Source organism: Epinephelus fuscoguttatus, linkage group LG12 (genome assembly GCF_011397635.1).
Source record: "Epinephelus fuscoguttatus linkage group LG12, E.fuscoguttatus.final_Chr_v1".
In the NCBI taxonomy this organism is placed as follows: Eukaryota; Metazoa; Chordata; class Actinopteri; order Perciformes; family Serranidae; genus Epinephelus; species Epinephelus fuscoguttatus.
Genome location: NC_064763.1, coordinates 37,879,433 through 38,023,611, shown reverse-complemented (window position 1 = coordinate 38,023,611; position 144,179 = coordinate 37,879,433). Strand labels below are relative to the sequence as shown.

Here is a 144,179-nt window from a genome sequence, read left to right as displayed (position 1 = left end):
TGCAGATTATGAGACAATGGGCCCTTGGACAAAGAAGGCCAGCTCGCCACAGACTTTGTGGTGGTTTTGCCTTGTTTTTTCATTGTATGTTTTATCTTTTTGGTGACATTTTTCATGGTTCTGTGTGTCTTATAATATAATAAATGATTATGGCTTTTTCCCTGGTGCAGAGAGGGTCTATGGGATAGGGGAACATCAGGTGTTTTGTGTCTGTTCGAATGAATTTGAATGATTTAAGGCCTTTCTTTGCTAGTCCAATTGTAAATCCACACGGGCAACATATGAGGAATACGTTTTATTTTGCAATTTCAAAACACCTCTTTAACTCCCAAGACAAAAAGGGCAGAGGTGATGGCTCCCCCTCGCTTGTGCACGTCACTGCACCTCATTAAAAACAGCATGTTAATGCTTTACATGCTCTAGAGCTGCTTATTCATCTGCATATTTCTTTAATCTCACTACAACTTCCCCTCAGAGTCATTAAGTTGGGCCCCAACATGTGCAAACAGATAAAAGATTCCTAAATTGAACTTTTTTCTCTAATACAGTGATGTCTTCCCTAAATTTCTACATAAAAGTGGTGTTTTGTTTACTGTGACCTACAGAAGCACCATCAGGTCACATCCCTTGTTTGTGGAAACTGCAGCTCTATCTCGTACTGTAACTGTGGCGTGTAACCTCCCGGCCACACAGTGCCGTCCTGCTGGAAAACTGCGATTACGTTAATGATTTGTTTGGGTTTCAGGAAGACAGAGGGGGAAAATCAAGTAAATATATTGTGAAATGAAAACCTAATCCGTGTTTACATCCCAAGCAAAGACAGGCATTTGCTTTCATTAGATAATGTTTCCCACAGACGTGCTTTGTTAAAATGTATTTCGACCAATTTTCTGCAGCTCTGTCTGTGCCGCCAGGATTAAGGGGGCAAAGTCTGCGAGCTGAAAGATGCGTCGACCCTGCTGTCGTATCTTGGCACGATCAGAAACATCAACAAGGATGGCGACCAGGAGGCTGGCAACTGCAACCTTAAACAAAAACTGTTTTAAAGAGCCTGTGTCTTCGTGACTTTATCTGGGACTTACATTCCCTCCATACAAACCTCAGCTCTGTCACGCTCCTGATACACCCGCAGATACAGCCAAGGGACAACTTTTATTTCCCAGAATTCCTCCATTTCCCCATAAGGTGTGCGCTCACAGCTCACAGTGATGATTTAGGGGTGTTTATCCCCGCTCGCTTAAACATTTACTTTTCAGCAGGTGAAGCTGAGAAGAAAAATGTTTCTCTGCGGGGTTCAACCTCTGGAGGATTTAACACCATCTCTCCCTCCTCCACGCCACTGACGTTTACAAGACGAGCAACTTGTGATGGCACCCGGGGAATCATGGGATACATATTAGGGCTCGGCTGGCTGTCAAAGCATCCGAGGGCGTGCGTGTGTATTTTGCACTCACGGAAGTACATTGCGTTTCGGTGTGATTGCTACATCGCGTCTGGGAGGCGTCTCCATTTTTCATCGCAACACATTGTTTTGATCCAGTTCCTCTTTTTAATGACCCATAATCCTTTACTGTAAAACGGCTGGAAGGAGATCCAAAGGCCCCTGCTGAGTGACTTATTATCAGTTTATGCTTTAGGATGGAGAGTAAATAAATGAACGTTTCTCTGCACGCCCTGAACCCTCACCTTTTTATGTTCTTCTGAGATTCTTCACTCCTTCTTGGCCGTTTTATTGCTTCTTTCGACTCTATTCTAAATTTCTTTGCCTCACTCCCCCTCGTATGTCTCCCCTCGCCCTCTCCTCTTGTTTTGCTCCACTGCACCTCCTGTGTTAAGCCTTGATAATACACAACACCTTGAGCTTTTTAAGGGGCTGCAGCTTCGGAGAAATTACTCCAGAGACGCTGCTGAATGTTAAGTGCAAAGGTGTGTTTCTGGGTGAAGGGACACCCGGCTTTCTTCGACTCCATTTAGGATCAGGACATGGGGTTTGCTGGAGGGGATGGGGTCTTAAGTAGAGCCAGGTCAGGGGCAAAACTGTAATTAAGTCTGACTGATTGTTTTAAAGCACTTGGAGTATCAGATGTTTTGGTTTGATGGAGTAAAAAGTAAAGTTTGATACATTTTCAATCTTAGAAACCTAAAATAACTTCCAGGTTTTAGCCTAATTCATGTTATGTGATTAGGGGGAGGATGTGTGTGTGTGTGTGTGTGTGTGTGTGTGTGTGTGTGTGTGTGTGTTTGGGGGTGGGGGTCCCACTAATGGGGGGTTTTGCTGAGACACATTAAGATGTGGAGGAAAAAGGTCGAGCATGATTAGTGACCGCCTTAATGGTATAATGTCGCCTCTATTTCAGTGTTCCTGGAGAGAAAGAGAGGGTGTGTGTGTGTGTGTGTGTGTGTGTGTGTGTGTGTCCTGGGGGACTGCATACATAGATGAGAAAGTGTGTGCATGCAATGTAACAACCACTAACTCCAAGCCATATATACCTTAAAAAAATTGTAGTATCTATCTGATGAAAATGTATGAAAATGAATCGCTGGTTTATGTAGCACTGCAAATCACTGTTCAGAGACACAATGTTACAGCTGCCGCAGCTGTTGAGTTAAGGTACGACTCAGTTTTTAAAGTTTATGGTTAGTTAGGTAGGTTTGTTTATGTTTGTTTAATGAAAGGAAAAAAGACTCCTGTCTAGTCTCCATGATGCCAGCTCTGTGAGCCTGTTATGCTCAATGTGAAGAAAATAAATGTTTTAAGATGAACAAAAGTTGCAGTCCAAAGTGAGTGAAGTAAATATGAAAACGGTCAGTGTTGACACTTCACAAGAGCTGGCTCTTGGCAATTTGATATTTTGGACTAAATTTACAAAAATAAACTATACAAATTATGATCATTATTCACTTGCAGATATTTCTCTACACCAGTGGTTCCCATCTGGTGGGCTGCAAGTCCCTTGTGAATGGACTACAAGTGACCCACATGTGTCAAGTTTGTATAAAAAAAAACACACACACTTTCTTTTGAAGTAAAGTGATTTCCAGCACAGAGCTTTTATTTTGATGAGGCATTTCCTGCTGTAGAGTGAGTGACTTAGTGACAGAGACGGCAACCTAGCTCAATGCCATGGCCAAATGCAAAAGTGAAACTGAATATATTTAACTGTGTGTACCTTGAACTAATGACCAAGAAGAAATCTGGACCCTGTGGCTGGACCACTTGGAAACCACTGCCCCGAGCTATTTTAGATGCTTCAACTGGATATGTCGTTTTAAATTTTATTGCTGATGTCACTGACATTCAGATTTGTTTTTTCAGACCCAGTGGGCACAATTTGCATATAAATGTTACACTTTTTTCCATTGGATTCTGTAATTTACTGATTTGTTCATAAAAGTCCTTCAATTATTTGTACGTACTGGCTTCAACAGCACCGGTAGCTGCGCTGTCTGAAGTGGCGTTAGCCATGTCAGTGCTGTTTGTATCTTCAGGTGCCGTAAAACAACTTTGGCTAAGTCCACCATTCATCAAAAATACAAGTACATTCAATGAACACACTCTTTTAGCGTATTAATGCATAACACTGACAACAGTGGTGGCTGTAATGGTAACATGCAAAAAACCATGGTCATGTTAACAAATGAAAAGTAAAGTTTACCATGTTTACCACATGTGGTTAACAATATGTTACCATGATTTGCTAACTAGCAGTAAACACAGAATACATAGGTGTGAACAGGTGTGATGTTATTCTTGCTGGTCTTACCTGCTAGTTGAAATTTTGACCTGAGGATCACTTAGGCCTCATTTACACCGCAAGCGATGCGTTCACGTAGCGCTCACAAAGTGGTCAACAAGCATTGCGGCAGCACACGTGCATTCACACCAAAACCGAACAGACAGCGGCCACTGCTGTCTCGTCAACATACAGACCACACCCAAACAGTTGGTGGCGGTAGTGCACCGTGTTTACAGTTTGTTCTCCAATTGATTTTTAGCACTACAAATTGTAAGTACATGAAACATGTGCCTGTCAGGTCTTGCTTGGTCAAGGGGGAGATGTCTACGGTGGCCGAGAGAGGTCAGGGGTTCTCTAATTTGCAACAGTAAATATGTTTTTAAAGAAACGCAAGGGCATCTTCATTTTTTTATCTACAAAATTAGGAACAGCCATCTTTAAACATTTAACCAACAGCTGTATATAACTACTTTCTTTACAATATGTAGTAAAAGCCATGAGACAAAGAGCTGCCTGCTGACTCAGCTTCCCAGTTGGATCAGCTAGAGACACATTATTTATGTTTTGCAGCTAATATGGTTAAGAGTGGTTCGGACTATCAGACTATAGTCCTTTCTAAGTGCATCTTGAGGGCATAGTCAGCCATGTTGGTAAGATATATCCGATTACACCCCAATCAGACGGACAATAGTGGACCCGTAATTGATGAACTGATATATTACTCCAAACCTTCCTCCTCAATTATCAGTGCCAGGTTTTCAGTTTGTGTGTGTGTGTGTGTGTGTGTGCGTGTGTGTGCGTGTGTGTGTGTGTGAACAGTGACAGACATGGCGTCCGCTGACAGCCCGGCTTGGTCTTATCTGTACTGCAGGAGTGACGTTAGAGAACCAGGAGGGGGGGGGAGAAGGGAGGGAGGGAAAGATAGAGGGGAAGAGGTGTGTGTGTGTGTGTGTGTGTGTGTGTTTCTCTTTCCAGCACTCACTTGTCATAGTGTTTCTCACCTTTATTTCTCCTCTTCCAATGCTCAGCCACTTTCTGATGCTGTAGCTGTTGACAAAGCTCCTTATTGTTGAAAACAACTTACAGCCTAAAATGGAGATGAAGAAGCAGAAAAATGAAGGACAGAAATATTTGCCATAATGTTGACTGTAGCATCTTTAGATGGCGTAAGTTTCTGTTTGCAGGAAACTGAGACAACAGTGGCCCTTAACACTCATCGGCCATCACTCATTAAAGAAATTTGGGAATTCTTTATGAGAACCAATCAATTTCTTATCGTATATATTTTAAAATGTAACAACCAAGTCAAGTCATTGCTATAGCCAAAATTCACAAATGTTTTATCTCTACAGGATTAGAAAGAACGAAAGAGGGGGCATTCATCTTCCAGATTGAACAAGCTCAGCTCTACTGTCAGACAAGAACATTGATACTGGATGATTCTGCAAAGCCCCAGGTTAAAGGTACCGTGCTGGGTTTAGACCACCAGGAGCCAAATGGAGCAGGTTTTTACCGATGTGGGTCCTCCAGTTTTGTTTGGCTTGTGCATGTACACAAGAACGTTCCGGCATGCGGACGGTGCCAACCACACTGCCGCTGGTTTTACACTGTTGGATTGATCAACAGTTGGTTTTCACAATATCTGCATCTTATAGAAAATGTAGACCTATTATGCAGTGCCGGATGTTTATATCAATTGTGGACAAAGTTTTAAAATATGAGGTATGTAAAAACAAAACCTCAGGCTGCAGACCATTTTGAACATTTTCAAGTCACCTTGTTCAGGATTTCTTTAAATGGTCATCTGCTCCAGGGACGTCACTGAATGTGTTTACATTGCATAGCCTACACTGCTACATGAAGCTACATGCTAACGTTCCGGTTGTAAAGTTCTTGGTTTAGAAGCTTTTATTTGGGTATTTATATACTCCATTACAGTCAAAATATGTCTCTTTTATGTTCAGGAAAAGATGGAGGTTATGGTTAATACAAAAAATGTTAATAGCAGGTCTGCGATGGGATGCAAGACTATATGAAAAGTCTTTATTGAGATCACGTGATGTATAAAAAAAATTTCAGTCAGATCAGGCTGGTTGGACACAAACAACGGGGAAACCAATTCAACCATAAACATATATACACGAAGGCTCTTGTCTCCTTGCCTTTTCATCAGAACAACAGTGTCTCCTGGGAAAAACAGTTAAAGGGAAGTCCAGGAGAGAGCAGAGATGGTGGAGAGGCTGAATGAGACGAGGGTTAGAGGAGGTGATTTGAGACGGAGAGATGACAGGGGCTCGGGGGGGGGGGGGGGCACAGTGAGGAGAGAGGATGAGGTAGGAGAGTTGCGGGAAGGAGATGAGAGAGAGTGACACGGGAAGAGGAAGAGTGATGAGACAGGGAGAAACTTTGCCAGTCTGAACATCTCTGACCTCTCTGAGCCTCTGCAAGTGACCAGGTGGAAGTATAATAACAGTATCTCATGTCTTTTCCCTGCATACGATGGCTTCTGTGTGACACTGAAAATAAAAATGAATAACTGGTTCTTCACATGGGTCGCATTTAGCGTTATGCAAGTGAATTATGAGAAATGAAGCATTCAGGATATGGCAGCGATGGTACAGTTAGGCTAAGAGAGATACTGCAGTTGTGGCAGTTAAATCATGGTTAAGGTATGGGTGGGTTTGGCAGTTTAAACACTTGGGGAAAGATTGTGGTTACACATAGTCACATAAAAAAGGGGAATGTTAGTTGCAGGCCTGTTATGGGATGCAAACTCCAGTCTCCCACATGAAAGTCAAGCACTCTACACACCCACCCACCACACCCCTGCTTTCTGCCTCGCTACACTGAGGGTGCACTACTTCCTGCATTAGCACTGAGTTGTGAAATAGTTGAAGTGTCCAATATTTCATTTCACTGACTGACTGCCATCATCGGGTCAGAAATACTTTGGCTTATGACCAAATGACCAGAAGACCAATGGCATTCCCTTTAGCCTCAGCTGCACTAGTTCATATCTGCTTAACACTGGCATGTGAGACAAGGTTAACATGTTATACTAGCACAGAGCTGATAGCTGTAGACTCTTAGTCCCAGTCTCCTCACTCATGGACTCTGAGGCTCTTTCTCTGTATATCTGACAGGGCTTAGGGCTGTCCGACTTTCAAATCATCAAAAAGCATTAGACGTCTTTCACAGACATTTTGAGCCCTTCTTGAACACTTTCTGTAAGTCCGCATATCTGCAAACTTTGCCTGGAGAAAATGACCCACAATTTATAATGTTTCCATGTTAGATATGGTTTAAAACAAACAGTGTTTAAATAAAAGATAAATAAGTAGAGCTGACACATGGATGATCAGGCTGACATATTGAGTGCGCTAGAATGTCTAAATGTACACATACTACATTAATAACAAGGATTTAGGACGGTAAATAAATAACACATTAAATCAGAGTAATGCAAGCAAAAATGAATGACTACAACCTTCTCGTAAACAACCCCCTTTCAGTTTCCGGTGGATGACTACCAACCAGGGCTGTTTCAAGACACTCTGGGGGCCCCAGGCAAGAGGCACCTTTTGCTTGCGCAAAACTATTTTTAGCCGCAAATGCAGTAAAATGCTCGCACTGTAGAGCTCTGTGGAAAACAAATCATTGTAGAATATAAACAAATCTAACCTACAAGTAAAAAGAAATAAATAGTAACTTTCACTGCTTAAAGATACTCAGTAGCTCATCTAATACCTGACATGTCACTGGATACAAACCACTGCAGCAGCATATTGAGTGCCAGGTGGCCAGCGTGCGCCGTTATTGGACGGCACATGGACACTCACCCTCTTGCAATTGGACTTTGTACTTATCCCACAGGAGTGGTACTGTGAGGTACCGTAGTACTGCGGTACTCCAACAATGCTAGCGCGGGTGGCAACCAATCATGCGGGACATGGTCTCAATTTGCGTGACGCTTGAAAAGAGACAGAAATGCCGTGTAGTCCCGCACAATGCGGGATGTCTGGTCGCCCTACTTCCACTGCCGCTCGCAAGCAGCAGCTAGTAGGGGGCCCCATTAGGGGGGATTCCAACGTGTTGTCGTTGTTTCAGTGTCTATAGGGGTTCCATCATATTGTCATTGATATGGACCAATGTCAGCCGTCTCTGGGGGCCTCCTTCCAGCTTGGGGCCCTAGGCAATTGCCCAGTTTGCCTGTCCGGTTGCGACGGCCCTGCTACCAATGGACAATGAGGCTTCCTATAGAAAACCAATGGATTAGACAAAATGTCCAATAAATCATCATGGAAACCACAGTTTGCTACGATTTTTGTGTCAGAACATCAACAAACACCACTGACCACTCGATGAGTTTCATGGCTTTGAAAACGAATGTGTAGGGTGGTTCACACATGGCCATAGGCAGCAGTGTTAAGCCAGGCAGGGGAAAGACAAATTCTCTGAAAATGAGCAATCGTAACTATTTTGGTCTTAACCACTCTATTTCATCATAAACAACAGAAATGGGACCGGACTTCTCCTTTAAATAAATCAGTATATGGAAAACACTGGCCATGGTCATCTGGTGGGATTGCATTTCCAAATTCTTACCTTTTTTTTTTTTTTGCCTGCATTGTGATGGGACATTATCTTCCTCATTGTTTGATTCATTTGTGCTCATCATGGCCCTTCAGCATGCCTTGTGTGTTCTTTTTCTGCAGGTGCATGTAATGTAATTGGTGGGCGGGCCGTCCACTTAGGCTGAATGGGAGCACCTGGGCCCAGTGATCCCAGTTACTACATAAGCTGCCACCTCAGAGAGACTCCTTTATCATTTTCCTCACCACCACCATGCTTCCCACACACCCATTCACTGACACTGCTGACTTTACTGCCGTCCAAATCTCATCTCCTTTGAAATTTATAAATATGTAACTTAATTTAACAGCATTTCTTGGTGTCTCTCCCTTCACTGGGTCATGACAGTGTTTTATTCATTTTGTACTATTTCTGAGCTGCTTGCTGCTCCCAGTTTCCCCACATTATATCACTGTCATGGACTGCATCCATGATGATACCATGTACTTGTTCAGAAGAAACGATTAGACATAAAGGAGTGAGATGTCAGGAAATAAAGAGTTGTGAAAGAAAAAGAAAAAAAAGCCTCAAGAGAGATAAGTCAGCAGCGAAAAAACTCTGCTCTCATGGCTCGGAGCCATTTTCCAACAAAGTCAGTGGTCAAAAAAACCCAAACATCTCCACAAATGGTCGTATTAATCTTCTTGGGGATGCAGAAATGTGAATTGGGAAATCACATCAGAGACAATTACATCCTGAACTTCTGAAAAATAGATTCTACGAGACAACTACAAACATCAAAATGGTAGAATGTGGAAATAAACTCCAGATTAGATCTCATCCATGAAACAGTAGCCAAATTAATCTGAGCTCACATTTCCATGCCAAGTAGAGCTCATTAAAGCATGCGGAGGAAGTCTGTTAATAGATAGAGTTGAACCCGAGTGCAAACCGCAGAGAGCAGCAGCAGCAGCCACTTGTTTCTGTTTATTTCAGCTTCATGCTGTTTGTCTGATGGGACAGACATCAAAGAGGAGACGGACGACTGAGACAGATTGTTTTTGGTTTTTCTTTCATTTTTCTTTGTTTCTTTAATTTTTTTTTCTTTGCTCTCTATCTCTGTGACTCGGGGGGGAACATGGAAGCCGTGTGACCCTTCATGATTTATCAGGACATTTCTCTTTTTTCTCCCTCTCCTGTTAAAGTAAATGACTGGTATGTAGAGAGACTCTGGAGAGTCCACAGCCCCCGTCGCAGGCTATTAGGCCTCCCTCCGCCTCCCCCTGTGGAGAGAGGAAGATAAGGGAAAATTGAAAATGAAGAGGAAGGAGAGAGAGAGACATCACTGCATCCACAGGCAGACCTCTTGTTCTCCTCCACTATCTCTCTTTCTCTCCCTCCTTTGAGCTTGATTAGCCGCCAAGCTTAAGAGGCTTGTTATCAACCTTGGAGACGATGGAAGTTCATCGGCCACAGGACTTGACTGATGGAGATGGGGATGGAGGCTTTTTCTTAGCATCTGAGTGTGTGTGTGTGTGTGTGTGTGTGTGTGTGTGTGTGTGTGTGTGTGTGTGTGTAGGAAGCGGCGTATATCTTTTTGACTGATGTGGAGTCACGGTAGAATGTGGTCAGTTCATTCGTATCCGGGGCCGCTGGGACTCCAACATGTCTGCTGGCTAGTACTCATTTGGTCCCATGACTTGTCTAAGTGCTGCACACAAGCCCGTTCTTTTCTCAGGGTCAGCCACTGAAAATCTTCTTCTCAAAGTAAAAAAAAAAAAAATGTAGAATTTAATGTGTATTTAACACGTGAGTCAGATATGGCAAAGAAAGTCCACAACAGATACAAACTTTCTACCTTCATGCTATAAGAGCCCACTTACTGAGTTTCCCCTTGGGAATCAATTAAGAGTTATTTTATCTTATCTCATCCATGGGAGGGCGGTGAAGCCATCCATTTTAAAACAACATGTCCTTAAGCAACAAAACAGGTAATTTCTCAGTACCTTCCATTACAACAGTGTTTCAGGGTTTTTTTTTAAATACGTCACCACTATAGTTTGGTTAGGTTTACACAACTAAAACTACCTGGTTAAAGGGGAAGTCCTCTGATTTTGCACTCCAAAAACTTTTTACTGGTCTTTTGTTGTGGTTCCAAAGGGGGCTGCGCAAAATGTAAAAATAAGTGGCATTACTTAAGTCAGTGTCAGTTGGGTCTAAAGTCTACAAGTCTGAAAATGCAAAATCGGTGCTCTTGCCAGACCTCTGTAGCCGGCTCCTCATTTCTGCTTGAAGCTTGCAGCTTGAGTCCACATTAGCCGCCACTAGCATCACACACCTGAATCTCTGCCAAACTTAAAGTTGGATCACATGTGGGTAATGAAGGCACCACGTTTTGAGCAGGAAGAGAAATGTTTGGAATAAAAATGACACTATCTCTGGTTTGGCTTAAGCGGCAGACTTCGGAGCTGAAAAATGAAGGCAGCACAGAAGTGTCAAAAACAACATGGTCTCACTCTGAAGTCGTGAAATCCGGCGCTTGGGCAGTGACATGCAGCATGATACCCAGCTGACTGCCATTATAGTTTAACGGCGCCCAGCAGTATCAGGGGAAACAAGAATGAAAATAAGGCGGTGACAGTCTGAGTGGGGTGGATGGAAGGGGTGGTGGATTGGTCCAACACACACCGACTTTCACCCAGGAGAGTGGAGTTTGTGTCACCTGAGATTATAAAGCTTCTTTTGTTGCATAAACCCAACCAAATGCGTTAGTTGTTGAAGGAAGATAACGCGAATTTGCAGTGTTGGACCAGCATGTATTTTGAAAGCGACTGAATGTTAACTGTAAATTTCCTGTGAACACAGAAGTGTATTTTGAAAGAAGACAATGAATGCAACTGGCAGAACTTGACACGGCGTCCTAGAACATCAACAACCAACACAGCTGTGGTACTTGACACGTGTAATCTGGATGTGGAAAATCCATGACCAAACGTTGACATGTGACAAGGTTGGAGTGAGAATGTGTTGTCAAAAACTACAGTTCTTTGAATGGATCCCCATGTTAAAATGTTCAACTTTACAGCAGGAAATAAACATGTTAACAGCCTGATGCAAAAAACAATTTTGGTCTCTATAGCAAATTTTCCCATTCATGTCAACTGTACAGAGGGTGATTTTATATATAACTCCCCATTTACATTTTATTTAGACTCCACAGCATCAGCCTCTTGCCTAAATTTGGTCACTTCTGGCTCCAAAAAAACAAGATGGTGACGGCCAAAATGCAGAATTCAAGGCTTTGAAATGGGAGTCCACAAACCAGTGTAAGTAAAAGTAAAGGCCAACGACAGATTCAGTCTTGTTTGGTGTTTCACTTCGTGACATTTGTAGTTTTAAGGCACTGTGTCTCTTGGAGGCCTGCTGCTTATGGTCTGGCACCTGGTCTCTATCTTTTTTAAAGCATCAATCTTACCTGAGCACTGTGGGGGTACACATCCATAAATGTCATAAAACACAGAAAAATGGAAGAAAAAACATACACTTCTGGAGGATCATAAGTGATGATTAACTGGGATCACTTCTGCATAAGTCTAAACTTTGTTTTTTGTGTACCTTGAACAGCTATATTTTATCACAAGAAATATCTGCCCCTCATCCCAGTACTACTGGGATACTAGTGGCACCCATGGCTTGTTCACTGTGTAAATGAAGCTACACACAAGTTAGTAACCACACCTTTTTATGTTAGTTGGCAATTTCTAGCATGAATTCCACCCTGATAGTTGCTGGTTGATTTGAAAGTACTACTCCCAGAGCAGAGACTCTTTTGGCACCAGGAACTATGGCATGGGAACTTAATTCAGAGCCTGGTTCCTCCGGTCTAGGGACTATATGCAAGCAAGATTCCTGGATCTTCCTGAGAAAACTCCTCCTGTACCGCTAAGCAGAGATCCTCTGTGGACAAATCTGGGATCAGGAATCCACACCGGGACTGAGCATGTCAGAAGACCTCCGTCATCCTTGCATCTGACTCTTCTGCAGCACCAACAGCAGCCAGAGTCCCACAGCTCTGTCCCCTGGCTTTCCATACTGAGCTAGCTTGGTTATCCACAAACACTAATCCTCACCTCAAATTTTTCAGTAACTGATTTTGCTTGATATTTTAGGCTGGTGGGGCAGGTCTAAATGCAAATCAGCTGAAGCCATCCTGTATTACTTACTTAAAATGAAAACAGTCTCAAACACTTGGGTTATGAATTGAGACTTCTTTTTTTTTTTTGTTACAGTTGCCGTGAAGACAATTCCAAGCACTTCCTTGTAGGCTTATCAGAAGCGGTATCAGTTGCTGTCCATGACTTGATGAACATTGTCTCTCAGTGTTTCTCCCCTCTCTGCCTGAGTCCTTGCCAGCTCTGGATGAGGCCTCAGAGGGCGACAGGACCGTGTAAACATTCCCAGCCCTCAGAATCTGTCTGTCTGCCGGGGGTGATGCATCTGTCCGGCCCGTTTGTTTACTGGCCGAAGAATGTTAAGAATATAGGCTTCAGTCGATGTGTGTATGTGTGTGTGTGTGTGTGTGTGTAATTTCATGTCCATGTGACCGTGCACTTAAAATAGAGAGTGTGAGGAGGCCAGGGGGACACATGGGCGGGGCGGGGTCACAAGTTTTGTTTCCTTTTGTATCGTCTTAATGTTTGCAACGATCCAATGGGATGTGGATCTGGTGAATATTGCACGGTGTTTAGTCTACCAATCACCACGGTGACAAAGAGTCTAGGTTTGGGGGGATGGAGGTGGTGGCAGGGGGTGGGGGTCAGAGTAGTTAGCGGTGTTGTGGGTCAGGGAGGACGGCTCTGCAAAATAAAAATACACCCAATAAGCTGCAACAGAGAGAGTTGTCCTTGAATCTTAACATTGGCAGTTTTGCCTTGTTACCTATAACGCCTCCGCCCACAGGAAGTGACAAAGTTCAAATTGAGAAGAAAACAAAATAAACTGTTTTCTTAAATAGAAATCACTGAGCACAGCATGTGGAGAGAGCACAGACAGGCTGGGCGTCACATGAGTGCGCCACGTGTACTTTACTGAAAAGATATCTTAAGATTTCTGAATACAAGATTTCAGAGTTTTAGGCCGTCTGTGTGCAACATACACACAGCTCTTACGCCTCAACCTCTTAGACCGATCATTACAATGACATATTGCATGGTCAAAACCTGGTGAAACCTATAAAACTTGAGGAAAGATTTTCAAAGTGATGCTCAAGACATTGTTGTGAAGCCATAAAAGCATGGTGTCTTGAATATTTTGCCCAGCGTAAGCATTACATAGCTTTGATTCACAAGACTTGGACTCAGGTTCAGGCTACTTTATTTGTACCCTTAGGCAGATTTGGTTTGCAGTAGATGACACATCCATGTTGACACATATTTTACAAACAACAGAGACAATAGACAGGCATGAGGAACATAGTCAAGGCTCCAATAATCACTAAACCGCTTAAATAAGTTAACAAATGTTGCTGTATAGCATCTGTGCAATGCTGCACTTTGCTTGAATGCTACACAGCAATATTTTATGTGTGGGTCCCCATTTTGTTAGTTGTCATGCGCACACACAAGGATGCATGCAGTACATTAAAAAGCCAATGCTTTCACACTTATCTACTGATCAACAGGTGGCTGTAACATGTCAAAAACACACTAAAGTCCCTTTATACCTGGACAAAAAACCCACTAACACCCACTAACTAACATCTGGCTTTTTTATTTAATGGGTAAGGTTACAATCAGCATTCAGTCCCGATTCAAATGACTCTGCAGTATTTATGGGTATTTAACGGCTCCAGCTCTGATCGGCTTCAATCTGCAGTGATGGAAATACAACACTGGGTGGACACACTAATTTTTGCCTCTCTGACGGTGTGATGCAATAATACACCGCCACAAAATTGAAGCACTGCTTGAACATCTTTCCAAATTTGGTCTGCACGAAGTTTGAGAGAGAGACTGAATAAGAGCTATGAAAAGGAAGTAACCACCATAACATTTTCACTGGCCTCCATGCTGCTTTCTACAGTTTACTAACCTGATTTATGGCCCATCAATGATGTGAAAGATGACATACCAAAAACAAACAAACAAACAAAAAACAGAAAGGCATGCCTGTCTGCTATACCTGATCCATTCGCAATGGGAAAGCAGTCTATTGCCTAATTTTCAGGTTTCAGGTTATCCTGTGTTTAAAAAACTTGCATACATGCGTTAATTTTGTTGGAAAATGGGTAAAATGTAGCAAGAAAGAAAGACAAGAAGACAACTGCAAGCTAGTAAATGTGGATGTAAACAATGCATGTTTCGAAATCAAAAATAGAAACAGCTTTGCAAATGTTGGGGAAATGAAAATGCATTCAGCATGTTTGTTAGATCTCGAGGATCTGCACAGTGCATCTAAATGGAAACAGAAACTTTGTGTACAGAAAGAATTCATGGGGCTGATGATAGTTAAGCTGATGACTTTCAAACCACGAAACTTGACAAAATCAAGAAATGTACAACACAGCTCTGACATTAATGTCATTGCCTCGAGACTTCTCTTGGACTTTATTGTTTGACTTGATAAAGTGACTTCTTGACCAAAGGAACTGATGACAACTCAGATTATCATGAGCAGATGCAAAAGCGTTTGTTTTCATGATCAACAAAAAACAGACGTTATGTGTCAAAAGATTTTAGCGTTTAAATGTTATACAGTGCACTTGAAAGTTATAAATATCCTACACATTGTCACTCAGTTAAAGAAAACTTAAATGGAGGGTTTAGAGCTTAGGAGGAACTTGGTAGTCTTGATTCTGAAACTCAGGACATCGTGACCAAAATACTTACTTACGACTTCCAGAACAACGACTTTGTCTCTGGTTACAAGTGTTGTACCATGCAAATGTGCAATATAAATGTAATATTGTCAAACACTGTTGTCAAACAAGGTTTAAGCTAATTTTTTCAGGCTAATTAAGGAGGAGATTTTCGGTAAAATCTGCCGTTAAGATGTTAGAACAAGTTAAACAAAATCTGCCAGTAGTAGAAGAGAAGCAACAGACTTACTTATTAAAACTTAAAAGCTAGTTTGGAATAAGTTTAGGAAACAGAAAACATACTCCAAAATGCAGGGACATTTTTTAGAAGTGTGTGTTGTTATGAAAGGTTGTGACACACACAGACACACACACACACACACACACACACACACACACACACACACACACACACGCACCTCCAGCACCCCCACAGCTGGTCTGGACAGTTTAAACTGCTGCTTGACTGTGAAAGGTAATTCCAGCAGGCTGCACTCTTACGGTAACACACATTTATTCTCAGCGGTCTGCAAACGCTAGAGTCACTGTGGGATGTCACGTATCTATAGAATCTCTTGGGATGTTTAAAAGCTTGAATTTGCTTTGACAGACTATGTTATTGTTATTTGCATTATGTTTATGTGCATCACACATTGTCACAGAGAGAGCAAGGACGAAGAGACAGTTGAGATGTCAAAATTACTACAAGATCGAGCAAGTTACCTTGATAATTTACCCTTAACCGTCTCCGCAACTGATTATAGTTGGTTTTATAATATAAAAAATGAGCATTATACTTATCCAGGAAGAATTTATATCCCTTTTAACATTAGTGTGTTGAGCTTGTCATAATACAGAATACAGACGCAATCCACTTTCAGGGTTACATTGACTGATAGTGTCAGAATATAAGGCTTGAGGCTGTTTTAGGTGTGCAAGAAGAGTCCAATTTTAACATTTCCAAATCTGCAACAATCCCTGAAATTATTTGTGCTGTTTTAATGACTCTTCCCAAATAACAAGACGAGGAGACTTCAGATTTTTAGACAAAACTATAATTGCTAGTTCATTCATCTTCAAGCCAATTAAAACATTTGGGTCCTTGAACACACCTTTGACAATATCATGTGCGACAGGACTACCTTGATTTATTTATTTATATATTTGTATGTGTTCTTAGTATTTTTGGGCCAAACAAAGTCACTTTTTTCACCCATAACCTAAACAAGTCTGTAAGGTTGCTGTCCGACACGACAGAGAAACGACATCAACACAAGAGTTATAGATCTTATTCACCCTTTCAATGAACCTTGAGATGCACTTAGGGGTTGTTTCCAGCAGCCGTATATCAAGGCTAACAACAGTCTGGATCCTCTTCACAGGAGCCTGGCATGGGTTTGACTCCCACTACTGCCCCCTAGTGGAAGAGGTGTACATGAAAGGCTACATGAGTCCATCTAAATGCTGCATTAGTTGAGAGATTTGTAAATCCGTTACTGCTTCTGGTACTATTACAACTGCTACAATATTTATCACAGCGACCTTTAGGAATGCAGTTATTTGTATTTAATCAATTCTTTAGTCCATAAAATGCCCTAAACTGACAAAAAATATCCATTACAAGCTCCCACAGCCTGAGGTCATCTCTTCAAAAGTCTTGTTTTGTCATACCAGCAGTCCAAAACACACAGATATTCAATTTATAGTGATATAAAACAAAGACAATCTTCACATTTGAGAATCTGGAACTTTAAAATGTTTTGCATTTTGCTTGATAAATGACCAAAACAATCAACTGAGCATCAGCATTGTTCAGGATTGATTTCTTAACCAACTCATTATTTGATCATTTTATAGAAACCTATAACATCCAGCTCAGTAGAAATGCACATAGTCTTTGGAAGACAGAGCCCTCATCTTAAAAGACTGTGTCGCTGCTGTCCGGTGAGTTCGCCAAGTGTTCAAGCCCTCTGCTATCTGAATGACAAGGTTCAGTAATCAAAGAATTTGCTGACCCTCCCTCCCCTTCACTCACTTCTTCCATCCCTCTCGTTCTCATTTGTCTGGATGTGTCACAGACAAATGTGCACAGCTACATTATGCACACAACCCCTGTCCACAGAAATGAAAACAAGTTTGAAAATGAAAATGTGTGTGTGTGACAGTCCATTAACAGTAAACCAACGCTTCTGACCACCAGGAAATTCTTTCCATAGCTGATCCACTTGATTATCATGCAAAGCAATTTTTGACAATCTTTTCCTGAAGGGCAACAGTATCACTTACAAACTGCATTTATCTGCAGATATTTACATTAAAGGGTCTGTATTTGACATTCAGTGCATTAATATAGCAGCAAACCAATATATTTGCTGTGTAAAGATAGTGGAGTAATGGCATCCTAAGCAGAGAATGATGTAATGCTACCTCTGTGTGTTGTAATCCGAGCTTCTCAGTCATTTGTTTAAGTGAGCCAGTCCAGCCATGCATGCATGCTGGTGCACATGTGTGTCCCACTGGCTAGTTCATCGCCATCACTTTGCACTGCACTAATACAGCAGTTCCAAATAATATTGGGACGGCAGTGTTGCAGAAGCGTAGCGCCCGCCCTTCTGGTTCACCCATGGTTAACACTGTTAGCTCTGTCAGCTCTGTTGCCGTTGTTCAGCACAGTTTATGGAGTTTGTACTGTTAGCTGCTGGCCGCCTGCTTAGCCATTTCAATTTTGAGAATCCAGTGTGTCTTTAATGAATACAGTGAAGGAGAAACTTAAAAAAAATGTCTGATGTGTCCTTTGACTCAAGAATCTGTCACTCAACCCTCCTTTCATATTCTTTCATGCTCTGAACACCTTAGGGAGGAGGTCAGGATGGATTGTTGGGCATATAGAGTGATTCAAACAGCAGAGACTGTCGTTTGCATCCTACCTACCATCAAGAGTCAGGGCTAGTTTCTTTTCTCTACTGAGGCGATCTTTCTCTGACCTTAGCCACACAGGTTTAGGAGTCTAAACTTACCCAAAACCTACCCATTGTTATTGCCGTTCTTTGGAGTTCTTTGGGAAGGTACTAGACTCACAAGTCAGTCTTTAGACGCTTTGCTTAACTAAAGACTGACTTTCTTCCTGATTTTGTGTTTAGATGGGCAGATACAATTTCAGAGTTTAAAAAAAAAACTCCCTACGTTGCAGAACCAATAGTAAATCCGCAGGGCGGTGCTTCGGTGGCTCGCTGAACTCTTGTGCTTCTAAACATATTCTGACTAGAAACACGTGTAGCGGTACAAAATGGCTCAGCCGTGCTCGCAGAAAACGCCGTCAAAGTTAGTGGATGTTTGTTGCATTTGCGGCGACAAGAATGGGTCCATGTCACTGGTCCAACAGCCCATTGGTTCGACATCCCATTAGTCCGACTGTCCGCGGTGCTGAACGGCTCGCGGCGGGCGTATGGTGCGCTGTGACCAGCTCTGGGTCAGCTGGGAAAGGCTTGAGACGAAGCAGGCTCACGGCTTATGTGTCTGTCACTTTCTTTTTCATTTTAACCCACACCATGATCTTTTCCTGACCCTAACCAAGTGGTTTTTGTGCCTAAACCTAACCAGACCTTAACCACAGGGCATCATGATGATTTCGGAACAGACTTCGGAACAGTGGGTTTAATATGATCAGAACAATGGGCTGTCGGACCAATGGGCAGTTCTCGACAAGAATGACATGGTTATCGTAGATTAGCTGGGCTAACCATTAGCTGTTAGCCCTGTTAGCCGTTAGCTGTGTCTGTAATAGGTAATAACTCATTAAACGTACCGTGAAAAAAATATTTTTTCCAGCAGATATCTTAGTTACAACATGGTTGAGCTAGCAAAGCAGTTTTGTGTTGCTATGTGTGGTATTTATTCAGTTTGGGAAATCACGATGTCTAGAAAGCATCAGTGGCTGCAGCTGACAGGGACAGCTAACACTAGCAGCAAAGCGAACATCAGGACGTCATCTGTTAAAAGCCTCCCATTGTTGGATACGACATGAAACTACTCCAGTTAGTTCAATCATGTTGTAACTAAGACATCCACTGGAAAAAATATTTTCTTCACGGATGAGCACACGTTTGATAAAACAGAGTTAAATCTCTCGGCATCCATTTTCAAGCTCTCTGTGTGTTTGTTTCCTTGCGGATAAGAAAAGGGGGAGCGCACATTTCTGAGAAGGCATGTCCTTTTCAAAAATGCAAGAAACGTTGCTTTGTTGCCGGCCGTTTTCGCCGGTGTATTAAGCACACTTTAGAAAGGAGTGTCCCCAGACTATCAGAAGGTGGAGATCTCTGACTGTCTGGTGGTGAGACTAGGAAGGTACTGACAACAAACTTTGTTTGTGGTTGACTCCAGTATTTTCTTTACACATCAAACACACTCCAACATCATGCTTCATGTTCACCAATAATTGTGAATGACTTTAAACTTCATAACATAATTTGTTGTATGATTGGGAAAAAAACCCTTTCTGTTCAGTTTATGTGCAAAAACTATCTGCAGAGGTTTTTCAGATGAATATGATATTGATGTCTATGCCTGGTAACTCATTATGTTTCAGGTTAGGGTCAGGGAAAGATGGTGGTCATTGTTAAATGATCAAAATGCCAATAGTTAGTTGGAGAAGGGATTGTAGGAATTGCAAGGAAACACTTAAACCCTCATGTCTAAGTGCTTTTCTGCTGTTTCAGCATATCAGTGTAGATGACAAACTTTTAGACCAGGGTGGGACAATGCTAGTTTGGATGCTAAATTGTGAAGATGTAAAAGATGTGGCTGCTTGCGTGGATGTCAGCTGCCCCCACAGGAATTTTTAGAGCATTCTGAGACACAGAAAGTCTCCACTGAAACCAGAGTTGAAATCATTTGGAGGTTAACAGCTCTTTAGGACATAGTGACTCACCAAACGTACCACTCGCACACACATACACTCACAACCTTCAGATTTTAATGGACACTGAAACACTAAGATCACGGAGGGATTAGATCATTCTTGCCCTGCATGCCCTTTTGCCCCTGTCCTCCGCCTCCCCTACACACACTCACACACACACGATGCAACATCACCAACTTCTACCTATCCATCTCTCGCTATCAGCTGCTCCCTGCTGCCGTTGTTTTGAGAGGTCAGAGCTGTTTGTTTGCTTGGAGGCCTGTCGTCTGATAGTGTGTGTCGGACTACGCCTGCCCCTCCCGCCTCATCTTAACCTGGGCCGTTATCAGCCGACTCCCCAGCAACTCCAACCTTGTCTTTTAAAAGGAACACTTCCCCTGGAAATTATGGACAGATAGACGGTGTCCCTATCTGTCATGGTGGAAACCTCAGGACTGACAGGATGACACATTCACGCACTCCAGGTTCAAATCCATCCCTTGACCTCTGATGTACATCTCAGGATTCACTCATTAAGTAAAATTAAGGCTCATCCCATACAGTTTTACCAATTCTTACTGATAAGATTTAGGGGGGTATGCTGGCTGATATGGATAATATATGATTTCTCTAGTGTACAGTCACCTTAAAATAAGAATCATTATGTTTTTGTTTCCTTAGAATGAGCCGTTCATATCGACAAAGAGAGCGGGTCCTCATCCACAGAGTCCGCCATGTTGCACTGCCATGTTCCTACAGTAGCCCTGAACAGACAAACTAAATGCTGGCTCTTGATCAGTGGTTTCAAGTAGTCCAGCCACAGGGTCCAGATTTCTCCTTAGTCATTTGTTTGAGGTCCACACAGTTTAAAACATTCAGTGTCATACTTTTGTTTGGCCATGTCGTTGAGGTAGTTTTTTGTCTCTGTCAAGTAGCTGTTCCTTAGTCACTCCCTCTACAGCAGGAAACAGCACTTCAAAATAAAAACTGTGTGCCGGAAATTCACTGTACTTAAAATTAAAGTGTATTTTTTACAAACTTGACATATTTGCAAGTCACTTGTGGTCCATTCAGAATGGTCCCACGTCCCACTTTTGGACCGTGAGCTACCAAATCTATTCAGGGTTTTTGCATGGCCAGCTAAGTTGGCAGCCCCTCTGCGATAGGCCAAACAGCATTGGAAAAACACTGACTTTTATTGTGAAACTGCTTTATTCAGTATTTTACTGGTTTGAATCACCAGGTTTGTTTGTCTTGGAGATGAAGAGACCTCTGCAGATAATTCGGCTCCAAGCAGAAACCTCTTGAATGCTTGGATCTTAAGTTATTGAAGAAAAAAAGTGTGGACACATCAGCAGGTTCTGGACTAACAGCCCATCTTCAACAAGCCAAACAGTGTCACAGAAACACTGATTTGTGAGGTAAAACTGCTTTAGTCAGTGTTTTTACCGATGTTAATCACCTGGTCTGTGTGTTGTGGAAAGGACCAGACCTCTGCTGATATTTTGACTCATGTTAAAAACCTTCTGAACAATGAGCTAATGATGATGATAAACCAAATGCTGGTAAACAACACTAAAGGAATCCAAACCAGGAGTTCATGCTTAGCACATGGGAGAAGTTTCAGCTGGTTGCTAGATGCAACTAAATCCTACACCCTAAGACTAGGATACAAATGGAGAGAAACACAAGTCATCTGCAGACTATGCATTTGAATTCCTCCACTGTAAGTAAATAGCATTAGCAAGGCTGCACAGTAGGATTCTTGTGATATCGCAAGGTCCGGTGAGAATTGCGGGATCACAAGATCATACGAAAATCCAGTTTATCAGGTTTTAAGTGATGTGTTTGTGTCCACAACCCCAATGGTTCGGACCAATCGGTGTCCTGTGAGGAGCTACTGGCAGCTATGTGCTTGGTTCAGGTGTGTGATGAAGGTGAAGAAGCTGTTCAAAAAGGTTAGCATAGATGCTGGTTGAAGGGAGGGCAAAGAATGGCACAGAAGGCTTTTCTGATGGAGATGTTTTCACTCTTGTCCCAACTGGCTCGTGATAGACAGATGATTCATCCAATCACCTGCCAAGTATTTTTTAAGTGCCTTTTCCAAACAGTTTCAAATGACAGCCCCTCAGATGGTTCTGTGTTAGGAACCAACTACAATACTATATCAAATATTAAAACACTAAAAAATAACAGTTGTGCTCATTTATTCACTATATCCAAACAATAAAAAATGACACTAATCCCATCTGGGCTTTCAGAAACCTCCCTCACCTCAGCAAAGAGTCATCTGGCTGGAAGTACAGCCGTCCGTGTGACCACAAGAAACAGAAAAAAAACTGTGATAAAATTACTCCCCCAACACTGGATCAAACCCAGCGGGGAGGGGAGTGCCAACCACCTGATTAAGCAACATGGAGGAAATGAGGGAAGCAAAGGGGTCCATTTTCTTCAGGAGTGGGAAGGAAGAAAGAATGGGAGTGGATGTACGAGGGGGGTTGTAGGTGGGATAAGCTGTGTACATATGTGTGTGTGTGGGGGGAGGAGGGGTGTCGGAGGGTGTGCGGGGTTAAAGTCACAGATTTTAAATCAGTTCTTTGGCCTTTAACGGGCGCAACAGAAGCCCAGTATGAGAGAGCAGAACAAAGAGGGCAGCAGTGGCCTCGACCAATTAACATTCCTGCAGCCTTTATGAGCCGCCTGGTCCCGCCCCTTCACTCACACCTCGTAAAAGTCACAAACATCAATTCTTGCAAACCATAACTGTCATTATAATCCCATTAAAAACAACCCACTGAGCAATTTACAGTGAACACCAGGGCCAAGTGTGCCAGCAGAGGGGAGGGATCACCTCCCCTGGAACGCAAACCGGACTAAACTAATGGGAAAGTTTATTGGGAGTAATTTGACAAAATATGACATGATAGTGACTCCAAAAGTTCATCATGCAAACTGAACAATTGAAAATGAGGTTAAATCTCTTCTTCTCCAACTTTAAATCTAATGTGTCTTGGGAAACATCTAGCCTACCAAATAGAACAGATGTTGTAGTCATTTAAAGCAACGCTGGCAATTTTTTGGCCACCAGAGGGCAGAAAAACACCAAAACAAGCTGACAAATACATAGTCACTTCATGTAAAGCTGTTAAACCTCCTTTTTGGTCTCCACCAACTCCAGAAATGTCTGGCTTTTTAGCTGCTAAACACTCCACCTCCAGATAGTAGTTAACTTTGTCTATCTGTTGCTGGAAGCAGATGCTTGTGGAAGTAGGAAGCTGAAACTCTAATGCTGATTTTAAAACCAGAACAATGTGCTAAAAGTGGCTAAAAGGGTGCTTTAAAGTTGTAAAATTAAAGTCTGTGATTTCAATATACATGCAGCTGACCACACTTTAAACCTTTAACTTACTAAGTCGAAATTTTGGCTTCGTTGCATAATTTTTAATTTGGTGAGTGAACATTTTCACTTAATATTACAATGTTAACTTGTTACAAAATAATTAAGCATTACTTTTTGATTGTGCATGACATTAAATCTAGTTTCTTTTTCGGTGTTTTCCCAGTGGAAGAGAGCTGACCTGATTCTGAGGGATCCTTTAATGACCACCATGCCGAGCGGGGACGAAACAACAGGAGCAACTTAGAACACTGTCACTCAAATTTAACAGCCCTGCAACAGTTAATTCGTCTTTGCAAAGTTAAAGTCATATCCTGTTCATTTCCGTCATCAGATTTGTTTGAGACATGATTCAGCTCATTCTTCAACACTTCTCGTGATTTACAAGGGGTGGACAAAATAACAGAAACATGGCGTCAAAATGACATAAACACTTAAGTGACTTAATTTGTAGCGCTTTATTTTACCTGTCATTAAGTACAAGTCATTAAGTAATACTTAAGAACTAAGTCATTTGATACCAACTCTGGGAAAATGGGAATTTCCAAAAAGTAAAAATATTTATTATTGGAAATCTGACTTCCTGTTCATGTTGATTTGCTTTTTATTTTGCCTATGTCACCACTAAATCATAATACAAAGGAAGTTGCTGAGTGCCACTTAGCAGTGTGTGTCAGCTTTAATATAGGGTCCTCATTTTGTGTGGTTTCAAAGCAACATCAGGCAACTTAAAGAGGCAGAAAGAGGACAGATAGTCACTGTCTGGGCTACTAGAGCGCAGAAAAATTTTATTTATTGTAAGGTGTTTTTTGTGCTTATGCTGTTGACATGAAGCTGCACATCAGAGGTCTGATCCACTGTGACCCCACATGGCCTCAACCTCCATAAAACTCATTGTGAAGTGTGTGGCTCCCTCTAGCTGATGTTTAAGGGTCTACGCTAGTATTTAAAGTGGACTAAAGTTCATTTAAAGGCAGCTCACTGTATGTGTTTTGTGCAGTTTGCCCTTTGTGTCTTATACATGTGTTCAGTGCACTATAAATCTTGACATTTTCACCATCTTACAATGTGCTGCATTAATATACAAAAAGTAACAGCGTAATGTATTCATTTAATTGATTTTATTGACAATTGGACCAATTTAAGTTTTCTTGCTAAACTGTGAAATGTCCATTTAATAAATTGTAATATTGCCAGATATTATTATCATTAGTAGCTAGTAGTAATAATAATAATAATGATAATTTAAATCTGTAAAGCAGGTTGCTTGATAAAAACCCACGCCGTGTGTGATTACAGAACCACAAGTTAAACAAAATACAAGAAAATTACATTTGAACTCTTAAAATAGAAGAATTCTTAAGTCATTAGTCAATAGATGCTCATGAAGGGCAGCCTGTACATCAGTGGAAAGTCACTACTGCATGTAACCAGCAGTAACTTAGAGTTTTTCAGTCGCTTTTTCAATCGCTTGTCTTGGCTTCAGCCGACAGCGAAGTTCTGACATGGTGGTAGAAGCCGAAGCAGGTTGTTTTGCACGTGACAGCCCCCGATGGTGGTGATGAGTTAGGCGATGAGGATCATGTGTTCTTGGCACTGACTAGAACCACTTTGATGTTTCTTCTCCGCATCTCTCTGGCCATCTGACACCAGCTGCAGGACGTACAGCAGGTCGCAAACACACAGTCCCTACACATGGTACCCTATAGGCAAAATACAGTAATGTTGAAGACAGTGAGACACATCAGTCTGACCATGATCCATGATAGCAAAGGTTACCATAGCTCTTAAGACCCTAGCTATGATCTTTCCCCAACTCTAACCAATTAGAAACATCATTCCACAAGATCAAGATCTTTATAATCGCTATTTGTGCCCATAGAAAAATGACTTTGTTGTAAATAAACACAAATTTTTTGAGGACTGCAAAATATTTATTTTAACTATTTGTTGAGTGAATTATCTACCTTTGTCTCCATAAGATTACACTCTAATTAATATAGGTTGAAGATTACAGATTTGGAATTTAAGGCAACCAGGGCATGACCCTCTCCACCATATGACACTGACAGCAACAACAAACAGAGTTTTGGCCTTACTTTGATGCCGTAGCGCTGCCGCATGGAGACCCTCATGGCCATGGTAATGGGAGGGATGCAGCCGAAGATGTCCAGCAGAGGGAGACAGAGACACTGGCCGTACTTTTTGGTAGTCTTACAGGCAAAGCAGGGACAGCACCAGAAAGCGAAACAACCTGAACAAGGAAAAAAACACACACACACACAGAAGAGCAACAGATGAACGCACTGACACTGCCAAAAGTCACACCTACAAACTCTCTGAGACAAAGAAATCCACACAAATAAAGATATGAGGAAGTAAATGAATTATCATGTCTTCCTCTTTCTTAGTCTTAGGTTTGGTATAAAACTATTTATCTAACAATCAGATTAGTTGGTATATATTCATGTAACAGTCAAGATTTGACTCTTTATCATCATTAATTGATTGTAATATTGTCTGACATGTTTAAGTTGTGCTGTGGTTGACTTATTTTCTTTTTTTGTGACTTGCAGATTGAATCATTAAGGAAACAGGAAACAACTAAATGACATTGCAGTGTAATCCCCTGTGCCTGCTAATGACAAACTATGAGTGTTTTCAATGGATTAGAACACTCCAGAGAATCAAGGAACAAAAGCTCTCCCTGTAAGTGAGCAAACAATGTCCTTTTGTCACAGAGGCATAACATGACCGTGATTGCACACGAGGTAAACAAACAACTCTGAGTTGATCAAAGCTACTTATACCTCCTGTCCTAAAAAGTAACATGACAAATATGTGAAATCTGATTTAAAAATATTTGATTTTATAAACATATTTACAAGTTTATCACTTAGAGATTGTGCTGGTGTAAATATGACTCTGACGCACAGACACTTACACTCAGGCACGTTATCGCAGCAGTCACATATCCCTGATCCCCACTCATCGGATTCTCGAGCCTCCATCACAGGCTGAGGCTGCCTGATGACCATCTTTGAAGTCATGATGGCTTCTGAAGGAGAAACCAGGATCTCAGTTCACATTGCACATGTTTGTTATTATGATACAAGCATAGACAAAGTGCCAACAAAAAAATCCTAGGAGCTGGCAGTACCCCGATACAACATTGAAACAGATATTGGGGAGGATACCTCTCCCGTGCTCTCATGGCACTTGTTTGAAACGCATCAGTTTTAGAAATAAAACGTTAAACTGAGGACTTAGTGTTGAGATCCTTTGTGTTTTTGGCATGAGAATATACCAGTCCACAGGTGCACTTGTCCTGCATTTGGTCAAGTGACTGTGACTCAAGAGGTACGACAGGTCCTCTGCAAATTACAGGGTTGATGGTGCACATGTCAAAAGACACTGAACCCAAATTGTTTCTGATAGAAGCATTTCTGTTTGTGAATGGGACACTGATTGTAAGGTGCTTCGGAAAAAACAATCATAAACACAATGTTTCCAGATGGCAACAAAAGTCCCCAAGAAGAAGTGATTTTAACCCAATCCATGATTGTTCGTTGACTCTACAGAGTCATTTTCATTCCTAAACCAAACCAAACCTTTAACATAGCGTCATCCAATCAGAAAACACTTTTACTTTGGGTTTTGGAAGGCATCGATTAATGATGTCGAGAGCTGGAGGGCTGACTAACTTTTAAACTCTCTCCGTACACATTCCCGAAATCTTCAGTTCAACATTTTAGACACTTTATGAAGAGCAATGTCAACTTCAGGCCCTAAAATTCTGTCGCTTGATTTATCAAGTTCATCAGTTGTCAAATTAATGGAGTATACATACATGTGTATTCTACTTTCAAAATGAAACTTTAAATTTTTCAGCCAATACTTATTAAAATGAAGAATATGTGAATGTATTAATGACAGAGCATATCTTAGAAATGTCCCCTTCAACAAGGTCAAGTCAGTTCTTGTAAGCCGTGTTAAACACATTAGACTTAATCATGAGGATAGAAATGAAAAAAAAAATCTAATAATACGTCATGGCAAATTGCTTTAAAGCAAAGTTTACAATGTGTTTTACAATAAAAGCATAAAATGATTATATGAGAGAAAAACTTGACGACACAAGTACTAAATAGTCAGGTTAAGAATATTAAAAAGCAAATTTCTGTATCAAAATTGAAGTCTGCTCCTAAAGAGCACAGTTAATGTCTCACCTGTGTATTTGTGTGATAAAAGAGCTCTGAGTCGGACGTGTGTTCACAGCAGATTTCTTCACTGAGAAGCTGTCATTTGTCAGTCTGTTCAGAAATACCTGCAGACAACAGAACACCTGAAGGAACAAACCAGACAAACCAGTCTGTCCTGTGCTCCTTGAACATCACTTTGCCTTTATTTATTGTATCCAGCAGAGGATCAAAACGAGGGTGAGGCATTACATAATCAATGCCAAACACAGGTCATGATGTGGTTCACCTGAAACACAAACGTCTGGATGTAAACTTCCTGTTTCTTTATTTAAATGGATATCAAAATGCCAACATGCATTTAGATCAATGTGAAGTTTGTCTTACTGTGGTCAACATTATCAGTCAATGTTACACAGCAGCTTTTATGGTAAACCTTGAAAAGAATGTGTATTATTGCAGTGTTCAGCCTTTATTGCAAAATTATAAGTAACAGAGACAAACAACAATGAAACAGGCTTAAACACGGCATCCAAGTGTGAGAGATTGATTGATTTGAACCTGATGTTATCATGTGATCTGCATTCATTATTTAACAACCTCCTATTTATGGGCTTTTGTATTTACACCTGCGTCCATGATGCATGACGTGTTAAGATCTCAATATGTAAAACAGTTAGGCCAGTTCGGCCACATGTGTTCTAGCTGATCCAGTTATATCATGATCACAGTGTGCTTACATTTGCACCTGGCATCCAGATGGGATACCCGAATACATATCACATGTTGATGCCAGGTGTGCAAACGGGGTCAAAGTGTTTCACTACTGCTTTCACCACCCTCTCTTCCTACATGATTGATTGTATAAAATGGCAGCTCTAGAAATACACCTTTTCTATTTGGTTCTGAGAAACTGACATGGATATTATATGGGATCCTTTTCATGAGATATAAGAAGATTTTCTCCTTTCTATCCGTGACATTCAATCCCAAGCTCTGGGCAAAGATACAAGCTGTTAAAATGGCACAAAGTCACAACACTGTGGAAGAATCCCATCAGCCCTGGAGATGAAAGAACCTCCCAGCTAAAAGTTGGAGGTTGCTGGACCCATCCACCACCCCTCACTCCCACCTTACCAACAAAGCACCAGTTTTCAACAACTTCGGAGTGAGACCAGGTTGGTATACTCTAGCATTGCAAGGGGGGCAACTGTTTCATGGCAGCTGTGTTGCTCAGAACCCAAGGAATAGTGTCAGGTGTCAAGTTGTCTGGATTAGTGGCTCTCGAAAGCTGCCAGCAGTGAGGGCCAAACAATCATAATGTTCTGAACAGGCATATTTTGAACTGGCGCTGCACAAGTAAAAGAAAACACAGTAAGATTTTTTCATACTAGCAGTATTATAGATGATGGTCTGATTTTGACATTCTTCATCTACTGTTACAAGCTGACTGCAACATCATGGCTTCCAAAATGACCCATAATATCAGTGCTTTTAAAACAACTCATACTAGTATTTTCTAATTTGCCAAGTTTATGGTGAAAGTTTGGTTAGTTATAATCTGGAAATCCATCTGTAAACAAAAACCAAAAAAACTTTTTTTTCTTCCTTTACCTCTGGAGGCACAGCCCGGAGTTTTTCGACTAACGGAAGTGCAGGGGCCTCGGTGATCGCTCACGCCCTTCACTTCCGGCGGTGCCCCCAGGGAATCGCGGTGTTGTTTACAAATTGGGTAGAAAACCAGCAGAGTTTAGCTATATATCACATTTTTCACATCACTATATCACCGTATAGACTAATCTGATGTTTAAGTCTATAAACATGATTGAACAAACGTACTATTTCTGTGTGCACGTTTTGTAATTAATAACATGGTTATCGTAGATTAGCTGGGCTAACCGTTAGCTGTTAACGTTAGCCTTTAGCGGTGTCTGTAATAACCATAGACTGTATAAAAATAAGGTAATAACTCCGTGAATAAAATATTTTTTCCAGCGGATATCTTAGTTACAACATGATTGAGCTAGCAAAGCAGTTTTGTGTTGCTATTGTATTTATTCAGTTATGGGAAATCATGATGTCTAGAAAGCATCAGTGCCTGCAGCTGACAGGGACAGTTAGCAAAGCTAACATCAGGACATCATCTGTTAAAAGCCTCCCATTGTCGGATACGACATGAAACTACTCCAGTTAGCTCAATCATGTTGGAACTCAGACATCCGCTGGAAAAAATATTTTTTTTCACGTTGACGAGACGGTGTTTTGGGTGGAGCGGTCGCTATGGACGCAGAGCTTGCTGTTTCTGTAGGTACACATTTCCTGGGGACATTTGCACGTCTCGGCCCTGCCCCCTCCATTGTGATTGGCTAAAGCGCAGCATCTTTCAAACTCAGATTCTACAATGTAAATTGCAGAATCTGTCTTGAGAGATTAGGTTAGTTAAGACAACTAAAACAACCTGGTTATTGGTTATGGCCTTAAAAGAAATGGCCACTTTAGAATGAAAATACAGACAGTACTGACCCTCATGCCGACAAGAGGTCCAGTGTAGTTTTTTAATCCACAAAACTCGTTCGGAGTATCGGAGGATAACAGATAGCCAGAATAACAGGTACGACGTGGCCAGACGTAATTTACTCCACTTTTATAGCATAATTTCTCACCATGTTCAGTTAGCCTGCCCTGCAGGCGTGCTGTGTTAACATGGCAACTCGCACGAGACTAGCTGATGGCTAGTGGTGGTGCTAGTTCTTGAGTCTCGCCCAAGTTGCCATGTAAACACAACACGCCTACAGGGCAGGCTAACTGAACATGGTGAGAAATGATGCTATAAAAGTGGAGTAAATTACATCTTTTCAAGTCAATTTTGCATGCCACGGCTTCAGAGCACTTGGATTACGACGGACGTGCCGTTCTGACATTTTTGAAATGCATTAGCGGAGTTTTATTACATTTTCAAAATGTGGTTTCCATGCATTTCAAGTGTAGCTGTTATTCCGGCTAGCTGTTATCCTTCGATACCCCGAACGAGTTTTGTGGATTGAAAAACTACACTGGACTTCTTGTCGGCATGAGGGTCAGTAAGTACTGTCTGTATTTTCATTCTAAAGTGGCCATTTCCTTTAAGGTTTCTTGAGAAAAGTGCAACCAAACAACAAGTAATGTAGTTTTTCTAGTAGGAACAGTCTCTTAAACTCAGAGCTTCTTGGTGAACTTTGATTCAGGAAACACTGGATTGGGGGGGCAGCTACATTTCTCTTTTAATGTGTACAGTAAGTAATAATGGTTGGTATTTGAGTATGGAAGTAATGCAACAGGTGTTTTTTGGTACAAAGAAAGGCCACCTGTTTTTCCTCCTTTAGAAAATCTGGGCAGGAATTGTGAATAAATAAACCTCTCCCATCATTTAACAATTACCGTTAACAAACCTTTTAATGAGGCACAACAGCAACGGCAAGCCACAAACCGCAGAAAAGGCTGTGAATGAAGGAGCACAAAACCCTCAAAGATACTCGCTGTAGTCAAGCGAACAAAGCAATATAAAGATTTCAAAACAGCAGACAAATGCTGATGAATTTGCTGGTGGTTAGTTACTTTGCTCATTCCTTAACAGCCATCATTTGGAGCCTGTAAAAATGTAGGATTGTTGCCTTAATTCTTAGAGGACTACAAAATGGGTGCAATGACATCAGGAAAAAAGAAGTTAAAGATTTAAAGTGACATCAGTGCTGAAAAAAAACCAGAAACCCATTCCCATTGTAACCGAGCTGCCCCACCTTGTTCAGCCAACAAAGGCAGCTGAATGCCACAGTGATTACCTGCATCATCATATCAAATACAGTGACACCTTAAGTCACTGTTACTAACTTGAGCATTCCCTGGAAATACACTGTCATTCCATGCAGCATTGCGATAGTGCAGGTACGTCACTGAAGCAAGCAGATTCGTCACCTGTGTGTCTTCAGCTGTCAAGGTGTTTCTCAATCATGTATCAATGAGCCATTATTTATATTCAGCACAGACACCTCCTCCTTATGTTGTACCATTATTCATGTTCACTTTGATCTGTGTTCGTGTCAGAGCTATCTAGGGATAATTATTTTAGTTTAAAACTGAAGCCATCTATTTATTTATAAATCTGATTTTCACCATGTTTTTACCCTTTGCAATCCAAACGCTGTGCTTTAACCATTTTACAGTTCTCCTCACCACTAAATGATCTTGTTTACTGTAAACTGTGTTCGTCATCTGCTTCTTGTAGTGGGACTTTTGAGTTGTGGGGACATACAATCCTGGTAAAACTGGTTTAACTCCGGTGGTCTGTTGTTTCAAAAAAATGGTTTCTTATAAAAACAGATTACAGCATCTTAAAACATTTGTGTCAATTAGAATTCTTTCACCGTTCACATAACTTGCCTCTATTGTGTATTCTATTGATGTCTATAATGAAGAGTGCATGAATGACGAGCGAGTTCTCAGAAACATTAGAAACTCTGCTTTCTACTGAGCATTTCACAACCTTTTGAAGAAATGACAGTTCAGGAAAGTAAGAGGCTACTGTGGCTTAGGGAGACAATAGTTACACAATATGTACCTGTCAAAAGTTAAAGTTCCCCTCCAGACATGTTTTAAATTATGTAAAAAAAAAAAAAAAAAAAAATCTCTGCTATGATTGATATTTTCTTTACAGTAATATGTTTTTTTTTCCACACAAAGAGTGAAACAAAATTCTGAAAAGGGTCTGGAAGCAGATCTTCTCTTTCTCCCTCATTGAGAAACTCTGTATCTGGCGTCTGCCCTGAACCTCGGCTTGCGCAAGGTTTCGCTTTCCAGCACTGGCACAGTGCAAAAACAAAGTGTGGAGATAGATCTGTCTATGGGAGACTAGTGTTAGGTTGACTGGTGAAAGGGCAGTGCAGGTTAAGATGGCTAGCGAAGGCATCGGTGGGATCCAGCCACGTGTGACTGAAATGAGGATTCTTTTATGCACAAAAACTTGCTTACAAGCTTGTTAGCTTGTAGCCTGGTAGTGGCTGACACAGGGTTAGTGGTAGTAAAATAAGGTTGGGTGATGTCTAACAAATCAACCCCCCACCCCCACCTCAAGTCGCACCCCTTTTTGCTCTGTGGTCCAATAACAGATGAGCAGGCTTGGCGTGCGGCAGAACCTCTGTAACTTTCCCTTTCACTGTTGTACTTTAGTATGCTATGTGCTAGTTAAAAATCCTGTAATGAAACACAGTTTTTAAGGATGGTTAACAGATGTGGCTTGGGGACTGTCATAATCTTAGTCATATCTTATGTTGTTCTTAAGATGTTAGCAAAATGTTAGCTAACGTAAAGCTAGGCCTACATCAAGAGGAGTTAACCTAATGTCACATCACTAACGTCTACCAGATCTGCTGCCTCCTTATTCCTGTGGTAACATAAAATAGATTTGAATAATGAATTATCGTTTCCCAGAAAATGCCTTCTGTGCATTGCAGTACACAAGGGGATGCAATGGGGCGGTGAAATGTGATGTTAAAATGGGGATCAGGCAATGTTCAGCCGAGTTGTATTGTTGCAAATAGCAGACACACAAAAGCCCCTGACTAAATAATAATAATAATAATAGCATAATGATAATAATAATATGTTTATTTGTATAGCACTTATCTAAACAAGGTTACAAAGTGCTTCACAAAGTGCATGAAAACAAGACAGTAACAATACAATATTTAAAAACAACGTTAAGAGCTAAGAAAAATACAGAGGCAGAAAAAGAACAAAAGGAAATAAAACACTAGTTACAAATCACAAAAGTACAAATCAGGCATGACATATGTTTCAAGCAATGATTTAAAAACAGGTAATGTGCTAGCCAGTCTGTTCTCCTCAGGCAGAGAATTCCAGAGCCTCTGGGCCTTGATGGCTAAAGTCCAGTCACCTTAAGTTACCAGCCTTGATCTAGGAATGACTAGTGAGGGTAGGCTTGAGGATGTTGGGTCATGACCTGGAGCATAGGCAGTCAGGGGTTCAGCTTTATAACTGGGGGCTAAACCATGGTGAGCTTTAAAAGTTATTAAAAGAATCTTAAAATCAAATCTAAAATTAACTGGCAACCAATGGAGGGAGGTGAGAATTGGGGCAATATGTGACCTACAATTTGTCCCAGTTAATATGCAAGCTGCAGCATTTTGTACTAGATGAAGCCAAGCTGCTGAAGAAATACTATGGTATGTAAACAGTGCATTACAAAAGTCAAGCGCAAGAGTTCAAAAGCATGATAAGCTTTTCTAGGTCCAGAAAAGACACAGCTGATATAATTTTGATAATATTGGGTGGAAATAGTAGGATTTGATGAGATTATTGACACATGGTTCACGTTTTTATGAGTTGCCAGGGGACCAATAAACAATTGTAATTTCCTTGTTAGGTGATCAGGGCCAAAGATTATTATTTCTGTCTTGTCTGAATTCAGCTGCAGAAAATTACAAGTAATCTATTTCATAATAGCAGTAAAGCACTCCATTAAAGTGCTCAGACAGCTAACATTATCTGGCTTAAAGAAAATGTATATTTGGTTGTCATCAGCATAGCAGTGATAGGATACCCTATTAAAATGACTGATAATGCGCCCTAAGGGAAGCATATAAAATGAAAACAAAATGGGACCAAGAATAGATCCCTGTGGCATCCCACACGTCAGTTGAGCTGAAGATGAAACAAAAATACCAATGGACACAAAAAAGTCTCTGTCTGAGAGATAGGATTCTCTGCTAACGTTATGTTAGCAACACTTCAGCGGCTCATAGGGTGAGCACATGCTGCCCATAAGTAACTAACCTTACTTTCTATAGTAAAGAGAGACTTACAGGAGGTCAACACCATAGTCTATATTAAGTAATAAATACACAGATAGAGTCACATTACTTTATTGATCCTAAGAAGAGAAAAGGGGACACATACTCTGCAATGCACGAGTGATGTTGACTCATAGTCTTGTCATTCTTGGTCCTTACTTGTCCTGTTTTTGTTAAGACTTTGGGAGGAGCAATATACACACGCAGACATTGCATTAATTAACCACCCAACCCTTGTCAGGACTGAGCCGTGGTGCTCTCCAAGGTGTGTGTGTCTCTGTCTATTTGAGAGAGAGCTTTTATCAGGTACAGTGGCAATGCTGGCAGTGACAAACGTGGACAATTAAAAAGATACCACTTCACCCATCTGGCAGCCTAAGGTTCATCTGGTAGATTTATCAGAATTGTTACTTTTTATGTGCACAATGAATGCCATTAACACTGCTTCAAACTGACAAGGGGAGTGGGGTTTTTTAAATCACAATGTCGGCCTCAGTATTCATTGACTGAAAGCCATCCCATTAGACCAACCATATTGTGAAAAACAATAATATCTGCTATTACGTTACAGTGTGTTCCCCTTTTCATATTGTTATTGTGTAACTATGTACTAGAGGTCTAGTTAAAGTTGCCAAAAGACATATGTCATCTGACTGAGATTTTTATTTTATGTGTAATGAATCTGCTCTGCACTGGAGGTTTCAGGACGCTTTGCTAGCATTTGCATATTAGACATTGGTTGCCTCTTTAATTTATGACATGCACAGACAATAGATATTATTTTGATCAATTAATTATTAGATTTGTTCTTTTTAAGAGATTTGTTGACAAGAAGAGTGTGTACTCAGCAGCTTTCCCCTACCTTTGACCCAGATTGATGGCTACCATGAACCAGCACAAACTGAATGAACTGACCCTGCTTTCTGACATAGCTCTCACTGTCCCTCTGGGAACTTTCATCCAGAGAGTTCTTAGTATGCACAGGGAGCTGCTCAACACGTGAACAGCAGCTTATGAAGTCCAATGACTGCATGACTTAGTGAAATCCTTAAATAGTTGGAATAGTCAAGACAAGTACGGATTACAGCCCCGTGCTCTTGACTTGTATTAAATGCTTAGTCATTCATGTGCAACAGCTGCAAACTTGTTGATAGAAAAAGTACAAAGCAGTGGATGAAAGATACTAACAATGCCCAAGTTGTATTTTGGGACAATGCACAAAGTTTGAGCATTACATGTCAGTGATACATATTGAGTTGACATACAGTAGGAACTGATCCATATCTGATATGTTGGAAATGAACCAAATGCCCAAAAGTGTAATTTCAAATATGATAATTCATGAGAGAATTGCGCTAAGACTACCTTCTCGTTCGTGGGTTACTTTCATTCACAAATCTGGCATCCAAGGCTGCACATGATTTGTAAAATCACTCGCGATTTTCATCTTCTTCAGGGTGCACCCTGATGAAGACCTTAGGATTGAAACCGGTTGGTGTTTTAGTGTAAGTTGCTATGATTTCTGATTTCTGACTTTTTAACTTAATTTGAGTGCATTTCTTGCCGTTCCTCACGTGAGTGCCTAAAGTTCATTTTATCTCCCCATGTGCTGATCACAACACATACAAACACACACACACACACACACGCACATGCACACATGCACACATTAAGCTTTGCCCACAGCAGATAAACTTGCTGAACTGAAGACCAGACACCAAATGCTTGATCAGAGCAAACAGACAGCAGAGCAGCAGCCCTGCAAACTGAGTTTACAGTCATTCCGCAGTCAATATAATCTGGACCTTTGGTACGAAATCTTGTACAAAGGTGGCCAAGTTCAGCCAAATCAGTGCCGAGAAAACAGGAAGATAATAAGATCGATTTCAATGAAACTATGTATTCAACAACCATGTCTCTTAAATATTCTGCGTATATACTATTCATCTGCAACAAAGAAAAGTAATGGTGCTCTAAAGAATAAATACTGCCAACCTGAGCATTATTTACATTTTTATTGTTTCTGTTTACGTATCTCAAAGCACTTGGTTAAAGTAAAGAGAGGTTGTAATATAAAAAATGGCAATGCTGATTTGAAGGACGAGGCAGGACAGATTTAGATTTTGGTGGCTTTAACCTGCATTTGTTGTTTCGATTTTGTGTTTGTGTGTTTTGTTTTTGTGCCACTTGGGGGCAGTGCAGCATGCAATTAAAAATTAAACTTTGCTGTAACGTTAGATAGATCAAGGCAGTGGAAATAAAACAAACCAGAATTCTGGATTGGAGCTTCAATGGCTTCATCCACAGACAAATTATTGCCTCATAAAGTTTTTATGATGAAAATGTTAGCAAATAATTTCATATATCAATATCAATTTCAATATCAAGCACAGACCACATACGGTATAAAAATACTGGACGTAGCCACGTCACCCATTGGTTTGTAAACTCACATTTTGAAGCCTGTGCCATTTCGGCCATAGCAATGTTGAATTTTTGGAGCCAGATGTGACCATATTTGTATGAGAGAGTGGAGCTGTGGAGAAACAAGGGTGGATCTGGCTGAGAGCCTGAGGACACAATCTGCAGCAACACACTCTCACTCCAACCTCGTCACATATTGACGTGCTTGGTCATGGACTTTGTATGTCAACATACGACGTGCAAGGTACCCTGGGTACATTGCTTGTTGATGCTCTGGGACACCATGGCAAATTCTGCCCGTTACATGCATTGTCTTTTTTCAAGATACACTTCCATTTGTACAGAATATTTAACTTTAACATACACATTTACTCTTTCAAAATAAACGCAATGTTGGTACAACACCGCAAACTGACCTTATTTTTCCTTCAACAACAAACACACATGGTTGAGTTTAGGCAACAAAAACATGTGGTTAGGTTTAGGAAAAAATAAACAGTGTTTGGCTTTAGAATCTTACGGGACACAAACATTGCTCTCTCTCACGTGAAAGTCCATGTTTGTTTGACCCATCTACAATCCCGCCTGCCTGCCCCACTCCGACATTTGCCGTCTTAACTTTCATCCTTGTCCAGCCGCGTTTCCCCCTGACACCACCAGGTGCCATCAAACTATTATGGCAACCTGCCGCGAAAAGGATGCCTTTTTTCTTTGGTTTGTAACACTGCAAGTCACTGCCCAAGCAAACGGTCTGTCATTCAAAGCAGCCACACCCTTTGTAATCCTGTTTATTTCCAAGTTGTTCCAAAGTTGAGCATTTTATAGTAACATAGGGGTTTATGTGAACTGACTCACTTTTGGTGCCAGTCTCATGTGGTCATTTGAGAGACTGCAGTTTTTAGCACTTCCGTGTTCTGTCTGCACAATCAGTGTTAGTCCAATATCCACTCTCTTTTTGGCTCTGCTTTGGTCTCCACCAGTCCCTGAGAAAAATATCTGTTTTTTCCACTAAAATCATCTTCCTGCTGTGGCTAAAAAAGTCATTCTGAGGCTGGAGAAGAAGTACTAAAGCTGCTACTATTCACATGTGACAACAGATACATCTCCTTAAAAATAGTGCAAACTCCATCTGCAGATGAATACTGCGTTATGTGGTCCAAAATTCAGGACAAAGTAAGTGATGTGACCTTGATTTTTTGTATTGTTCTGCTATTTTGGTGTAAAATGCAAAATGTTTATGACATATGCATAAAAATAAATGTCAATGATGAAAGTATTTCACTATTACTATTACATATTTATAATTGTGTATGACATGATTCTTTTTTAAAATTACATTTCACAACCATTTTCTACCAAAATGTTTGCTATATTTAGATCGTACTTTGTACCAGTAATGTTCACGTAAATAGGGGCATAGAGAGGGAGGGTGGGAGTGAGAGAGAGCGAGAGAAAAGAGAGAGGGGGCCGCATACTGGGGACAGTAGTGAGTCAGTCGGTCCTGAGAGGTGGACGAGAAGAGAAGAGAAGAGAAGAGAAGAGAAGAGGATCTCACGTTAAAATCTGGTATTACCTGAAGCTACAGTTTTCTGACAATCTACTGTGCATATGTACAATGTGTAAATATATTAATACACTGGAGCTGTTTGCTTGATTGCTACATGCTTTTGATGAATGTTTGCTATCTGTCTAGATGAGATGGAGCTGAAGAAACACCCCTGATGCTGCAACGTGGAGTGAGCATATAGCCTGGTTGGACATTTGCACTGGTGATTATTACCTATAGCGTCAAATATAATGGTTACAATCATGTTGGGCTTGGCAGGTTGCATTTATAATTTCATTGAATGAGTTTGTTGATAATAATAATCTGCCTATATTTTTTGGTGAGACTCAACTGTTTGCAAACCCAAACCAAAAACAATAAGCTGAAAGCTGCTAAAAGCTGAATGGAGATAGTGAATGAAAAAGCATTTTGCATCCTATTATTATTTCCCTTTAAGGAGCTTAAAGGTTGAAAATATCTGTCTAAAAAGTTAAATGTATTCTATATTACCTTGCTTCAGCTGTTTGTTGAGTCTTTTACGTTATTACATTGATTACATTGAGTGAAATTCTCAAACTATGGCTGCACCACTCCATCAACTGAAAATATTCTGAGGCCTTGAGCATCATTGTGTACTCAGTTTCCCAAATGTTAGGCTGATAGATCAGTTATCTTTGGAAGCAATGGGACCACAACCATGATTTATTTTCTTCTTCCAGGACCTCTGCAGCCACAAAACAGCTGGCACTTTCTCAGTCTGGACTCTGTTCTCAGGGTTCCCAGAGAACACTTCTGCAACAACAGCTTCGGCAGCAACAGGTTTTCTTTTTTGATTTGTTTTGTTTGTAGCTAGTTTGGATCATTTGCATATTTAAACATGACTAAACAGAAGGAAATATAGTAAATATACATATAGTAAAGGGTGCTTGGACATTTACATTCAATTCTAACAGTCTTTTATAGGACCTCTGCCTCCATCTAGTGGAGACCTGCTGAAAACAGCTGCCTCCAACTTAAAGCAGCACTAATATCCCAGAGAATTAGTCACCAACTGCTGTTCCCACCAAATCTATAGAGTGTTTAAGAGTCTTTCAGCTCTTTGGGTTAGTTTTCCAGCCCACAAACAAACTGACTGTATGCTACTTGTCAAGCACCAAATGGCCGACAAAATAAACAACAAGCTGGTGAACATAGTGAAACATTTAGCAGATAAATAGATGCACTGATATTTTTTGTCAGGAGTTGGTGACGATCTTTTTGAGAACTTTTTGGGCTTGTGACCCTTCAAAATTAAGCAATGTGATCCTCGGGGAAGTTCTGACCTCCATGTTGGAAACCACTGATTTAATCTCATGTCATCTAATCAAACGCTTTAATGTGATTTACAGGTGCTTTCGTACCTCAAACTAGGTGACTCAGGATATCGGGGGGATGGACAACAGCAGTAAGCCAGACACTGTGCCTCCTGGCCTGGGAAGGCAGTCTGCCATGTCTGGGTCTCTACCCTCATACCCCGTGGAGAAGGACTCTATCCTCACTGCAGCCCGACTCGCCCGCCGAGGATGGACGGAGGACTATTCCAACTGCCCAGCACGTCAGCCCTCTGTCTCTCAGTCAGATGAAATTCAGGATCCAAAGGGTGTTGAGATCTGCCTGAAGGACCCCCGGAGCAGGCAGGTTTTCATCGTGGACAGCAGGAAGACAGCTGAGGACAGAGAGATGGACTCTGAAAAAAAGGCAGATGAAGCAAAACAGGCTGAAGGTGCATGCTCAGCTAACAAACAAGCAGACAGACAGACAGGTCTCTGCAGTCAGGCAGGAATCCGTGTCTGGGTGACTCGCTGTCGCACCACATGTAGACAGTCCCGAAGGTTTAAGGCCCCAATACTACCAGTCATATCTGAGATATAGGCTAGCTGCCATGTTCCAGGAAGAACAATGAATTAAACGTTACACACCTGGTTATGCTCCTTCTTGGTTGTGATAAGCGCGCAATAATCTATGTAGACTTTACTCAAACATATTAAATGAAAGACTTAAATGGCGTGAATAATGTTGTTGTAACTATGTGAATAAATGGAAAAAATGCTAAAAGAAAAAAATTCAAATATGTACAAATGTAACTGTGGGTTGTTTTTCTGTTCTAGTAAACACTTTATGGGTGCAGTAGAAACAATATGGAAATATATATATATAATATAATATATAATATGGTTTTTTGTTGTCTGTCTACCCCTGAATGAGTAGTATTTGTCTGTCTCAATTTGTAAACACAATTTTCAAAATTGGCCCCTCCCCCGGCTCCTCTTGGATGCACACCCTGCGGAGACTGACTAACTCCATCGAAAAGAATACTGAATTAAAATACATATTGACATACAATTGAAGATAGAAACTGAAATATGAACTCAAATTATGTTAAAACAAAAGTAATCTGACTACATGTGTCTAAAAATCTTCACCTTTAAATCTATTTTTTTCCTGGTTTTAGCCAATACATACTTTAATTTTTAAACCACACAGAAACTGTATTGCTGGATTTATTTGTTTTATTTCAGTTCCCCTGTGCTGCCTATTTAATGGACATTAAAGGTCTCATGAGGAATTTCCTTGAAAACAAAGTTGTTTAAATGATTTATGAGGAGGGAAATTCATTGTGAAATTCACATGTGAGGCCACAAAAATACACGTAATGCATTTTGGTAAATAACACAGAATTTAAGGTCACTTATCAAATTAAATATTTTCAGTCCCGCATTGTTTACATTCATGTTTATTGGCTTCCAGTCATTTTTCTCAAGTGTGCATTGCTATGATTTTTTGCATGTTTACTGTCAAAAGTTGATCATGGAAATTACATTCATGAAGCCAGTAGCAGGAATGTTGCATACATGACACAACCAGCTCACTTGTTAAAACATTACTCCATAGTGACTGAAAAGTTAAAGTCAAGAGGATACGTTTAATGCCAAACACAGAGAGAAATATTTTTGCCTTCCTTCAAGACAAACGCAGATAAATTGATAAATCTTTGAAATATTTTCGCTGGCTGATGTTTAATTCAATGCAGTTTGATTTATTGGGTGTGAATGCAAAACACATTTTTCAACGTAGAAATTTCATTCAGATGCCAAAATATTCAGCTCAATTAGGACATGCGTGCTTGCGTTTTTCTCATTCATAATATTCATACTTTCTGAAATATTCAGCATTTTTTAGGATTTTTTCCCCATTCAAATGAATGGAGGAATCTTCAAATCTGACACATCTGATCTTCAAGCATTTTCAGCTCCTATCTCCTCATTCATACATTCACGTAGAAACTCCATTCAAACCTTAAAATGTTCACCATCTTCCGCACATTCTGGCTTGTGTTCAACTTTCCATTCATACTTTTTGAAATATTCAGACTTGTTCGGAACATAGTAAATTGTTTATAATAGGTTTCTATGGGACACAATGTTTTAGAGCTAGAGTGTGGAGGGACTGTAAAATCTTCTCAAAAAATTATTGTAAACTCACTGTCATGCTCACAATTTCCACTCAATGTACACAATTTATACATCAAAACGTAGGAAAATTTGTGTTGGTCACAGAAATGTGACAGGAATGGAATGGAATCAACTAGAGTGGTTACTTTTGGGATTATGAATGTAAAATACATATTGTAATGTATTGTAATATTATACACAGATAAGAATTAGTACTTGAAGTACATGTAATATTCAACATGAATTAATACAAATTAAGCACCTTACCAATTTTCCAACTATTCTTACTACTTCACCTTCTTACACATTTAAGTCACGTCACCCTTTCAACAATCCTTCAAATATTCAGCATTGTGAGTGTCATTCAATTTTTCAATAACTACAATAACTTCTTGTACATTAAACCCAGCATTGCAGTGTAGCATCAGCCTTTCCAGAACCTTGAGATATTCCACAGTATTGGTATCATTCAACTTTTCAGTGATATTCATACATATTTACTTAAGCATTGCAGTGTAGCATCAGCTATTCAGCATGGAGCATTCACACCTGCAATTTCTTCAGAATTTGCATTCTCTAGTTACTAATATGGTGCCCACCTTGTCAGCTGATTTTGACATGGGCGGTACTGTCTACATATAACAGCAGACTAACTTCTCCCAATTCACCATTTGTCTTTATCCAGCAGGGATCCCACACCTGACTTCCTCTCTTCTTATCAAATAGCTGACGTGGCATTTAACGGTAAAATCGCATTAGTGACTGGAGCAGCGTTGTGGATAGGAAAAGCGGGGACAGAGGTACTGCTGTAAAACGGTGCCAAGGTAAAGTTTGATCTTGGTTATGCAACATAATACAACATACTGTATGTGTGTGTGTGTGTGTGTGTGTGTAAAACTTTATGGGCACCAGTGTTTGTTTATTGTGCATATCTGCAGCATTACAAGCAGATTACAAGAAAGGTTTTATAACGGATGACAATCAGGGTAAGTTTCAAAGTCCAACAAGCGGTTGTGTTGTTAGTCCTGGGTGTCTAAGGCTCTAACCCTGTTCATAAAACAACAACAACAACAACAACAAAAAATTATAGGGGAGGATCCCCCTAGACTCTCCTGCAAAGGTCCAGGCTAAACTCCCTATGTCATCAAATATGAGAAACATCCCTGCCAAAGCCAAGAGATTGATCATTCAAGGAACGTTTGTTTTGTGTTGATTTTGGCAGCCCCTGTGGACAACAGCAGTTAGTGAGCACCACCAGGCCCGCTGTTGGGAGTGGGGGTGGGGGGACAATGCCTAAGGCATCTGTTAGTACCAACCAGGTTAAGCTATCTTGACAGAAAGGGGGCTAAATAATGCAACAAAGTAACATTTGATGAAGGAAAAAGGAACATTGCCTTCTTTCAAAGTAGTGTTTTTAAATATTTCTGCATACTGGGGTCCCTTAACAGTCTGGGAATTGCATAAATTGGGTATAACTGGAAAACTGGGAGCTGACAACCACATACTCTTTACACTATTTCACTTCTGCACACAATTTGACCAATATATGATTAAGGGAGACATCAAGATAGAATGAATTAATGAAGAAAAAAACTATTTGTTCATTCCTGATTTGGGTGTGGATGAGGGGCCCACTTTTGAAAATGTTGTCCCCCTGCCTGTATTTCCTAATGACTGGCCTTAGCACCACCACCTCATGTCAAAAAGATCTTGACCTGGCCTTGCACCTCACTGTAACTTTGCACCTTACTATAATCTAGTATTTATATTTGTATGTATTGTATTTGTTTTACATTTCTTGTACATTTGCATTCTTGTATCTGAACTTTGTACTGCTGAACTGATACCTATCTAGGATGGAGAGGGCCAGTTCAGGATCTTTTTTTAACCTTTCAAACCCCGCAATGCTCCCCATCTGTCCGACCCAAGGTTGACACGTGTTTTCAGCTGCACTCTATGGCTTCGCTTTTAGATTTTGCTTTGTTCTTCAATTATTTTTTCTCCCTCTGTCTTTGCGTATCCTGGCCCAGTATCAGCCAAAGCATACTCCTCACTGTGAAACTTTCCTGGAAAAAACGTTAACACAGGCTCTTAAGGTCTGTGTGCCATAAAGGGTCTGATTTTGTGGGAGTCAACCCGGGGATACTGGTCTCATTTGCTTATGAAGGTGATATAGATGCAGCAGTATTAAACTGAGAGTGTTTCATAACCTGTTAAAAACTCCTTGTAGTTGATTTAACTGACAAGGATCACTGACAGAGGTTCAGATAGGCGGGATCAGGAATCACAAATTACATAAGTAATGCTAGGAAGCTAGTGGGATACAAACACATTCGAACAACTGATTGGTGGAAGCTGACAAGGAGCATGTCAGGTCATGGGGCTGGCGGAGAATGGGTTATCAGAGGGCACGTTGGCATTGCTGGGTCTAAAATGACATGGCAGTTGGTGAAATAAAAAACTAGGCGCAAAGATAGAACTTGTGACAGTCACTGCAATAACATTTAACAATGCTTTTTGTAAAACATTTTTACAACACAACATTCAAAAACATGAGATCAAGAGCTCGTACTTCTCTGTTTTGCATCATATCATCACATACAATGTGTGTTCAGCATTTAATCGTGCTAGGTACGGGTTTCAATACTTATCTGCATTTCTTTTTGTGAGATATGAAAAAGTGATAAACTAAGTACTTAGTACAGTTTCTAAAGCTTGAGTTTGTCTTTGTCCATTAAAGCAAAGTCCAGCCATGAAAATTGATCTATGCTGACTGTTGAGTGCTGCATTTTGAAAACAGTCCAGAGTGCAGCCATGAGAAGCACAGTGTGTAAAGTGTGTATCTGATGGTTCTTCACCTGTGCAGGTAGCCCTCCTGGATGTGAATGAAACTGGAGTTTGAAGGAAGTCTTCGACAAACAGTATGGACAACAAAGAAAACCCATACACACTCACACACACCTGGAAGACAAAGGCGGGGTGTTGTTTTCAGGATTTATGCCTTCTGCAATATCTGTACATTGCTAAGGTTAGAGAAAGGCCTTTAGGGCAACTAAACCGTAGTGAAGTTATGGTTGGGGTCAGGCAGCTGAAACACTTGGTTTACTTAGGGAGAATAAAAAGATGAATGTCAGGTGCTGATCTCACAGGGCACAAACTGTGATCATCAGCCACCCTGGCTTTCTCCTACCATTATTTACTGTTAGTGATTTGCTGCAGAGCTCCAGGCTCGGGCCCACCTACAGCGCTGGGACCCATCTCCATTGCCTGGACCCATGGTGGAAAATCACGTGTGTTATTGCATTAGTTACAGTGAAAAATCATGTGTCTTATCCTGATCAATAAAGTTATTATGTTTAATGGGAATTACTGTGTGAAAACAAGAAAATGATGCTGACTGATACAACCCTCATCCTACAGGTCTTGCTCCTCTACTAAGCTGTCCTGTTTATACAGCCTCTGAGTATGGAGTGGTAGACCTCACTTGCCTGTCATGATCCTGGTTTTGTTTATATTCTGTTATCTATGGACTTTGTTTTGGAGTTTTCTGTTTGTATTTCATGTTTTCATTCAAGTTTAATCTGCTTCTTGTTTTATTTTGTATATTCTCTCCTCACATGTCATGTCTGGTTTTACTTCCTATCTTTGTGTATTTTCCCGTCTGTTTTCCTGTCACACCTGTCTTGCAAGTCCCTCTTTGTTCTCAGAGTCCTCCCTTCACACCTGTTCTGTATTAGTCTTGTGTGTTCCATCCTTGTCATTAGCCAAGCTCCGTTTCCCTCCTTTTGCCCATGTCTTCCTACTCCAGCTGTGCCTCGTCCTTGTGATTAGTTTTCTGTATATATATACCTGTGTGTTTCCCTTTGTCCTCTGTCAGTTGTCATCCTGGGTTCAGTCCCTCCTGCATTCGTCCCTGTTCCTTGTGTTTTTCCCGGTTGGTTTTCAGTTTGTTTTTGATTCTACTTTCATTTGGTTTTGATTTGCCTACCTTTACTGGATGTTTTCGATCAGCTACATTAAAGCTCGCCTTTTGTTCAAGACTCAAACTGTCTGTTGGTCTGCATTTGGGTCCTCCTTGAACTGACATGTGAGAGAGCCATGGCAAGGTTTTCTTACAATATAGTTTGCTGATAAAGAAACACATTTTTGATTCTAATGCTTGTATATACATTGTACCTCTGAGCAGCTGAAGCCTAACTGTGTGCATGTGTGTGTCCTCTACTCGGCTGCCTCCACCGCCTCAGGCTACGGTATATTGTTTGTCGCCCTTTGTCCAAGTTTTGCCTGAACTGAGCTCTTTTACAAAGTTTTTGACAAATTAGGTCAATTTGTCCACCTGGCTGATCAAACCCAAAAACTTGTGGACAAAAGGGTGATAGAGTAAGTTGAAGATTTTTATGACTCAAACCCAGTTTTCTGATATTTTTGGTCTGCATTTTTTGCATTCACTTATCTTTCTATAGCTTTCGTTGCTTGTGTTTGAGTCTGCCACTCCCTTGCTGGATTCAGATTACCTACCTATGCACAAAGGATTCACAGAAAGAATCCTCTTTCATCAATACTCACTGCTGACTCTCATTGCACCTTGTGAGAGCTGTACTTAAAGTTCCCACAGATCTTTGAAAAGTCTTAAAAGGCATTGAATTCATTAATTTGAATATAATATGTTTTCAATCAATTTTCAAAAGTCTTAAAAATGCTAAGACTTGAAAGGTAGGAGTTCTTAGTTATATGAATCTACACTGCATTGTAAAATCTTTCAAAAAATCTTTTCAAAAATTATTTACCGGGTAACTGAACCAACAACACTAATTTTTTTTCTGTCCGTGATGCTTAGAGCAGTAGATCCACCATCTGTTAGCTAGCTATCTTTGTACCCTGGACAAAACTAGGAAGTACAAATTCAGTGAGATTTGGGTATTTAACCGAGATTTTGTAGCATGGTTGAAACCGACACAAGGCAATGCATACAAGGCTCGATGTACTTTATGCAAAAAGTTTTTCAAACTCAGCACAATTGTAATCAAGGCCGTGGAATCCCACATACAGAGTGAGAAAAACAAGATCAACCAGAAAACTGGTCAAACAATGCCAGGTATTTCCTACTTCTGGTCATTTGGGCTTTAAACTGGCCAAACACCGGTTGGCTTTTATTGTGAAGTAGCCACACTAAACACAATAAGTTTCTAACTAGTGTTAGTGCTAAATGAGATCGTTCATCCAAAGTGCGTCCTCCTGTTAGCTGCACTGTAAAAAGAACCTCCTCCACCATCCCCCTGCTTCAAGGTGTCCCTCAGGGCTCGGTGCTTGGTCCTCTCCTCTTCATCATCTACTGACTTCTATCATTCGTCGTCATGGTCTCCATTCCATTTCCACTGCTACGGTGATGACATCCAAATCTACATCTCCACAAAATCCATCACCCCGGCCACCCGCTCTACCCTCACCAACTGTCTGACTGAACTCTGGCTGTAAACCAACTTCCTCAAACTGACAAATCTGAAATAATACTCATCGGCCCAAAATCCCTCTCTACATCAACACATAACTTCACCCTCAGCATCGACAACACCACCCTCTCTCCCTGCCCATTCATCCGCAACCTTGGAATCATCTTCGACAATAACTTCTCATTTGAACATCACGTCAGCCGCCTCATCCAAACTGCCTTCTTTCACCTCAGAAATATTGCCCGTCTCCGTCCATTACTCTCCTTCTCTGCTGCTGAAACTCTCACCTCAAGACTCGACTACTGCAACAGCATCCTCTACGGCTCATCATCCAAAGTCCTCAACAAACTCCAATACATCCAGAACTCTGCTGCCCGCCTCCTCACCCACACCAGCTCCCGTGAACTTACAAGCCCTGTCCTGCAAAACCTACACTGGCTCCCTGTCCTGTACAGAATCAACTTCAAGATCTTCCTCCTCACCCACAAAGCCCCTCACAGCCAGGCCCCCTCCTACCTCATGGACATGCTCCACCACCACACTCCCTCCCACAACCTTCGATCATCCGACAAAAACTTCCTCTCGCCTCCACACAGGACCAAGCACCGAACCTAGGGCGACAGAGCCTTCTCCATAGCCACCCCCTCCCTCTGGAACACCCTCCCTATACACATCTGTGACTGTCCAGATCCATCCACCTTCAAATCACTCCTTAAAACCCACCTTTTCAAATCAGCTTTTAACCTTTAAACATTAGCTTTTTGTTCTCTGTTTCTCATGTATGCTCCCCCCTTTTTTTCTGTTTTGCTCTATGCTTTTGCACCTTGTTGTTGTTTATCGTCCTTGTCTTCTGTTTATCTCTTCGCACTTACATGTATGTACTTAAATGTAAAGCGTCTTTGAGAGCTGTAAAAGTGCTATTTAAATAAAATGTATTATTATTATTATTATTATTATTATTATCATTATTAGATACACCAGTGTCTTTTCTGATGTATTTCTGACACAGCAGTTGCTCAACAAGTTGCTGTGGTATTAAATAGCTGGTGTTGCCAAATCAACCAGGACTGAATTCTGAGAGGTTGCAGTTTTAAGTAGGTTAAAGTCAAGTTCCCAATTCTTGAAGTTCTTCAAGTCTAACTTAAAACAGTTGTCTGACCATCAAAGTCTAATTCCCCATTTTTTTCTTTAACAGAGTTGCTTATTTTAGGTGATTACATGTTTCCTGCTCTTGTTCCTCTTTCATTCTGAGAATGAGTTCCTTTGACTGGATCATTAAAAATGACATTTAGATGTCATAAAGAAGCCATTTACAGTCACAAACACTTATTTGGAAACATTAAAGATCAATTGCGTTGCAAATGTTACGGTAGTAACTATGCATGATATTAATAGGACGGAGAGATGTGTTCTCTCCACCTTAGGCTTTCCATGTAGGCACATGGAAGGGCAGAATGGTTTGCTCTCTCTGCCTCAGGCTATCCATGTAGGCATGCAGAAGGGTGGAGAGGTGTGCTCTCTCTACCTTAGGCTTTGACCACAGTTTCAAGATGGACACTTAAGATAAGTGTCACCAATTCAGTATCTGACCAAATGTCTTTCCTTGTGTTCCTGAGTCATGGTGTTGAATAACAGCCGGAAAAGTGTTTTTGCTTAACATTATGAAGTCGCTGTGATATAAAATGTCATGTCTTAATCGTTTTATCCTATTAGACATTTGTGTGGAATATTTTTTATAGTGTATGAATTCTTGAGTTATGGCAGAAATGTTTTGTGACGTCACAGTGACGCTGACCACCAAAACCTAATAGGTGCATCTTTGAGTCCAAGTGAATGTTGTTAAATGTAATGAAATTCCCTCCAAATATAGGTGCAGAACGTTAAATTAACTAAACAGGAATTACACAAAGCGCTAAGCGTCATTTGGATAAATTGACCCTTTCTGAAGGACACATTTGTGAGCTAGAATTACATGTATATTTTCTGGATTTTATTTCAGCTTGTAGAAATTTTTGAAATGTCCAAATTTAACTTAAAATGTTGCTATTTTTTAATGATTGATATTTAACATTTAACAACAAAATTAATAAAAGAAGATGTAAAAAACCTGTAGCTAGACCTTCCATATACATTGTATTGATCAATCATTAAGACATTTCTGCTGAAATAACTTGTCTGATGAACACAAAGGCACTTTAGACATTTTGTTTTTATATAGCATGTTAAAGCACTGAGAGACACTGCAGTTTTTATTACAAGATCCAGTACTGTATGAGGGTGGTTTGTCATGGAAGAGCGCTACTCGATATGTGAAGGAAAAGTCACATATTTTTTTCCCTTGGTGAACACCAGGAGGGCTTCTCCATTCTTTGTCTCGTCTGTCACCATCTCCAGGAAGGGCTCTGCTACCTCAGACACCCTGAAATTAAACGATACAGTGACTCTGATTAACACACATGTACACAGTATCATATATGGTCATGATAATGTACTTTGTAGTGCTATTTATCAATCTAGATTGTTTTCGTATGAGCTACTGTTGGAAGAACTACTTTCTTCTACCAAACTACAGCCGCCAACTGTATCACCATGCCGAAGGAAGCTTGCATTAATGTTTACATCCTATGTGGCCACAAGCCTCTCGTAAATGAGTAGATGCACTCTTCCTTCTGCACAGTGATACGATTGGCAGGTGTAGTTCAGTAGACAGAAAGTAGTTCCTATATAAAACTGCTCACAACAATATCTGTGGGTTATCTCCAGTGATGATGTCATGTATTTTTTTGGGAGTTTTGGACACCACAAGCCAAGTGCCATCTGGTTCCATTATATTAAAGAAAAAGCAGACAGCTGTGCAGCAAAGTGCTTAGTGGAAGCAGAATAGCAGTAGTAAACATTAGAGGTAGTAAATATTATTTTAGACTTTTTTGATTTTTTTTTATCTCTTAGGAGAAACAGTTGTAGAACAAAATATAGATTTTATGAAACTTTGTACCGACTTTAACAAAACAACACAAGCAAAGACTCACTTCATAGTCCCAAGGTTATCTACTAATTGTTGGGTTGCCTCAGCCAGGTGGGCGAATTGCCCCAGTCTCTGTGGAATATTGACGAAGAGCTCAGTTTTGACGAAACCTGGGCAAAGGGCGTTGATCCGTACACCGTAGCCCGATGCCTCAGATGCGATCTAGTAAAAGACACACATATGTGCACAATTCAGAGGCACAAAGTATAACACAAGCAATAAGAAGAAAATAGCTGTCTCGCTCCTTGAATATAGTCATCTAAAGGGACTGTTCACCCCCAAATCATAACAATAAATATTTTTTCTCTTACCTGTTGTGTAATTTATCAACCTAGATTGTTTTGGTATGAGTTGCTGAGGGTGGCGATATCGACTGTAGAGATGTCTGCTTTCTCTCGAATATAATGTACTAATATAATAACTACTACTAACAACTACTACTCAGTTACCCAAAATAAAACCACAGACCTTTCTGTGAGCAGTTTCATGTAGGAACTACTTTCTTTCTACCAAACTACACCCACCAACCATTTCACCACACAGAAGGAAGAGTGCATCTACTCATGGAAAACAGGCTCAAGTGCATAACAGCCCGAGATGTAAACAGTTGTGCGTGCTTTCTTCTGCATAGTGATAGGGTTGGTGGGTGCAGTTTAGTAAAAAGAAAACAGTCCCTGGCTTCCTCCACAGCTCAGCTATGACTTTAGTTAGCTCAGAGGTGCTATGAGAGTGAGCAGTAGATGCACACTTCCTTCTGAGTGGTTATACACCACAAGCCAACCTCCATCTAGTTCCATTATATTCAAGAGAAAGCAGAGTTCTATGACCGATATCTCCAATACTCAGCAACCCACACCAAAAGTATCTAGACTGATAAACAGCACTACAGGTAAAAGGAAAAATATGGCAAACCAGTTAGTGGATAATGACTCAGCTTCTCATAAGGAGTAGCAAAAGTTAGCTAGCTTGTGATCCAAAACATGGCAGGACCTAAAAGCTTATTAAGTCTATAAGCTATGATTTGCAATGCACCCCACACCTGCTTGTGTGCAACACTTTGTCTGTATGTGAACTTGAAAAACAATTTAATTGACTTCTTGTACACAAATACATAGAGACAGATGCTTTCTTAATCCTCCTGGACTTTCTTCTGGAAAACCTTCCTTACCGCCATGGCTCGAGTGAAGCCAACCACTCCGTGCTTGGTGGATGTGTAGACAGGACAACTTGGTAGCGGGCCGAGACCTGCAGGATGTCAGTTATATCAGTGAGTGTTGAGGTTAAAATTTGAAGGGATAGGGATGCACAAAACTCTATGTTGTCTCTTGTTTCATGAAACAATGTGGAGACCTTGGCTAAGATTTTGCCAAAGGGCAAATTCAGTAATCTTTAGCATTACATTACATTTTGAATTCTTTATGAACTTTTAGCTCTATTGCATGTTTCATCTGTACATACCCACAGTCCTGGTCTGCAATATGTTGAATTCTTTGCAAACAAAATAATGTTTTTGCACCATGCTATGGAAGTAAAGTGTACAGATCATTTTACATCTGACTTTTTTTCCACAAGCAAATAAATACAGCTGTTGCAGGGATGGCATTTATATGTAGGCCAACATGGAAGTAAACATTCCCCTAGTTCCCTTAACAAAAAGCCAAAGGTATTTTTCCATTGGATTTTGAATTATTGACCCAAATAAGCTCTGTGGCAAACAAAATTTTAGGATACTTTCAGGGTTTGTTTGGCAAGACAATATTCACAGATGATTTCTGAAGCCTAAATGCAATTGCCAGCAGTAAAAAGCTAACATTAGGCTATAAACAAGCCACACCATGGCTGTATGACAAGGCTGTGAAGCGATGCTCAACGTGATGACATTCTTAAAATTCCTTTAGCCACTTGTTAACAACCGCCTTTCTGAAGACACATAAAGGCTTCAAAATTTACAAGTAGGGTATTTACTGCCGCTTTTATGTCGCAGAACAAAATGTGAAACTCTTTTTAGCTCGTGTTAACCACAGGCTTTATTTTAGGCATCAACCCAAAATCCCAATCAAAAGTCCTTGACTTTGAGATGAGGGAACCCGGAGTGCTAAAAAGCTAACTCATTTCTAGGTTTTGGGACTCATTCCTGCAGCACTCCATAGAGAGACAAGCATGGTGCAGACTGAATATAAAGTATTGTGAATTCCATGTGTTGGTACAGTGTCAGTGAAAAGAGTTGCTGGTTTTATTGTTTTACAATCAGTGGCATAAACTAAATCATAACTAGATCATAACAACCTTTCAAATGATATCATCAATGTCTTTCCAATAGCAAAGAAACGATCATGTCTCTGTACTTTTTATTTTCTTCAGAAAAGCAAAGCATGCTGTTTTCTTTTTATGGACATCAAACAAATATGCAGTACATTGTGGGCCTTACCTGCCATGGATGCAGTGTTGACAATGACCCCTCCCCGCCCTCCTTTCAACTTGTTCATGTGCTCCAGAGCCAGGTAAGTTCCCCTGATAACACCAACCTACAGCACACAATAGTCGCTGTTGAATTTGGTGTTAACCGTAGAAATCTCTTTTTCCTGTCCATGAATACTTTGATGTTTCCCCTGTTTATCAAATATTGTGAAATGAAACTGAGGAAGCTGAAATGTCAAACCTGGTAAATTTAACAGTTAGGTTGCCAAATCATTTCCTCATACTCTAACTGCTGCAAAGAAATAAATCTAAATGTTTTTGTAATTGGTGGAGCAAATGGTAATTCATAAAATCACGTGTTTATTATGTTAATTATGAGCGAGAAATGAGCATAATTACAACCAGATGAAGATTGTTACCCTCACTACTTCTTACCAGGTTTATGGAAACAATTTTCTCCCACAAGGTCTCGTTCAAGATGCCAGCGTTGTTGCACAAGATGTCCATTCCACCAAAGGTTTCTACGGTTTTCTGAAAGGCAGCTTGAGAGCAGAAAAAAACAGTTAGCAGTTAACCTTTCATTTCATAACTAGGTAGAGCTCTTCCCTTTTTATGGCCAACGTGTACCTTACTCAGTGTGGTATCATCATTTACTCTACTTTATTTGTCAGTCCCTGGCGGATATGTGATCAGCTGATATCAGTTCGATTAAAGTCAAGTTATTTAAGACAAATGATTCATATCTTTTGCAATCAATGACGCCAGTTTCATCAGTCAAGTTCAAGTTATTTGACATATGCACTTGCAAATTTTGCAATCTTGTGCTCTGACAATATTCTGAGCATAAAATATAAAACCCCCTCAATGAATATGTAATAAATTAACATACAATCTCTGTGTACTGTGAAACAGGTTGCAGTTTTGTAGGATTTCTGCCATATTTTCACAAATAAATGGTTAAATCAAAATTCAATTGTACCACACATCCCCACACGAAAAAGAAATATTCTGTAAACCTTGTACTTAAACTTAAATATGTTAAAGAAGTATTTCACTTCTGGAAAATGGTCTTTTGGGCTGTCTGTGCAGTAGAAAGATGCAAATACTTTTGAAATTGATGCTACATGACCAGAGAGAGGAAAAGAGCTGTTGCATTTGCTTTTGCTCAAGAGTAAGAAAACTTAGAACTTCAAGAATGCACTTCACTGTAGTGGACCAATGAACGCTCCAATTGCTGGATGATGTAATATGAGTTTGGCCATTCTGACCAAGTCCCCAGTAGGGCCCAACCAATTTATCAGCCGATTATAGCCATTAGATAATAATCGGCAATCGGCCTATGTTAACACTTATATTTTCATCACTAATAAAATGCAGGGAATATGGTGTTTTACTTAGAAGTGATGTCCTTGTGTTAGTTTTTGCACTATAACCTACCTCTGTTAAATTGGCAATGATAAGAAGAACTCTGGTATGTGAATGTCTTAATTCATATAGACTTTGCATGATTATTTTATTTCCCAGAGGTTTACTGCCTTTTTGAACATCACATTTTTGATTTATTTTGTGTTCAAATTGTTCATATGCTGCTTGTTCCACACAATTTCTGATAATAAAAGTATTTGAAAATAGTAAAATGTTCTTCCTTCAATTTATATCTTTGTAACGAGTGTTTGAACTATATTTAAGCCATCAAAAGCAGGTATTTCAGGGTTTTTTAAATTGAAAAACGTAAAAATATCAGTTATCGGATTTTTTTATTCCATAATATCAGAATCGGCATTGGCCCCAAAAAATCCATATCGGTCGGGCCCTAGTCCTCAGTAAGTGTGCCAGAGTTTGAAGTCAATTTTCATAGTGGCCTAACAGTGGAATTACAACTTCCAGGTCGGTCATGTGATGCCATTGAGCCCAAAAAAACTTTTTCCAATAGACTTACAATGTTAAAGAGATGTCTGTAAATCAGTGGATACATTTTTTTGGAGCGTCACAGCCCCTGCAAAACAACTTGTTTTATTATCAGGCGTTTGATCCATTTGGTCTGGTAACATTTGGAAAGTCAAGAGTCGCACCATTAAATCATTTTATCCCCATTTAAGTTAGCGTAGCGCTAAAGTGAAAGTAGCCAGAGGTATTTCGTACATCTGCTCTATGGGCCCAATGATGTGGAAGCAGCGCTAATCATCCAGGTAATTTTATCCGCGGCAGTTGAACAATTTTGGCTCAATTTTCATAGGAATGAATGGGGTCGCGCCTCAAACACTGTATTCAGTTCTCTTATACATCCATGGCTTTGACGCAGGAAATAATATGGCGGCCAACAGGTAACAAACAAACTCGAATTGCAGTTAAACAATGACCTAAAAATATGTTTCTAAAACATTTAAGGTGAGAAATAGGCAACGCAGTGACAACTATTTGATCAGAACTGCTTAGTTTTACCGTTTGATCTCTGTGTTATCAGCCTCTGTTTTCACAATACAGGAAACAGTATGGCGCCCACTTCCTGTTGACAAATTCTTGTATCAAAGGTAAACAGGGTGAATAGGCATGACTGCAGCTGGTGTGTGTGTGTGTGTGTGTGTGTGTGTGTATACATATATATATATATATATATATATATATATATATATATATGTATATGTATGTGTGTATATATATATATATATATATATATATATATATATATGAATATATTTGTGTTTCTTGTGCCTTGATTTATGTTACGTTTGTAAAGATTTAATTTATTTTTGTTTTAGTTAAAGGGGTATCGTTTAAAATACATGAATTTGCAGATTATTATTTTTGATTGATTGATTATGTTCATGTTCTTATTTTACAAATAAATCAGACGTTACTCAACAGTTACTCAGTACTGGAGTAGTTTTTTCACCAAATACTCTTTTACTCTTACTCAAGTAACTATTTGAATGACTACTTTTTACTTTTACTTGAGTAATATTGTTCTAAAGTATCAGTACTCTTACTTGAGAACAATTTTTGGCTACACTACCCACCTCTGGTCAGTCTACAATCAGCTCCCTTCACTCCTTGGCCTCGAAGCGGAAGTCCTGACGAAATTGCTGTTAGCGATTAGCTCGCTATAAAGTATTATGTTAAAAGTGAGCCAGTTAAGGTTAGGATAACGGTAATGGAAAGGGTTACATCTCATTACTTATAAAGTGAATCACGTCTTCATGTATAATGAATTACAAAGTAGATTATTGCCACAGCTTTACATACGTCAAATAGGGCACTAAAATATGTTTCTGAAGAATTTTTAGGTGAGAAATAGACAACGCAGTAACAGAATCTTGGTTTCTATTTGATCAGCACCCTTGGCAGCACTCATACTCTTTGTGTCCATGGTATCGTGCATATGAAAATGCAGAAGGACAATCTGTAGTTCGAGCAACTGCCCTTGAGTCAGCGGAAATATGGCAGATTTGAGGTGAGAGATGAGCAGAGAGATCTGGGCGCTGGTAAAATGGTGGGAAGTCTATCAAAGTTTATTAATAATATTTCTGTATCCCTTTAAGGCACCAGGGTGTTTTCCTCCTCCCTATTGCTGACGTGAAATATCCTGAATTCATTTCCTTACACTCTTAACTATAATTAATGTAACGACATTCCTCAAACTAATCTGGGGTGCGGTTCTTGACCTGCAATTAATTGCCATGTGATAGGCTTCATTCAAGACAAAATGTCCCCATGTTTGTGAGTGTATCAAACAAACATCTCATGACTGGAACCAAAAAAACCATCACAAAAACACAGGTCCTGATGGGATTTATTTTAGCCTCATGCAGTCATGTTTATTCCAATAAATGAGATGCCAGCTGTTTTCCTGTCTTCAGTACCGCCCCTACTTCCGTTGTTTGTCTTGTGGTGTGTGTGTGTGTGTGCGTGCGTGCGTGCGTGCGTGCGTGCGTGCGTGCGTGCGTGCGTGCGTGTGTGTGTGTTTACCCTTCATCTGCTCCTCTGATTCAACATTACAGACCAGGAACAAAGATTTCTCCTTTCCATATTCTTTGTCGAGGGCTTCTTTTAAAGTCTTTCCTGCAGTTTCATTCACGTCCAGGAGGGCTACCTGTACAGGTGAAGGACCATCAGACCACCATACAGTTTATTGCTTAAGCTAATGCAGTCTTACACAACAGTCCTAGAATAAATCCTGCCTTCACAAAGGTTAAAATGTCCAGTTTTTGTTCAAAAATGTATGTCTTGATTCAACTTGATTATCATTTTGGAGGTTATAGTTTTCGCTGCTTTTGTAATTTTGAGTTTAATCTTTCCTGTATTTCTATTCTTATTTTATTTTGTATACTTCTAATAATCTATTTTTCACTTCTCTCTATGTGGCTGTACTTTCTTCCGTCCTTGTGCAGCTGCAACACGTGGGCTATTCTCTCTCTGGGGATCAGTAAAGGCTTATCTCACATTTTGAACTATGTAAATGAGGCGGACCTCTCTCCTCTCAGTGTTTTGGAAACACCTTTGATGAATGCTATGCACATGCTGAACAGGAAGACCTGAACGCAGCTCCAAAACAGTGGGCAAGTGCAGGTAAAGCTACAAATTTCTTCTACTTCCTGAAAACAGTGATAGAATGTAACTAAGTATATTTACTCCAGTACTGCACTTTTCTGCTACACTTCTATTCCACTACATATCTTGATAGCAAGTTACTTTGCAGATTCAGATATTACAGTAGTAATAGTAATGCAGTAATAAATCTAAATCTACTAACAAGACATGGTGTATTATTATAGATTAATCTACCCAATGGAATATAAAAGTAATTTAAATGAGTTCCATCTTTACCCGCTGCAACATTAAAGTGATGAACGCATTACTGCATTATAATCCAATAATATTACATTATCCTGTTTTGAGTCATTCTGCATTATGAGTACTTTTGCTTTCAGTGCTTTAAGTATATTTTGATGCTGATACCTCTACTTTTACTTAAGTACATTTTTAAATGCAGGAGTTTTACTTGCAACAGAGTATTTCGACACTGTGGTATTGCTACTGTTATTTAAGCAATGAGAACTTAATGCACCACTGCATAAATGCCCACTTCTTCCACACCTCACTTCTCCACTGTAATGCAGGCTGTCTGTTCTAATTGTAGGAGGAGAAAACAGTGAAAACAGACTGAATACATCTGATACTCTTTATGGACAAGACTGGTGTATTCATGCGCACAGATGGCACTGGGAATGGGAGGGACATTTTTTTCGAATTACATGTTCCATGTCCCAGTTTTTAAACTGGGAAGCACTCAGTTCGGAGGTTGCGTTGCTCGGAGCTCCAAGTTCCGATCTCCAGTGTAATTGTAAAGGAGCTGATAGCTGTGCCTGTGCCATAGTGATCATATACAACTGTCTAATGACTGAGCTGATGATTCTTCTGCCACATGAAGACAGAGAAGAAAGAAAAATAATCAAAGAATCTTTTCAAGAACCAAAAGATGTAAATATCCTATGCCTGTTGACTTTCCCAGATGTGGCAAATATTTGTTTTGTAATGTTGAGTAGCTAGTCTGACAGGCATTTGGACTTACCTGAAGTAGGCTAAATGTAAAATAACAGCATTCTAGGCTGTAGGTGAATATCTTTAATGTTGTTATTTTTATGTATAATGTTATTTTAGTAACCAGCAACAGTTTGATCATGTATGGCTAGTGTTGATCAGGTAGGCCTTTGTTTACCAATGTTCATTCAGTCAGAAAACTCACGATTCTAATGTTCATTGCAGCTTCAGTATATGTGTATGTGTGTGTGTGTGTGTGTGTGTGTCTATATATATATATATATATATATATATATGTGTGTGTGTGTGTGTGTGTGTGTGTGTGTACACAAAATAACTAATAGAGTGTGCCAATAAACCTGGAACTCCGTTAGCTTTTAGCACTTCCGGTTCTCTCGTCTAAAAGTCAACATGTTTTTTGAATGGGATTTTGGTAAAATGCCTCAAATAAGGTCTGTGGTTAACAAAAGCTTAAGCGAGTTTCAGGTTTTGTTCTGTGACATAAAACACGTCAGTAAATACCCTACTTGTGAATTTTGAAGCTTTTACGTGTCGTAAAAAAGGCGATTGCTAACAAGTTGCTCAATACGACTACAAACCCTGTCGGGGACATTAAACGTCATCACCCCTGAACAGGCGAGAGTGCTGGCAGTCCGCCATTACAGCTTCTTATTTAGCTTAAACAGTCCGATTTCCCCATTATACGATGTTTTTAAAATAAAGCGACCGAAATCAGTTGAAAGCTTAGTGGTGGTGACGTCAAGAGTCATGCGACCGTGGAGTAGTCATGTAGTCCGTGAAAGCCTAACGTTAGCTTTTTACTTCTGGTGATCGCATTTAAGCTTCAAATGCGGTATGAAAGGTGTTCATATGTGAAGATTATCTTGCTGAACAAAACCTGTAAGTATCATAAACTTGTGTTAGCCACAGAGCTTATTTTCTGACATAATCCAAAACGCAATGCAAAAATCACATTCACTTTCTCTTCCGGGAACCAGCGCGATGCTAAACTTCCGGGTTATGACGTCAGCCCTGGCACACTCTATTGAGTTGGAATCATTTGCTGACAGCTTGGTGTCCCCCCCCCCCCACCCCCCCCCACCCCACCCCCCCCCCAGTTCAAAAATCCCATCTGCGCCTCTGGGTGTATTGTCTTTATCAGTGTTTCTTAACCAGGGTCTGGGAACCCCCAGGGATCCTTGAGGGAGTTCTAGAGGTCCCTAAAAATGGGGAATTGTTTATTTTCACAATTTAATTCACAACAGAAGTGAGCCTGATGTGAGAGAGTGACTACTGTGATCATACTTTCACTTCCTCCATTGTTATCCTCTCCGCTGTAGTTGAGGAATTCTGATCTTTATCACATCTAACAGCCGAAATCTTTTCAGATTTAGTTGCATGAAGCAAAATCTCATTAAATGGAGGTTTGTGACCTTGACACAATAAAAGGGTTGAGAACCACCGGTCGAAGTATCAGGTTTTTGCAGCATGAAGCTCATCTTGAATGGACACAACTGTTTGTTTAATCTGGAAAAAGTCCAAGACCATTGCTGTCAATAATTGATTCCTAGTGAGAACATCTCCACCCTCTTTAACCATTTTTTTTAAAAATTATCTATAAGTATCTCGAAGGGATTTTTTTCACTTAACAATATATAATGTTTCCAAAGCTGGAAAATAATATGGCCAAACAACTAGTAGACCTAAAAGTTACCAGTTGTAGTGGAGTAAAAAGTAGCCTACAATATTTCCCTTTAAAAACTTGGTGGAGTTTAAAGGAGCGGCATAACGCAGCCGAGATACCTCCAAGTGCCTTGAAGGTGAATTTTAGCACAGTAGCCTACTTTAAATGTGTTTTGTAGTTATTTTGAGACACTGCACACAGATAGCTCGCACATCTACCACAGTTTGCATAGTTTTTTCCTGTCATGCATGTGCAGCACCTATGCATATCACCCAAACTGTGTGTGGGTGTAAAACCTTACCTTGGCACCGCTTTTCATCAGTATCTCCGTCATGGCTTTCCCTATCCCCATCGCTGCTCCTGTTACCACCGCGACTTTACCGGTCAGGGCCATGTCAGCTGTTGTGTGTCCAGTACGGAGAAGAAGAGACTCTCGGCTGTGTGATCCCTCCAGGAAGTGTGTAAAGGGGTGAACCAAGAGTACAGTGGGTGCTTTTGAACAAATACCGCCCACAAGAGGACATACCCATCGTGTCGAAACACGCTTGAGAGGGGGAAGACAGCATAACTGTTTCAGGTTCAGCTGCATTCAGGGTTAAGCTTTAGGCCTCAGGGCAGCAAAATAAGTTTTCTTGTTTTTCTTTTCTTTTTTTTATTCTTATAGGAAGATCAAATAGAACAAATACATTTCTGTGTGTTTTTGTCTTTAAAACACGCTGAGATCGGCGTTGGTTGTGAAATAACTGCGCTGAAAAAACAGACTTTTCTTTGGAAACAGTTAGGTTTCGGATGAACAATTGATTAACCTGTCTGTGTGCAATTATCCGCCTGAAGTCACAAATATGCGGATGAATACGCGTAAATCAGTTGTTTGAACATGTATGACTGTGGAGTTGAGTCAGACACGATACATATGTCCGTTCAAAACTTTTTCTGCTTCGTTGTGATACCCCTTTCAATTCGGCATACGTGTCTGTGGTCACGTGTTTCAGTAGGAGTGTAATTTCAATCACCAACTTCAACAAAAGAGTCGAGACGACGCCACGGAGCAGCGCATACCAGTGGGAAAAGTTTAAGTGTTGAGCCGTTAAGAGCTTGTTGGTGGATTATGTGTATGCCGATTTTGAGAGTGTCTCCTTGTGCCTCTGAAAAGGAACTCAAATACAATTCAAATATGTTGCGCCTGTGTTTATATGGAAGGCATCATAAAAGTGCCGTTTTTAAATGGAGTTTGGCGTAACTGTGCCATGCATGTTTCCATAGCAGTTTCTGTTATCTAGCTACGTGTTTGTATGTGGCCACTAGATGGCGGCACAGTGCTGTGTGACTTATAAAGGTATCTTACCATCAGTAGAACAATTGCTAATGAATAATGCATTTAGAAATTCACCTCCATCTGATTTTGTTGTTACAGTTTTACTTTTTGACTTTTATTTTTTTATATATATGCTGTTTATGTGTTTGTTTATCAACGTCCATGCATTCATTCATGTGCACTATGCATTCATCTGGTCTTCACAAAGTGGTTTCTAAATTCTGGGGGATGAGTTTAACCAGCAGCACTATCAGCTGGTCTCAGGTTTGGCACACCCCAGCCTGACAGTCAAGCCCACTCTGACTGGGAGAAACTGTGTCTCACACTGCTGTTATTCAGATAATGTTGAGAGCTGATTTTTGGTGGCTTGTAGTGTGTTCAAAGGGCTGAATCAAACACTAGATGGCATGAGTTATGGCTAGTTAGAAGTTTTTATATATAAAACATTTTATATATAGGCTATGATGACCACAGTTCTTTAAGAAATCATGATATGTATGTATGTCCTCTAATTTTACACATCAACAAGATGCAGATGCACCACTGAAAGGCATCTCACTGTGAGTTTATCACATTATTATAGTTCTCAGAAAAATCTGTCCTCACACGAATCACCAGGTCTGAATTTGTGTCCTCAAATTCTGTGATCAAAATGTCAATACTGATTTCATACAGTTTTATTTCTAATTTTCTTTCAATTCTGCAATGGCCAATTACCTGTGTGCTGCTAACCGTCCTTACCTTAACTCAGTGTCCCTGTCAGGCTGCATAGATGCAAAGGTGTTCTTTTAATCCACAGTTACCAACCTGAGGACTCAGAAGATCATTTCTAGGAGTGAAAGAAACATGTTCTGCTACTCAAAATCATGTTCTCTCTTAAAATACTAAGGGGCCAAAATGTTAGGAACCTCTAGTACCCTTGTGGTGGATTTAAAAGGCCCGAGCAGTGCCTTCTTTTTCCACAAAAATGTACCACTTCTGCAGTTCTATATCCGATGTTTGACATGAGTTTTGTGGGAAGGAATTATTTTCATCAACAAGCATGAATTCCGTTTGATCTAGCGCTTAAGGACATCATGTGCCAATACAGTAAAATATACTCAGAGTACATTTAGTGTATGGGTCACTACACGTGTGAAATAACAGGTGCATGATCTCCCACCCCACCCAGCACTCCTTCCAGGTGTGTGTGTGTGTGTGTGTGTGTGTGTGTGTGTGTGTGTGTGTGTGTGTGTGTGTTTAGGACGCCTGTTGCTTAAAGGGTTTTGGTGAGCATACTAGGCAAGACTGCGCATGCTGCAGCAGCAGAGCCCAATGAAGGAAATAGTGAGTGAGTGTCAAAACCACAAGAAATGTGTCAAAAACTGTTGCAAGAAAGCGACAGAAAGGCCGACAGACACTGTTTAGTTCACAGGTCAGCAGGCAGCGATGCACTTATATGAATTAATATGACTTTTGGTTGATGAAACAAGAAGTGCAACAGCTACTGTTGCAACTAACGGACACACCCAAATAGATAATAGATGATAGATGATTTGTCTGAACATCGGCTTACGGAGGATCTTTAATTGAGACAATTCTCAACACAATTTCGCAATTTGGTTTACATTTCCAAAAAGGAGTGGGAAGAAGTACATAGTTAATTAATCCCACTTCCTATCCATGAATCCCTTTTTTTAATTAACTAGCTTCTCATTAAACTTTTCATTTCAATTAACAAAGTCTTACAAAATATTTCAAAAACATAAATTCACAGTCAACATATACCAAAATACAATTTTACAAAACAAATGTGAGGTAATCTAGGAAAACAACTAGCACCATAAATAAATAAATGAGGCAAACAATATACTAATATACTGCTAAGGATTGTCGTGACGTACCTTTTGAAAATCATTTCTTTTTATCTTTTTTTAAATTGCTTCATGTTTGGACATGTCCTGAGTTCCCCATCCAGACTGTTCCATAACTTCACTCCCCAAACAGAAATACAAAAACTTTTCCTGGTCATACGAAAACTTGGAGTTTTAAAATTGAATGACCCTCTTAAATTATAAATTTAAAATAGGAACAAACTTTCCCCCAAAAAACAAACAATCAAAAAGGTTCCAGCAATAACAATAATTAAAAGGAATAACTAAAAGTAAGATGTATGTGAGGTTTAATATTTTTTGTTTTAGTGACTTTGTGAAAGGAAATCCACACTTTTTTGTAAAGTCTGTTTCATGTTGTTTGAAGGCACATGTCGAACAAAAAACATAAAGATAAAAGAAGCACATTTTCTTCACAGAGACAAAAAACAGTACAGAGTATATCACAGAAGATACGTCACAAGCATTAATACATTCCACACACAGCATGGGAAGAACTAATCAGAATTACTGAAGTGAAATCTTTATTTTGTATGATTGAATTAATTTTTATTTTGTTCACAGTTTAATATTCATGATTCACAAATTGCTCTTCACATATATGGAAAGATAAAGTAGTCTGTTGATGTCTGGTACAAATGTAAATTACAAACATTCAGTGAAGAGAATTTAACCAGAAGCCAAAGATCTTTTGGATGCATGAGTATAAAAAAACTCTAAAAAAATCTTGGGACAGATTTTACTTATGAAGCTTGGAACAGAAGACAGTTCTGGTTCATGTAATACGTTATATTATGTGTGACACGTTTAATCTCTACAACAGGTATTTTTTTTTTTTTTTTATAAGTTCATGTGGGCAGGGAAGTAACTAACTGACTAACTATAGGAAACTGCTGTTACTCTACTGTTATAATCACAAAAAGTTACTGTAAATAAGAATAAATGACCACAACACTGCTTTTATTCTGCTGTGCTGCAGACTACAGATGGTGATATGTGCAGATCTGTGTCCTCATGAGCCACTAGATGGGGTGTAGAGTTGCCACATGGGGATGCATTGCATATTGCCTGTTTGACTGAGTCTGTTACATCATTGTATGTTAGATAGCCTACAGAAGGGTCCGACACATGGATGCAGAAAGAGAGAGCTCCTACCTTTTCAACAGGAGCCATTATGTGTTTAATTCTTTTTGGGAGGACACATTTTGACCACTGCTTTATGTTTGTGATGATGTCATCATGCAGTTTTTGGACCTGTGCTTTTGTTTTTCATAAATATTTCTATATCGGTAATATGGTGCATTTACTATTCATTGTTTCAACTAAAAAAAAATAGAAATATTTTTTAGACTTTTGTCACTGATTGTATTTTTTCCACTCTGGAACACTGGAAACAAATACAATTGAAAGGCCATAATACATAAAATAACTAGAATAAACTAAATATTATTATTACCAATATAACTGTTACAGCAAAGCTGACTGAGAGCCCAGTGACAGAAATAGTTTGACAATGAAAAATGTTTATAATCAGCAGCTTCCAATCAATTCCAGCGGAAAACTAGGACATCTGGGCTGCCACTCAGTACTCAGCTCATGTCCAAACATTTATACTGAATTAAAAACAGCTTTTTCTGATCAGAAAACTATACATACACCTTAAACCAACTCTGAAACTGTGTGAGGATCCAGTTCCTCCACTCTGTTCGTGAGAAAACTGTGTAAAAGGACATCATATATTACAATCAGAGGCCTTGAATCTAATCAATATAAATGGTTATGAAAAAAGTCTCTCCTTCCAACTCTGTGCACTCACAAACCGGGTCCACAAAGGCCCCCCGAGCTCGTCTTGCTTACTGGGCAAATCCACCATTTAACGGCTTTCAACTGTGATTTGCTGACCAGCTGCTGACTTGTGTTTTCATCCCAGTGGCCCATTGCCATTTCACTGGTGATTACACTGCTAAAGAGCTCCAGAGAGCTGGACAATGCCCGAGAGCTTTACATGTCACCAGTGTCATCGGCCTCAAAGAATAGGACGCTGCCACTGAACGAAATATCAGCCTGTTTACAGTGAGGGGCCACGATGGGCGGGCAGGGGCGGGGGGGATGAGCGTGTGTGTGTGTGTGTGTGTGTGTGTGTGTGTGAGGGTGTGTGTCTACATGTCAATACCTACAAGAGACTGTGGCTGTGAATACAGAGGCTTTGGTGTGTGTGTGTGCGTAGGGATTATGTGGTCTGAGGGTGTGTGACGGGTGCTACAAGACAGAGGTTGAGCGTGATGCATTCACAAATAGTTTTAGTTCAGTTTCAGTTACTCAAAAACAAACTCTGGTGTGTTGGCGATGAACAGCACACATGAGTCAAGTTATAGACGCACAACGGTCAACGTGTGGTCTGTCATCAGGCCAACATCTCATTGTGCTATTGAAATGCCACAGACACACACACAGTGCATTCACATCTGTTTGAACACAACAAATTTTAGAAGATCGACCATTCAAAAAATACAACTTTAATGCAATAAACAAGCAAATACACATCATGCTTTTCCCAAATTAATTAGTTTGTGCTTATGAATGCATGCTTGTTCCGGCTGGCAAATCTCAAACCTCAGACGTCATGCTTTTGGAAGCATGAACAAAAAGCAATTTCAAAATGGCGCCCGCTCCCATCTGCACCACTGTGTGCTTGTAAATTTTGAGGAGTGATGAGCTTCACATATTGTTCCCCAACCAGAACAAAACACAAAACATTTCATCCAGTTTTCAGAGCACCACAGGAGCCATATTGTCATCATGGTAAATATGGAGCTTCAACCAAGCGAGCTAAGTTTAGCATAAATAGGAACAGGGGAAACAGCTAGCCTGGCTCCGTCCAAAAGAAGCACCTCTATGAAAACATATTTAATTTGTTTAATCCAGATTAAAACTTAAATGTAAAATCAACACAATGTGCTTTTACGGAAGTTAAATTCTGGACCCTTTCTTGGCTGGGGGCAGTGACTTCCTGTAGTTTCTGCTGATTGCCTGGCAGCCTCACAGTTACGACGAGACCGCAGGAAGTAACTGAATCACCTTTACATTACACACACTAGGGTGACCATATTTTCATTTCCAAAAAAGAGGACACTCGGCCCGGCCACAATAGCCTACTTAAATGATACTCGCAGTTTACCCAAAGATGCCTTATAATTTTAATATATTTAAAGTTTATACGTATGGATAGAATATTCAGTTATATTACAAAATAATATCTCTCAAAGACAGAAATTCAGATAGGCCCCTATAGAGAGGGGACACATACACACACTAGAGTGTGGCTACCCGATCCGAGCCCGACGGGTCCCGACGGTAGGCCTACCCGACGGGTCGGGCTCAGGTCGGATTCGGTCAGCTTTCAGTGAAAATGTAGTGTAAAAATAAATAAAATCCTATTGTCTGTCCTGTTTATTGCTTGGGGACTGTTATTTACATGACAACACCTGAACAGAACACACACACACATTGGCTGTTTGTTTCTACCTCTCCCCTCGCTGGAAGCCTTGGACCTCCAGCCGCCCGCTCCCGTCTCAAACACGGAGGTCTCCCTCTCCGCGGAGCACCCACGGCACACGCCCGGCTTGTTAAATAGCCTGTAACCATAACAACTGTGAGACACAAACTTAGTGCTTTAGTCATTAAATAATGTCGGGCTTGGTTCGGTTTCGGACATAACAACACAGAATGACTGTCGGGTTTGGACAGAAATATGCGTGCCGCACTCTAACACACACACACACACACACACACACACACACACACACACACACACACACACACACAAGGAAAACCGGACATTATCATCAATTTATAAACACCCCCCGGACGCCCCAGACAGGACGTGAAAAGTGGACATGTCCAGGCAAAAGAGGACGTTTGGTCAGCCTAACACACACAGTTTCACATCTTTAAGAATTATATGCAGAAACTTAAACAATAGATCAAATCAGTCACATTGATCCATTAATGGAGAGAACCGATCCACTGTGGGGTCACTTCAAGGTAACAGACGTTTGCTCCACAGTGTGTGGGAGTGTGTGTGTGTGTCCGTGTACCACAAGCTGTGTGTTGTGTTGATGTTGTTACGAACCGGGACAAACAGTCACCTGGCAGGGACATAAAAGAGAGAGAGAGAGAGAGACATAAAGAGAAGGACACAGAACAGAGGGATTAGAAGTCCCCACTGGTGTGACACTGATGTGTCACAGCTTGTTGTTCAAATACAGACCAAGAACACACAAACACCCAGCATCCATGACAAAACACGTTTTTAGTGATAAAACCTGACTTCTACAAATGGGAATAACAACACAATACTAATAAAAAGACTGCAGATAAATTAACTAGAACTTAAAAAACAGCATTACACGTATCCCAAACAGTCCCCAAATGTAAGGCAGGCGCTCCTTCAGTGTTTCCAACATCCATTTTTTGTTTAAAGAGCAACTTGACACCGCTTGAAAATCTTGTTATTGTCGACCTCCAGCGCTTTAACGTGTCACCTTGCTGCAGCGACGTAAACGTGAAGCTACTCTAGGACACAGTGACATCGCTGTTGGGTGTGGTAACAGGTGCCACAAAGCACATTTCTGACCACACCCAGCCACACCTTCCCTGGTGTGGTCAGAGGTGAAACAGACTTTCAAAAAAAGGTTGTAACATGAGCTTTTGTTTGAAATGACATAACATTTTGTAACAAAGGTGCACCTTTATGTTCCATTATATATGTTTTAATCTCACATATTGCTGAATTGCAAGACGCGTTTGTGCGTGTTTTTTTCTTTTCCAGTTAAATGGAGAGTTACAAAACTCAACAATAAAGACAGAAATCTACCGACTGTTATCTGGCACTGATTTCCACACACCGACATTGTATTCAGGCAGGATTCTGACATTTAACTATTTGCTTTTCTCACCTGAAGGACTGAATGTCTGACGGCCATGTAAATAGAATGTAACAGCCAGAGGCTTAACAGCAGCCAGAGGAAGGAGGCTGGTCCAGTCTTGCCCACCACACCCCAGTCAGTTGGAGGCTTTTGGTTCTTATCTGTGGGATTTTGGGGGTGTTGGTGCTGCATTTTCAAATGGGGTTTTGTGTTGTATTGCAATGAATGTACTTCTTTTCATTTCTAAGTTCATGCCCTGAACTCAGGACAGTGCAGATTGACTCCAAATTCAACTCATGATTTTGAGTTGAAATAGACTTTAAATAAAAAAACAAAGCTCTGTCTCCACTTCTACCTCCTAAACAAATTCTCCTTTTCAGGTTTTAAAGTTCTTGTGTCTAATGTGACAAGTAATGAACATTTAATCACAAGTTTTCTGATTTTCAATAATAAACTGTCATATTTATCAGCATTTATATACTATAAAGACAGTCACACAGGCCGAGTGCCAGCCAGTGAGGGCTGATTGGACTCATGACTCAGCACAACCCATCACTGTAGCACAGGTATGAGGAAAATATGTGTTAGGTGTGTATGAGTGTGTGACAGATGTGAGTCCATGACGCTCACAAACTGCACCAGAGCAGTTTCTCCTTTCAGTACCCGCACTTTCCTTATCCTGTTAACACGCCCGCCATTCAGACACAGAGGAGTACAACCAATGCTACACCCTCTGTAATAATGTAACCATGTACAGTAGACACTGATAAACTACACACATGCCATGATCTCTGCTGACTGACAGCATATTTTAAGTTATAGTCACAAACACTCAAAGAATCCTGCAGGCCGTGTGCAACAGCTGAAGTCTTTATATGGAGCCAGAACAGTGACAGAACGTTTTGGCAGTGAAAATAAAAATTGGCAGTGAAAAGGGAAACATTAGCACTGAAGAAAGATCCACTGAAAACCCAAACACACTCATGAGGAGCACGGGGTTTTGTTGCGTATGATCTTTTTTATTAGTGTACACAGTTTAATCCCACTGAGTGTGAGTGGATGTCCACACATGTTGGAGGTCGATTAACGGCCTCAGTGTGCTTCAGACAAAGTGCTCGTTGGATCATCTTACTGATGAGAGGGCTTTGACAAACGATATTTTGCAACTTCAAGAAAAACTGACAATCAAATAACCACATCATGCAACTGAACATGCACGTGGAGGTGGACTCTTTTTCTTAAATCTTTACCTCTACACATCCATTTCCATTATTTTCCATGGCCAAGAGTGCAACATCATGTGGGCCATTATCTCCATTTGTAAGATTAAACATGCCCCACCCTTCTCTCTCACAACAAGCCTTTTACTCCACCTTCAAGTGTGGCCATTCAAGACCAGGCCATTAAACTTCTGCCTTAAAATGTGGTCTGACCACTTTTTTTTTCTATAAACTTGTTTCTTTGAAGCGTACTGAACCCATGACATCTTCAGATAGTTGTGAGCAGCCGCCCCGGGGCCATGCTTGCACAAGTAAAAAGAAAGTAAGAATATTCTGTGCATGTATAAACACGACTCCCATGTTTTTACTTTAATTAAAAAAGAGATTTGAAATGACATAGTTTACAAAAATCTCCCCCAGGGGAAAAAAAAAAACAAAAAAACAATGAGCGGCTGTTTCATCTGACAGTAGCTGTAGTATGGGTGCCGGCTTGTAGCTGATGGTCTTTGTTCATACATGTAGAAGTCATAACTCCCTGCAACTGTACCTGACATGGATGCATGATTAATGACTGTGGAGGGTTCAAACATGTTATGTCAGACCTAATGTCAGTGTGAACTGTTATAAATGTTACATCAAGATAATAATGCGTAATTTCATATAGTTTAAACAGTAAATATAATACACTACTGTCATTTATTGATTATATTGTTTATTCTGTACATTCAGTTATCTTTATGATTTATATTTTTGTGCTGTTTGGTTAGAGGCTAAACTGAATTTGTTGTACTGACACTTTGAGTATTTTTTGACTGTGTTCTTAAGTAAGGTTTTGGATGCAGACCTTTTACTTGTTCTGTACTTTTACACTGTGGTACTGCGACTTTAGAATATTGGAGAACTTGTTCCACCACTGACAAAAAGCGATAGTATCTCAAGAAGCCACTCAGTATTCAGATCCTTTACTTTAGTGAAAGTACTGATACCATATTGTGGAAAAACTCAGTTACAAGTAAAAGTCCTGCATTCAAAAATTTTCCCTGGTAGTGTTTTACTATTATATATGATGTTTTTGGATAAATATCACTGCTGCATTCATGCGTATGTTGCATTTTACTGCTGTAGATATTTAACCCATTCAGAACACAATTATGTACCAAAGACTAAAAAATAAAAAATAATATAAATAAATAAAATGCTGTAAATGCGCTCATAAATCATTAGCAATGTTTTTAAATAAAGTACTTTATTTTATTACTTTTTTTATTTGAATGTAGAGACCACCTAATGGTAAACACGACTCATTTTCATAATCATGGAATAAAGTGATGTTTTAACACACATTGCATTTATTTTATGTATTGTATTTATCAGCCCTTCAAAATACCCTCAATTTCTGAATTATTTCCAGAACACAGTATGTTGAAAACCTCCTGAGGTCAGTATCCTGTGAACATAATCAGTGGGGTGCATTGAAAGATGATTGTTTCATTAGAAAATCAAACCAGAACAGTATTTCCCTATTCTGTTTATGGTATGTTTTTTTTTTTTAATTATTTTTTTTTTTTTAAATCTGAGCAAAAACTATCAGTCTTACATGTGATGTTTTTACCTGTATATGTAATATGACATCTCATGTTTAATTTAAAAACTGTTTAAAAACCAACCTTAACAATATCATCAATAGATTAAAATGTGCCTTGTGCTTCCTGCTTGCCGCACAGCTGTCCATGTTTGTTATAAACAATGAATGTGGCTCTATTGCAGTCCACTTTAGATGATGTAGAACACTGTGAATTGTCTTATAGACATCCCATTAAATAAGTCCATGCATCTGGGTGGAGCTGGATGACAGTAATCATAGATCAGAACATCCTAGAAAAGTTATGTCAATTGGAATGGACTGAATATGTTAACCGATGACTTTGACATTGTGACCGGTGTAAGACAGGGTTGCATCCTGTCAACCTTGCTCTTCCTTAAGCCTGATTTATGGTCCTGCGTTAAATCAACGACGTACCTACATTGTAGGGTACGTGGCTACGCAGGAGGCTCGCCGTAGCCCCCACCATAGCCTGACGTGCACCTCCCAAAAAATATAACTACACGTCGAGGTGACGCAGACATCCCCGCCATCTTTAAACATCTTCTGTTGCAATGTAGATGTTGCAATATTAACATACTTTCTTCGACATCCAACAACTCCAACTCCAGCAAGATTGTCTCTCTCTCAGTCGCCATTGTTCACTGTGACCGGAAAAGCCGGAAGTTAAAAAAAACAAAGAATCAACTAGAGACAACGATAACCATTCAGGAAAGGAACGCAGCCCCCTACCGCTCTGACTGTGAATTGCACCGTGACGAAATGGAGTGACGGAGAAGTTCGAAGGGTTCACGACGGCGTCACGGCAACGACGTAGGTACGTCGTAGGTATGCCGCAGGACCATAAATCAGGCTTTATTGTTGTTGATTTTCGATGAGAAGGACCCTCGCTGGGACGAACTTTGGCATCAAGTGGGGACAGGGCAGACTGCATGACCTGGACTTTGCGGACAACCTGGCTCTGACTAGTCATACCCACATTGCACTCCAGGAGATGACCAGCAATCTCCAAGAGCATGGAGCAAAGGTTGGTCTACGGATCAGCCATGAGAAGACAAAGGCCATGATCGTCGGATGGGATGAACACCACCCACCACTCACTCTAGGCAAGTATGACATTGAGTACGTCAAGAACTTCACGTATCTTGGCAGTAACATCTCGAGTACAGGAGATGTGGAGAAAGACGTACGAACGAGAATCTGCAAAGCTGCAGGAGTGTTCCAATGGCTCCGCAACGTATGGTCGTTCAAAGCTATCACTACGGCCATCAAGCTACGCCTGTGTATGTCAGTGGTCATTCCAACAGCGACCTACGCCTGCGAGAGGTGGATGAGGACTGCCAGCATTACCAACATATTGGATGTCTTCCACCAACGATGCCTCAGAACCATCTTGAGGATCTCATGGCGAGACCACATCACCAACGACGAGGTGATGAGAAGGGCAGGGGTGGCGCTACTGTCTGACATGTCTGACAGGAGAAGAAGAACGGCTGGACACGTATTCCGACTGCCAAGACAGAGACCAGCGAGTGTGGCAAAAGACTGGGTGCCTTAGGGCGGCAAGAGAAAGAGAGGGAGGCCAAAGAAGACGTGGAGACAGATGTTTAAGGAAGACCTAAGCGAGATGCGTGTCAGCTGGCATGTTGCAAGGACGGTCGCCAGGGACTGGAGGAAATGGAAGGGACTTGTCAACCAATGTTCCAATAGGAACAGGAGGAACTAAGTCTAAGTAAGTGGCTCTACTGCAGTCCACTTTAGATGATGTAGAACACTGTGAATTGTCTTATAGACAAGTCATTAAATAAGTCCATGCATCTGGGTGGAGTTGGATGACAGTAATCATAAATCAGAACACCCTAGAAAAGTAAATGTCGATTGGAATGGACTGAGGATCTGCATGGGTTAAGGTTGTGCTAAATTTAACTCCTTTATATGCTGTTGGGTAATTTAATCTACAGCAATTCATCATGTTCTATAAGATCATCATATGTTTGTAGTGTGGCTGTCCTGTGAGGAGCGTGTATCGCTAAAAAGTCAACTTTTCATGCTGTGTGAGGATTCATTTTCCACCTGATCCAGGAAGGTTTTATGTCGTGTTTTTTTGTCATAAGAAGAAGGAGCATTTTGTCAACACATTAAGGGAATAGCCTGGCACAATATTTTCCTCTGACATGTCATGGAGCAGAAGTACAAAGTTGTATAAAATGGAAACACTCAAGTAAAGTACAAATACCTTCAGGTTGTGTGCTACTGCAGTACAGTAGCTGGGGCTACTTGAGTAAATGTACTTTGTTACAGTCACTGTTAAACACACTCTGAGTCCAACTCTTATTACATAATCAACCACACAGACTATAAATGGCTCCTTAATGTTGAGCCACACGCTGGATGTCACTGAACACACACACACACACACACACACACACACACACACACACAAACAACTGAAACTGACTCAACACAGACACACATTTAAACTCCCAGTCTGTTATGATGCAGTTATGAATCTTCAGGGGAAAAATGCTAAAATTCAGTGGAAACCTGGACCCAGAGCGTGAACACACACGTGCAGCTCCGGTGTGGACACGTGTGTACCGTGTAAGAACAGTGAAGAGGGGGTTAAGGTGCTTTTTTCCCCAACTTCTTTTGTAGATTTTAGAATACAGAGAGACATAAAACAGACCAGTCAGAGACGACAAACAGTCAAGTCATTATCACATTGTTCTAAAGACTGCTAGTTGAACTAAACTGCTTGTGTTTTGAGCAGATATTTAAAAGGTAACGGAGGTTTGTGGACGCGTTCAGAGGGCGAGACAACGTCATCTTGGGACTCCGAGCTGCGTTCATTGAAATTGGAAAATCTAGTTTGTCTTAGAAATACATTACATGAACAAAAAAGTAGACTGAAAAATAGATACAACCGTGTGAAATTATTTACAAATACATAAATAATATAAACATTAAATGAATTTAAGCTGAATTAACTGTCAAAGGTGCTGTCCTTAAACTAAACAAGTTGTGCACAACCTTCATAATTGTATGTGAATACACAAAGTACTTGGTATTTGTATTTCCGTACATACGACTTTATACTCCACTGCAGATATTTGATAGTTTACTAGTAAGTAAATAAAACACATGACATACAGTGTTGTTATGAAGTTAAACAACTGTTAAATAAATTAAAGTAGCTCCACCTTAACCAGCTCCAACATTAAAATGCTGCATAAAGATAACCCAGTCATATACTATTCTGAAATTGACCATTCTGATTAACTTAACATTTGGTACTAAAAGTATTTTGTTGTAAAAACTACGGTTTTGAATTCAGGACTTGTACTTCACGCAGCCTAAGTAAAAGATCTGAATACTTCTTCAACCACTGGTGACTGGTGTAAAATCTTGTGCAACAAACTTGTGTTAAAATACTTTAAAATAGGCCTTTCTTTTTGGATTAGTTTTTCCTTATCCACTGTGAGGGTTCTTGTGATAGTCTTCTGATCATGTGCTACAGTGATAGGCTAATGTAGACCTTTGTGTGTCTGACTGGCTACAGAAATGCATCAGCCCCTCAAAGACAAAGACGGCTGTAATCCCATCAAATCAAGTCGCTGTGATGTGATATGAAGGTCATGGACAGTTGTAGCCTATTTCTTTTTCTTTTTCTGTGTTTATGTGAATTATATGTGGTAGCTAATGTTTTGAATTTCCATTCAATCATTAAAATGTTTGGGGTATTGCATTTTAAACAATTTTTGTCTCTAAGTATTGCTGCAGAATGAGTGACAACATGATGCACAAAAATAAAATATGTACAGTGAGCATTTTCTCAATTACTTTTCCAAAACTGTTGTCTAAATGACACTGGATTAAACAGTAGTAAATCCATGATATATTTCGTTACAATAAGCACTTGAATGCGCCTGACTACAGTGGCACTTTGTGACTTCCGACACTGGGAATTAAAAGGTTTTACGATGAGGAAGCACTTGAAAGCATCATCTCACCCTGACCCAAAGCGCGCCCCCGGCTTTACGTGGCTACTCCCCCTGTTCGCCGTACGTGCGCGCACCCCCCTATCGCGTGGTGGGGATCATCCATATTGCTGCTAGTGGTGGAGATAAGGTTGTAATCCTGCGAGGCCCTCGGACACGTTTCTTTATTTTTATACATGTTTTAATTCGGTGCTGACTACTCTGCGTCTTAGACTGAAGCTCTTTTGGTCTAGGAGCGACAGAGGAGCGGCAGACTCCGCGGAACAACTTCACATTTCCTTTAAATTGACGGCGAATTCGGGCCGGGGGGAGGACTGGTAATCCTGAGGGGGGAAGAAAGACGGTGGTGGGAAATGGCCACTCAGGTGGAGACTCTCCTGCCCGGCAACCCGCTTGCAAAAGCGGAGGAGCACGGTAAAGTGATCCGCGGTGAGCCGGAGGTAGAGGAGGGCGGCCGGGGCGACGGGGCCAAGCGGCAGACGGGTGTCGCCGAGCAGGGGAGCAGCAGCGGCAGCAGCCCCGGGCAGGGAGGGACCCCCGGTACGGAGGAGCAGCCCTCCAAGGAGGCGACAGAGGAGAGCAAAGAAGGCTGTGACAGCGACGAGAAGCAAAACGGGGAAGGTGTTAAAAGCAGAAAGGAGTTTACTGAAGCTCCCCCGCCCAAGGTGAACCCGTGGACTAGGAAAATGAATGCGGTGACCGTGGTCAGCGTGAATGGACAAGCACACCACGGTTTGTACCCTCCCTACATGTTGATTTTACTGGCTGTCAGTGTTGTGTCGGTGTCTGCCCGTCCAGGTGTGGTCACACAAGATGACCGAGCAGCTGTCACGAGGGGGTCAGATAGCATTTTACTGAAACCAAAAGAGCCAAGTGAGTCCATAAACAAGCCTAGTCTGCTCGCCCTCTTGTTGCTCCCTGCAAGCTGGATAAATTTGGAGTAAATACCCCCTCCTCCTCCTCCTCCTCCTAGTGAAGTGAAAGCTATTCCTGGAGTTGTGGACCCATGGGTGGCTGCTTGCACAAGGGATCACACCCTTAAAAAAAAGCTAAAATACTCAAACTTCTCTCTGGTTCCCTATCAAATGCCAGGGTAGTGTTGCTCCCCTTTAATCACATGCTAAGCAATCATGACTTCACTTTAAGTCTATTAAAATCAGACTCTCTGCTTCTTATAGATCAAACAATTTGAATAATTTAAGGTGTAATTAAATTCTGCTTGTTGTGCACGTTTGTGGACGTGTTGTGTGGTCGTGCAATGGTTGTAAAGTTGCTGTGCCAAACTATTCACCTTCAGTGCATCAAATCTTGGTGTGTTTTGTGGCATATTTTGCAGAGAAATTGAGAGAGTTCATTTCAGCAGTGTCACCGTGCATGTTTGCTGCAGTGACTTCCAACTTCAAGACAGTAGTCAAGAGTAGCTCAGATGTTGAGGCTGCTTCATCACCATGTTGTCCCTGCCCTGTGTGTGCCTCATCTGCTGCCACCCAGCCAGTCAAACCCTTAGCTGACACTCTGTGTTTGCCAAATATCTAAACCGGTGCTTACTACTGATTACACGTTTGTTTTGAGGCAGATTTTCGACACACGGCCACGCCGCACATTAATGAGGCACCCGCCCATGTCTCGCATTGCATCAATTAGAAGAAAAGAGCTCGGCCGGTTTGCATTAGCCAGCTAACAATAGCACACTGACTCCTCTTTGGCCTAGCGCGTCGTCAAGCCCTTCCCACTCAGATGTTAGCTTAGCTTCCAGATTGCTACTGTGCATTTCCAGCCGCCTTCTGTGAGACATGTCGGCTTTTAAACGTGTTTAAAGATCGATTCCCAACACCGAAACACGGCCCAAGACGACACATCTGCTCGTTTAATCTCTTAAAAGGACCAGGCTTGTTATGAGGCGTCACGTGTTCACTCCACGTGTTCCCCGAGAGAAAGGCATGGGCGCTGCTAGCTAGCTAACATGCTACCTAGCTAGGATACTGCGCCGGATCCGTGCAAACTCGAAGGCTAGATGTGATGTGTGAGGCAGGGTGGTTGTTTCATGGTAAACAAGCCGGTTGTCATGTCGTGTACCTGTTGTTAGCTCAAACCCGAGTCCTTCGTGCTTGTCCACTTAGCTAGTGATCACTAGCATGCAAGCTAACAGGCAGGCTGCTGAGAGTCATCATGGCTTCTGGTCGATCTCAGGTCCGAGCTTAAAATTACATCAGATTATGTTGTATCATAAAAACACACGTTGATTTTCTCTTAAATCAAAGTTAATCGACCCTGTGGAGTGATTATTGGTGATGCACACTGCGACAGCTCCCTTTCTATATTCTGTTGCAAGGCAACGTGGTTTTTTGCCCCCACAACCACCATGTGTATACTTTATCCTGGACAGTGTCGGCTTTGCAGTTGCACCGTCAGGTCATCATGACTCCGGCTGTGGCCTGTCAGCGATTTCTTTTGCCTTTTTTGTTTGCCAGGTGGTTTTGTTTGCAGTGTATAACTAATGTAGACTTTAGGTTCAGGGTACATCCTGTACTCTGAATCTGGACCAGTCTGGGTGGGTGGGTTGGATGGATGTGCTCCAAAAGCTGTCACATCAGCAAGTAAACCTGGTCGCGAGCCAGAAGTTGAGAGAACCATGCAGTGTCATGCCCCTATTTTATGTTGCATTCAAAGAAAGAATGCTTGGATGCTAATTGTCAGATGGGTTTTGAGTTATCGAGCAGTGGTTTCAAACTATTTTTTGGTTGTTTTGATCCTGTGACAGAAAGCAACGGTCTTCTTGGGAGTTGACAACACAGGTTGTGTGTCTATGACTTGATAGCTGAATTTGAGTTATTTGTAGTAGCCCGAAGAAGCAAAGCTATACAACATTTCACAAGTAAAATAAAAAGCAGTGACGTGTCCGTATCGTGACACGTGACACTTAATTCAGTGTAACTTAAAATGTAGCAAAAGTTCTCATCCTATAACATTTAACAAGGTTTCACTCTGGTCCAAGTGATTGTCCACTCACCAAAAGAATAAGAAGTTGGGTCTTTTTCACAGGTAGAACACTCTTTAATCAGTTTGTGTACTTTGCGTGTCCTTGAACAAGACCCTGGACTCCCGTCCTGGATAAGAGCACCAGCTGAATGGCTCTAAACGTATTTCCACGGCCCAGGCAGGGAGCTTGTTTTAGGATCACAGTAGGAGTGATCCTAAATGGATTTGGATCCTGAATAAGCAGCCCATTTTCCCTATCGCCTCAAACGTGCTACTACTGATTGGGTTTACTGTTAATTGCTTGGGAAATAATCATTTTAGCTCAGGGGATAGAGTGGCAAGCACATCGCCAGCTTGCTTGTCTTTGTCACTCAAATGTTGGCTTTATATCGTTGAGCTGAACTTTCACCTTTTTAAACTTTATTTTTCCCCAAAGAGAAATTTGCCTTGTGATACCTGTAGAAAAGTCACAGACTTAAACATGAAACAGAATAAATAAAATACATAAAACATGCTGTATTCATATGTATTTAAGACATAGGCTAAAACCTACCTCATAAAATAAACAAAAACCTGTACTACATCCAGCCATCACCATCCAAACCAGTCACCCATGGTTAAAACAACATTACCATCACCGCCAACTACTTGTTCTATGAGTATAAAAGGTCAGGTTTAACAAGATGAAAAATTATATTTATTTGTCTTGCCATCAAAAAAATAATCAGTCTTCCAAACTGTCCGTGTGGAGGTCAGAGAGGGTATTATCAGAAATAATTTAATCCTTTGAAAATAAAGACAAATCAATGATTAAATTAAAAACAGTAATCCCATATAGACTATTAAACACCATGTGATGTAGCCTGATCTTATCACCCGTCAAAATAGTTTTGTTTCAGCTTTGGAGAGGTGACTCAGTGTTTGACTTCTGATGATATTAGTAGTAAACATGACTGCTGCTGTCTCGTCTCTTGGGCGTGTGTCTGCATTCTTTATACTGTCACCAAAAACCACTATTGGCGGTCTGGCATGCAACAACAATTTTCCCCAGGCTGGTCTGTTGCGAGTGCTGGCCATAGACTAAAGGTGTCGTGTGGTGTTTTGGTTACATCCAGGGTCACTCACCAACATTTCTAGTGTGTCTCCTTGAAGCCTGACAGACAGGTTGAAGTTTATTTACTTTATTTCCCTCCTCCATTAAAAAAAAAACAAAATCAAAAAACAATCTACAAAGTCAATTTTGTGAAGACATTTAAAATGAAATGTGAACGTCCATGTTTGCTTCTTCCTCTACACAGCTTTAACTGGTGCCTTACTTGTGTTGCCAACACCAACTGTAGAGCAGCAGAAGAGAGTGAAACAGGCAGCAGGAATGTGCATGAGTTGCCCAAGTGATTTTGCACAATACAATCAAAATTTGGACCTGCTTGTAAATAGCATAGGGCTACTTTTGGGCAAAAACTACAGAGTTGAGTTTCCTTAAAGTTGCGATCCCACTGGATTTCACTGTCTATTCATTTCTGTTAGGACAGGGTGAAACATATTGTCTTGGGTTGTGAATTAAGAGACATGCCTCAGTACTGTTGAGCTTCAACAAGCAGAATTACAAGACTCTAGAATATTGATTGTTTATATCCTTGTTTATATCATGCATGGCAGAATGATGCAAGAGAAGGAGGGGTGCTGCTTGGCTGCAGCAACAGAGATTAAAGCTACAGTTGATAACGTTCATAAAAATAACATGATGTCATATTTGGTGAAAATGTCACTAAATCCACACAGTAGTACACGAGATATTTAGTCTATGGGGAAAAAATCTTGTTCCTCTTCCTGCTTGTAGTAACTCTGACAGCATTTACCAGAATCTACTGCTGCTGTTCAGAAACAACCAGTTAGAGCTAAGGAGTCTCTAACTTGTCTGTCAATCACTGATTAAATATAACTCAAGATTCTGTTTCTGCATTGCCCATCTCTTGCTTCGTAAGTTTTCGGGAACATGTTTTAGTGTACTGTTGAGTTGTAAAGTGAGAGGTATTCATACAGCTCAACAGTATAGTAAAATGTGTTTCTGAGATCATTTGAAGCAAGAAAAAGGCCATGCAGAAACAGAATCCTGATTTGTATTTGATCAGCGTTGCCTAGTTTATCGCTTAAAATTTAACGAGCTGTGACGGACATAAATGACAGCTACATTCAAGACGCCTCAGCTCTGAGTGGTTGTTTTTGTTCATGTGCAGTAATGCCTTTAGAAGTACTAAGAGGAGGCCATGGAATATGATGTTTTTCACAATTTATGTCTGGTACAACTCTTGGGATATGGTGACAGTTTCAGCAAAAATGACTTAAAGTTACCAGCTACAGCTTTAAGGTCAGTGAAGTGGTTTATAAGAAGCTTGATGGATTGCTGTTGTTAGCCTTGCCTCCCTCACTTCCTGCCCTGCCTGCCTTTTACTAAATCACCTGACTTAATTCCAGCAGGTAAACTGTGGTCCCACTGCACCGTAACTGGGGCAGCTTGAGCTGAAGAGTTGAAGCTGGTCTGACCTTTACAATTCTGGCATTTAGCTGAATGACTTCTCAGTTTGTAGGTCATGTGACACAGTTTGTACAGCCATGAAGATCATCCACAATATGTTGATTTGTATGTTTTTCTTCAACGTTGGGATCGGTTGCAGAGATGTAGAGCAGCTGAACAAAAACAGAGTCAGTTAGGCGGTCGCGCAAACATCAATGAATTCATCGCACTGACCTGATGCAGTCAGGGTCCTTTATTCATCTAACTGTCTTGGTCCTGCATTTTAAGTGAAACTAAACTGGGTTTAGTTTCACCTAAAATACAGGAACAAGATATTTAGCACATTACTTCAGTGTATTTTAAAGGTGTATGCTTCAGAAATTGAATTAATTTGCCAAACAAGTAGGCTCAGTTCCTCTACACAGTTAAATTCTTCAGTGTATTTTGGCCCCAGGGGGAGTTAATGGTGAATTAGTGATAAATGCTAGCAGTGCTGTTGCCCGCCTTGTTCTCATAGGTCACTACAGAACAAGAGTACCAGTGTCTTTTTATAAGCAGACTCTCTTTGTATAATCTTTTCGCCCTTAACATTGTATTTCATTGATTCAGTAAGTCGACATGGTGAAATACCACGGTTGCAGAGAAAATCAACGCAAACATTGGTTTTTAGATTCTCACAAGTTGTTTTGGTGGTAGCAAAATCAAAATTGCTGAGTAAAACATGGTGCGATTGATCAGATAGCCCAGTGCAGAAAATTAACTCTAACTGCCAGCAAAATGAAGCTACTTTGGCTAAACAAGTTAGCATCCTGTCCTGCTGTGTCACCTGTATGAAGCTGCTTTCAGACTGAAAATAGCTGGGCAATAATTGCTTCCAAAATGTGCTCAGTGTAAATTACTAAACAGATTATGCCAAGTTATAACACTCAATGGTATACTTGTTGATTGCAGGGCTATAAGTGGACATTTTTGTTCATTTTCTAAGTAAGGTCTGGAGCTATATTTCTGAGCTTTCAAACATACTTGTTCTTTCAACACGACATGCATTAATTCACACTGTTGGCACAGCCAGAGAGAAATAGAGAGAAATGTCTCAATGAGTTACAGTTGAAAATAACCAAATTGGATCCCATGTGAAAATGTTCTGGCAAAGTACATTTCAGTTGTACATTTTTGCTTTAAATGTCATCATGTGCTCCAAGCCCCGGAGTCACAGTGTGATAGTTAAACTCTGGTGAGTGGAAATATCTAGACTTCATTCTTTTCAGCACCAAAGTAGCCAGGCATCATTGCAGAATGAAATATTTATTTTGCAAATGTATCCTACTTACTATGTGGATGTTCATCCAGCACGCAGGCTTTTAGTTTGTTGATGTTTCTATGACTTTACTTTATGTTACTGTATGTTCGGTGAACGAGTGCATGAGGTGTTTCCTTAATGCAGGGCTCGAGGGGCTCTACAGCTGCAGCAGTGTGTAATGTGGCTCCTGTAAGCTGTGTAGCAGACATGGAACACGAACACACCACACACAGATCTTCTACATAGTCTCGAACCTAAAAACCTTCTTCCATTTCATAAGACGGTAACATTGAAATTATCTGTTGTCTTTTGTAGTACGTTTACGACACAAACCTGTACAATATGTGCTGAGTAGAGCATTTTCCAGTTGAAAAGTAAACTTCTCAGCTCTCTGGTATAGACTAGCCCAACCTCTGAATATGTAGATGTTGACGTAGGGTGTTACAGGTGTTAAACAATTCATTTTTGATTTTTTTTTTTCTAAAGTTGTGATTTTTAAGTATCAAAAATGATACACAGTCCAAGTACAGCCTCATTTAAAGTTTAAAGTCCATTTTCTTTTTGCAGTTGTGAAGAATGCAGGCCAACATGTAACACTCCTACAGTTGAGGTGTGACAACCCCCCAGTCAGGGAATCGGGACTGACTAGCAGGTCTGGCAAATGAATAAATGTAAATTTAGGTTAGGCCCGAGGCATTAGCATTCCTTTAGCATCATGCAGGAAACCTAATTAACACTTGCAAATGCAGCCCCCTTTGTTTGAAACTTAAGGTAGAAAGGCACTGTTGGATGAAACTGTCACACTTTGTAGCACAGGACTTTTGACTCTTTTATAAATTAAAACATCTCTTTAATATTATTTTAGCAACACTTTTATGAGCAGCATATTTTAAGGATCAGTTTATATTGCACTGAAATGTGAGTGTGTACTGATAAGGTTTATTGTTGTGCAGCGTTTGTCATGAATTATAACATCTCCTACGAAGACATCATTTGATATTAAAATTTGGAATTTAATATTATTGTCATACCTCATCTGTGTATCGTGCACAGGAAGAGATGTATTGTTGGTAAATGCATTAATAAGTGCGTATATATCTGCTTAAAACTACAGTACAGTATGTTATAAACCATATTAGCATAAATGTTTATATACTGCTTATAAATGTTTGATAGGATGGTCAAAGTAGAGTGTTAGCATGATTTCCTTTTTTGTTTAACAAGCCTCCACTCTGGCCATGGCTTTCTTGCCAGCTCTATATAAAGTTGTGAGTTTGGAGGACTCCAAAGCGTGTGATGTTTCGGAGCTGCTTTGCATTCCTGCAGCAGTCGCTTCTACTTGCCGTTTCAAAATTAGCATGGACACTTCACTTGTCTCCCGCATTTGTCCCCGCTCTGTGAATTCTCTTTGTTGTGGCCGTAAGGAGGCAGACCCCAACCTCGCGTTATCAGACACCATTGGAGCTGTTTGTAGCCTGGTTTTTACGACCTGTTGGGACCCGGCAAAGGTCATGAACCTGGAAGTGCTGACATGTCATGGGGTAAAGTGGAACTACTGTCGCGGGACAGACTGAAACAGATGCTGCTGCTGCTTCTGAATGTGTGTTTGTTGCGTTGATGGGAGGTCAGCTGATTGGTCAGGATGTTGTGTCTTCATGCTTGCTGGTTAATGTGATTGATGCATCTGAATTTTTGTGGCTTTTAGCTTTAAAACTTAATGCTCCGTTGATAATAACTCCAAATATTTGCTATTGGTTTTACAGATCACATAATCTTTGATACATCAGTTTGTTGCTTTAACAACAAATGAATTGAGCAATCAATCGTTGCAGCACGTCTTATATTGCAACACAATATAAGACAGTGTTTTATTGGATAGAGGGAGTCCTTCTGTAACACTCCCAAAGACATGTCTTGAGCTGATAGTTGCAAGTCGAGTAATTGATCAATAGGTAATGTATTAATTGTTTATCAAGCCAAAAATGTCAGATTCTCCTTCACAGCTTCTCGGTTTTTAGGATTTGGTGTTTTTCTGATTAATGTCATTGTTAATGGAATAACTCTTTTTAACTTAACAATTAATCAGAATCAGCCCATTGATTGATAATGAAAATAATTGTCAATTGCAGCTATAGATGACACTGAATCTTTACAAAAATGTATCTAAATAAGTGAGGATGTATGAATTAGGGCAATTTGTCCGATCAAAACACACGTTAGCATTTATTTTAGACTTGTAGACAGTCAGAACCTCTAAGCAGATGAACTCAGAGTGGAAATGCTAAGCTAGGTAGCGGCCCAGTGTATGTTGCATTCACTCTACTCCACCTCACACACCCACTCATCACACACACACTCTGTCAGCTGTTTCAGATGAGCCCTTGTCCTAAGTAGTCCAACTTGAGCTGCTTTATCTCTCTCTGGGTTGTGTCTGGGCTCGATGATAGCGGCACATCCCTCTTTGCTCAAGCTCAGGGTGTGGACTGTTTACATCAAGGATGTGTCTAGTTACTGGTGGATTAAAAACGTGACTAAGCTCCTGCGGTCAAAGGCCTCAGGTCATGAGTCCTGCAGGATTTACTTTATAAACGTGTCTGAGGAAACAAGTTCAAGAAAATGTGTATTACTGAGCAGAGTGGGCTGTGAAGAGAAACATGTCCGCTACTGCTACAGCTCAAAACTCATCTAATGTGGCTCAGGGTTTGTTGCTTTAAGGACCTGCACACTAAATGAAATCGCGGATGAGTTAACCACTAATGAAATAGCTGCAGCTTGTTGACCAGGTAGAGGGAGGTAGTATGAGGTATCTTCAATGAAGAAAAGTGAATTCAGGGTTCAGACAGAACAGAACTGCAGCTTTTATTTTGGAGCAATAAAAATATCATGGCTTAATCGTTGGTGCTCATGTTTGAAGTTTGTTTATGCTTTGACTCCAATCCAGTCGTTCTGTCTTGATGTCTTTTAGTCTGTGTGAAACTCAGACAGCTGCGTTGTCAACTTTGACCATTTTTGTCAAGGACAAGGTATAGCTGGCTGTCACTGCACTGGGCTTCTCCATGCGTGAGCACCGTGAACAGATGTGGCTCCACAGGGGCCTTTCCGCAGTGGACAACTGAGTCCACCTGCACTGTTGGCGTCCAGCTGGTTAGCCGGACTGACTGAGGCACACGTGTGACGCTCTCCTGTCCCAATTTAAGCTGTGTCTTGAGCAAAGCTGTGCTGTGACTGCAGAGAAAGCTGTTTTTAAAAGTCTCTGTGTTGAGCTCTCAGCACTTTTGTAGACTGTAACTGAATCCCTCTGGAGTTCAGTTTCACTCCTGCTTTCCTATTTGTACTCTCCAGTATCAGATTTATTTTAATTTCTTCTGGTGGACCAGTAGAAGGCTTTTATTTTGAAGAAGCTAAAGGTAATGTAGTGTGTTTTTCACAGTTAGGCGTGCTCTTCATTATTAACAATTGGCTTGCACAAAAACATGTGCAGCAGCAGAAGCTCAGTCTGTGAGGACTTGACTTTGGGAGCGGAGGGTAGCTGGTTTCAGTGCCAAGGTGCACTCGAGCAAGGCGTGTGTGTTTGTGTGTGTCCAGCTGACTGTTGTCTAACTGTTTCAAGTCACTTTTTACCTCTTGGTTTGTGTTAAACTGTGTATTTTAACCGGTTGAAGCATTTGAGTCATCAGATGTCTGGATCCTAAGTTATCAGAGAGACAAGTAACATTAGCGGCAGCTCCGCTTGCAGTCCCCCTGACCCCTCCCCACATGTCTTGTGTCAGCAGAGTAGTGTCGGAGAGACACTGCCTTTTGATGTGAACTGCTTTATTCAGTGTTTTAATTATGAGGTCCCTTTGGAGGGGGAGACCTCTGCACATTATTCATCTCCTGGTTAAACCTCCTGAACAATGAGTACAATAGAAATCCTAACCTTAGATACATGGTAATGGTTGTTGCTTAACAATGACGACAACAAGCCCCATGCTCCTTTACGATGCCCCCCTCCCCCCCAAGCCCTGGCTACTGTTTTCACCCAGCTGGACATTGTATGCACTTGTCGCTCGTCCCTCTCTTGTTACATGACCTGGCTGTAGCATGTGTGCGGGTTGTTACTGCGACTTGGCGTATGCAGGGGGACGCCTCCCAGCCCTCTGCTGTCTGAGCTTTCTACTCTGCAATAGGTGATGTCACCACACTGATCACGTGACGCCACAGAGAATCTTTGATGTGTGTGTGTGTGTGTGTGTGTGTGTGTGTGTGGCACACAGGCGGTCTAGCGGCGTATGCTCTGACTGTCGTTTCCTCCATATTTGGTTCTTGCAGAGAGGCTTCCCTCCTCTGTCGTCACTCTGCTCTGCTGTGAGACCATCAGACTGCAGCCAGTAGACAATGTTGATTACCTTTCACTCTGATTTAAACTTAAGATTCTTGTCTTATCACACACCCTCGTCCAGTTCTTGTCTCCCTGTAATGAGCAAAACCAGACATGTTAGCTGTCTGAACTGCCTTTTTGGGAACTGTGTGTGTCCTGCCTGTATTTCTCATATTTATCCTTCAGAGAGAAACTGAAATTCAGGGCTTCCTCTGTTCGACCCTGACTTCTGTGAATGTTTTGAATATCATCCTGTGACAATGATATGAGTGCTTCTTTTACCCCATAGCTTGCCATATTTACTGGGAAATCCCTGAAAACACTGACCTCTAATAAGTAAATCTTTAAAATACAATATGACCTCAGAATGACGATAAAATACACGTGGGTGTAGAAAAAACCCCCACTTCAACGTAGCCAACAAAAAGTCCCAGCATCTGGCTGAGGACAGGGCCCATTTCCCAACACTACCACTGTGTTTATCTAAGACTGCAGAGCCGACGTGGCACAAAGTTTATTTATAGGCTTCACCAGCGATACCCTGTGGGGTTTGGAGCAGGTATCTGTGCTGCAGCGCCCATGGGAATTTGTCTTTGGTCTCCACCTGAGGTGTCTGTGCTCTGTGGTGTGTTTTCTGGGAAACACAGAGGAGGACTGTGTCTGTTGGGGGTGGTGAAATTAGAGATAACAGTAAATGAGATGGGTGTTTGACAGAGAGCATTTTGTACAGTACGTTGTGCAGTTTGATGTCATTCCGTCAGGACCCCTGCAGCTGCTTTTTTAATCTAAATTAAAAGGAAGAGGTAAAGCAATTTGAATGTGCAAAGTGATCTCATATAGAGCCTACAAAATAAGCATTGGAGAGACAGTGAGAGAGGTAATAGTTGATGTCAGCTGGCGGGGGTTGGTGGTGGCTAATGTTAATGTTAGCCTCTGGCAGTCAGGCGAGCACAGCAGGCTGCAACAACTGGCTCTGAGTGCTGTGAAAAAACATGTAGGGAATCAACACAGAGGACAGAGAAGATCATGCTATAAGACCGCTACAAAGTCCCCTCTTTATGCCGCTTTTGCATTTTTACACACACCCAAACAACGGCGACATCGTGCTGCTCCAGTGTGTGATTTTTGGACATATCACGTTAATGTCGGTGGGGTTTTCTAAGCAAAAACAATCATTTATCGTCTCTGTTATATGGCGGCTGATCTCGTTCTCTGCCTGGACCTCATTGTTTACCTAATTGTGGAAATTTCCGGCCACTATTCTTTGAGTTAGCCGCTAACTGCCATCAGCCACTTTTTAAACTGTCATACCTGTGCCACCCATGATGTCATCCTGCTGGCTGTCCCATTTATACAAAGGTCGTGCCAGCGCTGTAACTCCCTCTGATGCCACCCTAAAGGCGAGACAACTCTATCCCGCATCCTTCAATTGTACCGTTTATACAGAACAGCATGGCATAAGGGCAAGAAATTCTGTCCTTGAAGAGGCAGTGGAAAAGGGGCTAAAGAGGACATTGAGATGAGAGTGAATTAAAAAAGGGGAGGAGATGGAGTTAAGAGGAAGATGACTCACTGTAGTAATGTGTGTGTAATGATAAGGGGAAAGCATCTAACAGATGATTGCATTGTTTTCTCTGTCAGCAGTCATGTCACTACGTAAATGTGATGCCAGTTTTCCTTTTGAAATCATGTCTGAATAAGCTCCAAACTCCCATCGGCGCTCATCATTGCTTACAACACACATGTTATACTTCAAAATATTGTGTAGCGCCTAAACAAAATCAACACGCATTTATTTATTGTCCAGTTAAGTACACAAACATATTTTCAGTGCCTGCCTGCTTTTAAAAATATTTGGATTTTGTTTGAAATTAAGACATAAAGATGTTTTTTGTGTCGCACTGATGTGTTTGTGTCAGTGTGTTTGCACTGTGTCAGGTCATATTTCAGGTACAGCTGATCCAGCTCAGTCCTTCCATTTGTTTTGCCAGTTCAGAATTTCAATGGAGTGATACAGTTACAGGTCAAACAAGGTAGTCGCATTTGTTTTGTTTGGCAAATGTTATGTTGGGGGCAGAGTTTCAATTAGCGCTGTATGATTGTGGATAAAATGGGGATCATGTCTAAACTCAGACCTCATATTATGACTCTTGAATTTTTAGTGAAAAAGTTTGCAATGAGAATATGTTTATGTGAGAATTCTGTATTGACATTTCAGGTGGTTGTGTGCAGTCATGGTGTTACTATACAGGGCTGCAGATATGTCACAGACTTTTCGTTTCCTTATAATCACAGCATTTTTTTATTTTTTTTTTTTGAAAGGATTCATGAATTTCCTCTTCCTTGATTCTGACTCGTATTACTCCACTGAAGCAACTTGCAGATAAATTAAGAGCACTCGGTCTCCCTGCCAATGCAAATACACCAAAATATTCAGCACTTTTGTTGCTCCCTTCACCTCCTCTGCAATATGTCTTCACACTTTTTCCCCTTCCTTATGTTTCTCTGACATTTAGCCATGTGTCTCTTAACACACACACATGCACACACACCTGACCTGTCCTTGAGTTTCAGGGAACACTTATCAGCGCTCTTGTACAGTTGAGCACGTAACGCTTAGATAAATGGTCATACCTCCTACCTGTCGAGTCGGACTGCTCTGGAGGTAGTTTCACGCTTGTAGCGTGGTCTTGGGCAAATAACCCCATGAAATGCTAAATCTGAAAAACTAAAGATCAGCAGCTGAAATTTGGGGACGAAACGTTTCTTTCAGGGCATTTACTGTGGTGTGTGTGATCTGACGGATAATGAAGATTAGACTGATAACTGATTAAAAAGTGATTGTTTGGTTTGAGACTTATTAGTTTAGTTTATTTTTAGTTAAATTCATTTTATAATGTCTGCAATGCAGACTGGTGAGGAGTCTTTCTGATTTACTTAAATGCAGTATCACAGAATAAGTTGAGAGTAAAGTTACATCGCAGTTTGTTGCAGACGTGTGTGATTAAAGATGAGAATACGGTCTGACTCAAAATAGTGGTTGGAGGTCAGCTTTTTTATGTACATTTCAAACATTATTAAACTCCCCATTTCAAGCACTAAGTTTGATTATCAAAGATGATTAGGTCTTGTTTGTCATGTGAATAAAAACTGCACACTGGCTGTAGCAGCCAGGGAGCAGGGACTTGTCCCGGGAACCAAATCTGAGACTTCCACTGGGGATTCCTGGCATGCAAAGTTCCTATATAATTTTTGATTCTTAAGTTGTATTTATTAGCCACAAATTATACCAGCACTTGCAGCAGGACATTGAAAGAACCACTGGTTTATTTTCAATGTTTGTGAAATGTAGGACGTCCCTTACCAAAGTACTGCATAAAAAAGGTCAAGGGATAATGTCTACACCAGAGAGGCAGACTGCAAAAAATCTTTGCTGGCATTGCTTGAAAAAAAATCCTGGAAGGCATTTAAAGCCCCAACGACGCAGATCTCTACAAGCGAAGGTCTTGTCTGAATGCATTGCTGACTGTGTGACTGCCTGAGGAGCAGCAGGTTATAGTTTGGCAGACGTCTTGTCCCTGGGAGGCTCTCCTCTGACCTTAAACTATCATCTGATATGCACTGAACACTGAGCAGCCCTGTGAGTGATGCATACGTGCCCTTAGTGGGGAAATCTTGATGCACGACTCAGCTGATCAGCAGAATGCAGTAGAGCTCGACAGACCTGCTGTTATTGCTGAACAACCAGCGTTTGTCCACTCGTTGCAGTGGTTGCAGACTACAAAATTCAATTTGGGTTCCTGAGCCATGCTTGATGCATGGCTTATGGTCGGCGGTGTTCTGTGTAAGTTTCCTAGAAAGACTTTCAAAGGATCTTTTGCCAGTTGGATTTTATGAAGCTACCAAAGACTTTAACTGCTTCAGGGGTCACACATGTGCAAAGTTAACATTTGTGAATATTTGCCTCCTGTACCCTGCCATGCAATGCAAAAAGGGATGAATAAACATTTGCCTCCAACGGCAAAGCAGATTCGCATTTTTACATTGTGGAGTTCAATTTGGTGAACTTTGACCGCTCAAGTTGCAGCCTCAACCATCAGCAAAGAAATATGTGTGGTTGACACAACTTGACCGCCACTATCTTGGTGCCATGGCTAACCAGTCAGTATTGTGTGATGTTGGCCATGAAAAATATAACCTGCCCCACATGAGAAATGCAGGCATGGAGCTTAAGAAATGGAAAACGTATCAATAACATCGCATTTTGCTGCATTTATAAGCAAGCTAGCTAACATTCAGTTCCTAGCATTCATTGTGCGTCACATCCGGCACTGCTCGCATTCAGCATAAATGTCTGTCTGGCTGTCTACAAGACTATAGCCCTTTTTAAATAGGAATTGTGCAAATTCACAGGAAAGCCCGATCAGTCTTTTTTCAGCATTGGCAGTATAAAAACAAAACCGGGGAGTGCAGCGAAATGCCGCGTGCCTACTTTTGTTCATAAAGAATGTGCCTTTTTTCAGGGCAATGGGGGGCGTGAGCAAGTAACAAAACGTGTAGCTCAGCGTGTGACGTAAACAGTGACGTACAATACAAGTCGCGGCTGGTCAGTCCTTCTGCGATTCTCTCGTAAGTCGGCCCGTTCTTCACCGTCCCCGTCATCTGACGGTTAATGGCCTCTTTGTTTGCGAGGGCAAGGAGAGCGCGCCATTCCTTGTCTCCCCAGTTGCTCATCTTCACAGTGTCTGTCAGGTTTGCGTTTCTCTCTTGCTACTAGCTGCTCATTCCTGCTATCAGCTGTTTCCTGTTATGCCACCACCAGTGGGTCACACGTGCGGCGTCATCAACAGCTCCTCCCACAAGTCATCAACAGCCCCTCCTGTTGTGGAAGGCCGCCTCGTTCTTTTTAAACCAAAAAGGTTCTGCCAATATGTTTACCCCTACGCGATGGAAAATTGGGCACCTAGGATCAACTCGCCAATCCGACTCTGTGTGTCTAAACACTCACAGCTGGCCTGCAAAACGGCCCAACATTCGCCGAAAAAATCTGGCTGTGTAAAAGGGGCTTATGAGTCTCCAGCTATGTTAGCAGCTCTGTGAGGCTGTACGTTGAGTTAAATTATATCGTCTGCATGCTAACGTGCTCAAAATGACAATGCTAAAATGCTAATGTTCAGCAGGTTGAAAGATTACAGTTGCTAATTAGCACACAACAGCTGAGGCTGATGGGAATTTCATTAGTTCTGCAAGTTTGGTCATAAACCCAGTGTTTTGAGGTGATGATGGTGTTAGATGAAAAGTCAGATGATAACCAAATTCTGTACCACATTTCATGGCAAGCAGTTGTTGAGACATTTTTGTGTAGACCAAAGCAGGGGACCGACCAACAGGCAGACTTTGGTGTTCTTGGAGCCACACTGCTAGCTCGGCTAATACAGTAGAAAAAATTAGCATAATGGAAAAAGTGTCACAGATAAATTCAGTTGAGTAAGTCGAACCTTTTTTAGGTCGGCCTTCAGTTGTAGAAACACTAGAAATACAAGTAAGTGAAGGGAATAAAAATCCTCTTAAATTATTTCATGGAAATGATATTGAATATCTAACAGTAATATTTCCCCCCGATAACAACTCTGTAGCTGTTATGAGAGACACTCAGAGTCCTCTGTCATGATGACGAAGCAGAAAGACTCAATAGAATCTGAGCAAGTTGTCCCACTTCCTTTGATAAGCTTATAAAAAGGCTTTAGAGGAAATCACAACAGGACGCTTCGCAGGAAAGATCTTAGAGTAACGCTGTACATCTGACACCCAGTGTGTTTGTGTGTATGTGTGTTTTTACCTATTAAACATGCTCTGTCATGCTTTTTAAGCAGCAGTGTGACCTTTTTTGAAACTGCATTCACACACTGTGTTCAAACTAAGCAGATAAGTGGGGATAAATATGTAAAGAATTTCTGCTGATTCCTTGACTTAATTTAGCAACAGAGTTGTTGCACAAAGTTTCCACACTGGGTTGCTGAGAGGAGATCAGTAGCTTTTGTTGTTCAATGAAATGTGTGTTTACGTGGCCCAGATATTGCCGAAGCAAAGGCTCGATCAGCTTGAAAGTTGAAGAATATTTGAGACGTTATCAGATGTTTACATCTTCCAGTGAGGTTATGTTTTCTGTCCTGTTTGTTGAGACCTGGCCACATCACATGGTGGCACTGTGAATTGAATCCGTGTGTCTCTACAATATATTTTAGGGATGCACAATATTGGATTTTTGCCAATATCCGATGTGCAGATATGTAACAACTTATTTGACCAATAACAGATACCGAGTCTCTTTGGTAGTGGAATTAACATCATATTATGCATGCATGGTCTTATTGTGCCAACAAGCAGATGGAGACATGAAATACAGTACTTTACAATCTATGTAATATTCAGTCATGGTGCAAAATAAAAAAAAGCATGTCGGCCAATTCTGGTAGTTCGTTTCAAAGCTGATATTGGCCGATACCGATAATGTGCCGATGTTGTTGTGTATCCCAAGTATATTTGGTTCGCGGAGCTCAGTGAAGACTTGCTTTGATCTACCGTAGCTAGCTGATGAGCTAACTGCTAACAAGGTAGCCACGAGGGACAATAGCCCCTCCAGCTTCTTTCTGTTTTCTCTGTAGCCTACTGTGTCGTTTTACTCCTTCCTGGCATAATGTTCTGGGGATTGTAGAGTGTTTCATTCAATTAACAGGAACTTAACTGATTGCAGCATTTCCACTGCGATCAGTTGTTTTTGCCAGAAAAATTTAAATTCTGGTAGGTGTTCAGAATTTTAAAAATCCTAAAAAAGATAAAGATGTTTTGGTCAGAACATGGGCTCAGGAACACGTTAGGGATTTCTTAACTTTCCTTGACAGGTGATAATTTAACTTAAATGCGATTTTCTGGATGAAGTGATTGTGTGTATTTTGATGCACGTGCAGAAATCAAAATGAAAGTGGCACTTTTGGCTGATAGATTTAATACGTATGGATACATTTGTTGTAGCTGTCATCCACCCTGGTGGTTTCTTGGTTTATCTTAATTTAGCTGATGAGTTAGTCTCATGAATTGGTGAGAAAAACATCTAAACCCTGACTGTGTTATGAAATATTACTTTAAATAGATTCTGATTCTGAGTGAATTAATTGAACATTTGTAATCTTGACAAACTCTTGTTCCCATTCATCAGTAGTGATTTTTGGCTGAATGAATGGTAGTTTCACGTGATGTCATCAGCTGTGATTAGGATTTGCAGCAGCCGGTTGAAGCAACATTATGCCTGCTGAGTGTGAGCTTTTCAGTAGACCACTGGAAACAGTACCAGGTTATAAGAAGCTTTTATTTAACAATAAAATGTAGGCAGGTTAAGAAGTTCAGCTGCCAACTTGACAAAACAAACATTTCAGTGTTGAATTAGTTCACACAGCCTCTTTATGGAAATGTTTTACAGACCTAGAGAGTACAAGGAACCGAGACAGCTGCTTCTGCAGAAGATAATAGGACTGTCTGAGCAAAACTGTTTGACACGTACATCCAGTTTAATGTGTCACTTTACAAACTGTTAACATTAAAAACTCTTTCCACAAATCCACAGACTTTGCACACGAGTTTTCTCATTCAAAGAAAAATTAAAGGCCAAGTTTTTGGAAATAATGAAGCCTTGATCTGCACACACTACTTGGTTGTAATTGGAGAAAATCAACAAATAACTTTATAATGTAATTGTTAATGAACACGTTCGCACTTATTTAAAGGCAGGGTTAGTTATGAATATGTAACTGTTGCTATCTGTCTTTGAACCTTAGTTGTAATTTAATTTTTCAGATAGTTGTCTCAATTCTTTACTTAAATTCAGAATCAGTTTTAGTAACATCTGACATCTGTATGTCAAACAAACATTTGTAATAACAGACACCAAACCCCTTACCCAACTGTGGGCTCAAGTCGCATGATTGTTGATGGATTTTTTCTCCTGGCACGTCATACTGTGCGTATTTTCTGGCTTACTAGAAATTGTGTTGTGAAGAAACCTTTCAGTCCTCAAAGCTTCTGTTGAAAATCCCTGAAAGACACATGACTGTGACACAGTGTAACTAGCAAAATGAATCAAAGGTCAAAACTGTAGTGTTGGGAAGCTTCCAGTTAAATCTCTGTCAAACCGTTTCTCGTCTCTGCACCTCCAAACTAAATAAACAGTTCAGGTTTGAAGTTCAGAAGTTATGTAAGGTGATGCTACTGACATCACCTTACATGTGTCACGTTTCTAGGATACCAAAGGATAATTGGAGACAGGAGAGGCACACAGATTCTTGCAGTGAAGGGTTTGGTATCAAGAACTGGCTCTGAATTTGAAACTATTCAAAATTTAAGTACGACTGCATATGTGCAGACTGTTGTATCAAGCCTTTTGTGGCTCCAGAGGAAGCTGTGTGTGAAATGTGATAAATAACCTTGTGATGTCACTTGAGTCAGTGTTGGCTGGGGTTAAAGAGTGCAAGTTTGAAAATTTGAACAAATTTTTGGTGCGGAGTTAGAGAGGAGGGATCTTATCAGACCTGACCAGACTTATATAGCCCACTCCTCATCTGTGCAGCAGGCGAGAGCCTCCAGGGTACGTTAGCTGCTACTAGCATAACACACCTCACGTTGTGTTGGGGGTAATGTAGGTGCCAGGTTTTGGCAAGGAAGAATAATATGAGGAATAAAAAGACGATGTCTGGTTCTGCTGCATTGATTCTGATACTTTGTTATGGGCATGCGGTGCTAAATTGGTGGAGTTCTGTTAATGTCCTGCTCACTGGTTCCTGAAAGTTTTGACCTGCTGTGCTTCTGTCTATGTTGCTGGTTATGTGCAAAGTATATACATCATGGTGAACCAAATCCAAGAGACACAAGTGTCATCACAGCTGAAATAATTTCATGCTGGGAGGTAGGGCTGTCAAAAAAATTTGAAGTTTGAAATATATTCGAATATATATATATTTTATATAAGTTTGAACCTAGATTTGATAATTCGAATATCATTAATAATAAATTAATACTATTAATAATGTTGAATATCACGGCGAATCCTGTTCGGGCCGGAGATGGCTCGCGCACAAGCTGGGCCAGAGAGGGACGCAGCGACAGAGGGAGAGACGCCGACGGAGGAGCCCGCTGCGCCAATACCACCCACTGCACTGTCCGCGATGTGTGACCTGTTTGGGGAGACATGCAGGGAGAGTGTTGCACCTGCTGCCTCCCTGCCTGCCCTTTTTGAAGAAGAGATAGAGAAACGTTACCAGAATGAGACACCACTACGAGCTGACCAGGATCCACTCTTGTGGTGGAAAACTACGCACTGAAGTATCCAAACTTTGCTCAAATAGCGAGGCAGAAGTTGATCATACCTGGCGCTTCAGTGAGGTCAGAACGGGTGTTTTCATCCGAGTGTCACGTTCATATTGTGCCAGCAATAAGCAACTTATTTTTATTTGTTATGTAAAATAAATAAATAATAAATTTGAATATTATTCAAACTCTACTAAATTAATTGGAAAATATTCAAACTCAATTTCATGTTGCTTTTGACAGCCCTACTGGGAGGTGATATTTTGTAAGAATTCAGTATTCTTGTACTCAGAATGCATCAGAATCAGCTTATGTCAATGTGTCCAACATGAGTGCCAGCTAATAAGTCAACATTCAGATGAGAGAATGTAATGTTCATAACATGTCACTTTTGTTACTTTACATACTTAAATAATAGGAAAACCACCCAAACTACCATTTAAGAGGAATCGGGATTGATTGGTAGATCCAGTACAATCTAAGGGGCCGTACACATGCCGCATCTTGAAGCGCCTGGAAAACCCGTCTGAAGTTGCTAAACAACCTGAACAAGCTCCGTATCATAGCCTATTCACCTGAAATCTTTTCCAGGCGTTGTTAAGTGTGTGGGCATATCATCTGTCAGCAGCTGTGACTGGTTGTTCCTCGTCACATGACATGCGGTGTGCGCTGCTGCGTTCCAAAAGTTGAACTCTGTTTGTCTCGGGGTGCAGCAGTCATGCCTTGAAAAATAGGCATCGCTGTGGCGTTTGAGGGCGCCTCCCACGCATCTACATTGAAAACAATGAATATGAGGGTGCTAAAAACGTAGCATGTGTACGGCCCCTAAACCCTGCTGTTGAGTGCAGCTCTCTGTGGATGGAGATTTCTTTTGTTGCAGTTCAGGAGACAGTTTTGTGTGTTGCTAAGTTAGGATTTAATACTCCGTGTGCATACATTTCCCCATAGTGAGTACAGTCACTACAGGGAAATGTTTCCATGATCCTGTACTGTGTTTCTTTGGGCCTGACAGACCTGTTGGTGTGGTTGTACAGTCATGTACCATGCAAACGTGACCTCCAGCTGTTCACAGTATTTATTGGAAAGATTGTAAGATCAACATACAGTATAGGTGCTGTGCTTGCACTAATCTCCCCACTGGTCCCTGTGCACTTTCACTGGACTTCTAGACTATTTAACCCCAGAACATTTCTTACTGGCTTACTGGTTTGGCTTCCGTCAGAGTTTCAAGGTATTTGTCAAATCCAGTTAACAAATACAGGTTCGCCGTCACTTTCCTCTGTCAGGTATTTACAGCGCATTTGAGCTTTTGCTATTTATGATCTTCTTCTCTCTGGTGTCTGGTCTCAGGTATGTGAAAAATGTGTTGTACCCCAGCATAAGCTGATGAAGAAACTCGTGAACACAGTGCAACAGAGGAAAGAGCAAAGTTGTGTGTGTGTTGTGCAAACACAGAAACACACAATAGAGACGCGGGCATAATGTGGAATCTGCCTTTCATAACATGGTACATTAAGTAGATGTGTGTAGTGAGGGTATGATGTCAGGGTTATATTATGAAAAATTGCCTCAGTCATTTTCTTACAAAGAATGTATTGTAACTGTTAAGTTACGTCAGTGCAGGATATTTCCTGTCTGGGTTTGGGTCACTTCTGATGTCTTTGTTGTTGTTCGACCTTTTTAAGCTTCAAGACTTTGGAACTGGACTTTTGTTTGATTGGTTGTGCGGCTGCAACAAAAAATGTTTTCATTATTGATGTATTTGTTGTGTTTTGTCATCAATTGCGTAGTCAGACCAAAAGCCAGAGATTTAAATGTGAACAGCAAGTTTTTGCTTCATTTATAAAATACATCGATTATCAAAACTTGCAGATTAATTTTCAGTCTGTAGCTTCAATGATAAAGTGAGTAATCTCTTCTCTAATTTCGCTCTCATGAATGCGTACACACACATGAAATCCTGGTACACTGCTGCCCTTGGTGTTGTTGGTGATAGTTAGCAGTCTGCCAAAGGCTCTTATTCCCCCCCATCTCTCTCTCTCTCTCTTTCTGGCCTTGTCCCTGGACATGATCGTCGTTAAGGAGCTTACTGAGATTTTCTCTTTGGTGTAAACTGCCACGGCGAAGTCCCTGTGAGCCGCTTTCACTCCCTCGTAGTCAGAGTGTTGTGACACTGCAGCCAAAAACAGCAAGAGGCAAGATCTCTGACTTGAGGACATGAGACAGATCAGCATGGTGAAGTGAGCTGGTCTGTTGGAAGGTTTTTATGGAGATTCATGACCAGGCACGGCCAGGGATGGTCAGTTATTGCTTGTTTTCATGAGGAAATCAACATTTTTGAAGGAATCTAGCTGCTGACTTTATGGTTTTTTTGTTTTCTTAATCTTGCCTTTGTGTCCTTGTTCATCAGTCTGTGTACCCTCTCTAGATTCGGGGTTCTAAGTTTTTGCAGTCCGTGAACAGAGCACAGTTGCAACTCTTCATGGGTTATTTTTTTCCCTGAGCAGCAGTTTGTGAAATTTTGAGCGGCAGGGTTGGTCATTGATCAGTCGATCCGATTGGAGCTGATCAAACTAGATCGATGGATGAGAGGAGCAGCTGCTGCAAAAGATGAGTGAAAGCAAACGTTTAGATCAATGAACGGTTAAGTTTCACTTTCACTGTGCCTGATGCTCTGCTGCTCTATCTGTGCCTAGAGTTGTCAGTTGTCTGTGCTTGTTGGAAGCGCACTGCTATGTTTAGTAAATTCTACATTTGTTCACATTGATTGATATTATTGATGGTTGTGTGTTATGATTGATTTTGATATATCAGGCTCGGCGGCTTTTGTCTTATCAGTTTTTCCATTTCATGTTTTATTTCACCTCAGAATATTAGCAAATGCTATGTTAAAAGCTAATGGTGATCATACTGAAACATAAAAATGCAAACAGGAAAAATAATTTGTATCATTTTAGTGTTGAAATGCTCAGTCAGTTAAATAACAAATTGTCTAACCATTTGTCATATTTAAAGGATAGCATTTGCTGTTTCCAGTTTGTGAAATGATTTTCTTTCTTTTATATCATTGTGAATGGAATATCTTTGAATTTTGAATCTCATATTGAATCAAAATGATTACTTTTTCACATTTTTGTGACAAAAAAGACGAATTAATTAATCATTAAATCACTTTAAGTCATTCTTTAATGGAATTAGTAAAGCAGAAAGTACTTCCATAAATGGATTTTTCTTTTCATCAAGCAGACTGATTACTTCCTCTTGATGACTGTCAGTTTCTGCTGTTACAGAAACAGATGTGTTTCTGTGACCCCTGCACACTTCTTCCCAGTTTCCCAGTTTTACCAGTGTCTTGATGCTGCTGGTTGACTTGCTTTAAGTATCAGTCACTTCCTGTTTCCTGATGATGAATCGTTGTGCTCCAGTTGTGATTCCGTATCCTGATAGTTTTGCATTTTCTGTGTTTTTGTTACAGTGAGTTTCTGTTGTTGATCTGCCTGGTAACAGTAATGACAGGGCAGAAAAATTATGGTACTGGTGTGGTTGCTGCTGCTGTAGTTCAGTTTATCTGAAAGTGATGCAGCATAAGAGGCAAATGAAAGCTGGGGAAACAGCCAAAGAAAGGCAGATGATTTATTGAGAGCTTACCTGCATCAGATAGATAAGACGAGTAGTGGAAAAGTTAAAAAACTAATTTAACTGAGACAAGCAAGCCAGTACAGATAGGTAACACTGAGGCAAGAAAACAAACTATTATGTGTTTGGTCTCACACTCTGTCTTTTCAGCAAATATTTTACCACAAACTTAATTTTGTAGACGAATTTCCAGTTTATATCAAATACAGATCTGTTGTTCCCCTGTTTTCCTTTTTATTTGTTGCTGCTGGTTTTTAGACGATCTGTGTTCATGAATGCAGAGCCCATTGTAACGTCAATCATCTTGATTTGTTTCCACAGAGTCTACCGGCCCTGCCAAGGTTGTGAGAGCAGGGAATCCACCCAAAACCAGACGTGGAGGAAAGGTAATGTTCTGGTTCTGTGTGTGTCTGTCGGTACGCCTGTGTGATAAAATATTGGTGGATATCAATAATAGTGAAACTGTACTGTATATATGAAGGTTAAAAAAGAATTCATAAAAACTAACAGTACCAACATGGCTCCTTTTTGGTCGTTAAAAAAAACAAACATATAGCAAATTAAAGCAAAGAAAGTAACTTGTCCTCCCTAGCAACAGTAACTAAGGGCGGTTGGACTTAGGATTGATGAATTCAAAGAGAGCATCTTCCATTAGTTCAGACTCTCTACAGCTCAGTGAAGGTACGTGCAGTCAGGGTGCTGGTATTTATCCGTCATGCCCTAAGCTGTGTATTAACCTCCCTTCACACTTCCTGGAATGCAAATGTGAGTTCCTGGTGAGCCAATGGCCCGGCAGCAGATAAAGCAGACATACTCTCCTCATAGCATTTCATTCACAACTTCCTACCTTTGATTGCACTCTACTGCTCTACTCCAGGGTTGTTAACCACACCTTGACCACAAGCTTTTACGACACCCGTGCGTTAAGTGCAGTGTTGCAGAAACAAAAGAGAGAAACTGTCAAATCACAGGAAACTTATTGGTTAAAGATAAAAGGAAAGTAGGCTTCTGACAGCAAGTGAGTTAGAAAAACAGGGAAGATGGGAAAGAGTCTTGGTTAGATTTCTGCACAGGATACAGCTGGGCCATAAAAACAGGCTGGACATAGGTTTTAGTTTGCATTTAACTTGTAAAAAGTGTTTTTCCCTTTCATACAGTAAGAAAACGTTTTCACTAAGAAAACATTTGGATTGGAACATTTGAATTTGCTGATCTAATACGGAGTTAGTTTTGTGGTGGCGCACCAGGATAACCTGCTGCAACATCTCACTTTCACAGATACCTGTGACTCTCCTGCTAATTCAGCTTTGTGTGTTTGTTTATTTTGTTGCTCAGGTTGGAGACTTTGGCGACGCCAACAGCTGGCCGACTCCCGGCGAGATTGCGACTAAAGACATGCAGGTGGGTGTTATTGATTGTCTGAGAAGTGTTGAGTCACAGGTTGGTAGATGAACAGTATGGAGGACACACTGATGAGATGAGGGTGATGTCTGTTTGGGAATTGGACTACTGAACGATTTCATATTTGCTGAGTATTTGTAAGATGGTGCAGAAGACGGCTGCCATCTCATAACGTCAAAGTTGTAGTTAGCCTGACGAGAGCACCTTTCCACATTCGGTGTCCTCGCTCATCTTTGCCCAGAAGTAAGAAGCCCTCTTCAAAGCAACCAGACTCCATTGACAGAAACAGTAAATTTACCTTAAAGCGCATAGGAATTCTTGGTCCACTACAACTCGATGGTTTAGTTTTTATCATTGTGTGACTTTCTGAACCTAACTAAGCGACATCCACGGCAGTACATTGGTTTATATGTAGCAATTACATCATGCAGAAACCAATATCAGGTCACATGGGGAAAATGTATTCAGAAGGCCTTCAGAAAATAGCATTTTGAAGCTAAAACAAAGATCAAAATTAAATTTTTAAATTTGAATACATAAGGAACACCGCCACAAAGCTACAGAATGTTATAAAAACCTTTTAAAAATGAGTAAAAAAATAATCAAGCTGCCTTTAAAATATAAATTGGAGTTGTGGTGGTACGATGTCAGAAATTATCCCCTAATAATGACGGGCAGCCAGCAGGTAGAGGCAGAAAGGAGTTTGTCTGTTGCCTTGTTGTTACAGAACGAAAGATTTAAGATACTAATTCAACATGGGTGACATCCCAGAATGATGTGTTTATAAAAAGAGAACGTTAGTCCCAAATTATAATATTCACCATCCAATCAGAAGGAGCTGCTCTGCTTGTCCTGCTTCACTTTGCTGTAGTGGATGTGTGTAGTTTTCTACAATGGGTATTTTAGTGGTTGTGGTTGTAATTACACAGCAGCTAAACAGCACGTCCAGACAGAGCAGTCTGCTTCTGTTGGCCCGACTTTGTGTCCGCAGAACTGCTTTTTTTTTTTTTTTTTTTTTTAAGGGATCGAGTTAGACCAGGCTCACCACTGTAGCAGGACCTCTTGGACACTTTGGAGACAGAGTCGAAATGACTGACCTGAGAGGAGGGATCAGGCAAAATGTTTCAACTCTGAATTTAATCTTTTTATGAAAATCAGTCATTTGGAAAAATAATTCAGGAAATAAGAAGGGATTGTAACTTAATAAAATCCATCCATTTTCGCCCACTTATCCAGGGCCGGGTCGCTGGAAGTGTAAAGAAGTGGTCTCAACCTTAAACACCTGTCTGTCTACTCTGGTCTAGACCCGCTCAGCTCAGGTGTCCACAGCACCTCTCACCACACATCCAACATACTGACCCCCTTCCCTCCATACGCTGCTGTCCCCTACAGCTGGTGGTCGGGCAGGGGAGGGGATGCGTCTAATTTGTCTTACAGTAGAAGCATTAGTCAATCACCCCCGGAGCAGTTTTCTATTTCTGATCTCTGGGCGATAGTGTGTCACTGGGATGGCAGCCCTGGTGACCTCCCCTATTTTAGGCAGCCAGGTCTGAGCGCAGATGAGGGAGAGCTGCATGTCCCAGAGCGGTAAAATGTGGGTCACATCATCAGAGCCAGGAATAACCGGTGGCTCCGGTGGCAGAAATTGTAGGTGGTGGGAGGAGGGCGGAGCCTGAAGATCGTGACCAAAGCCTGGGAAGGGATGTCCTTTTAGGGATCCCCCCTCAATAAACCACCCCTGGATCAGTGCTGCTGGTTCTATTCTTAGGGCTCTGGTGTTCACCGCCACCATGAACATTTAAAGCTGTAAATCAGTCCCTGAATTCTTCAGATTATGCACGCTGGGAAATAGACCCTGAAATTTGATAAAGGTTGGGTTTTGATTGCAGGGTTGTGCGTAAGTGTTTGGTGCTGTGGTTAAAGTCAAACCTGATATTCAGGCAGTAAAACTTGAAACATTTGTCCTGTAACATGAATAAATTTGCACTTCTCTTTTCTTTTCACACAGCATAAAACACACTTCAGTGTGGTCTGGTGTGACAAACACACTTGTGTGTTGAGTTGGCATCAGAAATGTTTGTCAGAGAGTATATCTTAGACTTAAAGACACATATGGCCAAAAAATCTTTTGCTGAAAGTTAGCAGACTAATTAACAGCAGAAAATTACTTTGGACAACATTTTGGGTAATAATTGGGTTAAGCATTTTAAATGTGAGGATGTGGTTTATTTTTTTCATTTTATAATAGTACATTGAACTTGATTGTGTTTAGACTACAGACACCTATTCTGATGATCAAAGCTCTTGTTTTAGTAATTTTTTTAACCTAAAATTTCAAACATTTGCTGGTTGCAGCCTCTCAAATGTGATTTTTTTTTTTTTATTAATTAATTTATTTTTTTGCTTATATATAATAGTAACTTTAATACCGTTTAGTTTTGCACGGTGTATTGGAGAAAAAAAAGACACTTGAAGATGACAACTTGTGCTCAGCAGAACTCCACTTTTTCCTGACATTTATCAATAAAAAAAATCAACAATGAAAACAATCATAAGCTGCATTCCTAGATTGAATGAGTTATCGATTAATTGGAAGAAATAATTGATAGCTTCATTAGCCCTTTTTACACAGAGATTGCACTATTGGGCTTCTACTAAGTCCCTTCTTTATGCCTCCTTTGCATCTTTACACAGAACTAAACTACGGTGGCATCATTCTGTGTGATCATACACTGCATTGTGGCTTTGTGAAATCAAAAGAGGTGTGACATGTAACACAACAGCGTTGACCTCTAGTGTGACATGCATACATGTGCATCGGCAGCACTTTATAAACAATAACAATGGCATAACATGGCAATAACAATAATTTATCATCTCTGGTATATGGCAAGTGATCTCATCCTCAACTTGGAAAGTAAAGTGCTCCCACACCTTATTGTTTTCTCAATTTGCAGACATTTACGGCCACTGTTCTTCCTCTTTGATCAAGCCGCTAACTGCTAATAGCTACTTTTTAAATGTCCCGCAATGGGTTGCATGCATAACATGTCGTCAAAACATCCCACCGTTCCACCCACGACCTCGTCTTGACAGCGGTCCTGTTTATACAGACTCCATTTTGGTGCTGTTACCACCGCCTGTGGCGGCTTAAAGACGACACCACACTGTCCCACTGTTCTGCAAACGTACTTTATACACAGCACGGCGAGGTGGCATAACAGTGTGATATTCCTGCCCTGAACAGGCAGTGTAAAAGCGGTCATTGATAATCAGACAGCCTTACCTCTATTTAGGGTTGGGGAAAATTGAGTCTTAGGTGCACCACAATTCTCTCTGGAAAGATTATGCCTCAGTGCAGAAAAGTCAATAATTGGAATTTAAAACCAAATTCTTGACATTACTAAGAGCTGCTAGGATCATGTTGGGGGTAAGGTAATAGTAGGGGAAACATTGTATAGAAATAAAAAACATTAAACATCAAGATGCCTCTGTAATTATTTAAATACACATCGTAGCCCCTCAGTCGCAATTGAATCTAAGCCAGAAGGTGCCTAGAGATTCCCACTCCTACTCTTATTATTTTGATAGGCCGACCCTTAAAAGAATAGGTTCAGATTTTTTCAATATATTTAATACAGTCTTTACTGGTCTCATGTAAGAAGTATGAGGTATGAGGCAAAATTCACATTACGAATTGTGTGCAAAAATTATAAGTAACAGTCTGAGACAAATCAAATGGGTACGTTGGCTAACAGGTGTTTAGTGGTAGCAGGTTTAAGTATGTAAAACCTCATGTCCACCCATAAGTAAGCATCCCTCTTCCCCCATAATCCTCGGGAAAAACTTCACATGTGAGCACATGGCTGCGTTCAGCCTGCGGTGTGTGTGGCTCAGACTTTGTGTGTTTGTTGGTTCATCATCCCATTCTGTTGTCTGCTTTGTGTCCAGGGTGAAAAGGTTGTCAGAGTAGTAGTGTTGGTTTTCTTGTGTTAGTTGGTGTGTTTTTTAATACTGCAGCCATGTTCAGGAGTCATATATTTCTGGTGGTGAAAACGACTGTTACAGAAGCTTCATCAGTTGCTTCCTGTGGTGGATGAATGAATCAGCATCCTTCTGATCTCAGCATTACTGCCGACATTTCCTCTGCCGTTACACCACACGTCTTTATCGATTCAGAAAACACACTCACACCTGAGCTTTAAACACAGTCGTCTAATCTTATGGCTCATTTCCGTCGCTTCACACCTCCCTGTCCTCGCTAAAAATAATCGGCTCTTATTCCCATCTGTGCAGAATCCGAAGCAATAAACCACAAAAAAAATGTATGCCTGTCTGCATGTAATGACACAACATTAGCCATTTAGCCACTGAGATGATATGGGATGTACTTTCTGAAACCCAGAGGGAGCTTAGTGGACTGTAGACGCAGCAGATGCTTCTTATTATCCGCAGCTTGTGCAGCATCCATTTGGCATTTTCATTGTGTTTGATGGCAATGGGAAGAAGTGTATTGCCCTTGTGTTGTTGGAGCAGAGCAACATAACACAGACAAGCTTTTAAAGAAGCAATAATTATGTTTTTTTTTTGCCCACCCATAGCACAGAGTGACCAGATTATAACTTCAGGGGTTTGGGTGGACTTGTAAATTCACTTTAGGGCCTGAAAATCCCCAAACACTGAAGGTTTAGCTTTCCCCACTCACATTTATTTATAACTATTTAACAGTAGAGCTTTTTCTTACATGCGTAGTGTTTTTTACATACAGTATGAGTGTGTTTCTTTATGTGTGTGTGTGTGTGTATGTGTGTACATCATTGTCCCACCTCATTGTCTTCTCTAAACTGCTCTTCCCTCCCTCTGTTCAGATCGAGGCAGTGACACGGACCGTGTCCTGCCCGCCAGCTGTCAGGCAGGTCAGAGACTCATGGAGATCCACTGTAAGTTCAACCTGCAGCCTTTGAAACCTGCAGCCTGCCTACCTACCTACTTATGATACCAGTAAAAATAAGAATTCAGCACCACACAGAGAAAGAAACATAAAACAGTGTCAGTTAAAGCCTGCTTAAAGTTCAGCTGTAATTGGAATTCTCCTCACTTTTTATGTAAGGAAACCTCAGACTGCCCGAGGTGCTGACTCAGACAGAAGAAGATAGTTAGCCTAGCTTGCTAACGTTAGCCCTGCTTAGTCATCTCCTGCTCACTACATGCTGTGTTCATCACAAAATATTGACAGGAGTTTGTCTTTGTTGTTGTTGTTGTTTGTTTATTTGACACAATGAGAGACAGGACACCAGGTCACACCTGGAGTCCATGTGTGTCATACCACCATCAAATCCATACATCAAATACATGAAGCACCATCAATACTAATTTACAAGTTTCCCATAAGCCACGATTTATAATAAAAGTGGTCTTTTTCTTAAATAGGAACTTAAAAGCGATTCCTTTTCTTGCACCACTTAGTCTACAGTAAGGTGATCATATATAGGGGGGTGCTGTCACTGCAGCAACATAAAAAAAAGTAAACTGGGTACTTACTTTCTTTTGTTAACTATGTTGATAACTAACTTTTTTGGTAAAAAAGAAATACTGGTTTTAGTTTGACTTAAAGTTCCTGCAGGCTTTGATATGTTGATTATATGTTAGTAATTTCCATATTCACTTTTGGCTGGTGTTGTATTTAAGGCTCATTTCATGATTTTCTACAATGTTAAAAGCTCCAAATATATTTTTAGCAGCTTTACTCAGTCGGATTTCTTTTTTGTTTTGTTAAATGCTGAAGCCCTTAATCAAAAGACTAGCTGCAGCAGTGTCTGTTAACTTTCCTCTTCCACCTTTTTAAATTTAAAGTTGTCAGAGCACACCACCACTCCCGCGTTAAATGTAAATTTAAAAAATTCAGTCTTTCGTCACATTAAACTGTCCCTCCAGGATGCTGCAATTGCAACATTGTTTGCAATTTTTAATGGCCATGCAAGTTTATTGCAAGAACACCTGTAAACAGTGCAACATGCTTCGCAATTTTCTCGAAAAGCTGCTGTGTAATTAGGCATTTCAGACCACGACAATCCCAAAACCGGCCTGCGAAATCTTGGAGGGACTGATTTAAGCAAAAGACAAGCAAGTTTACTTGTGACGACACAAAATTGCTAAACATGCCTTAGCTACCTACACATGTTGGCAGTATCAGTGTGTTTGGATTTAAACATCTAAATGATTTGACGTATATTTTCACACTAATGGTATTTATAGGCTCAGCATTAAGACCTTCATCTACATTTAACATTTTTCTTTTGGTCCTGTTTTAAAGAACAAAAGCATTTATGCTACTGCAAAGACCTGCATCTTGTATACAAACATTGCCATGGCAATATTATTCCAGGAAATGCTGTGATTGTGCCAATTTTTAAATTGTAGTAAAGATTCTTCTCATTTTAAATCCATCTATAAATATGATTCATTTCCCTCACAGTGTGGAGCAGAAGAGGTAAAAACAAACAAAGTAAATTCTTTTACAACCACAACAACAATCAAACCAGCACTTCTTCCATTTATTCTTTATTTTTAATGCCAGTAAAAGCCCTCACACACAGCTTGTGATCAGTTAGGAGTTAGATTAGTCATTAGTCAGATATTTTAAAGAGGCAGCAAGATTCATTATCATATAAATGATGAAACTGAGACAAATTATTAGGATATTCCCCAGTGAAAAGTTGGGGCAAGTGTCTCTCGTGATACCCCAATATCTTCAGTCTTCACACAACTACGTTTCCAAATCCATCCATCACTCATGCAGCCTGTAAGAAAACAGAAAATGCTGTTCTGTAGCAGTAGTAGAACTTTCTCTTATGCACTGGGTGTATCCATGCATCATGCAAGCATTGTGGCCTTTCCCATAACTGTCCTATCATTTGAATCTGAATAAAGCCATAACTGGGTCCATGCCATTGGTTCGACATCCCATTAGTCCGACTGTCCGCGGTGCTGAACGGCTCGCAGCAGGCGTATGGTGCGCTGCAACCGGCTTGAGGCGGAGCAGGCTCACGGCTTATGTGTTTGTCACTTTCTTTTTCATTTTAACCCACACCATGATCTTTTCCTGACCCTAACCAAGTGGTTTTTGTGCCTAAACCTAACCAGACCTTAACCACAGGGCATCATGATGATTTCGGAACGGACTTCAGAACAATGAGTTTAATATGGTCGGAACAATGGGTTGTCGAACCAATGGGCTGTCGAACCAATGGGCAGTTCACGCCATAACTAACATTTACATAACTGACTAACAGACAGAAGAAGCCAGCAATGTTGTGTATTCCATGTCTGTAAAGGACACAACACAATACACAAACTTTGCAGAAACTGTACTGGGAAAAAAATAAATGATGTGCATAAATTAGACCAAATAAAATGTAATTGTAGGTTCCACAGGCAGCCTGGGTGGATCCTCCTTTTACATCGTAAGTGGAAAGTATTAAAGAGCATTAAATTAAAAGCCCCAACATGTCATTACACACACTATTAACCCTGGAAGCAACCAAAAGTAAAGAGGACAGGGATCAGACGCCCTGCAGCCTGTGATAAGTACAAATGCTTACTTGAGTTAGATTTAAAATGTGTTCCTTCAGCTTCTGAAAATCATTTTTCCACCAGTGTTATCTCACTCAATTTAAAAGCGGTGTATTTCACACAGGTTATTATTTGCACAACAGAATTGCTCGCGCCTCCTTTGCTGTTTGCTGTTTGGTGAGATTCACTGTTAACACCGTTGTTAAGAACTTCCCTGCATGTTTGGAGTGGGTCTTTGGGTTCAGCGTGATTAGATTTAGTTTGCAATGAAGGCTGAGCATGTCACGGTGTGTGGGTGTGTATGTGGACAGAAGGGTTTGGGGTTTGAAATGTGTAGCGCCTCCAGTTACTTACTCGACTTGAGTCGAACACTTTGCATGGTTCCTATGCAAACCCCTCTGGAGTGTCAGACTTTGCAGATATGTGTGTGTTGCTGATAGCTGAGCGGCTGAATTCTGTTTGATTTGAATAAACGCAGATATAGGCTCTGTGAGAAAAAGATAACCAGAACAGGCGATTTATGTATGGTGAATTACACCGTGTTCGTTAGTGCCTGTTAGGTCAGGCTTGGCTCGAGGACGGTGGTTGTACTAGTGTTGCTCTGCTGAAGTTAAACATTATAATGAGACTGAACCAAAGACGAGATAAAGAAACCTCTAAAGCACATGCAAAGTTGGCTTTGTCCTGGTTACTTTTATTGTGGGGATGACAAAGCGTATTTGTAACTTAAACATGAATGGATAAAATACTTCTCTCAAACACTTTGACTGATCCGAACATAAAACCTCCCATTCTAAATGCAAATCGTTTTTGAGTACTCGTATCATTATATCCACAAACTAGTTTGTTGGGTAGGGTATACTTAAACTGTCTTTTTCAAATTTACCAATGGATCTATTTATTTATTTTATGCCCTTTATACAGATTAGAGATGCTTTATTTGGTGTCTGAGGCGTTTCAGTTTTATAATGCCCAACTGTTGCTACATTTTTACCTAGCGTCCTCACAACTCCAGAGTATCTGAATTCCTAAAGCAGAGTCTTTAAAAAAAATGTCACTGACCCCGTTATAGTTTGAACTCTCCAGGATTGGGTTTTAGTCTGGGTACGTGGAAACAGAGTCTATTGAAAACGATGACGCAGACTCATATGTTCGCTTCCTAGTCTTGTGAGTCTTAACCATATTTGCTTTGCAGTGACTCCCAGTTAATGTTTTCCGCCACCTTGACTGCCTTATACTCGTTACCTTCATTAACAGTTTGACATTTTCTGAAACTAAGCAACCAACCTCAGAATAAACAATCCACTTCCTGTTTATACTGGCAGGCAAATGTCCAGTGTATGTGAATGGTCATGCGATATGTATTCATTATTGCATGCTGGTATGGAAATGGTGCTAAAATGCTTGTGTGTACAGAGATAGAAAATGTACCGGTATGGTTGTAGCCTGAGTGTCTGTTGTATAGTGGTGGAATATAGAAGAAGTATTTGTCTTGTGCTCGGATTCTGATAATGCTCCATTAATTTTCAACAATTGACTCTTTACAAAGCCCTGCCCCTACATAGATTTACCATTTACAAGTTGTGGTAAAGTTTTAAACAATCAGTCCTTGACTTGCGAGGGGCAGATGAAATGGCTTTTCATTTCTAGCAGGTTGAAATAACAACTGTCATAAGTAGCTTTTAACAGCTGTATTTTGCAGGTTGCGTACATGATACGATGCTGAATGAGTGAGGGAGGCTAAAGCTACACGTCACAGGCAAAGAAATGGAAGTTTAGGGTTTTGGAAAAGTAAAGATGGGAGCCTTTAACAGTCTCTCTTAGGAGGGCTCAATGCCCACTGCTTTGGCACACTGAGAAATCCAAATTAGCTTTATATTTTGCCTGCTAGTTAACATTGCTAAGCTAGTATTGGGCAGCCACTGTTTTTAGGAGGGGTTAAGTGCCTGACTGTAATCTTGTGCATGTTTAACCAAAGAAGTATTTGGGTTTAAGCTCATATTCTACTCTCTGTTAAATCAGAAAGTAACAGTGTGTGAATATGTGAGCAGATAACTTTGTATTTGTGGCACTAGTTTCAGCCAATTTCACTTCCTGTAAAAATATGCTACCCCAAAATAGTTTGGTGCAAAATCCCCTATAAATGTCGTCATGTTTGAAAAGGTCTTCAGTTTCCTTTTGTAGGTTTAAAAGTTTCTACAGCTCTTTTCTTAATGTCCATCTGTCTGAACCTGTTTCCTCTCCAGGCTCCTAAGAAGACGACCATCAAGAAGGAGTCAAAGGAGAAGAGAGAGAGCAACGAGGAGAGCAAGGAGAACGTGAAGGCCAAATCGGACGACTCCGGAGAGGAGAAGAATGGCGATGACGATTCCCAGAAGAACGGACCGAAGAAAAAAGGTAGATATGGATCAGACAACTGCCAAGTTAGCATGCTGAATAGTGAAATTAGAGATACTAAACAGGAGCATGTGCTACTGTTAGCATCCACGCTAACCCTCAAAATTGCAATGTAAATAGTTGACTTGTTAACACACACACACCTGAGTGTAAGTAGTTTGAGATATCACAAGAGGATTTCTGATTGAGGTCACGAACACTGGTGGCATCCTCAAGCCAGTTTTTGACCCTCGAGTGGAATCTTCATCCAAAAGAAAGCCATGTTCGGTTTTCGTGGACCACATGTGTATTTGTTTATTTAACACACAATTGTTTTGTATCCTCAAGCTTTTTATAATACCTGCCATAAAGTAGGCTACAGGAATTGGTTGAGTATTTAATGCAACCTGCCAACTTCACCTGCTCGTTGTCTCCTCAAACACTTAAACCTTCTAAGAAGATACTAGAATCTGGGGATTTCCCTCGCATTGTTTCTGCCATCATATTCCTGTGTGGGTTTTTTCATAATGAGCTTTAATTGGTCATGAAAAAGTCCAAGTTTGGTCATTCTTTGCTGATAATGGTATGACTGACTTTAACCGCTATAGCTTAAAATAAGCCATGGTTGACATCAAAATTGAAGATGAACATGTTGTCTTGGTGGCAGTTAAACCAAGCTGGAAAACTTAATAAAGCCTCCTGGGAGCAGTGAAATAAAGGATGTGAGGGCAGCACAGTCTTGTTTTTCCATTAGAGAACAAAAAGGCGGTCTGTTTGCTATATGTTTGCCCAGGATGTGACTGTAGCCGGAGTGCAAGATGGTATAGTTAAGGCGTTTCATACCAGTTTAAATATTCCCTTATTTTAATTATCAAATTATGACCTTTCAAATAAATGTGCTTTTAGTCAAATACAGCTTCCGTTTTAAATGTGAGCCAGTGACAGACGCCTAATTGGAAGTTTGTGATGGCTGGTCGCAGTTTTGGCAGCAATAAAAGGTTTTAACTACACCAGGCAGCCAGACAGTGAGTGTTCTGATTCTCATGACTTGATTACCCAAAAAGTGTTGGGTTTCTTGTGTAGGAACTTCCTCCATCTCTGCCAGACATCAGCCATTTTGATTCCTTGAACCAATACTGGCATACAGAAGGTGATGGTGAGGATATCACCAAAGGGAACTTTTTCAAACGACCAGCTCAGTTTTGTGTTTTCAGAATATGTCCATAAGTATATTTTAATATTAAGTCTGTTTTTTTAAAAGAAATCGAGAAACAAAATAAAAAACAAAATCGAGATGTTTGGGTAAGACTTGACCTGCAGACGTGCTGTAGAGGTGATGAGGACTTCATGTCTCTTCTCTGACTAAACATCAATGAAGAGAACTTTCACAACTCTGATCTCAGCATTGAAGCAAACCAAACAAAAACTTACTTGACCTCTGTTGCCGGGCCCGGCAGATTAACCCTGAATTGGCTGCCCTCGACTAATTTTAGAAGCTGTTGTTTCACATTGAGTTTGAGGAGGGTTGACACATTAATTACTGCACCAACAATCAGCAGTGTGATCAGTGGTACAACATTTTGGTCGGCCATCTTCCTGTTCCCCAAAATGATTTTCAACACTGCTGCTGTCGTTAGATCTGTAGCAGTGTAAAGTGTAGTTTTATTCTAGCAGTATTTTATATCTTGTGGCTACTGTAGTGGTGATCAGTAGCCTCAGTGTCATCCGCGGTTCCATTTTCTTCTTCTGTCCCTGTATTTTCTCCCTCCCTCACTTAGCTACTCCGTCAGCAGATAGGCAGATAGACACGAGGCCACGTCACTTAAAACTGGCCGTCATTTCCTCTTTCCCATTGCTTGTGTGTTATCTGTCACACTCACCCACACATCCACACAAACACCCCTACAGCCAGATGTTTTAAACAGCAGATCACTGATGCGCCCTGCTGGCCAACAGAGGTACTGCGGCAGACCTAATGCTGTTTTAAGAAAACACTCAGAAGTAATGATCACACTATGTCATAATAAAAGTAATGTAAAGCAGCTAATCATCCAGTATACAGAGCTGCTGTTGTATCCCAAAACTCCATCTGACTCGTAAACTGGTGACAGTGGGCAGCTGGGAATTTTGAACAGGCTAACTGGGCTCCTTTCCTTCTTCATAAGTGGTGATTAAAAAGGTTTGACATATTTAGTTTAAATATTTAGTCCTTTCTCGCCAAATTGCCAAGTTGTAAAATTGTCCCATTGACTGTTAAATAAATGTTTGAATAACACTGATAGCATCAGTTTAACTGGAGAAAAACTCCCTACAAATCCCCACTTAATTGTTTGATTGCTTTTGATAAAGAGGAGATTGTTGGAAGGAAAATTACAAAAATATTAAAGATTCATACGTAACCTTGAATAATATTTAATACCAAGGTAAAGTGCATTGTAGACACAAAAAACCCTTATATTTTTACTCAAAGTTCACCTTACCAGCCAAATAATTTCTGACTATATTAAAAGTTTTCCAAATGCTTTTTCTTCTACCTTTCGTTACAAGCAGGAAACAAGCAGAAGTGGGTTCCCCTGATGATCGAGGTGAAGTCCGAGGGTCCCAGGGAGCGCTCGGCCTCCAGGAACAACAGCAGACAGAACGAGAACCCCCGTCTGCCTCCCAACGCCAGGAATGACCTCAGAGGTCAGTGTGTGCAGGTTTTTCCTGCAGGTGACAGATAAGTATTTTAAAAGGAGTTGAAAGTGATGTGAAGAAATCCCACCTAGCTGGTTTAACATGAGGCGTTAAATACCAGGGGCTGTTAGCTGGTGCTGTTTGCCTTGTGACAACATGTGACAGCAGATTTTAATTGGTTTTACTGGAGGTGTTTGTATTACATCATCTGTAGCAGTTGATTTAATGGCGGACATTACTGCATTTTGCTGTGTGAGACATGACTCAGCAGCAGGATGTGGAGAGATCTGTATGTGCTGCGACTAATCTGCTACTTCTGCTTTGACAGCACAGCTGTTTGAGTGTACAGTAAAAAGAAGTTAGCTTCTTATATTTAACAAGGAACTGAAATGCGTCTACTTTGATCTGTTGATATGCAAAGGATGAAAAGTAACTTTCATCTGATTTAAAACTAATAATTCTGCAGAGCACTCTGCAAAGTCAGTTGGACCGTAGTTTTGTTGTTTTAGTCCTGTGTAATGACATGCTTGTGCTGACAGGAAGGCTGTTGTTTTCTCTGCAGACTGGCACAGTCAAAAGTACGAGCGGGAGTGGCGTGACGACCACGACGAGGTGTCCAGCGTGAAGAGCGAGGGAGCACCGTTCCGCGGAGGGTTCAGAGGTCGCGGACGTGGAAGAGGAAGAGGCCGGGGACGAGGCAGAGGTGGCAGAGGTAGGTGTTTTTTTTCACCCATAGACAGACACAGAAAAACAAATGTAAAACACTTAAAATACTTTACCACAAGTTTTCTGTCCTCAAAAAACATTCCTTTCCATGTCTTTCTTATGTGGTCATCATCCTCTTTTTTTTGTGTTTGCTGAAACAATACTGGCACTGGTGATGATTTCACCACTGTGCCGCTTGTGTGTGTGTGTCACCATCGGCCACGTCTCTTAGCACCAGATGAGTTACTCACTATGATGTGCTGCAGTGCGTCACTGTGACCTTGATACTCAAACGTTAACAATTCACAGTGACATAAAAAAGGTACAAACTTCTGCACTGTAACAGATTTCCCAGTAAAACAGAATATTTGAATGGTGTCCAGTTAGAAGAGGAATTTAAATCAATTCCTTGGCATTTGATTGGACTTCTTAAAAGTGGGCGGGCTTAGAGTTTAGCGCAGTACGGAGCTACAGCAGACTGTTGGCTCCCCACACACCTCCCTCACTGTTCAGGAGGAGGACGAGGAAGAGACGAATGAATTAGACCTCTGCCATTTTGTTTTGGAAATGAAAACAAAGATTTGCCCACTGGTAGCCAAACACACACTGTCTCTCTCTCTGTAACGCTCCGTTACCTACTACAACCCACAAGTGCAGTCGTCTATGACCAGTGTGGCTAGCTAGTCAGCCAGAGTGTCATTTGATTGGATGAACTTTTGTATACACCCCTGAGTGCAGGATGAGTCATCTAACATTTGCAGCCTTTTAACAGAAAGAGAAAAGACGGACTCTGAATATTTTTTGACATATTTGGCACATAATGAGAGATAAATGATCAGTTAATGCAGAGACAGAGGATAAAAACTGGGAACATTTATTTTTCATTTCACAAGTTCTTTAAGGCTGTTTTGTTAATTAAATTAACAATGTTCTTACTCTGTGAAATCTATGGGTCAGACTTAACCTGCAGACGTGCTGTAGAAGTGATGAGCACTTCATGTCTCTTCTCTGACTAAACATCAATGAAGAGAATTTTCACAACTCTGATCTCAGCATTGAAGCAAACAGACAAAAAGCACTTGCATTTTAATGTTGGGTCAAGGCTAGGTGATATAAATTATATTAACAGCTCCTCAAAAGGAAAATTAGTACAGTACTGACAAGCTGTATTGCTTGACGACACACTAATACCCAGTCACAGCGTGGTCCATACGATATTGTACTTCACAAAGCTACACACTCATTACAGTTTTTCTGTCAAAAGTCAGCTAACCTTACAATCTTAAACGTAAAAAGAGCTGTTGTGTGTAAAAGAAGAAACGTAACATCAGTGGTGTGGCAGTAGTTTGGCTCTTCAAAGCTCCGTTTGGACCCAACAAGGCCAGGCCTCTTACTCATAATGTACGCCATTACCTTGGCAGAAACCTGTGCTAATAAAGATGGGAAATATCACAAACTAGGTTCATCACCTGAAGCACCATATTCCAGTAAAGCCTTACACACAGGCCATTAGACCCATCCCCTGGAAAAGCAGGGAGGCGCTCAGAGAAACACTCCCCAATGAAACAAACCATTAACACTTTACGACACCAACAGACACATCACGTGCTGCTGCTTTGTAATGGCAACAACATGTAGAAACTTTTAGTTTTAGGGAGAGTTATCTAGTGTTACTCTTTAAACTGGAGTACAGTGGCTTTCCTGGGTTAAACAAACGTGATATAACGTGTTAATTAAGTTGTTTTCTCAGTTTCCCTTTTACACATGTAGCAAACAACAGGAGACTGTCTAGGTCGGATGCGTTCTCACCTGCTGGAAATACTCCGTTTGGTTGTTAGGGGATTTATGGCGTCTGGGTAGAGTTTGCAGGAGGTAGGATTACACTGTGGTCACATAGCTTGTTTGTAATTTGGTCGTCCCTCGAATTTGTCTGACGTTTTTGGCTTCAACTCTTGCCGATTGATGTGTCCGAATTTCGTCTTCTCTCCAGTTAAACATTAGTCATTGCCGTCTTTGTTTAAATTACCCTCCTTCTTCACTTTTGGGTGTTTGCTTTCGTCCTGTTCTCCTTGATCCATATGATAGAAGTGTCATCAGCACACCCACTTGCTTGCTGTGAATTCTCCAGATAATTATCGTCTCGATTCACGCATGGGCTCAGTCGGACATTACACAGACTTTATTCTGGGGAGCTGGCAGGATAAAGTTCATTTAATGTCCTGTCCGGCTGATTGATACATTTGTGTTATCAAATACAGCTCCTCAGGGTAATATAAAGATAATCTTAGGTTTGCAAGCACATGTAAGAAAGGGGCTGTAGTAATATTTCAAGGAGCTAGGCTTCCTGTTCCCCTGCTTTGAGTCTTTATGACCTCAGCTTATCAACTGCTGACTGTAGCTTCTTACGTAGCATACAAGACATGAGTGCATTATCAATCTTCTCACCTTCCAAGATACAAAACTACTACTACAAAGCAGACAACTTGCGAAGATTGACCATGTTTGACAAAATGTGACAGAACTGTGGGTTTTTCTGTAGCCTGGCTGTGTCTGGGCTGACTCTGCTCTCAAGCTGGGTGGTGGGTGACCCTAAACTGGCCCCACTGAGGCTACACTGAAAACAAAAAAGTGCAATAACAACCAGTGAGAGTTGGAATGAGGAAAGGCCTTGGATCCAGCAGGAGGAGTAGGTTTCCCCCAAGGCCTGTTAGTTTTGGCAGGATTCTTTCTCCCTCCCCTCCCTGTTGTTAGCTCTCTTTTCATAGACATCGTCTTTTCTTACTGCCTCCCTCCCCTCACTCTTCCTAACTCTCTTTTCCTCGCTCCTCCTTTCTTACTCCCCTCCCCAGACTGAGCTAGTGAAAATGCTTATATATCTTTTTTTTTAATTTAATAAGGACGAAAAGTGTAAGTGAAAACAAAGATTAGTCAGCTCCCAGAGGAATAAATAAGAGTGATTGTCAGTTAAGTCCAGTTTTATGTCTTTCCCGTCTCCTTGAGGACACGTTGTTGACTTTGAGCAGCACTGAAGAAACGGTCAGAGCTAATGCTGAGCACACTTTGCCTTTGTGTATTTACTTGGCTCTTGCGTGTGTGTTTTCCTGTGTACTCGTCATTGACTACGTCCACTCGCTTTTTTTATGACACTTTTAGATAGTTTTATGTTTTTCTTATTAATGTCTGGAATAGAATTAAACCAGAACCACAGGAGCTATAGGATATCCCTATATATATCATTTGCCAATTATAATTCTAATAATTCGAATAATTATTCTTGGTATGGTCATTATTCATGATATATCGGTTTATATTATATTAGGTTATGTTATGTATCGTATTATATCATAGTGGATTATTATGTTATGTTATATTATATCATATGATCTTATAGTATATTATTATATATTGTGCTATATTATATCATGCTATATTATATTATAATGTCTTATATTACCTCGTATTATATTATTATATTATTTTATCTTACATTATTAGGTATTATATATATATATATATATATATATATATATATATATATTTTCCTTCCTCTTTTTTCCAATTTATATTTTTACTTTGTTGATTTATTTTTTTTTATTATATTATCTATTCCATATTGGACATCATAATACCATACCATCTGTTTTTCATACACACAGACACACACACACACACACACACATCCCTACCTATATACGTATCATTGTAACTTTATGTTGTTTTCTGTTGTTGTTTGTACTGTATGTCCACTATACTCCACTTGGTGTAATGTATTTGTCCTCTATGTCACCTTTTCTGTTGTCACATAATTTCACCAATTTAAAAAAAAAATAAATAAATAAATAAATAAAATGGAATAGAATTAAACCAGAACCACAGGAGCTACAGTCTCAGAGCCCGTCCATCTGACGACAATAAGCCTCTGGGTTCGACTGTCAATATTTTGGGGGTTCCGGTATAGTCAGGGAATATCCAAGCGGAGACTTCCTCTTCAGTGCAACAGTCATTTTAGCTAATCTCTAAAAACAGATATCTGCATTTGAAACAGATTTTAAACAACTAATATAAAGGTTCATCGATGTCGGGCGATGGCTGATGGGTTCCAGGACTGCATTTCGGCCAATGCGTTCAGCCTCTCTTGCTCTCCACGTGGACTGTTTACCTGCCACATAAATGTATTGGTCAGTACTACTCGGACTACAAACAGAAATGGGATGCTCCTGATAACACATCATGTACTGTTCCCCACAGATTCCACATTTGTATGTGGATATCTGCTTTTAAAGATTACAGGAAATCTATGTCTGTCTTCTCAAAAACAACTTGGATGCATGTTTCAGTACTTCTCCATGTTCTACTAAAAAGGCAAGTTGATTGCAGCTCTGTTTCTTCTGAAATCTTTAATCCTGTCTCTCGCTCCTGTAGTGTGTCGCTCTCCCACATCCCTCAACTTTTCCTCAAAGTTGAATTAAAACTAAATTTGGCAACAGTAGCTCATCTTTTGACAGACGGTAGAGAGGCATTTCAGTAAAAGACTGGTTGGACTGGAAGCTTAATAATTCTGGGTAAATGATCTACTTGCAATTGAATCCAAAATGAAACTGCACCCAGCTTTACCAAATCAACATGTGGTAGAAGAAAGCAATACAATGTTAAGGCTGATCATCAGATACTAGATAATAGTGGGGAAAAAACGGCTGCAAAGCAAAACAATTTTGGTTGCCTTAAAAGATTCACTAGTAAAGAAAGAGAAAATACAACTTGGATGAGAAGGATCAGAAAACCAATACCTCTTGTGTGTTGGGTGAAAATTAAATATTTCAGAAAACTAAATGAGTATGTGATGTACCTGATCTAAATCTGTCAATTTGTTCCTGTCCTGTCCAGGCCACTATGACTACCACTACGGCTACAAGTCCTACGATGTGAAAGACTCAGCCTACGGCCAGAAGTTTGGCAATACAGTGACCTACTATTACGACAACATGAGCAGCAACGACCTTTACTCCGTCGACCAGGACCTGCTGAAGGACTACATCAAGAGGCAGATGTAAGTTTAGATTCTCTCTTTCTCCTTAAACACAGAGCACCCCTAACAAATACAGGATGTTGGCCGTATTGCAGGATTGCAGTCTAACCTGCAGATGTGCTGTTGAAGTGATGAGCTCTTCATGTCTCTTCTCTGACTAAACACCAATGAAGAGAAGTTTCACAACTCTGATCTCAGCATTTATATATAACGACAAAAAGAGAGAAAATATTGAACACATGGTTACAGTTATTCATTGCTGAACATGTGCTGTTGAGATGGTACATTTTAAGCTCTATTCAGATATTAACTTGATGAGTACCTCTAAAGTGGGTTGTTAAGTAGTCTGATCCAATTTTTCCAGTTGTTGGTCTTTGCCCCAACTTTTTTCCTGACCACAGTTTCAACTACGAGCTTGTCGTCTGTTCAGGATTCAAGCTGTGTAGTCCAGGCTATATGCGAGGCTTGAAAAGTCTACAAAAGCATTGTCCTCAAAATTAAGGCCTTAGAATGTATTAAAAAGTCTTAACTTGACTTTACAAAGGCCACTGTAGGCAGTAATTCTCTATGGTTTAAAAAGGTTTTAAAAAGTCTTAAATGTAATCTGGTGAATGCTGCAGAAACCCTGCGAGATGGTCAATAAGCCTTGTTGTTGAGCAAAAATAATATGATCAAAGAAAAACTATGTTTACGTCAACTGGCCTAAATGTTGAGATGTTTTGTGATACTTATCGATTACAATATAAAATAAAAGTAGCTAATCTCTCTTCCTGCTCTTGTTCACATAACAGAAGAAGTGGTAACAGTAGAGCATTTTTTAAATCACTTCCATGTTTGACTAATCTATTTTACTTACAATGCAAACAGCAATGTTATTTATAAAAATGAGCATCTTCCTTAAGTCCTGCCCCCTTAACCCAACCACAACAGGTTTGCAGTCAGAGTTTGGCAGATGAAGACGCTTCACTGTGTGTTGAGACGGTAGTATTTTGGCACCTAACTGAGGGAGCATAACAGTTTCCTTGTGTGCACTCAGTGCCCCCTTCAGTTTAAATCTGTCTCAAGTTACTCAGAGACTTTGAAATCCTGTCAAAAATGCTGTTTTTGATTAGTGGTTCTTTGGGAGGTATTTGGCTCCATGTGGCACACTTGAAAAGCAACGGCTGTTTCCAGTGTTTTCACTAAGTGTTTTCTGTTTCATTAATGCAGCCCTATGTGGTCTCATCCTGTTTTCATTCTTTCTCCTCGTCATCTGACTGGGTGCTTCTTGTTTGTCTCAACGTCTCTTCGTTTCCATCACTTGTGTTGTCTCTTTGCATCTTAGTCCCTCCAATGTTAGACACAGGAAAAGCTGTGAAGTAACAAAACCAAACATGTGATTTTTATGCCTCTGTGATAGCCGTGGCTGGAGGCAGTATGTTTTGGGGTTTTCCGCCTGTTCATCCCATTCTCATGAACGCAATAGCTCAAGACTGCCTTGAGGGAATTTCTGCAAATGTGGCACAAACATCCACTAAGACTCAACAATGATAAGATTCTGGTGGTCAGTGGTCAAAGGTCAAGGTCACCATGACCTTGTCATTTCATTCTTGTGTATGCGATGTCTCAATGACATCTGAAGAGATTTTTTGTTTTAGATTTTGCACAAATGCTCACTTGAACTTAATGATAAAATAATTCGATTCAGGTGGTCAAAGGACAAGGTCACTGTGACCTCGTCGGTCTCATTCTTGTGAATGTGATATCTCAAGAACACCTTGAGACAATTTCTTCAAATTTGGCACAAACGCTCACTTAAAATCAACAATGAGCGTATTAGATTTCGGTAGTCAAAGGCCAATGTCACTGTGACCTTGCGTCTGTCTCATTCTCATTATTGCAAAAACCCGAGGACCTTGAAGGAATTTCTTTAAATTTGGCACAAATGTCCACTGGGAATCCTGAGAATTTGGTGGTCAAAGGTCAAGGTCACTGTGAGCTTACAAAACATGTTTTTGACCATAGCGCAAGAATTCATGAGCTTATTATAACAAAATATCACACAAATGTCGAATAGGATGAAATTATGAGGTGAAGACATTTTGTACATGCATGAAACTGTACGTGTACAAGATGTGTGAGAAGCATCCATGTTTTTACAGACATGAATGTAAACTGTTGGTGCAGCTTGACTGGTGCACAGAGGCATACAATGGCGAGGTGGTAATTCTAGTTTTCCCTGTTCCTCTGCCCCCTGCAGTGAGTACTACTTCAGCCTGGACAACCTAGAGCGTGACTTCTTCCTGCGGAGGAAGATGGACCAGGAGGGTTTCCTGCCCATTGGACTCGTCGCCAGTTTCCACAGAGTGCAGGCCCTCACCACCGACGTCAACCTCATCCTGGAAGTAAGCATATTTAGAAATGACCAGTGTATTTTGAGAGAGAGATGATATTGCGGTAAGAGGAGTCAAAACTGGTTTTAAACAATATCAAAACTGTTTCCTACCCAAAGTTAATTGAATTTTGGGAAATTGAAGCAATGACACAAAAATTATGTTAACAGTCACACCAGCTACAGTTTAAGTTAAAACGTTTATAAAGTATTTCAAATGACAACTTCCAGAGTAGCTGTCGAGATTTAAAAGCAGAGGAGAAAAATTTAATAAGGTTGATATAATTCCAAAAACAAAGTCAAAGACAAGTTGAGCCTCTTCAGCTTGTCTAACAGGAAGCTGATTACAGCTGACATCTGCCAGACTATAGGTTATTTACAGTGAGCTTTCGTTGATCTTTAATTAAAACGCTAAAATATACAGCGTGTTTTAAACGTTTGTTAGCATACGTAGCAATATTGATGTGTTAAAAATTTAGGTTGTATCCTATCAATTAAAAATCGCATGTTTGGAGTCGATCTAAATGCAAACCTGTCTCCTGAAAGCTCTACATTAAAAACAGCGTTTGACCTATTGTCCCTAGACATCAGCGAGAACCTTTATGCAGAGATGGTACTGTGCTGTACAGACTCATTGACCCATCATCTCTCCCATCAGGCTTTGAAGGACAGTAAGGAAGTGGAAGTGATCGACATGAAGATCCGTCGGAAGGTGGACCCAGAGAAGTGGCCTCTGCCAGGACTGGCCATGCCTAACCAAACCCACACGGATTTCTCTCAGCTCATCAACTGCCCTGAGTTTGTCCCGAGGCAGATGACCGAGGAGCCCAAAGGTGAACCTTTTGATCTGCTTTTAGTGAAAGAGAATTAATGGAAAGGTGTGAAGTTAATTGTTCTTGATTGTACTGCTGAGATCTGCCTTAAAATGTTCTCTATGACCCTCTGTCTGCTGCAGGCTCTCCCAGGTCCTCCACACCAGTGAAGCAAAACAGCAAGACTGAACTAGACACCTCTAACCTCAAGACGATGCCCAAGGGCCTCTCCGCTAGCCTCCCCGACCTGGACTCTGAGTCCTGGATCGAGGTCAAGAAGAGGCCCAGACCGTCCCCGGCCAGACCCAAGGTCAGCACAGAGAAGGTGAAATTCATTCAAACCTGGCAGGAATTATTTATAATGCCACTCACCCACATGATCATTATGTCAAGTTTACCATTCAGTGGTTTGACATGGACTGTGATGCAGAGTGGCCACGTGCCAGCAGAAACTTGTTGTCGTAAAGTCACAGAAATACACCTGTAAATGCCTTAAATTCATTTCATTGATCTCTTGCAAAAATGGGAGCAAAAACAAAAGTGTTTAATTTATATTTTACACAATATTCCATTATTAAACATTCAACAAATTTGTCTTTTTTTCCAGCTATTTTCATGCATTTTTATTGCACAAGAAAACTACTGTCCTCATCTTATACTTAACGTGTCATGTTGGTATCCTTCTCCTCCATTCACTTCTTTTCGTACCTGCTATCTCCTCCTCCTCCTGTGTTGTCGGTGTTGATTGACTGATGTAGGCCCCCTCGTTGCAGCAACAGAAGGAAAAGGACGACTCGGTTCGCTCCCCTGTGCCACAGCCTGGCTCCTCACCCTCGGCTGCCACCACAGGAAATAAGGTGTGGAAGAACATTTGTTGAAACTGAAAAATAGAAAAGCAGCAAATCCCCACATTCGAGAAGCTTGAACCAGAGAATATTTGACATTATTTCTTGATAAATGACCTTATATGGCTAATTGATGATCATAGTTGGTTTCCTTCTGAATTTTCTGAAGGTTAACTGATCAAATTTTTGACAGGCTGCAGCTACGTAAATTGTTGTTAGTAATTTCCCCAATTAAATTCAGTTAATTGCACATGATCAAACATGGTGATGAAAAGTGAGCTCATAATCAGGCAACACCTTCTAATCATTTCTTGTTTTTTGTTTGTTCTTTGCCTCTAATCAGGACGGAGCAGAGCAGGACGAACCGGAGGAGCTCGACTTCATGTTCGACGAGGAGATGGAGCAGATGGACGGACGGCGCAACACCTTCACCGACTGGTCGGACGAGGAGACAGACGGCGAGATCGACGACCACGACGTCAACAAGATCTTGATCGTGACACAGACGCCGCCCTACCTGAGGAAGCACCCAGGAGGGGACCGCACGGGACACCACACATCACGCGCCAAGCTCTCGAGCGAGCTGGTCAAAGTGATCAACGACGGGCTCTTCTACTACGAGCAGGACCTGTGGGACGACACGTACGAGCCCGAGTACGCCACCATCAAGGTGAGGTCATTTTTCAGGGTTGACCTTTGAATGATTTACAGTCAGGGTGAGATTGTTCTGCTTGATTCTGCCAGCGTAGAGCACCAAATGTTCCTCAGCTTAATGATCTTTATAATGGAGCAGTTAGTTTGGAACACCACAGTCTGCATCAAGAAGCTGTCTGTGCGCCTGTACTTCAAAGTCAAATTACAAATCTGATCCTAAGGTTGCTTTTCCTACATTCAGCTTGTATATAATCCCTTAAAAACATGTGTATATGAGCGACTTCAATTTTTCAAGTCTTTTATAATACTAAGGTAGGTCAGTTTTCTTTTTTTATAAGTTGTGATACAAAAGATAACGCCAAACAAAATGCATTTACATTTCGACCAAATTTAATTTGCATAAGTGACAAAGCAGATTGTGATCTCAAATACCAACATAACATCCTGTTTGTAAAGCTGACATCACATCTCAGCTGGGGGAATGTTTTCCTTTTAGGTAGATTCAGTTTCACGCAATTTTCAGCACCAAACTTTATTAAACCTCATTTTCTAAATTTCGGCTTATTTCAGATCTCATTAGCCCACTTTTCTTTAAACAACTGAAAAAACTAAATCCTTAATCACACCTATATCAGCTTTTTCTTTTAAAAATGTAAGCTTCTTCATACCCTAATTTTTGAAATACAACATATAACAGAGATGTGTTTAAAACAATAAGATGTTACACCAAAAGGGGGATGTGATATCAGGTCACAGATAAACAGTATTTTTTTCATTAAGATTAATGTTCAACTGGATTTTATGTCACCATCCACCCAGAACTTTTGTGTTTTATGAACACCACATACATAATAGATGAAGTCCTCTTTCCATGCTGGCAGCTTAGGAAATTCTTGTTATTCTTGAAATTCTAATTGAATGTAAAGAGCTAAAAAAGAAGTACAAAATCCCTTTAAACCGCTTTTAAAATCTGATTTTCACACAGATTGTGTCATTGATTTGTTTTTACTTTTTCTACAAGATGTTTGCAGGTCTTTATAAAAAGTCTTAAGAATCCTTTATGTAAATTAATTTAATTTTATTAATGCATCTTTACATTTTTTTTTGTTAAAGAGTTAAGTTTGAGTTTAGCTAGAAAGTCCACATTTCTGACTTTACAAATCTTTAAACCTACCACTGAACCTAATACAATCTTTTTACCTTGTACTTGTATATTTATAAAGTACACTTGGAAAAATATAGATTAACTTAACTCACTCTTAATATCCTTATTCCTAAATAAAACTTACCCCTGCTGTGTATACAACTCACCTTTATACCTGCAATCTTCAAATAAGAAAAAGCATCTGAAAAAGATTTTAAAAATCATTAAATTTAAGTGTCTGTTACCTGAAGGCACCCTGTCAAAGTAAAACTATAAATTGCAGATTTGTTTTTGTCATAAAAACAAAACTCATTGTCATATTGGAGGTGTTTCTGCCCAAGACCAGATGATGAGTAGATTGATTCTTCCTCAGTTAGAGCTGTTTCTGGATATAGAAACCCGACACAGAACAGAAAGTTTTTTTGTTTTGTTTTTGTTGTCATTGCTGCCCATTGTAGCATTGTTGCTCTCACTGTGGGCCCTTCACGTGCTCGCCGGCACACATCCAGCTGCGCGTGGAACAGAGGACGCTTGTTTATAAATAAACCCCACATACTCGGCCTCGGCCTGAGGGGTTGAGCTGCTGGGCTGCAGGGGGAGACAAAGATGGACGCTCAAAGATCTGAGGATACTTGGTGGAATGAAGGGGCGAGTGTGAGTGTGACAATAATCAAGCATTCAGGGGCTGGTACATGAGACTTGTTTGTTTTTTATAGAAAGATTTTGAATTGAGCTGCTGTTGGGAGGAGGAGCAGTAACTGTTTTGTTGGTAGGAGGTCTTCACTCATGGAAAATTCAGGGTTTTGCATGTTGATGTAACTCAGCTGGGTTGTGTACTCGTGTCAGTGAGAGGTGGCATCATGAAGGTGAAACGCGTGTTTTTGGCAGCCATGTTTTGCTGCTGCATCTCAATGTCCAGATTACTGCAGATAAGGTCTGTTGATGATCCTCGTGTGATATGACCCAAATTATTATTTTGATTTTTTTTTTACTCTTAATATATACATTTTGGTAAAGAGCCTGAGTTTCGGTGCAGTCTGCATTTTAATCAAGAGGTTTGTTTCATTTCAGTATGTGTATCGCTATCTTCATTGCCAAAAAAATCCTTTTTTCTCTCCTTTTTAAAATAATTTTGTTATTTAGCCAAAAAAAGGACAATCTGCAGATCTTTTTCTATCAGAGTTGTATGAAGAAGAAGAGGAAGAAGTTGTTGTCATCATATTAACATCTGTTTTTCTTCGTCTTACAGCAAGAGGTGGAGAACTTCAAGAAGGTCCACCTGATCAGCCGCGAACAGTTTGACTGCCTGACTCCTGAACCCCCAGTCGACCCCAACCAGGAAGTCCCTCCAGGCCCTCCCAAACCCCAGCAGAGTAAGGACACAAAAACACATAAATCACGATGTTTTAGCATAACTCTGCCTTTACTAGTGTTGAACACAGGGCGTAAAATTAACTTTTTACCTCATCTGCCATTGGCTAGTGACCTCCAAAAATTTACCGGCCAAACGTATTTTTCACCAGCCAAATTAAAAAAAAATCATACCTTGTTTGACTAAAATTAATTACCTTATGTTTTTAGTATGAAAATCCAACTTTAGGAAAATCCAACCGGGTCCTCTGTGTTTCTTTGGCGTGCTTGCGGCAAAGGCTACAGCTCATTGTGCTGGTGTGGGGGTCATAGGTCAACCATGATCGCGGCTGGCCAGCCTCGTCTAGTTTCCATTCTTCAATAAAACGCCGTGCGACATTTGTACTCCATTCTTCTTGTCCAAGTCCAACATGTTCATCTTCGTTTCTTTCCTTTTCTGGCGGTGGCTTCACGGCAGGAATGTGTCGCCACATGTTGCTCAGAAGTTACCATAGAATGCCGTGGTTCCGGCAGCTGACGTCATGGGTTCCCGGCACACATACAATGAGCTGCGAAGGTCAAAATAGTCTGACACAGCTAGCAGAAATGGTCGAAGCACATAAAAAAACCCCACATGCAATTCAAAATTTTCCATTGGCCACTGGCGGGTGTATGTTTTTGTTTTACACACCAAACTCATTTTTTACCCGCCCTTGCCCTTTTATGCCCTGGTTGAACAGTACTCCGATTCTAGAGAGATATCACCATACCCAAACAGTACAATGTCCCATTCCATACCCACATTCTGAAACTCTAAGAAGGACCGTTTCAAAAAGAGGCGTATATGTGCAGTACTCCTCAGAGTTCACAACTTGCTCTGTGCAAGTAAACCCAGGGAAGTTGAATGCCTCATGCAGTTGTCCATATGGGCGAGGGAAAATAATTGTTATGTCTAGTGAGACGTTATCTGAAAATAAACTGCATACTGTGTTGTTAAAGTTGAGTTTTCCAGCCGAGCTGCGTGCACGAGTCTCTTTAGCCACCAAGCTTTCAACAGGACTGACAAGAAAAATAGGAAATACTGGACTCTGTAAAAGTTAACTCTGGGGCCGACGATGTTATGACATAACGTTTCTGACATAAAATATCTTAGAAATGCTGCCTATGAGAGACAGAGGCTGTGTTCCTGTGTGGAGGATAAAAATAAACCTAAAGGGACACGAAATGTACTCCTGCTACATAAAATATTTTTCCAACCTTTCTTTAATTTGTTAGTTTCATGTAAAAATCTGGAAACTTTTACTTTTTCAGGCCTCTAAAAATTATTGTCACGACACAATTTCTCAGAGAGATCTTAAGGTAAAGAAATGTTTCCTTTGTGTCAGGAAAAAACCTGTCATACAAACAATCATAAACTCACTAGCAACATTAAGACTACAAACAACCCATTGCACTACATTCACTGTAGGAGCCGGTGTTATTTTCCATTTTTAAAAAAAATCTATAACTTCCAACGGGAAAATGATGTTGTATATTCTGGTTAATATAGTATTTAGTGTGTAAATATGCTCCTGTTTTTAAGAATTGCTCGCCCTAATTTTATTCAGTGATGAGAGTTGTCTTGTTTTTCATTTTAACTTTAATTAAACGGATGCTCAAAAGTGATAAATTAATGTTGATTGAATTTGCTGACAGTCATTCTGTTGGAGTGATAAAAGCTCACATTAGTCTGTCATCAGTCATGAGCTCTGTGACTCTGCACGCTGAGAAATAAATGAAGCTGTTAGGTAACTGATGTTGTTGCTCTTTTAATGACTTTCAAGAGTCTTATCGAAGGATTTGTGAGACAGAAGTGAAGCACACTGAGTTTCCTTAAAAGTCTTAAGGCAGTTTGTTACAGCTCTGGTTTTGGAGCTTCAGCTCAAATGTCTCTCCTCACCTCTTCAGTCCCCACAGACGCTTTGGCCAACAAACTCTTCGGTGCCCCTGAGCCCTCCTCAATAGCCCGCTCACTCCCGACTACCGTGCCTGACTCGCCCAACTACCGCAGTGCCCGGACGCCCCGCACGCCTCGCACACCTCATCGGAAGGACCAGACCATGACGCCGCGCTTCTACCCAGTGGTAAAGGAAAGTCGGCCCGTTGATGCCAAGGTAAGATGGCTGCCACTTAAGGGAAATATAAGACTTAGTTAAGTGAAAATGTGCCTTTTGGTGGTTCCTTTACCTGGTTTTAAAAATTTAGGAGATGGAAAAAAAACCCCACACTGACTAAACATGTAAATTATCTCTGTACCCTTTCAGACGCCCAGGAAGAGGAAGACCCGACACAGCTCCAACCCACCCATGGAGTGCCACGTTGGCTGGGTGATGGACTCCAGAGAGCATCGCTCCCGTACGGCCTCTGTCAGGTGAGACACTGCTTTGCACAACTCCTTAATATGGAAATTACAAGATTTTAGAGAAAACTATTGTCTTGTATTGGGGCACATACAGTAGGAAATTTCTTGGTATGCTGTTTTTCTTTTGACAACTCCTCTGATGTTTCAATTCAGTTCAAACTCAATTGCTCATTTGTTGCTTTAATCAGTGATGAAGTTGCTTTATTCATTCTAACTGGCATTAAATTGATCTTAAAAAGTCTTAAATCAATTGTAAATAGACTCAGGACAAACTTCACCACCAGATGGTTCTAATATTTGATGTAGGTAGTACTCACTGTTCTCCATCTCCTCCACCTTTCTCCCTCTCAGCTCCAACGCCAGCCCATCAGAGGGCACCCCCGCTCTGGGTAACATTGGCTGCACACCTCAGTCCCTCCCCAAGTTCCAGCACCCATCACACGAGCTGCTCAAGGAGAACGGCTTCACGCAACACGTTTACCACAAGTACCGCCGGCGCTGCCTAAATGGTACGCGTTGTCTCTTCTACTTTTTTATTTATTCTGTCTTCAAGTGTCAGTAAACTCCATTCTGCAGTGAAGGGATACTGGGTGTCTTGGATTGTCTTATATTTTTAGTAACCCTGTCTACTTTCTCTCGCTCTCCTCTTGACCAATCACAGAGCGCAAGCGGCTTGGAATCGGCCAGTCACAGGAGATGAACACGCTTTTCCGCTTCTGGTCATTTTTCCTGCGAGATCACTTCAACAGGAAGATGTATGAGGAGTTTAGACAGCTGGTGGTCGAGGATGGGAAAGAAGGATACAGGTGAGAGCCTTGACCACTGATGGATGACTCCATATGCAGCAGTAACACTACCATTTGAAATTTTGAATTAGAAAACCATGTCTGCAGTTGTAGTAGACAAAACAAGATATGACCTTCTGTATTAACATTAGTTTTTACAGAGAGCTTTAGACTGGTTGATTGGACCAGACTTAATAATAACATTGTACACATTGTTGGCATGTTGCAGGTACGGTTTGGAGTGCCTGTTCAGGTACTACAGCTACGGTCTAGAGAGGAAGTTCAGGCCAGACATCTTCAAGGACTTCCAGGAGGAGACCATGAAAGACTACGAAGCTGGTGAGGACACCGGAAAAAGAAAAGGCTAAATGATGGCTTTAAACAACACAAATAACAAATGTTCTGTTTTTCAAGTCTGAGTTTCTTTTCCTCTTTCGTAGAGAGAGATTCACTTTCACTCGCCTCATCCGCTGTGACTAACTTTCTGTATTTTTCTTTCCTGTCCCCAGGCCAGCTTTATGGACTAGAGAAGTTCTGGGCCTTCCTTAAATACTCCAAAGCCAAGACCTTGGAAATCGACCCCAAGCTGCAGGAGTACCTGAGCAAGTTTAAACGTCTGGAAGATTTCAGAGTTGACGTGAGTAGAATATTCTTCAGGGTTTGTAAAGGCTGATTGGTCGGAATTTTCAACCCTGTAAAGATGCCTCAGCTCAGTTTTTTTCACCTGAACGTTTGCTACATGGAGTGTTAACAGTTACATGGATAGTTGATAAGAAATGGTCTGCGACTGCTTTGTGGTCATCTGCTAGCTCTAGCATTTCTGCAGTGGTATCCTTTTATTCCAAGTCAGTTTACTAAAAATACACATTCGACATTTAAATGAACTCCTGACTTCACCTGTGTGCTGATTGTGTTGTTTGTGTTGTGCTTTGAAAACAACTCTCCATCTAACCTCCACCCTGGTTGTTTCTGGTTCCAGCCGCCTATGGAGGAAGGAGGACGCCGAAGACACTCATCCAGTGGGGACGGTCGCCGCCGGCACCCCTCTCAGCCCTCCAGTCGGCCCCACAGCCAGGCCAGCTCAGGCCCCAGCCAAGCTCCCACCACCCAAGGCCCCGCAGCCAGGGATGATGCCAAACCCATCAACCAGAAAGCCCCCACCCCAGCCGCTGATCCTGCACCAGATGCCAAGACACTGAAGTAACTCCACAAACACGCAGGCCCACACGGATCAACTCAACCACGTCTGCAAGTCGCTGGTTCTCTCTGCGCCACAGGATGGGGGAGGGGGTGTCCAGTTCTTCATTCAAGCATGAGAATATTTTTTTTTTTCCCCCTACAATGACTTTTGAATGAGAAATAAGGAAGACAAATAATTAATATGGCTCGGTTTATAAATTAATTCTAAGTTTTTGAGAAAAAAAATGCCTTTTTGTCTTGATGAGGCAAGGAATTGATGAGGTGTCAAACACTTTTTTTTTTCTTTTACAAATCATTGCCAGTCCACATGGTGGACGGCTCAATGATGATTTATTACCATTGAAATTTTTCTTTATTTTTTTCTTTTTACTATTTTTACATTTTCATGTTGACCCCCCCTCTCTGTCTGGGACCCCTGTTCGATCGTCACTGTCCTGCTGGCTGAAAGATATTTGATTCCTCCCCCAGATCTCAGATTTATGATTATTATTTCTTCGGCATGTGGTGAGACTTGGAAATAGTTTGAACAAGACTGAGCATCTGAAAGCCCCGTTAGCGGCCACACTGGAGGCCTTGCTGCTCCTGACATCCAACCGGACCAAAGTGGTTTGAACCGAGCGACTGACATTTCGATCCGCAGAGCCCCCGGTGCTCCCAGTAGAGGGGCTAAAAATTAAAAAATATTTGATTTACTTTATGGCTGGACATTGAGGGGAAAATATTAAAGAACCAAATGATAAAAAGAGAGTGAGAAAAAAAAAAGACTTGTACCAATCCCTCAGTATGGACACGATCATTGAAAGTTGCCTTATTTTAATGGTTTTACTGCTTCTAACTTGTGCCCGCCACCTTATTGTCGATTGTACAGCATTGAAATCACCCATATATCTGGTCACCATTTCCAGCAGAGGCCACTAGGTGGTGCTGTGTCTGCCAAACCGTTTCACCCCCTGTCTTCCAAGTGTCATTCGGTCTGTTACAAGTCCTGTAATTCTTCCCTGTGTTTGCAAGTCGTGGCTTTTTGTGCTGAAACAAACCCGGTGGAAGTTTGTCCCTTAAAAAAAACACTTCAGTGGGGTGAAGAGTTGGGAAGGGAGAGTCCCTGATGATCTCACTTACGGCTGCTTCCTGACTTTCTCTAGCCCCCCGCCCCCGCACCTCCCCCGTCAGACGAGCTGCATCCATCCGTTCATCCATCCGTTTGACATCCATCCATCAGTCAACCATCAGTGACGATACAGGACTGGAATCATCAATCTGGATTACTTGAAGAAGCGATGGTTATGAAGAGGGCTGTCGTGCTCTGTCGCAGGTGCTCTGGGTGGAGACACTAATGAGGCACAGACATTTGGCCTCCGACTTCACTGTTAAACTGAAGCTCGCTCGGCCTGATCGGGCCTCGGGCGCTCGCCACCTCTTCCCGTTCCACACTCAGATAACACACATCACTTACAGGCATATATGCTGACAGGGGTAGTTGCACGCAGGTACATATGTAGCAGCGTGAGCAAGTTGAATGCAGAACACACACACACACACACACGTCTCAATGTCTTGCCTCGCTGTGGACAGAAATTTAAGACTGGACTCTGTTCTGTTCTGTCGTCACGCTTCCTACAGTCAACCGTGTGGATAATGAAACCTTTATCCAGCTGGAGTACTGATGATATCAAATAGAAGAGTGAATCTTTCTTTCTCCACTAATGTAAATGTGAATTTGACAGATGAAGAGAAATGAATACAGCTCCCTGCTACTTGTTTTATTGTTTATAGAACAGATTATATATTTGCCTTACATGTGTACGTACTCTAACTTTTTTTTTTTTTTAAATGGTCTCATGATTATCTTTTAATGCTTTTTAATTTCAATTTGCAGTGTTTTCTAGCGTTGTTGTCATGATGGAGGTGGGATTTATGTCAGGCTGTTCAAAACATCTTTGGATTTCAGAAACGGGAACATAATTTACAACACAAAAGGGAAAGATAACATCAGGGCGTCAACGGGTATTCAGTGCAGAAACTTAATTTGTAAGCTTATAGTGTTTCACGTTGAAATCAGTTAATTTGCTCTTTTTTTTCTTTAGTGAAGATGTTTTTGCCAAGATGACAGCAGAATTTCTAAGAGCAAACTCAAACTAATTAACAAATCTTAAACCTCCTGTTTTTTTTCTTTAGATAAACATTGGGTCTGCAAAGTCTGAAACACATAGAAATGATTTGATTTGGGGATTTAAGACATTCACAAAATTCTGGAAAAAAAACTTTTGAGTCTTAATATACATATGGATATCCAGATGCTTAGTGAAATGACCCACTTTCTGTAACATGCCGCAATGTTTGTTGCAAGCCTTTTGCCCCAGAGTGATGAAATGTTAACTGTCAAACAGCCCAGTCACATAAGTGAAAAAGTTCATTTGAGGAGTTAAGAGTTTGGAAATTGCCTGACATTTTTTTTTTTAAAAAAAATCAAACTGTATTGGACATCTCTGTTTTTTTGTTTCATTTTGTTTTTTAAGTCTTTGTCCTTTTGCGTAATAATAATTCAGCCTGTTGGTTGAAGTTCCAGCAGAGTGGAGGTCCTGTCAGTGTTTCAGTTTCTTCCTTTAAATCCACAACTGTTGGTAAAAATGAAAATGCAAAGCAAAGCTGTACTTGCTTTTTTTTTTCCTTTTATTGTTTTGTTGCTTCATCTTCAGGGAGATTTGGATCAGTTTCAGAGGCTTACAGTCGATGCATCAAAGTGTTTACTAGAGGTTTAAAGACAGAAAAAAAAAATCAGAGCTACAAAATATTCAGAAAAGAAGAAACTCGTGCATTTCCCAAAACCAGCAAACGCCTTTGAATGGGTGAGCTGGTGTGTGGCTACAGACATGGCAGTCTGCCACGAGGGGGTGGGCCTTCTCCCTGGGACAGTCACATGATCCCTCCCCCTAATGTGATCATCACCTGCCGTCACCTGTCACCGGACATTCAGGGGTTTCAGGTGTTTGGGGAGTTTTCAGCCTTCTATCAGCATAAAAAATGCTGCTAGCTGTCCAAACAAACTCTAGGGGGCACCGCACCCTCTGCTCGTCAGTTTTACACAGACTTGGCCAGCGGGCCGGACACTGGAGGGATGAGTAATGGATGTGGGGAGGGAGAGAGGAGAAAGGAAAGAAAGAGCCCAACTGGGATTTGTGATGTCGCTCAGAGGAATATGGCTGGTTATGATGTCTGGAGACTGAAAAAAGAGGACAAATTTCCATAAAGCCATATGAATAAGAAATAACTGTATATGAACCATTAAAATAGTTCATTACATTACTATATCCTAGGCTTGTCATGAGGAAAAAAAGATGAAAATAAGGAAAAAAGGAACAAAAAAAATATATAAAATGGAAAAATGTAAAATACTTGAATGAGATCTTGTATTATAACATTTAATATTCATAATATCTGCTTTGTAGGCTGATGTGATTCGCTATTAGTGTTATTTGTAATTTGTAGTAATTATGCTTTTCCTTAATAAAGAAAAAAAAACACAAAACGGACAAAAAAACCTCAAACACTGGCTTCTGAGTGGTTATTTCTGTCATGTGTGAGAATGAGTGAGTGAACTTTGCAAAGAAACTAACAAAGCCAGATGTCTGTTTTTTGGCCCATGTTAACCCTTAGTAATGTGTATCTAGCAGTGTGACTAGTTCAAGGTTTTCTTAATGTTTTGAAGCAGTTGATCATTTCTGTTGTGTCCAGGGTGTCCACAGGGTGTTTTTGACACACTATATTTTGACTGTGGTATTCCTTCTTTTGACACATTAAACAATGACAAGTTTTCCAACATACTATACAATGACGTTTAACTTTTTTTGAGACACTGAGATTTTGACATACCATGATTCTGAGTTTTTTTGGATACACAATACTGACTTCTTAAATCATTTTATTCAACATATACCATGAGTTTTTCAACATACTAAACTATAGCTTTTTTGAACCTATTAACTATGACTTTTTTTCAACACACAATATCATGACCTTTTTCAACATACTAAAGTATGACTTTTCAACGCACTATACTATGATTTTTTTTACATACTAAACTGACTTTTCAGTGTACCAAACTATGACTCTCTTCAACATACTAAGACATGGATTTTTTCAACATACTATACTATGACTTTCCTCAACATACTGAAGTATGACCTTTTTTGCCAAACTATACTGACCTTTTTGACATCCTTTATGACTTTTTTCAAAACACTATACTATGACTTTTTTAACATACTATACTATGACTTTTCTCAACATACTAAAGTATGACCTTTTTTGCCAAACTATACTGACCTTTTTGACATTCTATGACTTTTTTCAACATACTAAATTATGTCTTTTTTCAACATATGACCTATGACTTTTTTAAACATACTATACTATGACTTTTTTCAATATACTAAATTGTCTTTTTTTCAACATATGAACAATGACGTTTTTCAACATACAGTACTATACTATGACTTTTACCAACATACTAAATTATGTATTTTTTTCAACATATGAACAATGACTTTTTTCAACATACTATACTATGACTTTTACCAACATACTTTACCATGACTTTTTTCAACATAATATACAGTATCTCACATAAGTGAGTACACCCCACAGTGAACATGTCCAAATTGTGCCTAAAGTGTCAATATTTTGTGTGCCAACCATTATTATCTAGCACTGCCTTAACCCTTTTGGGCATGGAATTCACCAGAGCTCACAGGTTGCTTCAGGAATCCTCTCCCACTCCTCCATGATGACATCATGGAGCAGATGGATGTGAAGACACCTTGCGCTACACCACCTTCAGCTTGAGGATGGCCCACAGGTGCACAGGTGAGTTCAGGGCTGGATACATACTTGGCCAGTCCATCACCTTCACCTTCAGCTTCCTCAGCAAGGCAGTTGTCATCTTCTAGGTGTGTTTTGGGTCATTATCATGTTGGAAAACTGCATTGCAGCTCAGTTTCTGAAGGGGGGCGATCATGCTCTGCTTGGAATTCATGTTTCACTAAATGAACCGAGCTCCCCAGAGCCGGCAGCACTCATGCAGCCCCAAGCCATGATGCTGCCACCACTACACTTGACTGTAGGCATGGGACAGTTGTCTTGGTGCTCTTCACCAAGGTGCCACACATGCTGAAAGAGCACCAAGACAACTGTCCCTTGCTTACAGTCAAGTATAGTGGTGGCAGCACTCATACTGCCCCAAACCATGATGCTGCCACCACTATACTTGACTGTAAGCAAGGGATACTTATACTATGATGATTTTTCATGATTTTGGACGACATGCTATACTATGACGACATTTCATGGTTTTGGACTACATACTATACTATGTTGAGTTTTCATGATTTTGGACGACATACTATACTATGACGAATTTTCATGATTTTGGACGACATGCTATACTATGACGAATTTTCATGATTTTGGACGACATACTATACTATGACAATATTTCATGATTTTCAGACGACATGCTATACTATGACGATATTTCATGATTTTGGACGACATACTATACTATGACAATATTTCATGATTTTCAGACGACATGCTATACTATGATGATGTTTCATGATTTTGGACGACATGCTATACTATGACGAATTTTCATCATTTTGGATGACATGCTATACTGTGCCCAGTTTTCATGATTTTGGACGACATGCTATACTATGATGTTAATTCAGGATTTTGGATGACATGCTACACTATGACGATATTTCATGATTTTGGATGACATGCTATACTATGATGTTTTTTCATGATTTTGGACGACATGCTATACTATGACGAATTTTCATCATTTTGCACGACATGCTATACTATGACGATATTTCATGATTTTGGACTACATACTATACTATACTATGTTGAGTTTTCATGATTTTGGACGACATGCTATACTATGACGATATTTCATGATTTTGGACTACATACTATACTATACTATGTTGAATTTTCATGATTTTGGACGACATGCCATACTATGACGATATTTCATGATTTTGGACTACATACTATACTATACTATGTTGAGTTTTCATGATTTTGGACGACATGCTATACTATGACGAATTTTCATGATTTTGGACGACATGCCATACTATGACGATATTTCATGATTTTGGACTACATACTATACTATGATATTTTTTCATGATTTTGGACGACATGCTAGGCCTATACTATGACAAATTTTCATGATTTTGGACGACATGCTATACTATGACAATATTTCATGATTTTGGACGACATGCTATACTATGACAGTTTTTCATGATTTTGGATGACATGTTATACTATGACGATATTTCACTATTGTGGACGACAAGCTAGGCCTATACTATGACGAATTTTCATCATTTTGGACGACATGCTATACTATGACAATATTTCACTATTGTGGACGACAAGCTATACTATGACGAATTTTCATGATTTTGGACGACATGCGATACTATGACAGTTTTTCATGATTTTGGATGACATGTTATACTATGACGATATTTCACTATTGTGGACGACAAGCTAGGCCTATACTATGACGAATTTTCATGATTTTGGACGACATGCTATACTATGATGATTTTTCATGATTTTGGACAACATACCATGCTATGACATTATTTCAGGATTGTGGATGACAAACTATGCTATGATGACTTGTCATGATTTTGGACGACATGCTATACTATGACGAATTTTCACGATTTTGGACAACATGCTATACTATGATGATTTTTCATGATTTTGGACGACATACTATGCTGTGACAATATTTCATGATCTTGGACCACATGCTATACTAGGACGTATTTTCACGATCTTAGACAACATGCTATACTATGATGATTTTTCATGTTTTTATTTGTTTCAATGCTTTTTAGCTTTTTTCACCATAGTACACTATGACTTTTCGAGGTGATTTTTTGACACTACTATACAATGACCTTGATCAGCATACTCCAATGTGCTATGCTATGACCTTTCAACATGCCAGACTGAGTTTTTTCAACATCCTATCAGTTATTTAAATGTTTTCATGAGTTTTTTCCATCATACTATGATACTTTTTGACATGATATACTATGCCATTCTTTTGAGGTTATTCTAGATACTATACCTTGACTTTTTTTTTTTTTTTTGACATACTATGAGGTTTTGTTTTTTTCCCCAAATACTATACTATGGCCTTTTTCGGAATGCTATCGTATGAAATTGCTGAGGTTTTTTGACAAGTGTGTGCATGTGTTATAGGGAACAGGAATGTTTTTTCCTTTTTCTCGTACATTATTGATTACTCTTTATAATAAACTTTGCATTGGATTAGTCATTCAGTAAATTCTGTGGTGCTTTGTTCCCATCCCTTGTATCTGGATTATGTTGCATTGATACAGTGATTTCTTTTCTAGAAAGGAGTTATCATAAAGACTGTTTAGTTGTGCTATCCTACAATCAATTTACAGTAAATATATGTTTAAGTTTGTTACTTACGTTAATAGGTTAGAACTCAAAGTAGCGATGTGGTCTTTAAGTATAAGAAAAGGGTCTTAAAAAAGGTCTCTGAAAAGGTATTAAATTTAACTTTCGGGGTCTGGTATATACCCTGCTGTCCATGTAGAGAGGAAAAAAGAAAGAAATGACACACATCCCTTTTTTAAAATGTTTTAATATTAAACAGTCCAGTTGAAATATTAACACTGTATCGATCACAGAAGGAGATCTCTTTTTCAACATTCATGTCTTTTTATACAACCATTAATGAGGCCTCCTGTAATACATTTAGACATTTTACAATCAAAAATATGTTTAAATGTCACTGGAATGAAAAGTGTTGATGTATCTTCTGTCTGAACAGCAAGTGGATGTAGTCTGGACTGGTGAACTGTAAGTGCTGTTACTAAACATTACTTAAAATACAAAATATGTTTACAAGAATTAATACAAGATCAATGTGCATGCATTTATAATGAACTCCACTAACGTTAAAGCTACAGTGGAAGAATGGATAAAGAAAATCCATGAAATCTGCATGTCTAATAAAGTGCAATCTTTCTACTTGGGAAAATAAAAAGTGAAATTGGTGGCCACTGACAGCGGGCAAACATTCACAATCAGAAACGGATCAAGAGCTTATCTGGATTAAAATAATTAAAATCTAATAATCATTAAAGATTGGGAACCTTATCTTCCCATATCCCAAGTTTGGCAAGGCCTGAGGTTAAAGGTCAGGGGTCACAGGTCATCAGTGGCCCTTCTTGGGATCATCAGGGATGCTCTCGTTTAGAGGGGTGAGGCTGGTGAGCAGGGTGTGGCGTTCATACTGCTTGGTCTGCCTAAATTTGGTGTCAGTGCCGTGGAGCCGATCCAGGAAGCCAAAGACCCCGAAACACTGGTTGAACCTGAAACCAGGAAGGACGTGTGACTACAACTGTTAAAATTATCTACAAACAAGAATGTATTTTTATAAGGAAAACAACAAAATAATAATAATGTTTAAAAAAATTATGACATGGGATCTGTGTTGTCTTTGTGGTCATTTTCCGATTTACAGTAATCAAGAGTCAAAACGTCATCCACCAACAAGTCTCCAAAGCTTGATGTATCTTAGAGAGAGCTCCACTGGTGTCCAAAAACTATTAAAAACATATCTATGAGCCACACTACTGCACTTGGTGACATGTACCTACATTACAATGCAGTTTATTTGAGTCAGTCCCCCATACATTGTAATGCTGATCCCAAATGCTGACTACAGCACAAAATGTGGATTAATCCGCAGCTGAAAATAGTCCCCAAGAAATGTGCTTTTTTCTCCTGAGTAACATTTGCTAAAAACTACAGTGACCAGCTATTTTAATAAATTATTTAGCCTTTTTCAAATTAAAAATGAAAGTATATATTTGTGACCCATTTTAAATATTCACATCTTCAGTAGAAATAAGGCTGAGAGCCACATATAGAGTAAAGAAGAGTATGGAGAGACAGATAGTAGTAAATAGTTAGTTTTGGTATTTTCTGTGGAATTTGTTGACAATAACGTATGAAATATAGTCGGCTCTTGAAGTGAAAAAATAACTACAGGTCACAGTGAATTCCTAATAATCACCTCGATTTTTACAAATAAAAGTTCAACAGATGAATAACGAAAAAGAGAAAGCACTCTCAGAAGAGTGGGCAGGTGGACTCACCTGAGATGGTGGAAGTCATGAAACTCGGGGGAGGGCAGGAAGGGGAGGTGGTATCCACAGTGGGAGATGGTGGTGCTGATCAGAGCCAGGCAGTACCACAGGCAGGTAGTGGTCAGGTGGGATCCCAGGATCACCGGCCCAATTGCCACCGGCAGCATGTTGGAGATCTAGTGGCAACGAAAAGAAAGAAACTGATTTTAGTGGGAAAATCCAGCAAACATTGACAGTAAAATATCTACTGCAATGCTCAGATCTACAGAGATCAAGACATAGACATATACAATAACATGATAACCAGGGAGAGGGTGACTCACCACATGCTCCAAAGGATGAGCATAGATGGAGACGACTCCAATGGGAGCGGTCCACTCATGGTGCTGTTTGTGGAAATGCTTGTAAAGGCTGGGATGGTGGAACAGCCTGAGAGAGAAGACGATAAAGGTCTCAATAAAACACCACGAAGTTATCCACTGATACATTTTTGACAACAAGACTGAGATTCTACAGCCATGCTACTGGCTCTGTGAGGCTGTACTTCGGCACACATTGGCAAAGTTTTCCCTCCTTTCTCCAAGAAAACCCTTTCTGACGGAAAGCTATTAATTTTAACCCAAACCAAGACTTTTATACCTATACCTTTTATACCTATCCTTCACCAAGAAATCCCTTTCTCATAAGAGATACATGGTGCTTTGAGCTAAATACTTATATCAGCATGCTAAAATGCTCACAATGCCAAAGGTAACAGAATCAGGTTCATGGCACAGAAGGTTTTCACATATGAGGTCTTTGCCTTGGTGTAACAACAAGCAAAGGTCAAGCGTAATAAATATATTTATATATAGTTTTGCAGCCAAGGAAATAGAAAATAAAAACTTCGACCTGATGATGTCACTAGGTAAAAGGTCATTACTTTAATTATTACTTTTTGTATTTTCGTTCTGACCCTGATTAAATGTTTTAGCAATATACAGTACCTGTATTTTTGTTTTCTTTACATTTACATCCTTGACTCTTACCACTAGGTGGCAGTAATGTGTAAAGTTCAGTATTTCAGTGACACCTGAATCTCTAATGAGGAAGAAGTGGCCCTTTTCACTGCGGAGACATCTGGGCATATCACAGTAGGATAAGCACAGGTGTAAATAATACAATTAAAGGTCCAAACCTGTGTGAATAGTAAAACATTACTTCCTCCACTAAGGAAAAGAAAGCCAGCTCCATCAGGGCCCAGTGGAAGGTGGGCAGCTCAGGGTCACAGGGGTTCCCTCTCAGGATCATCAGGTGGTAAGCCGCCACCACCATGGACCCCGAGATGAAAACCTGGTTAAAGAGGACGGTCTTCAACGCATGGCGAAGCTTAGCTGGATCCACCTGGAGGACATGGGAGGAGTCAGACAGACGTCAAAACCAGATGTAATCTCAAAAAGTATGCATTTCTTGTTTCTAGTGACAAAAATATTGAATTTACATACACTGCATTAATCTGGCACAGATTTGCATTTGAGGTCATACGGAAAATGTATTTTAAAAGCTAAATTCCATATAAAATTTTGGAATTGAGGAAAAAAATTCACTGAAAAAAAACAAACCTTATTCTTTATGGGTTTAATGTGATTATTTCCCTCATCTTGATCTGATTTTTTTTTTTTTTAAATTACTTTTATTACAAGGACAACTAACAAACAAGAAGAAAAAAACAACTCACAAAAAGAAAAAAAAAAGAAAAAACTTAGACAAAAAGAAGAAAAGGAACAAGACAAAACATAAGCTATATATACATATATATATATATACACAGATAAATAACATTACATACATTTAGCACATGCAGATGTAGTGATGTAATACTTATACCATTAGAGAAGATAACATCTTTGCTATGTGCAGATCTGCTTTCTTGATCTGATTTTTTCTATTCTATTACATTCTACCTTAATCTTCTCGTTTGACACATTTATCCATTTTTATGTAACATTTTTATGTACATGCAAAAAACTTTGTTATAAAGATGATTACAATTAAAAAGTAATTCAAAAAAATAATATGATTTACTGTTTAAGTAGTTCAGTGCATGTAGTGATGGCGACACTTGATGTCTTTAAGGCATTTCATAAGATTCTTTGTGGCTTTCATTTAGCAGGTTTTAAATAAAGATATAACAAAGACGTACATGTTGACAGGTCAGAGTTGATACTCCAACTCAAAAAGTAGCAGTTTGTATCTTATCATCTTAACAACAATGCAAATAAGCAGATGGAAGCTTTCTGTCTCAGCTGAGAAATATCTCCAGATTGTGTGTAAATAACAAACTTGACTTTTCACCAGTAATCTTTGGACCCTGGCTGTAAACACATGGACGTATCATGATGACCTTTTCCATATGTGTTTGGGTGAGCGTGTGTGTGTGTGTGTATGGAGCACACACAAATGAACTTTTGCATAGTTACAGTTAGGGATGCACCGATCCCGATCCACTACTGATTTGTGTGTGTGTTTTGTTTTTATTGCGTGTTATGTACTGTATGTGTTCAGAATATGTGCCGGGTCCCAGGAAGAATACTGGCAGCTAATAGGGATCCTAAACTAAACTGTTATTGGATATTGAGCCAATACTGACTCACAACTGACTCACAACAGCTCAACCGGATATCGGTGACAACAGAGCTGATCTGTTCAACTCCATGTTTACAGTTTCAGCTGCTATGTTATTTTATAGTGGATTTTCATTTCCTGTTTGCCCAAAACATTTACAAAGAATTTTAATTCCTGTTTATGTTAAATGCTTAGTATTGATCAGGCTTGTCTGCACTAGTTTGTGATTTAATGTTTACATTTGTTCGAATTTTATGCAGCTGTATTGTTTTATACTGGCATTTTAATGCCTGTTTAAGTTTTGACAAATGTGTTATTTATGTTAATACTGAGGATTTTTTTTACCAAGTTGTTGGTGCACAATTTCTTATTTTAATAATAAATAACGATTCAGTAAATTTAAAGGCCGTGTTTTGTTTTGGTTTTTTATTACATTTCATTTAAAAACTTGAGAAAGCGATGTTTCAGTCAAGCCTGATGTTCATGTTCTTACATATAAAAGAATAGACACTACTACACAGTGAGGCATACAGCTCATTAATTAAACACTGGATCACAACTAAGTATCGGCAGACACCCAAAGACCAAGTAAATAGGACTGAAGAAATAGGATTGGTGTATCCCTAGTTGCAGTACAGTACTGTTTTGTAATTTTGTGTGTTTACCTGCACAACAACGTAAAGACAGACCTTTTTCACAGCGGACATTTTGACTTGTCAAAGCACAGTTGTTACTTATAACAATAGTGATGGCTCCATTTCATTCACAGCGTGACAGTGAGTGAACAAATGGCCATCTGAAGATTGGCCAAAGGGCTCTGACATGCAATCCAAATCACTAAATTAAGATATGTAGATAGATTGCTTGATAAGAGTTGTAAAATAAAATAAAATAAAATAGGTTAAAGTAGACATTAATGTACTTATCAGTCACAGGATTTCATTATCTCAGAGCAGCGAAATGGACTATAGAAAGCCAACAGGACACACACAATGACTCAGCAGATTAGCTCATTATAGGTGATATAAAGTTTTATGGTTGACATCATCTTATTTCCACCAATTACAGCAAAATATAAATGTCTGTAACTTTATGTCGCCCCATAAAAGTAATATACCCTACAAATGTCGTGTACTTCCATGTAGTGATAACATGCTGCATCTCTGGCAGTATATTCAGAGACAACACTTTACATGATGGATGGGTTATGGATGTAAATCAACCTTAAACTGACTGTTTTAATTCTGCCAATGAACATGAGGTGTATGCACTGTGTGTTTCTGGTTATAGTCTTTGGAAGGTAATCAATAAGATGATTACAGTTGGAGTGTAACCTTCCAGCCCTGGCTATCAGTAATGTCAGTCTTTATCTCTCCAGTGTACATCAACATCTGTTAATGAAACACTGTGAGAAGACTTTGGTCAAACGTACAGGTAGACATGTAACATCCAAAATACCGAGGGCTGTTCTTTTATATACCTACACACTACAAAAAATATTGAGATTTTCATTCATTAAAATAGTATTTATTTTAAAATATATTATTAGTGTTTCTATTGTTGGTGTAAATACCTTAAACTGCAAAATGATTACAGATTATGATGTAAAATAATCAAAAGGTAAAAAAAAATGTGGATTGTAATTTAGAGTATAATGTACTTTTTTCCTTTATTTGGTGTAGTTGATATTCTGGGTTATCCCTTGGTTAATACAGGATAGGCAAAAATAAGCCTGGGACTTGAGCCTTTTCCTTTTTTGGTTATTAACTGTGAGAAAATATGTGTGAAATAATCTTTGTTTCTCCAGATGTATGTAAGCAAAATAAAAAAATGTTTATTAATTCACTCATTTTGTTTCTTCTGGCAGATAAATGC

At 40.3% G+C, this 144,179-nt stretch overlaps 4 protein-coding genes and 1 long non-coding RNA gene across 12 annotated transcripts in view; 2 read left to right on the top strand and 3 right to left on the bottom strand.

Annotated features, from left to right (window-relative positions):
- Positions 1–24,565: 24,565 nt before the first annotated feature.
- Positions 24,566–27,837, bottom strand: LOC125898529 (cornifelin homolog B-like). Its single transcript, XM_049592361.1, has 4 exons — positions 27,689–27,837; positions 26,404–26,517; positions 25,559–25,713; positions 24,566–25,162 (listed from the first exon to the last, which is right to left on the bottom strand). Exons 2-4 carry the CDS (start codon positions 26,507–26,509, stop codon positions 25,040–25,042), a joined length of 384 nt encoding a protein of 127 aa, XP_049448318.1. The 5' UTR covers positions 26,510–26,517; positions 27,689–27,837; the 3' UTR covers positions 24,566–25,039.
- Positions 27,838–38,378: 10,541 nt separating this feature from the next.
- LOC125898530 (uncharacterized) lies at positions 38,379–41,442 on the top strand. Its single transcript, XR_007450634.1, has 4 exons — positions 38,379–38,493; positions 38,621–38,696; positions 39,193–39,292; positions 39,862–41,442. It is a non-coding gene; the product is annotated as an uncharacterized LOC125898530 (long non-coding RNA).
- Positions 41,443–49,605: 8,163 nt separating this feature from the next.
- zgc:56585 (uncharacterized protein LOC393297 homolog) lies at positions 49,606–60,564 on the bottom strand. Its single transcript, XM_049592358.1, has 7 exons — positions 60,381–60,564; positions 56,824–56,947; positions 53,293–53,399; positions 52,868–52,964; positions 51,608–51,684; positions 50,444–50,601; positions 49,606–49,833 (listed from the first exon to the last, which is right to left on the bottom strand). Exons 1-7 carry the CDS (start codon positions 60,471–60,473, stop codon positions 49,713–49,715), a joined length of 777 nt encoding a protein of 258 aa, XP_049448315.1. The 5' UTR covers positions 60,474–60,564; the 3' UTR covers positions 49,606–49,712.
- A 14,521-nt stretch (positions 60,565–75,085) lies between these two features.
- Positions 75,086–134,024, top strand: larp1 (La ribonucleoprotein 1, translational regulator). Of its 8 annotated transcripts, none has more exons than XM_049592345.1 (21): positions 75,086–75,746; positions 99,483–99,547; positions 100,497–100,562; positions 105,431–105,502; positions 110,381–110,531; positions 113,058–113,195; positions 113,749–113,898; positions 118,776–118,938; positions 121,157–121,301; positions 121,947–122,121; positions 122,244–122,410; positions 122,874–122,957; positions 123,289–123,615; positions 125,993–126,116; positions 128,041–128,246; positions 128,397–128,503; positions 128,846–129,003; positions 129,156–129,300; positions 129,509–129,618; positions 129,789–129,916; positions 130,259–134,024. In XM_049592345.1, the coding sequence occupies exons 1-21, from the start codon at positions 75,368–75,370 to the stop codon at positions 130,481–130,483; spliced, it is 3,285 nt and encodes a 1,094-aa protein (XP_049448302.1). In that variant the 5' UTR covers positions 75,086–75,367; the 3' UTR covers positions 130,484–134,024. The 8 variants fall into 8 exon arrangements, with proteins under 8 accessions (XP_049448302.1, XP_049448301.1, XP_049448304.1 ...); XM_049592344.1 differs by having other exon boundaries at positions 122,244–122,425; XM_049592342.1 differs by having other exon boundaries at positions 75,087–75,746; positions 113,061–113,195; positions 122,244–122,425; positions 122,859–122,957.
- A 4,145-nt stretch (positions 134,025–138,169) lies between these two features.
- The window catches only part of faxdc2 (fatty acid hydroxylase domain containing 2), a 14,732-nt gene continuing 8,722 nt past the window's right edge, over positions 138,170–144,179 (bottom strand). The window contains exons 6-9 of the mRNA XM_049592357.1: positions 140,878–141,083; positions 140,024–140,129; positions 139,710–139,876; positions 138,170–138,920 (exon numbers count right to left, since the gene is read on the bottom strand). Coding sequence (XP_049448314.1) covers positions 138,764–138,920; positions 139,710–139,876; positions 140,024–140,129; positions 140,878–141,083 — 636 coding nt within the window. The 3' untranslated portion in view covers positions 138,170–138,763. The remainder of the gene's footprint in view (positions 138,921–139,709; positions 139,877–140,023; positions 140,130–140,877; positions 141,084–144,179) is intronic.

What these genes read in the sequence shown, in the direction of transcription:
- LOC125898529 (XM_049592361.1), bottom strand. Translation starts at nt 26,509, where the DNA reads ATGACTTCAAAGATGGTCATCAGGCAGCCTCAGCCTGTGATGGAGGCT. An exon ending in CTGCGATAACGTGCCTGAGT is followed by an intron (nt 25,714 to 26,403) that starts GTAAGTGTCTGT and finishes TTCCTTGTTCAG; the next exon opens with GTTGTTTCGCTTTCTGGTGC. An exon ending in GGCAGCGCTACGGCATCAAA is followed by an intron (nt 25,163 to 25,558) that starts GTAAGGCCAAAA and finishes TTTTGCCTATAG; the next exon opens with GGTACCATGTGTAGGGACTG.
- larp1 (XM_049592341.1), top strand. Translation starts at nt 75,368, where the DNA reads ATGGCCACTCAGGTGGAGACTCTCCTGCCCGGCAACCCGCTTGCAAAA. An exon ending in GAGACTCATGGAGATCCACT is followed by an intron (nt 105,503 to 110,380) that starts GTAAGTTCAACC and finishes TTTCCTCTCCAG; the next exon opens with GCTCCTAAGAAGACGACCAT. An exon ending in ACGAGGCAGAGGTGGCAGAG is followed by an intron (nt 113,899 to 118,775) that starts GTAGGTGTTTTT and finishes TGTCCTGTCCAG; the next exon opens with GCCACTATGACTACCACTAC.
- zgc:56585 (XM_049592358.1), bottom strand. Translation starts at nt 60,473, where the DNA reads ATGGCCCTGACCGGTAAAGTCGCGGTGGTAACAGGAGCAGCGATGGGG. An exon ending in AAATTGTTTCCATAAACCTG is followed by an intron (nt 52,965 to 53,292) that starts GTAAGAAGTAGT and finishes TGTGTGCTGTAG; the next exon opens with GTTGGTGTTATCAGGGGAAC. An exon ending in GATAACCTTGGGACTATGAA is followed by an intron (nt 49,834 to 50,443) that starts GTGAGTCTTTGC and finishes GTTTAATTTCAG; the next exon opens with GGTGTCTGAGGTAGCAGAGC.